Raw genomic sequence first — 144,179 nt, forward strand, 5'->3', positions numbered from 1 at the left:
ATATAATGGATGAAGAAAAAAGCAGATAGAAACAGCTGAATTTTTACAGTAAAATTTTCTCTTAATAAATATATTTATGTTGTTCAAATCTCAAGTTACTTTGATATCAACAGAGAAATTTGGAGCCAAAATACTCTTACAAAAATGAAAGGCTGCAATGTCTGTGATTACTGGTACAATGGGCTCTGAGTCACCAATTAGTGCTACATTTTTTTTTTAAATGATCATAGTCTTAGTCTATCTTAGTACAGTAAACAAGACCTTGCTATCTCTGTCTACTGTCCAATCTAGTTAAATCATTTTCCAGAAACAACCTGGCCTAAAGGTCAAGGAGGACACTCATTCCAAGACTCTAAGTGGGCTAATTGAAGCTAACTTTGAAGAAGAAAGATCCTCTGTTAATTTGGTGTGTATGGGTGAGTGCACATCAATACCACAAAGGGCTCCATTATTGCTGTATCAAAGTAAATAGCTGAAAAAAAAGTGAGTCGGGAGATGAATGATGAGTTAAGTGTTAAGCAGACACTGAGTGCAAACAGTAAGTAGCACACAGTTGCTCTTAGAAGGAATGTGGCATCTGTTAACTCCTTAATTTCTTCTGTGTTACTAGTTTTTTTGCAGATCTTTTTTATACTGCATAGTTTTTACTACAGGATTCAATTAGATATTGCTAAAACCTTTAATATGCTAATTCAGTTTGTGGGGAAGGCTTTCCCACATTAAAACACATCTTAAATAGTACTATTGCATTTGATATTTCATATTAATTGCTAATAAACTACTAGCATTTAACATTGCTTGGAACAAATCCACTTTATTCTCTGAATCCTATTCAGGAGCCAGCATGTGGCTAAAAAGTATTGTGCCTCAAGAAGAGCTTTGGAAAGTTCTGGGACCTGATAGATTAAAGTAACTCTCCTTCCACCTGCATCATCCTGTCATCTTGTCAGTGAAATGTGGAAAAGAATACTTTTGTGCACTAAGTGCAGGAATTGCAATTGTTCCTGATGTGGTGTTACCTTTTTCTCATGTTCAGCAATAAAGGGCCAAGAACAATCAAGCTAGTGATTGTAAACTCACATTGTTAGGAAGTATACTGTAGCCAAGTTAACACATATCAGTATAGTTGTGGCACAAAACTATTGGGCCCATCCAGATTTTTCATATGCTGGTTTTCAAGTGCCCTAGCACATATAAAACTGTCTGCATCAGCAACTAAAGCCAGACATTCTATGTGTACATGATTACATGAGAGTAATCAAAACTGATTGTCTAAAAAGAGCTGACTTCAAAAAATAACCTGTAAAATAACTGTATTTAAGCAGGTGTATGTGCTTCCTCAACTGTACTGTTTACAAAAAGACAGTTCACACCTGATCAGAGTTTCATAAAACACGTAATGCAAGACCTGAAAATCACTAGTTAAATAGAAGAATTCAAGAAATGCAAATTTAATAGGATAGAAGAGTAGGATAAAAGAAATTTTGTGAAAGAAACACAAAGTGAATGGTAGGATACAGGGATGCTATAAGAGAAATGGAACACTTACTGCTGAAAGTATTAAAATACTATTTTTAGGTCCTGGTATACTTGTTTGTAACTGTATTTATCTTTTCAGGAAAAGGAAAATGCATTTATTGTATACAATGACAACCTACAGTGTATTTAAAGATGGTAGTTAAGTATAACCCAGTGAGAAATCTAATGGTGAGAACTAATATAACAAAAATGCAAGGAGCACTCCTCATCCATTTAAGGACTAGAGATAAAACTTCTGCATTAAGGAGGGAATTTAGTCAAGTGCAAAGGCAGAAGGGAAAACAGACCTGTGTGTGAATTAATCACTCAAAGCACCCATGAATAAAAGACAATTTCTGCTATGATGTTTCATGAGCAGTACTTCTAGTCATTCTCAGAAAATAGTAATACAGGTTTACAATGGATGGACAAAAAAAAATCTGTCAAGTGTTATTGTATACATTTGATCACAAATATTGAAGAAATATTAAAAAAAAGTGATAAGGAAAAAGGCTACTGAGATAAAACACAGAATGGAATTCTTGTCATACAGGAAAGACTGTTATAGCTTGGCTTCTTGAGTCTAGGCAAATAAAGAGACTGTGACTATCATCTTCTAGCAGTCAGGATGTGCAGTGAAGGATAAAATGGAGGAAAAGACTGGAAAATAATACTGTATGAGACAGTAAGTTTAAAGGGATAAGCAAAACAAGCTTATACAAACAATACAACAAATACAAGAAAATTATTACATACTTTTAAAGCTTTAAATTAATCACTGCCTCAGTAATTTCTTAACAAATACTTGAAAACACTTCTTAGAAAACACAAAAACAATCCAAAAACCCAAGACTGATCCTTCTCGAATGATTTGAAATTGTGTTTGTTGTAGGGAGTCTTATCTTTAAATCTTGCACTTCAGATAAAAGTAAAGAGCTCTCAAAAGTGTCTGTTAATAGAAAAAGCAGTCTCGGAGATAGAGTAACCCTTAGGGGACAGATGCTGAAAGTGAAAAGAAACAGATCACAATACATAATACCTTCCGTACCTTAAGCAGCTATCTACAAATTACAGCTGGGTGCACTGATGTACAATGTTAACATTTCCAGACAGCTTACAGGTACATCTGAGTTCTGTTCACATAGCTTTTAGTACATCTCTGAAATTCTTTCTAGTTTGCTTCAGTGTCAGAAAGTGAATCTATAACAGTTTCTTCATATTAGAAGAATCACTGACTCTCAGTATGTACACTGCTCTTTGGAAGGTAATTCAGAAGGTCTCTAGCCCGTCCTCATGCATGGGAAAGCAAAGATACTGTGAAATCAGAGCAGGTTGCTCAGAGCTTTATCAGAGTTTGTTCCGGAAAATCTCCACATCTGGAAACTGCATGATCTCTTTGGGCAGCCTGACCCACTGTCCTCATGGTGAGAAAGTTTCTCATTATGCCTGATGCTTCTTGTCTCCCACCAGAGAGCCTACTCTTGTCTGCTCCCACCTCCCGACAGGCACTGGAAGCTGCTAAAGCCACCTCACCTTCAGCCCAGCTCCCTCAGCTTCTTCTCAAAGGGCAAATGTGCCAGTCCTCCTGATGCTCTTGGTGGCCTTCACTGAACTCACCTCAGTTTATCAGGGGCATTCTTGAACTGAAGGACTGAAACTGGATAGTGTACTAGATATGGTCAAACATACTGAGCCCAGGGGGGTAATCATCTGCCCCAGTCTGTTTGTGCTCCTGCTAACACAGCCCAGGACAGCCTGTCTTCTCCGCTGCCAAGGCCCATTGCTATCTCAGTTTGCTGATCACTGAGACCCACAGGGCCTCTACGTCAGAGCTGCTCATTAGCTACACACTTCAGAATCATACTTGATCGTGAAAAAGACTAATGGGTGACTTTTCAAACAAGGTCCAAAATTTTAGTCTTTTTCAAATTCAATTGTCTATTGGCACAGAAAAAAAAAAAAGATAATCATATAATGTGGGCCTGACTCTTTTTACTATAGCACAAAATAGCTGTAAAAGGTAAGAAAGGCTGACACTCGATCATGCTTTTGTGATTAAAAAGGACTATGACAGAGGGGGGAAATACAGACTCTACCTAGTCTTCATTGTGCATAAAGATAGCAACATCTGAACAAGGTGACATCTGGATAAGGTTGACTATGCCATGTCCAGCAGATGTTAAATTAAAAGATATTCTGAGAGAAAAGAGCAGATAGGAGACCTGCTCATAAAGGTCAAGCTGGTGCAATCACTGACAATTTGATCTATTACTAGGTGTAACTGTGAAAGCTGGATTCTCAAGGCAGCAAATGTGAAGTCATCAGAGTCCTTTGAGATCCGTGTGGCTGATATACATTGAAGACTTCAGAGAAAGAAAGAAGACAAATGAGTATATATTGCAGCAGTGCAGAAAGAACCATTTACTGCTCCCGGAACATCAAGGAGCGCAAGCTGAAATATTTCAGGGACATACCAAGGAGAGATGGAGATCGATCAGCGAAAACAATAGTGTAAGGCAGGACTGCAAGCAAAAATGGAAGCATGGATTGGGTCAGCAACAAAACAGAAGGGAGATTTCCACAAGCAATGAGGGGATGTCAGGTCTTGTGAATCATGATGCAAAGGGCCACTGACCTCCAAATTTAAGGCAGAGCTTGATAATGATGGATACAGGTAATTTATCAAACAATAATGTCAGCTGGTAAGCAGCCTAGTTAAAAGACACATGAAATGTAGCTTTGTGGTTTTGACCCCTCAAGCACCACACAAATACGATGATGCTTTTTTTGTAATATAAGTTGTAGATTTCATACATCAAAATCCTCCTGCATACAAATTCATAAAAAATATCTATACATTTATAACATACAAACAAACATCATAAGCATTCATATACTGGAACAAATTCAAACTTACATAAATTGGCTAAGAAACTTTTAAAAAATCTAGTCATGCTTTACGTATTCTCTGCATGAAAAATTCTTCCAGAACGTAATGTTACATTATTGTTGCACTGAACACATTTTGCATGACAAACTATCATTCATTTTTCTTTAAGGTTTTCCTCAATATTAATGAGTGATGCCATTATTTATGAAATCTTCATGTGCTTTTCAAAAAAAATTTCTCAAGCACATATGCTGTTTGTTTGTTTTTTACTTCAAGAGCATGGCAATGCTGAGACATTCTGCAAGGAACACTTGAGATTTGAGAATAATACAGTGATGAAAAAAAGAAATGATAAAATCTTATACATGTGTGCACACAGATTTTTGTTGCAGATCTATCTGTGCCTGGATCACAAGTACAATTAATAAATAGGAAAAAAAATAATAATTAGTGCTAGATTATCAATAAAATGAAGTTTGGCTGATAAAGTACTGAATGAAAGCAAAACAGCAACATTTCTTGTGCACATGGCATATTTTAATAGTCTGAAGCCCTTTCAAATTTACTATACAGCAATTTTTATCTCTGTTGCTACCTTTACTGTTACTTATCTTTAATCTGGCCTTTTTGAGGCTAACATTTCATTTTTTGTGTGAGCCATGTTCATTCCCTTTCTACCATCCCAGTACCTCCAGAGCTCAGTGTTTCCCTCTGTGACCAAAACTGGAATTATTCACATTGTTACAGAGAGCATAGCTTGAAATGGATTTTCATCTGCAAAAATACCCTGCTTATTTAAACTACAGCACCAAACTCTAGTCTTCTTTCCTGCTTCACAAAATTATTAAGTTTTTCTGCATCACCAAAAGATGAATCAACTCTCCTATATCTGGCCTGTATTTCTTCATCCTTAATCTATCATTGCAGCTCTGTAAATTAGGATTGGGATTATTAAAAAATAAACTTTTTCATTCTCATTTGCCTATTACAGTATCTTAGAAAAAATAATCTTCCACAGATAGTTTAGTTTCTTTTTTCACCTAAAGAGACCAACTACAGATGCAAAACCTGCTGATGTTCTGAAATACTGTATATGTGTAGCTTTGATTTTCTATTGTATGTGCCTTTAGTCAGAAGCAACCAGAATGAGAGAATAGCTTTCAGCTCAGTGCATTAGCTGCATCAAGTTAATTTCTCTCTGTATGTTCCACTTGACAAATTACGGTTTCTAAATATGAATGAACCGCTTAAGCTACCTCAGTCTGCATGTCACTACTCCTTGAAAAGCAAGATATATTACTTCAAAGGTTTTTGCACTCTTATAGACCAAAAATAAATAATACTATCTCACTTAGTTAAATAAAGTGGGTGTCCATATAAATCAAGAGTTCTCTCGTGCTTTCAGGAGACAAGTTGACAAGGCATAGACAGTCCTTTATGTGCAGAGTTCATGCACTTAAAAGAAGTGTGTCTTGGGAAATAATTAAAAGTCATATTGCTATATATACTGCATGGAAAAAATTTGTCAACAAGTGGACAATGATATTTGTGATCAAGTGAAACAATGTGATCAAAACAAAACATGCTGGATTGATGGCAACATGGGAATTTTCTATGCCCAGTCCTAGCCAGAACCTTCTAACTCACCCTCTTGCTCTTAGTACATAAGATGGTTTTAGATTTCAGAACAATTCTTGTCCACTCAGTCACAACAACATATTTAAAAATCATATTACAAAATAAACTGTAAGGGATTTGTTTTATTTGAGGAGGAATCTGTAACTGAGAATTCTTGGGTGGGAAACAGCTATATTGTCTTGCCTTATGCCACTGTACCATCAGCACCTATGAATAGGTTAAAGAAAATAAATGAAAAATGCAACAGTGGTAGTCCTAGTTATTGTAACAGCTGGGAAACGGAACAAAGACATTGATAAGGTGGAATGGAGTTAGTTCATATGAGTGAATGGCTTGCTATAACCTTTGGCATGCATTTCCATATTTTTCATTTCCACATCTCTTATTCTCTTTTTGTTCTTTGCACTGAGTGACATTGTTTTAAATGTAATTTTAACACAGAATTGGCTATGTGGATACATAATTATTGTCAGCCTAATCACATAATTAGAGCACATATATTTACATAATTGCAATACATTATTAGAAAATGTAGTTACAGTTTTAATGGAATTATGCTTAATAAGATCCTAAATATCCCCACAAAATTTTGTCATACGACATAGGAAATCACTACAAAATTGTTGTTGTTAACTTTTCCTTCAAGTGTTAAATCACTACGTAAATAATTTAAGGATGTTATATAGAGATAGGACAAAACTGATTCATTTTTTGAAGACCATACCCAAACTGTGAAGGTTGAGGATATAAACAACTTAATGCCATCTGTTTATTTTGCTAGGAATTGTTGCATTGGGATAGAAGAACAATAATGACTCTTTATATATAGCTATAGAAGATTTTGCCCTTAGTATCTCCACACAAGCTCTGGTACGGCCGCACCTCGAGTACTGTGTTCAGTTTTGGGCCCCTCACTACAAGAAGGACATTGAGGCCCTGGAGCGTGTTCAGAGAAGGGCAACAAAACTGGTGAGGGGTCTGGAGCACAAGTCTTATGAGGAGCGGCTGAGGGAGCTGGGATTGTTTAGTCTGGAGAAGAGGAGGCTCAGAGGAGACCTTATTGCACTCTACCACTTCCTGAAGGGGGGTTGTGGTGAGGAGGGGGTAGGCCTCTTCTCCCTGATAAGTAATGACAGGACAAGAGGGAATGGCCACAAGTTGCGCCAGGGAAGATTTAGATTAGACCTCAGGAAGCATTTCTTTTCTGAAAGAGTGGTCAGGCACTGGAATGGCCTGCCTAGGGAGGTGGTTGAGGCACCATCCCTAGCGCTGTTCAAGAAGCGTTTAGATGAGGTGCTAAAGGACTTAATTTAGTAGTTGGGTAGAGATAGTGATAGGAGGATGGTTGGACTAGATGATCTTATAGGTCCTTTCCAACCTTATGAACTTATGAACTTATGAACTTATGAACTTAAGGCAAGTTGATCTCTGCAAAGACCTTCTAAGTAAAAGTATCTAATAAACTGAGGATTGCTCTGATGGATTATATTGATTGCATTTTATTTGAAAGAGGAATCTAAAATCCTATTGGAAGTGCTGTAGTAAGCTCAATTTTTTTTCCTGCAGTGGTAATAAATATTTGACTCCTCTACTCTGGATACTTTTATAGTTTCATTCTTCCATTGACTTTAAAGTCAAATAAAGCAAACTTTTGCCATTCATTGGTCCAAGAATTACCGGAGGGATTAATATTAAATCTGTATTTTCCATCTTCCCTCTATATACAACAAAATTGTATGAATTGTACAACTATCCCGATTTTCAAAGAATACTTGAGAGGAAGATAACCTAAGATCCCAACATAAAAAATATTATTGATTTTTTTTTGAAACTTCACACTGCTGAAATAAATTTAAGCATAGCAAGACATATGATAAATGTAATTTTTTTTTATTCAAGCATACATGCAAAACATTAACTATATTCAAGCAGAATTTTGTAACAACTCTAAATTTAAAATATTAATTTAAAAGAGGTATAATTGAGGGATTGAGATTGATTGGGGATTGAGAATTGATTTTTTAAGCTTGCCAGGGTAAAGATGTGCAGCCTTATATTCCTAGAGACACAAAAAACGGCCACAGTAAATGTTGAAGGAAGTCATACTACATGCATGCTGTAAATGGCTGCTGAAATTGAAGGTATATCCATGGTGGGAGGCTATCAAATGTGTATATATGAGATTACAGATCTTTTTTCTTTTTTTCTTTTAGGTCATAGCATAGGAGCATGAGACCTTTTGAACTGTGCCTCTAAATACATTGTGCAAACATTAAGTAAAAGTGCTTTATTAGATTTGCAGCCAAAAAAAAAAAAAAATGGGATGAAGACTGCAGTGACGGCAGCAGCTGTTGTGTAGGTCCTGGGTATGACTGAGGAGCCCAACAAGGAGCAGCAGGAAACAGGGCAAAAAGTGAAACTGGAGGTAAAGCTGCCCATAACACCAGACTGAGGTCCACAGTGACCTCTAACACAAGAATACATTCATAAGAGAGGAATCTCCACACTTCTCCATCTAGAATTTTGGAAATAAGTTCATTTGCAACAGCAGCCAGAAAACTATTAAAGGAGACCAGTCCATATGTGAGGAGAGCAGAGACAGAGCTAGGCACAGCACATCTTATTTTAAGTGATGAGGCTTGATTTGAAATGGGAATGTTGATCCCATGGGAAGGGACTTTGGGAGGAAGAAGACTTGTTCAGAGAAGGGCAACAAAACTGGTGAGGGGTCTGGAGCACAAGTCTTATGAGGAGCGGCTGAGGGAGCTGGGATTGTTTAGTCTGGAGAAGAGGAGGCTCAGAGGAGACGTTATTGCACTCTACCACTTCCTGAAGGGGGGTTGTGGTCAGGAGGGGGTGGGCCTCTTCTCCCTGATAAATAATGACAGGATGAGAGGGAATGGCCACAAGTTGCGCCGGGGAAGATTTAGATTAGACCTGAGGAAACATTTTTTCTCTGAAAGAGTGGTCAGGCACTGAAACGGCCTGCCTAGGGAGGTGGTCGAGGCACCATCCCTAGCGCTGTTCAAGAAGCGTTTAGATGAGGTGCTAAGGGATTTGATTTAGTAGTTCAGTGGGTAGGGATAGTGATAGGAGGATGGTTGGACTAGATGATCTTGTAGGTCCTTTCCAACCTTATGAACCTATGAACCTATGAACCTATGAGGAAATCACAGATGTGGTTGATGAAGGAGAGTAAACCACTCAGTGCACTCGAGATCTTGATAATCCTTTTTTTTTTTTTTTTTTTAATGAGTGGAATTAAATTCCAACTTGATGTTACCATCAGTTTTACATTGCAATTATTATCCCTTTTTAAAAGTAGTCTACTTCTGATATCTTTTAATCCATAATCTAATTTAGGAACTACATTCACTATGATTTATTAACATTATTGTCTTTAAATAAACCTATTCAAGCAACACATTGCTGACACATTTTTTAAGAAGTTAAACAGCTACACTTGAAGCAATTGCTACTTGAGTATTTGAAGTATGAGTTTGTTGAAATGCTAATTCATCTGAAAGCAGCAGCAGAGGCATTTCCTGTGAGGCAGGGGGAACACCTCTTCCAGGTAGCATCCAACTGCTCTTGTGTTTCTTCCACAAGATTCCAGACGTTGAGTACTGGTCAAAAAAATTCTTCAGATTGGCCTCAAGAGCAGCTGTGGGCATCTTCCCATGCTTGTTATCTCAGCATATATATGCAGCTGTGAGGAAATGTTTTATGCACCATGCCTGTAATAATAATTTTGGCTTATTTGGAGCAAGTACACATCCTGCTGTTCCTATACGATATACCAGGAATGCAGAGAATATATGGTATATCTCAATGGTCACTGGTTCAACTTACTCAGATCCTATCTGCTGGATGTTGTCCAGTTGATGGCTAAACTCAGGCAACTTTGGGTCTCATTTCTTTGAATAAATGGGACATGACATGAAGAACATGAGAAGTGATACATGAAACATAGATTTAGACAAAAAGGACTGTCCAGTTTTAGGAAGTTTATCTGCATATTCTCTGCAGTTATGGTGTAATCAATATGCAGACTGACAAAAATAAATAACTATATGTTCTTTGTTCAGAAAAAATTAAGACACAAACATACTATGTTGATTATATTTTTTGCTCCTATAATTCACCATGTCTTACTGCTTAATTCTATGACCAAAAAAAAAAAAAGAAAAAAAAACCTAAAAAACAACTCATATACGAAAAAATTCAGTATTCTTTTTATCTTTTGGGTTTTTTTTGGCTCATGGTCAGCACTCCAAATTCATGTTATAATTTGAATGCATCATCCTACCTTATTGTATCCTATATCATTCAATGAGAAGTCAGTGTGGCAAAATTCATTTACATAATGTACTGACTTTTTGTGCCATCAGGACCACTATTCAACGTAACTACTCATACCACAAATACAATATGGATGTTTTTGGAAAAAAAATAAGATAATTTACTCAACAAGAATTTACTGTGCTGAGGAGGAGTGGTGCTGCTTACCTAGGAATAGCATCATGTTTTCTTATTAGAACATAAAGCAGTTTAGAGTAGCTTAAGGCTTGATTCAAAGTGATCACAATTTTTTTTAGACTCAGATGAAAAGCAGATGCCTAATTCTCAGAGAGAGAGAATTAAGAGTGATTCCTTTCAGATGTTCTCTAATGCTGGAGGCACCTATCACATACATATTGAACCAAAAAGACCTTTCCACTACTATACTGCACTTGGATAGAAACACATAGGCTAAGTACGTATACCATGATTGATTTTTTCTGCAGTTAAGAAAAGAAAAACAATTTCAAGTTCAGCTCCAAATCACATATACATAATGCATATATTTGTCTCAGCACAAATTTGCATATCCCTGCAGCAAACACAAACAAAAAAATTAGGTCTCCTTTTTTTCAGAAACTGCTCAAGGAAAAGCATAGTTTGAGAATCTTTCTTATAGCAACCCAGAAGCTATGCCAGCTTTTAAGGAAGGAGAATCCTGACTTTCAGATCTCTTCATTATCAGCAATTCATATCTGCAGGCACTTCAGCAAAAATTGTCTGAGAAGGTTGGACGAAGAAAAAACACATTCTATCCATTGTATTGAAGGTATTGTATTGACTGTAAAAAGAAAATAGTGTAATTTTGTGAGGAAGACAAACCAATCTCACTGGGTAAAGTGAAAAACTGCAGTTCATAGGAAATAATTGATTCCAACAAGGTGTAGCTTTTTATGAGTTGAGCAGACAGCAAAAACTGACAGCAAAATGTTAGCCTATGTTATGCAGTTTTTCTAATCTTCTAATTTCTATTCTGTCTTCACAAGGCAATTCTGCTGTTTTAAAGTAATTATGGAAGTAAAAATTCTTCCAAATTAGTGCAATGCATAACATAACAGATCTGCAGAACTACATCATCTAGACAGGATAACTTTCAAACTGAAATAAATTAGGTCACTGGGTCAGCAGCAACTGTGAGGCCAAAAATGCTGTTTTAGCTTCTAAAGGCTTTTCTCCATTTGCTATGTATTGAAAATGTTTCCCTACTGTTTTGTTGTCATTGTTATCTTTTGCTTTGTATTTATCTTCTAAATACTCTAGAAGAGGTATCAAGCTCAGGCTTTTATCACCAGTTGCAGCACACTTCTGTCATATCGCACATTTTTTATGTATTGTACGTATAGATATATATATATTTACCCCTAGTACTAAATTCCTTGCTTCTGGAGTTCTAACAGCACAGTGCTGTATAACTCTACAGAGCAAATTGCAGTCACTGTTTGTAACCTACTTTTGTAAGACCAATACTGCATTTTAGCTCCTAGAAATCAGATATAAGTCAAATTATGCCCAATCATACACAAGGGAAAATATTATTAAATCTATAAAATACACTACTAAAACTGAGACGTAATGCATTCAACTAATTAAATAGACTTCTATTCAGACATCCAACTCATTCGAAGGAAATCTTAGTTACTTTTGAGATCATAAATCCTTTGCTTCAGTGTTCTTTTGAAAGTAGATTTAGAAAAACATCTAAATAGTTCCAGATGGAAAAAGAGAAATTGTTCCCGACCAGTGAAATTCACAGCTGGACAGTGTGAGTGACCAGAGACAAATGAAAGCCAAAGAAAAATTTTACAAATATTGAAAATGAGTAAAACTTTCAGCTTGAACAATGCTGGGATCATGAAATTATCAACAAAGTGAAATAAATCTGTATCTTGTTGAATCTATATATTTTACATCTGCATGTATATACAAAAAATAGCAAGAACATATTCTCATGTCACTGTACTGAAGGTTAGAATTTGTATCTGTTATTTTCTCAGAGAGATACGTACTACAAGAGTCCATGGGCATGGATTTAAATACTTCCAAAAGTTTTAGGCTAAGGCACGTTGCCACCATTATAGTATATTCTGAAAGAAGAATATAATTATTCTAATTAATTGTGTGTAATATGACAAAAGAAGAAAAGATCAAAATGTTTTCCACAAAGAAGTTATACCTCAGTAACTTACTCAAGTTCCTTGAAAGGCAACAGTAGAGAGATAAGTATGTGGATTCCAGAAGTCTTCCAAGATTCCCCCTTTCCCTCTTCAGCTTTCTGAAGAAGTAAGTTGTTATGTGGTAACAAAGAAGGTATATGCAGGGATGCATGATACTATACATCAGTATTGCACTGACATTCCACAAATCAATGCATGATCCAAAATAGCCTAACTAATGGCAAAGCACAAAGGAACTCAAGTTATTAAATGCAGTAAAGGCAAGGTCCAACGGTGAAAAATTGTAAAAGGACCTTAACATGAGTGACCAGATGACAAAATGACAAATGTGATTCAAAGTAACTTGAGATAAAGTGAAGTAAATTAAAGAATAGATTCTAACTTTGCTTATAAAAGGAAGTGAATGCTTCCAGTCAATAATTAAATCTTAGGGCTATGAAATGCATTTTCATTTCATTGGAGAATCCAATATACTTCTAAAAGCATCATGATTTATAGTAAGATCCCTCAAACAAATGAACATTCTTTTAAATCATTTAGTAATTATTATTTACTTACTATATTGTGAAACATTTAAAGGGCTAGAATTGATGTTTTGAATGTTCTATAAGAGTAAATTAATTCTGTCATTGCTTATTATCTTATTATCTGCGATATCAGATTTCACTCTGCTTATGTTTAAGGTGCTCAGAATACTATGGTAAAATAAGAAAAAATACATATTGAGTTCCCATTTCCAAGTTTCATGTGAGAAAAGAATTGTACAGTGCAAAATGAAAAAAAATCTCTGGAAATAGAGCAGTTTTCCCTTAAAACTGCTATTGAAGGAATACTGTTCCTGCTAGAAGTGTTCTCTGTATTTTAGTAAAAGAAAAAAAAAGGCCAGTTTCTGACATACATACAGTATTGAGCATTTCATGGGGCTCTCTTTCTCACTAAGCCAATACGGGCCAATCTGATAATAATAATAATAACAATAGTAACAATAATAGATATGCAATTTATTTCTCTGAATTGCCAAGCCAAGGGTGTAGAGGAGTTCAAAAGTGACAAAGTCACTTGTCCCTTTCTTACAGATAGAGTAACTAACATGAAACCAGTATGTTATAAAACATTAAGTGTATCCAGAACATTTATACAGTTCCTTAATTCCACTGCTGTAGATTTGCAGAAGCAAAATTATCACTCCAGTTTTCTTATTAAAACAATACTGACTAAAATCAAAGGGAGGCAGAATTTATTGAAAAGGCAAACTCAACTTCTCAGAGGCCTACAAAGAAGCTTGTTACAGCTCAAAGGAAAAATAAATTATATTTTAGGTCTTGAAAAATCAGGAATAAAGAAGAGATTTGGCTAGCTAATCTCCAAAGATGCTAACATTAAATACAAAGCTACATTCATTAAGAAGTTATTTATATTAAAAATTTGTTGCTTAAAATCTATGCACTATAACTTAGACTTCTTTTGTCTAGAAAAAAAAACTGGAAAGTAAAAAGAAAAGGCTTACTACACAGTGGGAAACAAAGGATACTTAATGAGGTAAGTTTGGGTTCAGATAGGAAAGAATGTGAATTTCAATGATATTGAAAGATTAAAAACAGTAAAATCTAGATTTTTACGGTCATTATTATTACAGGATGATCTCTAGGATCACCCTAAAAAACCTAAAAAGGTATTAAAAGAACAAAAATGTAGACCAAGTGACTATTCACTCTGCAGTAGTATAAGCAAAGCTTGCTCAAACTGGACAATAGGAATACAAAACAGAGAAAAGCTTGAAACATGAACAGCATTATATTCATCTACATCGACTGTCCAAGGTATTTTGTCATAAATATGATATGTAGAACAACATAAGACCCTTTGCTAAATCTCTTCCAATGATTGTTTGTTTGATTGTTTCTGCAGGAGTTGCAGTACAAGATCTTTCCACAAAGTAATTACCTACCAGCTTTCTAAATATAAATATCATTACACCTTTGTGGTGTTTTCTAGTAAATATTACACATGAAAATTTGTTATGATCCGATAAAAAGCAAACCCTAATATTTCATTCTTACTCTTCTGTCCTAGAAGAATTGGTCCTGGACCAATTAGAAGGTCCATCCTGGTCCAGTACATTTCAAGCAGTACATGCTTAAAGAAAGCAAATCAGAACAGTGTAGGCACATTTTCTCTTGCCCTGCATCCACTCTACATCATAATTGCATAAGTAGTTTATGAATTGTCGTTACTAGTGGAGGAACAAATCTGATGTCAGGCTGCCTGCACACAGATTTACTTTGGAATTACAGAACATTTTAACCTGTTGGGACACAGGTTAATCATTAAGTCTGAGAACTACTTACTGTCTTTAAAGGAAAAGATCTGAGATAAAATAAAGCAAGAAAATTAATTTTCTCCCTACTTAAGCAGAAAATAAATGAGCTTGAAAACTCCAGCTTCATTTTATTATTTTAAAAATTACTTATTTTGTTTTTATGGAGTGTTCATACCAACACTTAACAGAGCAAGTAGGAAGAATAATTCAGTGTTTATTGCTGAGAAATATGGATTCAGCTTCTTCATCTCTTGAAAATAGTCCATTATGGCTCAAGGCATCTAAACTCAAATTTTCAGTTTTGTGTATCTAACTTACACTGAAGTTTCCTAAAGCTGACCCGCAAGACTTTTATCTTCTTAGTCTTAGTTACGATCTGAACATTTGCACGTAAGATAAGGTCTTTAAAAATGCAAAATACAAAGCAGTCTTCCTTAATCACTTCCAGTGCTTTAGAGTATTTCTGTCTCTTGTCTACATTTTTTTAGGAAAAAAAAGCAAAGGTGTAACACCAATTTGAGGGATCAACAATCACTGTAACAACATACTTTTGTCTCTTCTGTCATAATATAAACTCAATGTAGGCTTTAATTTTTTATAATTTTTAATAGCTAATTTTCAAGACGTAAAGAGCATTACTGGTAATGTAAACAGCATTACTGGTACTGAATAAGTATGGGTAATTACTGGTAATACCTTAGATTCACTAAAACACATTGATTACTGAACTTTGTTAAAGCATCTGTGCAGACTTACATATATTGCTATACAGTAACTATTCGAGTTTTACTTAAAGGAATAAATAATTTAACCAAAGTGAATATGAAGCTTTGATATATATTGCATGCTCATTAGATAACTTCAGTTATTCTTCAGGCAAAATAAGGACTCACAGAAATAAGATGCATGTTTCTCTCCCACTATCAGTAGAAGCTGGAGGTTGAAAGGATTGAGTGCAGCCCCGCTGACAAGGACTTGGGGAACTGGTGAGTGACAAGCTGGATATGAGCCAGCAATGTGCCCTCACAGGCCAGAAAGCCAACCACATCCTGGGCTGCAACAAAAGAAGTGTGGCCAGCAGGCTGAGGGAGATGATCCTGCCCTTTTCCTCCGCACAGGAGAGATCTCACGTGCAATACTACATCCAGATGTGGATTCCTCGCTGCAGAAGAGACAGAATTATTGGAGCATAACCAGAGGAGGGCCACAGAAGTGATCCAAGGGTTTGAACACCTCCCTACGAGGACAGGCTGAGAGAGCTGGGGCTGTTCAGCCTGGAAAAGAGGAGGTTCTGGGGAGATCTGAGTGACTTTTCAATATTTAAAGTGTGGCTCTAAGAAAGGAGACAGAAGATTGTCTGTTCTGATAGAAAAAAAAAACAACTAACTAACTAACTAAAACAGAATGGCTTCAAACTAAAAGAGGGGAGAGTTATGTTAGCTATAAGAAAGTTACTTACAATAATAGTAGTGAGGCACTGGAACAGTTTTCTCAGAAAGATGGTGGATACCCAGTCCCTGGAGACATTCAAGGTCAGGCTGGACAGGGCTCTGAGCAACCTGATCTAGATGTAGACGTCCCTGTTCATTGCAGGGGAGGTGGACTAGATGGCCTTTAAATGTCCCTTCCATCTCAAACGATTCTATAACTCCATAATATAACAGGTTGATAGTGACTCCTGATCATGCTGTAACCAATATCCATTTGTTTTTCAGTAACCATTTTGCGTAAAACCTGAGCTGTGTATTTTGCTATACCGACAAAACTGACAAAAAACAAACCCTGCCAACCTTCTGTTTAGATTGTTGCCAGAAATGAACTTGTGTGTTAGATAAAATAAGACTGAAATGTGAAGATGAAAGGACGGCTGTATGCTTAAGACAAGCATGCAGGTCTTTGAAAGTTAACATCTTAAACCTGCACCGTTGCTCTTGTGTAAGCTTGAGCAACTAACCTAAGGCCTAATTTTCTGAAGAGCGCTGGTGTCATTATCAGAGCCAAAACACTTTCTAAGAGAACAGACTGTAAAGTGTGTCAGATGTTATGCTCTTCACAAAATTAGGGTAATAAGCACCAAAATGGAACTCAGTGAGCATGAAACCATGCTCAAGAGACCTCCTGGATCATCTACTCTACTTATCTGCTAATGAAGGCAACCTAAAGCAGAATCTTTTTCTAACTGGATTTTTAAGTTTCACTGAAGACAATTAAGACACTTGACAAATTAAGATTTTGCCTTCTTTACATGAGAAATTTTCAAAGCATAATCGTAGTTAAAAAAGCAAAACAACAACAAAAATAAACCACCAAGCCAACACTACATCATGTTTGTTCTAATTTGTCACTTAAACTAATTTATGTCCTTGTGCCAAGGTCAAATACATTTTCTCCCTTCCCCCACTGGTGATTAATCAAACCTTTTTCAATCTCCATTTTGAAAGCTTAGGCAAGACAGATTTCTTTCCAGGCTATCCTCAAAGAATAATTTCCTGATACTTAATAAAATTTCTTTCCACTTATTCCAATTTTATAAATGTATCTTTCTCAATTTTGAGCACAAAGGCTCAGAGATCTTATGAGATGAGAACCACCCTGCCTGCACTTGAAATACTTCGTTCAAAATGTGCTCAGGTAGCATCTTCTCTTTTCATGATCATATATATGCACATTTTATTCCCTGCCTTCTATACATAAAAAGCCATTAGTTTAGGGATTTTCAGTCCCTAATTCATGACTATGTTCCCTGTGCTATTAATACTATTACTCTCAGTCCTCATGATCATTCTATTCTCCTATCAAATTATATTCTGATTCTCCTTTCTTTTAAGGTTATTTTGTGACCTTAGTCATTTTCACTATCAGGTGTCTACTTCTGCCCATTTTATTTACGACAGTATTAAACAAAATGGTCCAAAGGCTGATCTTTGAGAAATTGGTATGTAATTACTTCCTTCCAACCCAACAGCTTCCCTTTAAACTTCACCCAACATAGCGTATTTTTTTTGTCCAGATCTTTAGACACATTTTAGTATTTGCATTCAGCTTCTGCTCCTGAACTAATAACCTCTGATAAGGTACTATATTCAGAGACTGCATTTTATTCTAGATAGATGAGATCTGCTGCAGTTCACTTGTCTGGAAAATCAGTTATCTTCTCTTAGGAAAGTGTTATATTAGCATCACATATTCTCTGTTTGGTAAAGCCATGTCGTGTCTTACCTCATTTGTTATTTATGTCCACTTCTGAAATTCTTCATTTCAGAAATTGTTCCAAAATGCAGTGTATCAGTAAGTTCACATTAACTAGTCTGTACCTGGCAAGTAGCAGGATTTTATTTTCCAAAATATATACATGCCAGATTTATTTATTTTCAATCATACTAGCCATTTCCAATTCCACATATACTCTTAGCAGCAAAAGAGAAAATTCATGTGCCACCTTCTTCAGTGTTCTAGCCTAAAGACCATCTAGATCCATAAGTCTGTCTCTAAATAATCTATGTAAGATAGAAGAGACCTTATTAGGAAAATATGATCTTGACCTAGTGCTGAACACTATTGTCATATCCAGAATGGGCACCCTCCCTCTGCAACAGATTTCAGTTATAATAATGAAAGTTGTCATTCTGTGCCTGAATATGTTTCTAACTTTTCAAAATCCCCTTGTACAAAAGATTCTAGAAATCTTATAAAATTATTTAAGGTTTGGAAAAAATGCCTCAGAAAATAAAAAGAGCCAAATGCATTAATAAATGCAAATCCATAATATGCATTATTGGGAAAAAAAAATGATTGAGACAATCAAAAATGATTTGATGACAGCATTGAACTGCAGGAAAAATTCCAGACACTGAAATGCCTAAGCAAAATGAAAAAAGGCAATGACTTAAAGTAGAATAATTTATATCAGAAACAAATGCATAATTCTTCCAATGAACATGGTTTACAAATGGAACAAAGTCTCAAGAGAAGCAGTGAATTTTTTATCTCTTAATGTCATCAAATCAGAAGCCTCTTGGTATGGCAGAGCACAGCAGCCCTGACACTGGCAGCATGCTAAGATGATTATATAGCTATGTATACTCTAATTGAGCTAGTATACAACTAACCCCAGCACTGGTAAGTTTTGTCACGTATTTGGAGAGCAGCAAGGGGAGCTGCAGTGACCAAGACTCTCCAGGACATGCACCAGAATACGCTGTGGATTGTACTGAAGAAAAATATTCAGGAGAACCAAGATAGAAGAATTTCAGCCTAGCTAAAACAGAGCGTTTCTCCCAAAACATTTCTAGGTAGACTCCTGAAAATTTATGGCAAAGCAGAACTTCTTTTAAATTTAATATAAAATAACACACTTATTAAATATACAAAAAGCTGAAAGATCAGACGTTGCAAGCACTGATAGAAGAAAACAAAACAAACAACTGCAATCTTAGCTGAGTGTTTCAGAAACAAAAGGATCCAGTAAAGTACAGGTATTTCAGAAATAGCATTATAAAAAATTAAATGTCTTTGAAATAAAGCATCAGAGAGAATAAAGAAAATGAAAACTCAGTTCTTTATGAAAGACGGGTCCTTCATGTACCAGAAAATAGACATAGTTTTTTAAGGCTTTAAAATCACAGCCTGTATCAGCAAGTTCTATCAAGAAGAGTGACATTATAGGGAATTGTATCATCAGCCCAAAAGGGTCACTCCATTGTACAGAGACATAGACACCTAATAAAAAAAATAAACATCTGCAGAGGCATTATAGCCCATATGACTGCCCATGTGACATCAGATGCCACACCCCTTCTTTCTGTTTTATAAGGAGGCAAAGAAAACCTGTCATAACCATTTTTTGTCATGATAAAATTACTGACACACTGCTTTAGGTGGTTGCAGGCCCACGTGGGAAGGGATGGTAACTTCAGGTTACACTTACACTGAGGAATTCAACAGTGGTATAGAACACTGGAATGTCCCAAGCACTTTATCCCAAGCACTGGAATTTGATACTGTCTGTTAATAAACAGAGATTGGCAGACTATTGGTATCTCAACTGAAAAAAAAAAAAAAAAACAACCTTGAGCACAGTTCAGTAGCATGGCCAGTTACTATTTCCAATCAGGGACCATTTGTTTAAAGACAACCTGCTTTGGACCCATAGAGACTCTGACTACACAGACTTCCCCATACCAGCTTGTCCCAGTGGTGAAAGGCCACCTTTATTCTACTGCAGACAAACTTGCATCAATAGTAAACAGTGCAAAGTCACAGACAAGCACTATTTCACAAACATCCATGATGTTTAATTGTTAGCAGGCTTCCTAGCACAGGTTGGCCCATGCCAAATCAGTGACTCAGCAATAAGTATAGTGGGGGAAAAGGACTCAACAGGGGGCCATTCTCAGTAGATGGATTCACTCTATTGTGGTGACAAAAAAAATCTTTTAACCTTATAGATGTAGACCTTAACACTTAATCTTAGGAGCAGAGAACAATCCCTGCCATGAATTGACCACGAGCTTACATGTAGCCCTGTTCTTATAGCAGTAGCAGGTGGAGAAGGAAGAAAACTCATTGCAAAAGAAGAGGCTGTCGGCACAGTACACTTATGGCTGATACCTGCAGCTCCATTCATTAGTTTGCTGCTGTTGGTGCCAAAGTCTGTGGTTGCTAATCTAAACAAAGCCAGTATTTACAAAGGCACGCTGGCCACATAAGCAGAAAGGTAACCAGAAAGACAGTGGTCACAGGTTTATACATAGGCATAATGTAATGGAAGAAGACGTGCTTCTGTTGCTTTGGACCACTGTTTTAGAATAGTGCTACACTGGATTATATGGTCAGAAACAGCATTATGGCAACCATCATCATTCATCGTGTGTATCCAAGTATAATGTTTATGCCAGTGATTGATGTATTCCTCTGCATGAAAGCACAAAGATAATGTGCAACTGGTACAAAGAGTGGACCAGTCAAGACTGTTGATGAGATCAGAAAAAAAGTCACACATACTAAGACTTCTGTAAAATACAGGGGTTATGTCTACCATAAAAATCTCTACTGAAAGACAAAGAGAGAAAGGAAGAGGGAGAAATGGCCACTGGATTATTTCCTCACCCATTGCAGAAGACAGAGATGAGTTCTGATGTGGCTGATGGAGTGGACAAGAGTAAAGCTTGAAGCTTATTAAGTGTACTAGATCTAAGTTACATATGTATTAGTGTTACAATGATCATTTCTGCACTGTTCAGTTGCTTTTTAACTATTTCATTTAGTAACTTCAACTAGAGCTTACTTAACAGCTGAAGTTTAAAGAGGTTTGTTAACCACGCCAGGCGAGCACATCCAGCAGCTTTACTGGCCAGCAAAGTGGACCACTCTTGAGTACAGTAATCAAAGGGACGCATCAAAGAAAGAAACAACCTGGTAATGGTATCAAAAAGAAATCAGTTTACATACAGCTTCAAAAACTAACTGAAGATTAGTCCTTGGCAGAGAGGTGCAAATAAGAATAAACCTAGGATGGAGCTGACATTGCTGAATCAATTAACAAAATATTGCAGGGAGGTAAAAATAAAGACAAAAGGGAAAAAAAAGAAAGAGAAATTTTCATCTAAGTAAGTCCCATGTGAACTGCTGTTTTCATTTTATTCCTTTCCTCCCTGTTATAGAACCTCTTGAATGAATAAAGAATATTTTGTTTTTGAAGATGTTAGCTTGGATTCACTTTAATCAACTACTGCCATGTTCTCCCGTAAGAAAAGGATGTGCAAGGTTACCAGGTACCTAGGTCTAGTGGGATGTAAGAGACTAATATTTTATACCATTGCCTCAAAGTTTGCTGATAAACATGTCTGAACATGTCCTAGCAAGTCCTGGGCAAGGGTTGTGAAATCCTCTGTCTAAGGGACAAGCAGATGGACATGTCCTGGGGCAACGAAAGGGAGATAAGCTGCAGCTCAGTGGCCACTGAACACTCTTTTGTGTGGTACTCATCTCCGTGGGGAGATAGCCATCTCAGGAGAAGCTTGACTGGCAGGCTAGCATGGGATTTGTCACATAGGCAAGAGAAATGGAGGATAAAAGAGGGATCGACCACCATGAGATTGTGGTTTTGTTGGTGTTGCTGTGTTGGTGTTCTTCCATCGGAAACCTCATGAGCTGATCCCTGCTGCTGAACTCCCTCCTGGGCCTGCTGCCTGAGACATGCTGCTTTCTCCTGGACCTCGCTGCTCCTTCGAGGTGTTCTACCATCTGAACCCTCACGAGCTGATCACTGTTCGCTGCTTCTCCTGTGCTGACTGACGCTGTTCCTGGACTTTCCCCATGCTGCTTCTCCTGTGCTGACCCGGTGCCGCTTCTCCAGGACAACTGCTTGCTGCTCAAGGCTGCCCATCACTGCTGCTGTTCTCCCTGCTTGCAACCAACATTTGAACCATTGTTTCTTAATCTCATGCCGGGTATATACATAATCTAAGAACCTTTGTCTCACTCCTTTATATTGTTGCCTGTGCCATTTTTAATGGCATAGTCAGCAGGATATCCTTCGTGAGAGTGTTGTCCTTCCAGATATAATTTGAACCCTTTTTTCTGTGTGTGCCTCTTGGAGTTGTGAGGAGTGATATTTTTTCATTTAAATGTGTGTACCTCTCCAAGAAGATCACTCTGAATTCTGAATTTGATAACTTAAGTGTGAAATTTGAACCTTTTTCTGTGTGCAACTCCTGGAGTTGCAAGGAGCGATATTTTTGAAAACTTAGATGTGGGCGCTTCTCCAGGAAGACCGCTCAAAATTCTGAAACTGCACTGTTTATGTGTATACCTCTCGAGGACTTGTGAAATACGTGCATGCTGCCTCGGGAAGACCTCTCTGCATTTGGTGTTTGATAACTAAAGCTTTTTCGTGTGCGCCTACTTGGGTAGTGAGGAACTGTGTACCTCTCCAAGAAGTTTGTTTACCTTAGAAAGTGTTGTTTTCAGCTTTTGTCTTTTTGTGTGCTCCTCTCAGCAAAAGGGAGGAGTGATTGGAACGGTATTTACCTTCCCTTAATAGGTGTGTTGTGCCTCCCTGGGTAGGGGTGAGGTGCAGGGGGAGATAACCATCTCAGGCAGGTATCGCCTGAGATGGTTATCTCCCCCTGGAGGTGAGTTCCACAAAAGAGTGTTCAGCAGCCACTGAGCTGCAGCTTAAGTTGCCCCAGGACATGCCCATAGACAAGGGATTTCACAACCTTTGCCCAGGACTAGCTTGGACATGTTCGGACATGTTCATCAGCCAACTTTGAGGCAATGGTATAAAATATTACTCTCTTACACAAGTCCAATCTAAGAGGAGAGGGAAGAATATGAGGAAGAACGTGCAGAAATTTCATTCACTCCATGAAAGGTGACGTTCCTTGGAAAGGCAACGGGTAGGGAGAAGAAGGAAGGTAAAGAACAAGCTGAATGTTGCCTCCCAAAACAGCTAAGAATTCACTGAGAGCTAAAAAAATTAGTTTGAAGTTACTATAGGCAGAAATTGAGGGCTTATCTCATGATCTGCTTTTCATCTTTTGAATAAAATTCCATCTCTAATGTTTTCCACCTGTACTTTTGCCAGGTGTGAACAGAGATGGATGGTTTTTAAAGATAAGGCCATGCTTATGATTAAAGCTACCTGTAAAAAAATAAAAATAAAACCCAAAATTTTCTGCATAAGATGGAGATTTCAACCAGCACTATCTGAACAAAACTTGCCCTTCTGGCAGTTGCCAATAAACATCAGCAAATTTTTAACTCAAAAATGTGGTCTTAAATTCTGTTCTGCTAGATCTAAATCAGCTTTCCTTTTCCTCATTCTGTCCTTTATACTTAAGTCACATGACAGATATATTCTTTTAATTCCTCTGCAGTTTGGCTCCTAGTCACAGACCACACCCCTTTTATACCAGCCACTATCAAAAGACAGAACACTATGATGTTCCAAAACTCTTGGAGTATTAACATAAAACAAATCATAACAGACAGATCGTAGTGACAATGACTCAGAAGCAGGACCAAAAAGTCCCACAGATGGTAGATTTGAAGTCATTTGGTTATACGCAATCTCCACACAATCTTTGCTCTGTTCAATACAAGAACTGAAACCTATGATCTATATTTTCCTGGGTACTAGTTTGATGCTTCAAAATCAGCTCTATCTTTTCCCTTGAAAGAGCATTATTTCAATAATCTCCATATTTTCACCAGAAGGTGGTAGTGTAATCAAAATAGATGTATAGATGTAATCACTTACAGACAGTGCTATCAAAAATTATCTATTACTTAAGGCTAGAGAGGGAGAAAGGATTATAAATTAATTTGATGAGACTTGAGCTCTGACCAAGAGTCGTTCTTGGGATCCAGCTGCCACTTTATCCATATATACTCGTAATATACATGTATATATTGTATATGCTGTGTTTAACCCTTAAAGATATACTTCTATTTTAATAAAACAATGAATGTTAAAAATATTGCATCACGTCCTGCTTATACATCATCAAAGACTGGGATTCAGACCACTACTAGGTAAAAATAAATAAATAAATAAGAAAGGAAAACCAGGAAAAAAAAACAAAGCACATGAATAATTGCAATTACTCCTCTGTCTCAGTCAGCTTGCTGTTTTTCTGTAGAAGTTGAATGTTAACACTTTATTTCAGATAGAACTCTGATATGGTAGACTAGCACAAATTGCTACCCATAGGGCCAACAGATGAATTAGTTCACATGAAAAGTAAACCAGCATGGGACCAAATCATGGAGCTTCACACACTGACAGCACATCTAATGTCACCACTGATCTATTTATGTGTACTGCCAAAATATACAGGCTGTATATAGAATTAGGAAAGTAAGAATATAGAAGGAAAACATTAAGAAGTAGCTTAATTTGCAAGTTTGGTAGTACTCCATACGCATGAACAAACAGTAATAGGATAAACATGCATATTTCCAGTGTCGATTAGCTTCCCATGGGCTTGATCCAACTTCCACTCAAGTCAGTGGGAATCTTTCCACTTTCTTCAAAGGCAGTTGGGCCACATCCTCAATAAAAAGCATAAAAAAAAGCACTGAACAGCAGTGTCTTACATTGAGAAAAATATTACAGAATTTGTAGTCAAGGAAAAATGAGAGTAAGATGTCCTCCAAACACATTGTAGATAATTGCAAGGAGAAACAAGCAACTAGATAAACTACAAGTCATATCTGGAAATTGGGAAATGTGGGGATTCAAATTTACAAAGTAAAACATACTATCACTGAAAAAAAATAATTATTCTGTTGGCAAATTCAATCCTTTAGGTTAGATGAACCTTATCTGTTTCACCTTAATAGTATTTTAATCTCATTGATCATGTAATTTCAGTGAGATGCTTATTCACGTTCTGGTTTTAATAGTGAAACTGAGATTGTCAGACTAGAAGGAGAGGAGGGACTTCACTTGGGATTGAGCTAAATTGGAACAACAGGGGCTTTTCATCACTGAAACAAGGAACAGTAACCACAATTATGCCTGGAAGTGGAAGATTAATTTTCACATGTCTTCAATTCCAAAATGCTACTTTGACAAGAAATAATTCATGCTCAGAAAAAGAAATGCTGACAAAATGTCTATTTACATTTTTTTTTCAGCATCATTCACACATTCTAGACTGTATGTTTTTTTTCATCGAAATAATGTTTTAGGAAATCATCCGTGTCTATCCACAACAAATATTAATCACTACCATTAGTTCACTTGTCCAGTCTTAAGTTTCAAATAAAGAAAAACCTACCATCTATATCTAAATATATCTATATATATAAACTTACCACAGAGGACAACAAAACAGTGATGCAGCATCATTCTAGGATATACTGAAAATTAGCTCAAAAGGGTTCAGTGCCCAAAAATAACTGATAAAGAGCAAAATACAGGTAAGCAGGTAAGACACTGGGTTTGACGTTATGTGCCCCACACTACTCCCTGTAATACAGTAAAGTGACAAAAAAAAAAATTTGGAATGCCATCTAGCGTCACTGCATGGAAATGCAAGATACTTACTTCAAATACACACACCGATTCTCTCCTGGAACAACTGAAAAAATTCACGAGTATTGATTTTTATTTCAAAATAAACTGATCAACACTACCTCTCGAACATCACCGACATTTTGCAAGGAAATTAAAATGGAAGACAATATTACTATAAGGAAAAAAACAAAGTGAAAAACAGGTGAAATTGATGTCATCGTAAGACTTTGGAAAATAAAGTTAAATTGTCAAGGTGTAATGAAATATAACTGCTCAAAACAGGAAATCAGAAAGATGGTATAATACCAAATCCAAGTGAGGAAAGACAAATTCATCCAGGAACAAACTAATAGCAAAGTAATGGGAGTGCATTAACTATAAATGTATTCTAAGCCAGAAAGAGTGTTGATTTTATAGCTACTGCAACTGTAAGTGAATGAAAAAGTAAATAGTATCTATTATATTCTTAATCTCTTTCCACTAAGGACATGGAACTACTCTTACTACATGGTCTGAAGGAGTAGTTCCAATTATGCGTTGTTATTTTGCAAAATAATGCAGACTGCAGAACCTCAGCATACTCCTCATAAGTACAGCATACATAAGAAAACAATGATTTTCGTGTCTATGCATACTGTTTTTCATCCACATACGAAAAGACTTTCATACATGCATAACACCGTTTTCTTTTTTTCATATAAACAATTTGCTACTAGTAAGAAAATATACCAACAGAATCACTGCAAAGCAGTAATAATAGTATGTTTCCTTTAGAGCATAGTGCTTACTTTTGCTGTATAAATGCACACTTCTTACTTCAAAGATCATAGGAGGCCAAAAAAAATTACTTTAGTATTTCTCAGAGATAATGCATACAGCTAATGGCTTAAGCAACCTTCTATTTAAGTATTTAAAGTTTACAGCTTCTGTGATGGCATATAAAAACTCCTCCTAAAGCATACAACTGCTTTGTGATTTGATTAATCAACTTACAGAGTGAATTATAAAGTTTGTAATTTTTTCCTTATATATTTCACTATAAATTATTGCAAGGAAAAAAAAAACAAAAACTTCAGCTTTCTTAATCAGTGCTAGAATAATTGTAATGTCATTTAATCCATTCTGCTAAAAATGAGCAAATTCACAGCATAATGTGTTTTGTCAGTGGTACTACCGAAAAATAACAAATCTGAAGATAGGAAAAAAGATTTCTGCAAGCTTGATACCTTCCAGCTATACATCTGTTATAGGGCAGACTAAAGCCAAATCAATGAACAAAAATCTGAAATGATGCAACTTTGTTATGTGATTCAAAATTAATTAGGTCACATTTCTGGTTCCAGTATGACAGGAGGAAAATGGTAGCATAAGAACACCACCACTAAGATAGTGAAATGTCACAAAATGGCATTTGACATGTGTTATCTTCTCTTGAACAGTGCCTTCCTTTCCAGAATTTTTGCTGATGTCTGTTTCCATCATGCCAGGGCTCATGTTGAGCATGGAAGTTGTATTCTCCCTTACAAGTAAATATACAATAATAAAATTTCTGATGTGTAGCACAGGAGAACTTTAGAGATAGATGAGACCTCCAAAAGTTGATTTCCAAAGATCATCTTGGCAAAGTATGGATGGGAATGTGTGCTCTGTGGGATCAAAGGGATCTGTGCAGATAGCAGAACCAGGACTGGGTCTACAATCACTACTGCTTCAGCATTGCAGAGCTAATAGACAGTCTCATTTTTCAGCAGGAATTTAAGGTAAGAGTAGGAACCAAATTACTCATTATCTTCTAAGCTGTGTTGTGTTTTATATTCATGAAGTGCGTACTGTATTTACTGTATGCGACAAAATCAAATTGATGTACAATTAGTTACACAAAAGATGTAACTGAAATACTACGTAACGGTAGCCCATATTTCTTTCAGAGTAGCATTGGGATTTTATATATAACAATAGCTCATATGCAGAAGGTTGCTGGGCTGTACATTGGTCTCTTCTACAGATGGAACGTCATTTAATTCAGGAGACGAATGTGCTGTTCAGGTCCACAGTCATTTAAATAAGCTTTTGGACATTTGTATATCAGCAGGGAACCATGCAGCCACTGCCCACATCTGATGCCCATCTCTGATACCCACCTTGCAAAACTGGCTTGTGACCAGTGTCCAGCAAGACTCTGCAATAGTCCTGCAAGTGCCAGACTCACTCTGACAACTCCACCATGGTGTATCCCATGACACAAGGGACAGCAGCGATCCCAACGATTTCTTCCCCTAGCACCAGATCTCTTTGAAGCAAGCAAATAACTGAATCCAATTGCTGGCACAACTTCTGAAGTTGTGCTATCACTTTCCCTGAGCTATTTATATATCATTACTTTCTTGAGTGCTAATGCTTTGGTGTTCTTCACTTCCCTTTGATCATGCAATAATGAAATATTTCCTGGTTTGACATAACTACTTTATCATGTCATCATCAGAGAGTATGAAAAAAAGCAAAAGCTCCAAAGATTGCATTAGTCAGGTGTGGTTCAATATGCATATATACAAAGCAAGGGAGAGACTAAATCAGAAGTTATGTTTGCATCTTTTGTGAAATAACAAAGTCTTACTAGGAATTATCATTTTACAACATATTTAATTTTAATTTACTATGCCTGTTGCCTTGAGCTTTGTTTTTTGTGAGATTATCAAATATATTTTCATCATGCAAGGATTAGAAAGAGCAAAATTTCTGTCTGACAGGGAGGGGACATGATAAATAAACAAGTTAGATATTTACCAGAAAACTGGTATTTCCAATAGCAGTTTTGAGGTTGCTGTGTTCACTGAGTAACTAAAATCTCCCTTTTACTTTCCTCAAGTGACAACTGCCTTACTTGCAGAGTAGTAGAGACAACTCTTCTAAGTTAGAAGGATGTCTCAGAAATCAAATCTTGTTTACCTAGGTCTAGGAATATATATTTATAGGTGCATATATTTCTATATTTTTATATGTTACATATAAAAATCTCAACCACATCAGGCTAAATTCTAATGTAGTCAGATAATTATATGAGAGATAAATCCTACTGCAAACATTTTCTTAGCAGTTTTGGAAGCAGGAAGTTATTTGCATTTAATTGCACAGGTGAAAATCAGATTTGAAAAGGAAGAACAATTTGTGTTCACAGTGAGCATTCAGTTTTTATAAAATTGCTACTTACTACTTATCTCATTGTATGCAGTTAGGGATTAAAGATCTTTAAATGCAACTACTCATTGAAAATGAAAATCATTGTTTGTGATTTATGATCTCATAAAAATAGATACGTGAGTAAAAGCTCACAACCAGAGTTTTTAATCTCTTTGCAAGTTGCTGAAAAATAAAAAACTTCATTATAAGAAATTGCAAAGAACAAGTTTAGTTTTTCATCCAGGTTGCACACACAAATGCAAATGCAAAATAATAATAATAATAATAATAACTTTAAAAAAGCATTTTTCATGGAATAAAGATTTCTACACTAATTGAATTCAAATAGGACTAAAGAGTCTAGGCCTCTGTGATTTTAGGTGGAAACAAAACATTTTAACATTTGTTAAGCAATACTTTTCCATGCATTAAATGGAATTGAAATGTTTGTTCTCTTTGAAGCAAATTCAAATGAATGGCAAGATCTGTTTGCTATACTGCACTGATGCTTGCTGGGAGTGGTAAATTGGGGTTTTATGCCTTATTCTTTCTAGTGAGGCTCTCTGGTCACACTTTAAAAAAGTAATAGATCTTACATAGAAAGCAGAAAGTGATCTCACTCCATTCATTGAGCTTTTTTAAAAACCTTCTGACAAAGTAGTATTTCTTTGAGCTGGTGTTTAGGACATAGCCATTCAGTCTCTCTCCCTTCCTTCAGTGTATAACCTATCTTAGGTGAGTAACTAGTAATAGACATCCTCAGAAGAGACTGAGAAGAAGAAAGCATTAATAGGATAAATGGCCTACACATAGAGAGGTTGATTTAGGTGGATTGAATGTTCTTTGAATACTTTCCTAACTAGAAAAAGGAGAAAAGACTTGTGTTTCAAAGAAACATTCTGAATCTCCTTTTGTCAGGTTCACAAACACAAGTTAATTGGCTAGGAAATATAAATTGTTGTTTTGGGTTGGTTTTGTTTGTTTTTTTTTAGGTGGTTTGTATTGATTTACTCTGTCAAAGTAGTTAAATTTGGACTATATATCCTGTAAAAATATAAGGAAGCCTTTCTAACAAAAGGAACAGTCTTACGGTTCTGTTCTTGCAGCTTAATAAAACTCATTTCAGCTTCAGCTGGAGCAGAAGGAAAGCATATTAGCTACTTTAATGAGAAGGAGATGGAGATACTAATTACTAGCAGACAAATTATTCCTTAAATCAGATACATGAGTCAGAGGTCAAGACAATAACATAATGAGCCAACAACTACTATGCATGAGAAAATAAAGCAAATCTAGATAAAATTATGTACCCCCTTCACCCTTTTCATTTCTAATAATAATCAAATATTACTATAAAAGTGGCAATTTTCTATCTTAAACTTCTCTTCTACAAGCATCATGGTGGGGATGTAAGTTCGATATATACGTGCAGAACTCATCAACCCTCAAATTTCCTTACAATGTTGGCAGTTTTTGGAGAACACTGCATATAGCACTGGTTTTTTTTGCTTTAAAAGTAATAACTAAAAAACACTGCACTGGAAATGAATGATCAGTGTTTAGGAAGAAGTCCTAGTATTTACCATCCCATATGTACTATCACATCCCCCACTTAAACTGTCAAAAACAGGACTGTTTGAAATCAAATTTTAAATATCTCTAAGAATGGAGACTCAGTAATTTGTCTGGGCTACAAGTTTCAGTTTTTGACAAACATCAGTTAAAAAAAAAAAAGTAAAAAAAAAAAAGTGGTTTCTTATGTTTAACTGACATTTCCTCTATTTCACTTGGTCCTAGTATCAACTGCCATGGTCCATGCCTAGTGACCAGCCGTCAGCACATACTTGTGTCAGTGACAACAATCATTTGAGCCCACTGGTTCCGACACTTTTCAATCCCTGTTTTTTTATCTAGTTTATGTTTCATCAGTTTGTTGATGAAAATAGTATGGAGGACAGAACTGAAAGTTTTGTAGAAGAAAAACGTCCACTGTTCTGCCCTTGTGTGCTGAGCTGGATATTTTGTCATAAAAGTCTATTGGATTGGTCAGCCATGACATCCTCTTCACAAACCCATGCTGGTTGCTCCCCATTGTCATTGTGTTCTTCATGCATTTGGAAATAGTTTTCACGATCATTTGTTCCACGATCATCTTTCCAAGGCCTTAGGTAACACTGAGTAGCCCTACATTCCCCATATCCCCAGTTCTTCTTGAACACGAGTGACACTTAATTCACCCAGTCCATAAGAACCTTCCCCAGTTGTACAGAGCACTTGTATCAAAATCATATTTTAATGCTTTGTTTGAAACTGCAGAGATTAAAAAAAAAATCCTATAAGATTATTTTGATTATATCATTTTCAAAACTAATTGCAAGTAAATGGTAGCTCAATGCCCAAAATAGGGAAAAAAACAAGTTTTTTAAGAGATAGAAATTCACAGGGTATGAGAAAACATCCTAGAGAACTTAAGGAAATATGCAAAGTAACAACTCATTTGTCAGTAGTTTTGGACTAAAGAAAAAAAAAGAGAGAGATTCAAAGAGAATGCATAGAATTCTGAAACACTAACATAAAAATTTCTGTTTCAAGACAGTTTGCAAACACCTAGTAAATAACACAGTGAATGAAGACAGTCAGCTATGAAGAACAGAAAATAGCTTTTGTTCAGTGAAGTGTCTTGGTTAGTGAATGAGAAGAATTGAGTGATTATGATGAATCATGACTTCAGTGGAGTTTCAGACACCATAACTCATCACATCATTGCAGGCAATTATAAGGAGACTCAAGCTAATTTTTGTAAGCCCTGAAAGCATGAAATCTAGAAAATTAATCAAATAGCCCACAGTATTTATATGGATGCTTCTGGAGCACTCTCATTGCTTGGAGACTTTTTCCAAACGCTATTTTTCTTCTTAAGTCACACTGCAAAAGGGTATACAATACCCTCAAAAGAATAGCTTTGTGCAGAACTTTGGAGGTAGAAGACAATTTAGAATCATAGACTCATCTAGGTTGGAAAAGACCTTCAAGATCACCAAGTTCAACCATCAACCTGACTTACTGAGTTCCATCACTAATCCATATCCCTTAGTGCCATGTCCACAAGTCTCTTAAATACCTCAAGGGAGAGAGACTCCACCACCTCCCTGGGCAGCTTGTTCCAGTGCTTGACTACAATCCCAGTGAAGAAATTCTTGTAGCTGTCATTTGAAAAAAGAGAACATTCACATTGCTGCAACCTCCTTTCAGGAAACTGAGCAACTACTCTAGCCTCATGTTCTACATACTAAAAAAATAATAATTAGAAAAAAACTTATCCAACTATTCTTTACAAGTCTTGTTTTCTATTCTGTTCATCAGCTTCAGTGCTCTTCTCTGCACATGCTCAATATCAACTCAATATCCTTCTTGTAGCGAGGGGCCCAAAACTGAACAGAGTACCTGAGGAGTGGTCTCAACAGCGGCAAGTACAAGGGTACAATTATTCCCCTAGTCCTGCTGGCTATAATATTTCTGATGCAGGCCAGGATGCCAATGTTCTTCTTGGGCACTTCAGCACACTGCTGTTTCATGTTCAGCCAGCTGTTGACCAGAATTCCCAGGTCATTTTCTATTGGGCAACTTTCCACCCACTCTCTCCCAAGCGTATATTACTGAAAAGTGTTGTTACTACCCAAGTACAGGGCCCAGCACTCAGTCTTGTTGAATACCATATGGCTGGACACTATTCATTGAGGCAGACTATCCAGATCCCTCTGCAAACTATCTGCTTTCAAGCAGATCAGTCCTACCTAATTTGGTTTCATCTATAAACATACTGAGAGGTGCACTTGATCCCCTCATCCAGATCATTAATAAAAATTTTAAAAAATTGGTCCTAACAGTGAATACTGGGAAACACCACTAGTGACCAGTTGCCAGCTGGACTGAACATCATCCATTATGATTCTCTGAGTCTGGCCAAACTGCCAGTTCTTCATCAAGTGAGCTGTGCACCTCTCCAAGAATCCAGTTTCTCCAGCAGAGTAATGTGGGAAAGGTGTCAAACACTTTATTAAAATTAAGGTACACAAAATCCACAGCTGTTGTTCCCTTATCTACTTAGTTGGCCTTCCTGTACATAGAAGGACATCAGGTTAGTAAGGTCAGACCTAAGATTTAGGGTCAATATTCTAAATAAGAGGAAAAATTTTATTCCTAGTCCTTTCAGCATAGTAATTCCTGATAATCCTCTTTTTGCAGTTTTTCCTACTGGCTGAAATCTCTTTCTCATTCCCTAGTATAGCAAATGAAATAGTTAGATTGGTATTTTCAGAAGCAGGCCATTGTTCCTATCTCTAGCATAGCAAGATTCTAAGATTTTCATACTGATTCATACTGATGCGTAACTTTTTTTTTTTTTTAATAGAAGTTCAATTGCTTAGATATAAAAATAAATCACTGATGCATTTTTAAAATTTGCATATTATTATGTTAGCATATCACCCAAATTGCTCATTCATAAATATCATCTAGAGTCAGACTTCTTGGATGAAAGCATGGAGAAAAGGCACAAGGCAACAACGAATCATGAGCTATCTCTCTCCAGAATGAAGCTCAACAGACAAGCATCAGTGAGCTTGTGATTTGGAAGTATTTGTTCAAAGCTGTTATTAGTCAGTGTAAAGCTTGCTGCAGCTCTAGGAATTACCTCCAGGCCATCTGGCTTCATGCCCAATCTCTCCATGTGAACTTCCCTGAAAATAAAACACCAGAAAGTATAAAAATGTATTGACTTGTCTGCAGAAAAGATTTGCGGGCTGTTTGCTTTCTTGTAAAGGAAAAAATAACAAGGTTGATGTGAGCAAACAGAAAAACATAAAGAAGCTAAGACCTGTCAATAAAGAGACAAAGCATTATTCAGTTGAAAGTCATTCCACTGGGGATTATCTCTAAAAGCAAGCTTTGCTTTTGACATCATGTTTTTTAAAGTTGCTTGAACTTACTTAAAAAAATGTGGTTATTTACAAGCCTTCGTGAAATAGAGGATCAGAGAGCATCTCAGAACAATTATTATTTTATTACTTGAAAAATCATTCAGAAGTTGTAGAAGCATGAAGAACAGAATTTTGTGCCTGTGATACATTGGTGGGCCTAGGTTTGTATTGCCCAAGTAACTACTAATTTCAAGTTTCTTATCATTCCTGTGTTGAGCAAACAAGTTTACTCTTGTAAAATAAGCCAGTGTTCTTGTACTGGAGTAACTCTGCAATGTGTTCAGTACTTTACCAAAGATTTTATTCCTGAACAGTACTTCTTAATGCTAAAAATTATCCAGTAAATGAAAATCAATGTATCTCCAGTTCATGTATGAGCTTTGATTAAACTGGGTTCCCTTGTGTCACAAAAATATTACTAAGCCTAAGTGGACAAAGCTATAGCTCTAATTCCATATAATATAGCTCTAATTCTATATAAACCCTTTTACACATGATTCATACTCCATATGATATCCCATCTTGCTTTGCCTTATGAAATATGAATGTTATTTATGGTAACTGAATTGTATAATAAAAGTTTAAAAACGGCAAGAATCCTGCTAGTTGCCAAAATGGGTTTAAGTACATACAAATGTCATCTGAAATCTAGGAAGAAAATTCTCTAACTCCATTGTGGTATTAGAAAACCACATTCCTTTATTCCTCACAATACCTACCGGGAATCTTGACAAGCAAGAGCACCCTCTCAGAGTTCAGGTTCTTCTTTTGAACAGTTAAGATATGCATATGCAGTACAGTGGCATACATATTTATTCTTTCTCAAGGTCTCATAGATAAGTGTTAATGCCCCTTTGGGCTTGCTCATATCTAGAGTGGTCAAGAACCCACCTACTTCCTCCCCTTTTTTTACCATCAGCTTCATCACTGAAGTCTTTGACCCACTTCCATCCACTTTTCCCCACTTTGAAAGATTTCCATTCCTTACTAGGTCATAGTGAGACACTTTTTAAAAACAGTGTATGTGGAACCTGAGGAAAATGTCCTTGCACATTTTGGAGCAAAAGATGAAACTATTTTATTGTGACTCCAGTATGCAAAACTAATTTTGCTAAACTCATATATTGGTTCTTAAACTAATGTACTAATACCTATTGCTAAACAAACCAATCTATATCACATATAACTGCAAACATACCCCTGGATTTCAGCAGTTATCAAGATAGTACAGACTTGTTAACACTAAAAGCCTATGTTATACAAATCAGTAACCTAGAACTATAGAACTAAAAATAAATATCTGAATGATTGAAATGTTAGTCGTGAAATTTTCCAAGTCTAATGCTTAAAAATTTTGCCTTAGGAATACTTAACTAGTTAAAAGGTGCTGAGGTTTCTCACCATGAGGAATGGGTTCTTTGAAAAGACTGCTGGGAATATTTTCCTTTGAATGAAAGTTCCATATGGCTAATTTAGCAATTTTTTGAAAATGTAGCAAAGACAATAACACAAAAGAAAATAATCCAGAAGGCTCTAAATGACCTTCCTAGCTGTTTTTAACACTTGATAGCTATTGCCTGCAACATCTTGGCAGCACTCAGCACTATACCCCTCCCACGAAGTAGAAAAGCCAGAGCTATGAACAGCTATAGAATTACAGATGCCAAAGTACTGGTACTTTTGACTTTTTGTGATAAATAAGTAAAACCATCAACAAATAAAATGGTCCAATTTTCAAGAAAATAACCATGATATTTCACTTGAAAAACACATTTTGTGTTTCAAAAAATTTAAGTTATATGCTGCTTGCTTTCAATTTTCACTATGCTGCTTTCTGCTTTTACAAAGAAATCATGAGTAAAGATTGTAATCCTTTAAATTCAGTGTTGACTACAAGACTGCAGAGGTCTCATAAAGCAGTAATAGCTTTCTAATTGCTAGCCAAGAAAGCATATCATGATAAATAAATAAAAAAATAAAAAAGGAATACAGAACATTACACAATAAAACACCACAACTAGTTATCTTTTAAAAACATGATAGTACATATTCTGCAATTATTAAATTTATAATCCATATTTTTGTCATCAAATATTTAAAATGAATAGAATTATATACTGCTAGAATTAATGGATAAACTGGATCATAATTCTGCAATGACTTTGGTTACTATTACATGTTGTCCTATTAAGATCAACTGACATAAAGTAAAATTAAGTATGCATACTTTTGAATGGTATATTTAGTGAATGTATATTATAGTTTGTTATCAACACATTTAGGAAAGATATTAATTAATTCTCTGTTAGATTATTTTGCACATTAATAAAAATGTAATTAACAGTAATCTCTGATAGGGTGTAATTAGTATTATCAAGAAACTATTAAAAGCATTATAGTCAAGATTTCTGTTCTTTTCAAAGAAATCCTGGACAATACAATATTTCATTCAGACTAATTACATGTATATTAGTGCGTGTCTTCTCTTTTTAAGAGCAAATACAACCAAACAGATCTCAACCTTAAATCAAGTGAAGAAATATTGACACTTCTGGGCAAATTATACTCATGACGTGCTGCCCAAAAAAAGTATTTGCTAGAAGAGATCCTAAAGTTACACATCACTTTTCAGGAAAGCCTTTCCTACTTTTGCACTCCAGAATGCCACACACTCATTTCCTTAGTAATTAAGTTCATACCCAGCAGAAGCTGGCTGCTATTGAAGTCTCAAGCTAATTTGTGCCTGTTATTATTATTACCAGAGTCAATGTTTAATTTATGATCTAATAATACTTAAAGGGCACAAACAGATGGGAACCCATTGTACACTCCGATGCATACATCCATAGACAGACAGTCCTTCTGTTTAAGGTCATATAAAAGCAAGATCTTTATTCATAAGGAGATCTTAGAAGGAAAGCCGTGGAGTTCCATAAGGCCTCATTAAAGCTAATGAAGGTCTATCTGCATACAGCACACCATAGCTGTTTGACAGCATAAACGGGTTGAAAGCAAACATGTATTTCTTCAATGTGAAAAGGTACAGAGTCCATTGTCAATCTTCCCTGACACTCCTCAGCATAAAACATTGATTTACATTTGTATATAATTTTACCATATTTTATTTGTATTTTCCATCTTCAGACAAAATCTTTTGGGGAAAAAAGAAGAAAAAAAATCAGTCAATAAATTCTTCCAACTATGAATTAAAAAAAATTTTAAAAAATCAAAAAACAAGGGACATCGGGAATCTTAATTGTGATATTTATTCATAGATAGCATGGTCAAAGAATCTTAGAATAGCTTGGGTTTGAAGAGACCTTGAAGATCAGCTAGTTCCACCCCCTGCCAGGGAAAGGTTGCCAGCCACTAGATCACTCTGTCCAGGATCCCATCCAGCCTGGCATTGAATGCCTCCAGGGATGGAGCATCCGTAGCTTCTCTGGACAGCCTGTGCCAGTGTCTCACATCCTCTGAGTAAACAATTGCTTCTTAACATCTAACTTAAATTACCCCTTTTTTCAGTTAAACCTATTCCCCTTTGTCCTATCACTGTCAGGCTACATAAAAAGTTGGTCTCCCTCTTGTTTACCCCTTTAAGTACTCAAGGAACCCTTTAAGGACCTCAAGGATGTCTTCCTGGAGCATTCTCTTCTCCAAGCTAAACAAGCCCAGTTACCTCAACCTTTCTTCATAGGAGCAGTGCTCCAGCCCTTAATTATCCTTATGGCCCTCCTCTGGACCTGTTCCAACAGCTCTGCATCCTTCCAGTGCTGGGGGCCCCACACCTGGCCGCGATCAGGGCCTCACAGCACAGAATAGAGGGGGGAAACCACCTCCCTCTCCCTGCTGGCCCCCCCTTTTTTGATGCATCCCAGGGAACTGTTGGCCTTCAGAACTGGGTGAGCACACTGTTGGCTCACGTCTAGCTTTTCATCCATCTGGATTACCAAGTTCTCTGCAAGGCTGCTCTCAGTGAGTTGTGGTGACTCTCATGAGTTCTGCCCACCCCACAGTTTGTGGCAGGAATACATGAGGTTGGAACTAGACAATCTTTAAGTTTACTTCCAACCCAAACCATTCTGTGATTCACAAATTAAAATTTCAGTTAAAAATTCAACCTTAACTAAAAAGTCAGCAATGTGCATTTAACTATCCCTGCAAATATGTCAGTGAGTTTGTGTACATACGTCTAACAGAATAGGCAATGAAAGTTACATTCCTGGAAATTCCAGAGCCTTCAATATTGAGGTGAGGAAGATTTCTTCAGAACTATTAAATTAAATAAATAAAAATAAAAATAAAAATAAAAATAAAAAAATAAAAATAAAAATAAATAAAATAAAATAAAGAACAGAAGGGAACTCTGTCAGCCATGTGGATGTACGAAGAGGATTAGAAAAAGAAAACTGGATGAAGAAGAGAAAACCATAGTTTTAAAAGAAAAGTAAGCAGTGGAAGTGGCAATATTAGCAACAATGATCAGTAGGCTTCAAGAATGGCCACAGAGGGTAGGGGCATAGATGACACTGGGAGTAAGGGAAGGAAGCAGGAGAAGTGGATGGGGCTGGGAGAGGAAAAATGGGGAATAATTTCAGTAGTGCAAACTAGAGAAACCCTGAAGAAACCCTTGCAGTTATCTTGGAATGAGCTGGATAGGAAAGATGAGAACAAGACTGCTCTTGGGGGTAGAATCAAGACAAGGGAGAAGCTCAGAAGGAAATAGCAGAATGGGGGTTTTAGAGAGTAGAGGTGCAGCATGTTTAGGACTCATTGTAGGATAAGGAACATTAAGGCATGTGGAGATGACAAGTTCCTCCCGCCTCTGCATGAAAAAAATACAGAAGTTTTGACAGGGAACCTGAAACAGAGCATGCATAGCGACAGGTGCACTTAAAACATACAGATCTTCACAGTAAGTCATCTTTGAAATGTTAGAACTACTTGTTGCCAAGAATCCCAATATACATAGTTTCACTGAAAAAATGTTAGCTTTCAAAACTTTCTTTAGGGAAATATTATCCAATATCCTTTCCAGGAGTGGGAGGAGGTATCAACATGTTTACTGGAGTCTAAAGCCTGAGGTAGACCTGCATGGCATGCTTACAGCAGATACTTTTTCTCACTCAATTGAAATGTTTTCATTTTTATAAAAGCCGTAGATTCCACCAGCCCCAAATTAAATCTGGTTTGTACAAAACTTTCTGCATTTGTCCTAGGTTTATTTTGTTGTAGGACATTGTCAAAATCCTTTATTTTACTTTTTCTGAAGGATTGAGGATTTTGCTTTGAACACACAAATACACGTGTCTTTGCTGTGTTTGTGTGTACTTGACTCCGTATTGTCAGGATTCTGGTGCATTAACATCTACACAAATGGACTGTCCTGTGGACACCTGTACTGAATCTTGGCTTCTGGTGGATATTTTGTTGTGATTTACTAACCTCCAAAGGTAAGAAAGTCCAAGTCTCCATTGGACATTGTTGGGCAGTCTCACTATTCTGCCTATTTTTACAAAACACAGAATCTTATGATCTTCTTTTTGCCAAGCTAGAGGATATTAGCTCTAAATTTACTGAGAAAGATTAGTTGAGAATTGGACAGCGAAACAGCTGGATTGCTGCTCAGTTTTCCATAGAAAAGAAATTAGACACTGAAAAGCTATAGCCTGTATTCAATGGCTGAATATTACTGAAATCAAGATGATGCCCAAGATGTTTTTCTTTTGAGGTAGACAGCTGAGATATTTACAATATCAATAATAAGGTACGGAGATACTAATACACCAAGAGAATGCATTTTCAATAAAAATACAACATGACAGTTTATGTTTGCTGAAGGTTTTAGGACCCGTGGTGCATAAACTCAGTAAGTGACTTCAGCACTGGCTTCTGTCTGTCTAACATACTGATTTGAAAGAAAAAAAAAAAAAAAGGGCCAAAGAAGTGGAAACAGTCTAGCAAAATCAAGCATTTTTTTTTTCTCTCCCTCAGTATAGTCAGACAAGAAGTCTGAATCTGTTTGGAGCTGCTTAAATACATTATCTTTGCAAGGTTTCTTACTAAGTTTTGATAAGAGGTCAGGCAAGACAGATATGCCTGCAGAATGTTTTAAAGACTTATTTTCTCTAAAAGCTTAGTTCCATTCTCAAACAAAAATCAGTATGTGTTTATAATGATCCTTGATCAATATACGCTGCTTCTTGGACTAGAAATAGGAATGACAGGTGTATGTATTCAAATCCAGAAAATAATCTAATGGGAAAATAAACAGAAACAATGAATTAAAAAAAAAAGCTATTTTTCTGAACTTGGGTAAATAACAGAGACAGATATTCAAAAGATCAACAGAATGTTGAGGGTACAAGCTTCCCTATCGAAATTTTCAGAGTGTAAAAATAAACAAACAGATTACATCTAACTTTTGAGATTTGTAAAATGTCTTGAAGTCTTAAGAGCCACTAATTCCACACCTTTCCAAATCAAATCAATCAAATATGAATGGTTCTTAACTAAAATTGCACAGGAAAGCTCTAAAATCCAGAGATTTTTTATCAGGATATTTGTTGTTTTCTACAAATGAAAGAACTCATAGCAGTTGATGAACTCCATAGCAGAAAAGTTCACTTATGTTTGCTTTCATGTTTTATTAAAAATTAATCCTTTGATACTCATTGTTGATGACATCAAAGAAATTAAGAGATGTTAATAACCAAGGTTTTGTTCTGAAGTGTAGTCTATCACCAAAAACAAACTCAAAGTAAGATTTAAACTCATAATATGTCATCAAGCACTTGTCAAATAGCAGAGACTGACGTATTTAGCTGATTCTTGACTAGAAAATTAATAGCTTTAAGAGAAAATTAGTATGGAATAACTAATGAAAAAAGATTTGTGTAGCAGGATGCCTCAAAAAGACTGGACATTTGAAATCTCAGGAAGTAGCCCTTTGGAAGTAAAACTTGAAAACGTGTGAAGCTCTCAAGCATACATAACGTATAGACACACAGGTAAATAAAATATGTCAAACACTACAAATGTAGTATGGCATCAGCTTGTTATGAATCTTTGCCCAGATAACATTCTCTCTGCCTTGTTTCTTTATTATTATGACCCAGGATTTATACTGTGACATTGTAATACTTAGGAAAAAAGGCTGCTAGTTTGGGCTGAGAAGTAAAGAAACTATTGTATAAAATTTTTCTAAACTATGGTAAGTAACTCATCGCTTTAACATTCTTAGTAACATTCAGTCACCTTGAGCATCAACAAGAAAAGAGATCTATCATAACTGTTTTCCCTGGGATCCACCCCTGGGTACAAAGATGCATGAAAAAGGACTCTACACAACTAACTTAATTCCCTCAGAAAGAGCTTGGGAGTGACCCTTGAGGCTGGAGGTTAAGGACAATCAAAAGAAAAATTTGGAATTTAGTTCTTAATCCTACTATTATTTTGAGTTCTCTGCAAAAGAGCTGAAATAGGACAGCCTGAAAAACAGTAAGATTTCAATGCACTCTCTTCATCTGGGGGTCAAAGAACAATTTTAAGAGGTTTCCAATCCAAACTCTAAGAACTCTGACTAAGCATCCTACCCATTGGTGTTTTTGGCCAAACTACCATAGTAGGATTATCTTTTTCATGTTCCAAAAGACATCAGCATTTCCTTATGCATTTCTCTAATACAGAAATTATATTAGACCAGAAATTATAATTTAGACCAAAGTGAATACTTCTCAGATATAAAGCCCTGATTTTGACTACAAGTTTAAAAACTATATGAGGCCATCTGAGTGGGTAATCTGTTTTAGTTAATAGCATCTGGTGAAAAGCAATAGAATCCTTGTATTATAGTACAGGTTGTAACTGTTTTGTCAGTAATCTGCTTAGAACAGCAGACACTAGACTTGGTGCAATCATTTTAACCTAAGACAGTTATTTCCAAATTAACAAAAACAAATATAATATGAATTACCATATTATTTACGTAGTTCTCTCAGAGTGGTAAATCCCACAAGCATGTTCTAACTCTTTCTTTCACCTAATGTCTGTTCTGCCTATGCAAATTGTAAGCCCCACTGAGTACTCTGTGCTTGAGCAGACTAATGTAGAAGGGTCTCTTTCTCAGGGATTTCTAGCCACTGCTGTAATTAATGTAATTAACAATAATAGCTCCATGAAACCCACAGGAATTAGTCTCTCTCTGACAAATGCTAGTTTGTTCATGTCACTGTGATGGATATATTTTTCCTTCATTTTTAAGCTGAAGTTAGGAAGTCAACTTCATTAGGACTTGAGAGGAATGGTGAAATATGTAATGAGCAAGGAGACCCTGGCTCCTGGCCATGTAAGAGTGCCTCCTCCCAAAATATTACCAGTTGCTTCACTCTTCTTCTAATTTCCATGAAACAAAGATTTAGACATTTCTGCTGATTTATGCAATCCTGGAATAATTGAGAAGACTAAGGAATTGAGCATGTTGCTGATTTAATTAAAACACACAAATTACCCAGTACTGAAATCAAACAGATACAAAGTGTGCTGTATAATTTGTGAGTTTCAAATCAAACAGTCCTCAACATAAGGCACAACAGTATATCACACTGCAGATTTTTTTGTCATTCAAATGGTAGCTTATGGCCACCAGTTATTCTAGAATTAGGGACACTAACATGCACAATTAGGGGAAAAAGTACACTCATTAAAACTGTTCTAACAATATTTCCTGCAACAGAAAAAAATCTCTTATTCATCCTCTCCTAAAATATTTTGATGAAAACAAACAGAAAACCAAAACTGAATGCCTACAAGTACAATGGCCTAAAATATAGCAACACTAATACAAACCAGTAAGATAATTGTACACGAATCAGAACTGCATCCCATTGCAACACCTAAAATATTCAATAATATCACCTGTGGTTGTCGTTATTGTTCTTGATTTGTTTATTCCTAGCAGCAGATTAATAAAACAGTGGCAGCTAGGAAACTGTACAGAAAAAATGAGCTTTTTTTATATTTCCACTTCAAACTATTGATTCTCTTTACTTAAATAAATTCTTCTGCACAGTAAAGAAAGGTCAAGTTGTCCTCTGTTTAGATTTTGATATGGAGTATATGATAACTTTCCTTTTCCATCAGAACTGCCAGTCTACATGAAAACATCAGAGTATGGAAGTCTGTGATGGGATTCCTCACCAAATCCCCATTTTTGCAGACAGGTGTAAGTGAGGTTATGCAGCTGCTTCAAGCTTAAAACAGATCCCTTCATTCTTAAAGGAATTACCTATCAGCTTCCATGTCTTTATCAACACTCACCCTGAGAGTCAGCTCCTTCAGTCAGGGGATGACAGATTCCAAAAACAAAGAGAGGATATTGTCACACCAGTAATGACCCTGTGAACAAAATATGAAATGGATCTGGGTTGCATGTTGAAGGGTAGATGGGAAATGATCAATGCAATTTTCTTCTGTTTTTAATTTTGGTGTAGCACAGTTTTATGGGTTTTTGTTTTTTGTTGCTGATGTTTTGTGTTTGTTTTTTATTTCCCCACAGCATAGACATACTGCAATTGCCAGGAACATATGCTCTGCACCATCAGCACACAGAAGCACCTTTACTTGTGCTGGGTACTTGCTGTTTTCCCTGGGCAGTCCTGTAATAGCCAGCAGATAATAACCAGATAACACTGTACTCAATTTCAGAAAAAGTGGCATATTTTTACCATGTAAGATGGAGAACTGAAAGAGGGAAAATAGCTCATGGAGAACATGGTATGTTATCAAATAAATGCCCTAGCAGAAATTCCTTAAAAAGTGAGAATTCAACATATGACAACACTGGTTGAAAGAATGTTTCACTATGTTCCTATATTCCTTAATGTAAAGTTACAGTTAGATTGCCAGCATATTATGGATCTTTGTGAACTTAGAAGGAGACATAACTTAGTCACTGAATAACTAGAAATGATATTATGTATATTGTTTCCACATAATACACACTCTGATTCTACCAAGTGCTCACAGGCTCATATAGAATTTACTGGTGATTTTTATTTTGTCAGTCACATACTCAGATGGCATAATTGTTGCAAAATCATGTATTATTTATACATTTATTTCATCCTATTTTAGATATAGAGTATATATAAATATTTATAGTATATTAAACTTTCTTTGTTTATATTTTAGAACATATTCTTTAATTCAGAAAGAATGCCACTGACTAACTAAAACAGGAATTGTCAAATGGCAGCACAAAGACGTGGGTTCCAGTTCAATAGTAGATGAAGTCCATTAGATATCAATAACAGTCTTTTGAGTTATGTATCTGGAGAGCTTGCTGGTTATTATTTATTTCCAGGAAATATCATAGGTTGGAAATAACCATCTTGGTAATCAGTACAAAAAGTGACTTCACAAACTGAAAAGAAAATAATACTTGGAGGTTTTTCCATTATTCATTACTATTCAGCTCCTAAAATCGGATGTTTAAATCTCTAAATTATCCATAGTCTTCTGGGTTTGTTGTTGGTTTTTTGTTGGTTTTTTTTTTGCTTTTTTCTGTTTTGTTTTCTATGTGAAGAAGCATTTGAGTTTTTTATGTGAGAAAGTTTATAGTGAAAACAAGATTAACTGACACTGGGAAAAGCCATGCTTCTCTCTGTGTTTCATTAAGACTGCTCAATGTTTCAAAGACAGGAAAAGTCTTTTAGTTTTTCTTCCTAGTTATTTCAGCTGGAAAATGCCTCTATTGTAAGACTTAAATCAAAAAGCTTATCTAATTTTAGTGGTCTGGAATTCATACCAGCAAGAACTGTTACAAAAGTCAAAAGTGGTGCAACATAAACTAAAGTCATTGCACTGATCATTTAAAAAATATCTATAAAAAAAAGATGATATTTTCTTGTTGTTGCTGGCATTATTTTACTAAATCATAATCAACCCAATGACTAAACAGCTGTGTTGCTTTTTAATTTTTTGTACTTCTACTCTATATGCCATTAAAAATTAACTTAAAGGACACAGAAATTGCCCATTCTCAGAGGGATGAACGAAGAGATGTAGCAAAATCTTACAGTTTCTAACATCATGACTCCTCAGTGCCAAGCAAAGAAAATAACAAATCTCCATTCTATATTAAATAATATAATTATTTTTTGCAAATTTCAATTGTCCAAGTATCATTCTTTTCCTTTAGGTCACTTTCAGTGTCATGTCTCTGATTTGGAGAATTAAAAGTTTATCAACTTCCCAAACATGTGTTACAGCTGATAGTATGAAAAATAACATTATATTTTATCCATCTCTCAAAGAAGCAATGAAATTCCTTTGAAATTACTTTCGTTGTCCTAATTAAGGGCAGAGATTAGAGTATTAAGGACTCCATAAAGCAGTCCTTCCCATTGTACACACAGAACGTATAAAACAGGCATCAACAACAACATTTTCTTGTGATATACACTGGTCGTGGTGTACTAGTTTTATGGTCCAACAGGATCTGGTAAAATTACTTCAACCATTCTGTCATTCAAAGAAAAAAAAGATTGTGAGCATTATTATTAGAAAGCTGAAAAATCTGCATACTTATGAATAAAAGATCGATGCCTAAAATAAAAGCTTCTGTTTATTGATCACAACCTTTCTTCTGTGACTGAAATAGCTACAGGAAGAAAATATTGAGATGAACTTCTCAGCAGACAAGATAATGCACTACTGAGGTTGATATTAATATTCAAGGCTTTTACTCACTGAATAGCTACCAAAGCGGTACTTTTACTTTGAAACTCATTGTTTGTTTTTTATTATTACTATTATTATTTTGGTAGATGGACCATACTGTTCAAATCCTTTTATCTCACCTGATGAAACTGTCCCACTGATCTGTCAAACAGACCTTACAGAAACTTCTCATACCTGGAAATATTCCATATAACTGAGATGAAGACAAAGCTCACATGTTTATCCCCTAGAACTGATATAATCCTAGCAACAAAGCAAAACTGCAATATCACAAGCACTCTAACTCCACTGAAACTCATCCATATTATTCTCATCAAAGAGTTGTATATTAGGCAAGTAGCTGATAAGGAGGTGTCCTGGCTGAGTGGAGCTAACAGGAAGATATTGCATGAGGTATTATCATTTACATTAAGTTAATGTCTGTGCAGAATATGTTTATATAAAACTGAAGATATTTTTTAAGAGATGAAAAGTGATTCCATTTATTATACATTCTGGTAATTGCAAGGTTGCTCAAAATCCATTTTCAGTATCAGCAAATTCAACCAATCTTGGAATGATGCAGCAGATAACTGGTTTGTGCATTCATTTTCTGGAGAAAGTATTCAAAATATGATTTTTTATTTAAAATGTATGTTCTGTTCTCAAAATATCACCCATTTTATTATGAGATCTTCAGTGAAGTTAGACCAAGTTATTCTGGTCCATTAGCTTGCCTGAGGAAAGGATATTTCACACTGGCAGCTGAAGTGGTATAAGAACTGGGATAGTAATAATTTATCCTGTAAGTCAACAGCATTCTTCTGTGCTTGCAAGACAGCAATCTGTTTGCTGATAAATCCATTCAATATGCCATGTAAATAAGCACAGCAATAATATTATTGTACAAGTTAAAGGGTACTATGGGTTGGACTGAATATTCTAATTCTCACTCCTTGGCAGTTATTCCTGATTTTGCATCCTGTTTATTACTAATACATTCAAGAAAATTACATTCATGTATTCACAAGACCTGATCACACTACCTAGCATTTCAAGCTAGGCACACTGTCTCAGCTGCATTTACTCATGAAATTCATCTTTTTTAATAGTGAAAAAAATGGTGGTGTTATGCATTAAAGGGACTATTTCAGCTTGAACAGATAATTTCAGGCTTTACTCAATAAGTGGTGAATGATTTGCTGCTTAATTTCTCACTTGCTAATCACATTTTTGGCTGACCATCTCTTTCATGAGCAAGTGTCTAGATCAAGTCCTTCATCCAGAAGACAAAAAATTAGTTACAGAATATTACAGCTACCAGCGCAACCTATAAATATAACATCAGTGTAGTCTTGAGAAGTAATAAATGATTGTATTGCATAGTGATATTAATATTTCTGAAAACTTCAAGGTTGTGTTTAATTGTGACAGGTACACTGTGTAGAACTGAGTGGATTAGCAAGTTTGGTCAAATTAAAACAGGGTGGTTCAAGTTGTATCATGGCTGTTTATACACAGACAACATCCAACAGCATGACTTAATCAGCTCTAATTCAGATACAGAATACTAAAAAACCTGTCTGATGTCAATATAGGTATCAATATACATCACCTCTGATGAAGAAGTAATTATTAAGCCTCTTAACTCATCTATATCCCTGACAAGAGATAAGTATAGAGCAGGGTCATCAAAGGCCTGCTTTGACATTTTCTATAATTTTTCTGGTTTAGAAATTCACAGTTATTTTCTACAAAATGGGTAAATGCTTGCAAAGCTTATATAGATGGCTTCAACATTCTACTGTTTCCCATAAGCCTTCTGTGACATTTGACCTACCTCTCACAGGTCAGGACATTTTATCTCAGCTGGGCATAATTACAATTGACAGCAGCTTGTAGCTTTCTTTTTTTTTCCCCTCAGTCTTAGTTATAAAGAAAGAAGAAAAGAGACAACAGATTAGCGAATTGTTCAGCAATCCAATTTGTGGCCTATTAGAGTCTCCAGCAATCTCTTATTCTTGCTGGTTGGGCTCATTTGTAAGTTTATCTCATGGAAACTTAGGTCACAAGGAAACTCGTGATAAGAAACTTCGTAAACATTTCTCAAAGAATTACAGTCAGAAATCTCTTCCATGGAACCTGATTCATTATCAGAGAATTCAGTATCAGGAATAGTGCTGGTACTTTTTCAAGTAGCCCTTTTCTAATTTAATTCTAAAAGATGCTGAACATCTCTGGAGAGTTTAAATTATGTTTTTTCTTCACAAGAATTCCACATTTAGTCTGTTGGATATGGGTTCTGTCACCCACAAAAATGATAATAAATACAAATTTTCTCTCTTCATAATCTGATTATCTCCTATAGACCAAGCTTAGCTTTAGAATTAAGCGTGGAACAAGTAAAAATAAATTCATAAAACCTATGCGTACCAGGGGCTGTAACAAAGGCCCCTGATAGTTCTTTATTCCAGGATTCATTACTGTTTTTCTGAGGAAAAAAATAAAAATATTGTTCAGATAGTTTTTATGTAGATATTTATATCTCTCCTCATCAAAGTAGCTCAGTATCTTGTAAACCTGTTTGTTTGTTCTAACAGAATCCCTGCAAGACATGGAAGCATTAGATGAAGATGTTTAAATATCAACACGATCCCGCTCTCAACAGCTATCCTGCAGAACTCCCAGATACCCAGTATTTGTGAAGAAGAAACATCCACAAGACTATGTGTAAGGGCCTCCTCAGCAGCACACTCCAGTCTTACACAGGTATTTGATCCCAGGTGCAACAGACACCTCTCTCTCTCCCTCCCACTGTTATAGGGACATTAAGTATCCCACTCAGTCCAGATAGAAAGCGACTTCCAGCCCTTCCACAAACTTTTATACATGCAAACACAGCAAATCTGTCTCTGCTTCTGTCCTATGAATTAGAATAAATGAAAATATATCTAAAATGGATTTCTTAAGAAGATCATACTGCATGAAAACCACTTAAGTAATACACAGAAGTCTGAAAAGTTATGCTTTGTTCCACATCACCCTAACCAGCCTCAGTCATCCAGTGTGCACTGCCAGTATTAACTGGGTTAACTGGAGCTCAGAAAGCCACAACAGATTTATCTGTTCAGCCTTCAGCTGATGCACGGATTCCCACTGCCATGAAAACACTGCACTTGTACCAATGTCTTCCACAACATCCCACATGTGTACGAGGGTTCTATGCAGCCTTTCACACTCTGGAATTCAGTAACAGTCCAGGAAGAGGTAGACAGGACAAGAACATGTGCATTTGGCTTTGTCTCAGTATAACCACTGGTAACTGAAGAATTAACAGGCTTGAGACTATATGAAAGAGATAACTGGTTCTTATTTCCCTCACCAAGTTAATAATGTAGAATGAAAGCCTTTATTCAGAAAGCAGTGAGGTAGTTCTCATTCTTCAGGTTTTGCTCTTTCAGGCTGTGATTTCAATAAAGCCCTAGGTTAACTGTACAGCTAGTTTACAGGTCCTCTTTAAACACAAGCATTATTCATTTCATCCACAAATAATTATTAAAAGAACCCTATTTCTTAGTGACAGCAGGTTTTTCTACCTGAAAATCTCTCTTAAATAAACCACGCAATTACTGGCTAATGATATAGTGAAAGTAGAATAAAACTACTCTGAAATGTTTTTATTAGTAGGAGGAAATGATTTAGCTATGGTCTGAATTAAACAAAAGCAGATCACATTGCATGAGGCAGTAGAAATAATATTTTCAATTATTATTGCACTAATATTCTCTGCAATCTCAATTGTCACATTTTAATCTAAAGTATGAAGAATAAAGTGTACAACAGTAGCGTTATAAGAGCGATCTAAAAATAGAACATACAAGTTTCAATTAGACAATAAAATATTTTCCTGTCAATTTAACAAGTTTAAATAATATAAAATGTTTTAAACACTGATTAATGAACATATAGGGTTTTTAATATTAAAACTGTAACTTTACTTATCTCTTCAGTTTTATTTTGGCTAAGACCTTTATTATGCAATTCTGTTAAAGCCTTGGCTATATTTACTTAATAAGAAATATGGCCAACTAAGAAAAATTGAAATGTTCACTAAATAGCAGCAAAATAACAATGACTTAACAACTGAAGATGTACAGAAAAACGTAAGTGAAAGAAGAATCTGACAAAAACTGAACAGTTAACAAGTCTATTCCGTTCTATTTATGGAATTCTCTTAATTCATACTATTAAACGGACCTAAAGAATACCATTCTTTCATTCTATGGGAGGAGAATTTAATATCACTATTAGCCCTATAGAATCTATATAAGATAAAATAAACTCTTATTTTCTTTCTGTCTCTCACCAGGACACTTATTTGATTTTTTCATCTGCTGTATTACTAAAATAGATCTACTTGGGTGTAGTGCAGCTTGTTGCTATGCTGATGATGTGCGGAAGTGAATCAAACACTGAAATCCCCATCTCCTGCATAGCTCCTGCTGAGGCTGGTAATTTCCCTTCTCCATGGGAGGATAGGTGTTGATGATGATCACAGCCAAGACAGGTGTGCTAGCCTAGAAAGTTGTTTCCATGGAGACCTTTGAAAACCACAGTTAAAGCTTTAAACATGGGCATATACCATGCAGAGCAAAACTCAAGGAAGCACCTACTGTGGGAAGTAGGAACAGCCAAGGATACTGAGGAAAATGTTTCCACTGGCCTAGAAGAGGTAGGTAGCTAACCGAGGCAGAAAGAAGTACTTAGCTCTTTTGAGGATTCATAGCTACGAATCCTCCTCTGCAGACAGGCAACAGAATGAGTTTTTTTCAGACATTCACTGCCCCAGCGCTGACTTCTTCCTTCCCAGAAGCCAGCAGGAAGAGCAATCACAGTACATGTGCAAGGTACAGGTCCTCCTCTCCCTTCTCCTCTGACAGACACAGAACACAAATTTAGATAGAAGTCACTGCTCCATAAACACTGCCTTAACACCTTGGGCTATTTGTAGGTTCCTTCTTTGAAGTTGTTCTTGCTTATAAAAACTGGAGATCTCCCAGAGGGCTATCTGTACACTAAATTTACTTCTTCTTCAAACCCAGAGATGTTAAAGAGATGTTAAAGTTTTTAGAGCTCTGAATACAGTTCCTTGCAATTTCAGTCACCGTGTCTTTCAGAAATGTGCCAGTTTCTCTCTTAACAGTGTTTAAAACATTCTTTTCTCCTACTGTGAGAAATAAGAAAACATGAAACTCTAATGGGTTAGAAACCGTTGGATGTTCTGTTTGGGTTTATTCCTGTTACTTAGACTATGTAGTCCTGATAGTAATAGTGTCTTTCACATTAAGTATTCCTTTTCCCTCTCCAGCATCCTCTGCCCAATATGTTTAGCCTTTCTAGCCCTTATTCTGTTAGGTTAAACAAAGCAGTCTTTTGGGTGAGAACAGCTGAGGTTAAAATAAGCTGGAGTTGTTCCTCTTAAATTAAAAGCAAAGCAATAATTCCCTCATTTTCCTGTTCCCACAGCTCCCCCTCCTGTTTCCGTTTACTTAGAATATTGGGAAAAGACAATAGCACCTGAAGTGAGTCCCTTCCATGTCTCAGTATGGAATTCAGTTTGAAATGTAATCTATCTGTACAAAGCGAGTTTAATTATGCTTGTATTTCATTAGGCTCACATGCAACAGAGGAGGAAAGATACCTCGTGCAGCCATGAGGTCAAATTCAATTTTTTCCACGTTTGTAAGTTTTCCCAAGGGTCCAGTGATGTTGGCGAGAGTCTGCATTAGCATGAGAGCAGAACTCACCCTCTGACCCAGCAATGTCGACTCTCACACCTCTTGCAGTTATCTCACATCGGTTGAAAAGGGAACTGACCTATATGTGGTAGAAGGTCTCTGCTAGCTGACGTATTCCCCCAGGAGAATGCCATGTCATGTCATGCTGGTGTGAGGCACAGACATAAGGATGCTCTTGCTGTTAAATCTGGTGAGAAAACCTTTCTTTAAATATAGTCTTTATTGTAAAATCTATCGACTTCAAGATCCCTCAAAACATTTTCATAGTTCCAGTTTGAAAACCACAGCTACTGCTTTTATATCTGTTGTCAAGTAAAAGAGGCAAAAACTAGAAGACTGAAACAATTATTTCGAAAAATCTCAGACTAATAAACATTTTAAATGCTATTTTTTAAAAAAGCTCTAAACATAAAATTTTACAGTCACTGATGCCATGATCTTCATTTACATTTGCTTCCGATGCTTACAAGTGAATTTTTGGACTTACAATACATGTGAACTCACAGCACATCCTGTGATTTTCTACTATTTGCACATATTTGTGAATCACATTTTCCTATTTGATACGTAACATTCTAGAAATAGTCTCCACACATACAAGCAGCTATAGGGATATAATGACATTTCCCATCTATAGCAAATCAAGATCAAAATATCTGTCACCTTGAAAACAGAAATGTAATCTATTAATGGATTCTGATTAGTATTTTTGGCATCTGGTGTGCTATAGGAGAAAAGAGAGAGAGAGAGAGAGAAACCGAACACACAAAAGAAGAACCTAACCCTGGTGCAGAGCTCTTCAGTTCAACGTGCGTACATTAGTCTCCATCAGTTCCCATTTCCAAAATGGTGGTAGCACTTCCTTGAGAGCCAGCGTGGAGCCAGACTGACTTCTGACAAGTAAAAAAGGACACCAACTGATAAACAATACCAGGGGAACTAGCATCCAATTCAGTAACACACATAAGACATTTCTCCTTGTGGAAATACCACAAATCCAGACTACCAGCAAATGATATGAACCCCTATCATATATATTTTTTGTTGATGTTCATCAAGCCTATTTGTTTAAAAAGTAAATTTCATCATTCTAAGCAAATATTGTTTATTCAAAATCATAACAGATATTTTTTTTATTCTAAAAGACCCAGCGATAACACAAGACTTCACTTGGAGAAGGGAAGTCTGTGAGGCCTTATTGCAGCCTTCCAGTACTTGAAGGGAGCATACAAGGAAGCTGGCGAGGGACTTTTCATAAGGGCGTACAGCAACAGGAAATGGTTTTAAATTGGAAGAGGGTACATTTAGACTAGATATCAGGAAGAAATTCTTTACTGTGAGGGTGGGGCAACCCTGGAACAGGCTGTCCAGAGAAGGTGTGAATGCCCCCACCCTGGTAGCATTCAAAGCCAGGATGGGTGGGGCTTTGAGCAACCAGGTCTAGACTGGAGTGTCCCTGCCTGTAGCAGGGGAACAGGAACTAGATGATCTTAAAGGTCCCTTCCAATCCAACTATTCCATGATGAGGAACACAGTTCCCAATGTCCTCCTCTCCCATGGCTCTATTCTCTTATCCTCACCTCATCCTACAGCTGCATTCCTACAAATGTCACATAACCCCAACATTGACCCATCATCACCCATTGCAGCATCTACACAAAGCTACCCAGCACTGAATGTCCCACATTTCCTTTAACTGTTCAGGAAGAACTCACAAATCTCATGAAATCTCAATAACACATATACTTTTGTCCCATCTACCATACTCTTTTCACTGTGCAAATATGCAGTTTTCAAATCTTGCCTATGTCTCTACAGTAGGATTTGAGCATTAAATGTATCTATCAGTACTGCCAATGAAATGGTGGCAGACTTAGCAACAAGGACTTTAAAGTAAATAATGGCAGACAGGTTTCTGACTGTGTAAAGGCCACTAGACAATATGGCCCATGGTCTCTCAATGGCCACCACTGGTTTGGTGACAAAAAGAAATATAAATGCCTCTAAGTAAATTGTTACAGAAATGCAAACTTCAGATATTTTTTTTTCTTTTCAGATAAGCCACCTATTACCTAATACATATTTAGACTTAATCTAGTCAGTGCATGATAAACAAAAGGCATTCAAACATTGTCTTTCTCGTTAACCTTTCAGATTTTCTCTGATTCCTGTTGCTAAAAAAAACAACTTCTTGTTCAGGAGACATATTTGGCCGACTTGATAATTCATCACTGTTTGAAGGATATCAACCTTGTCTAATGGATACTAAGTACAAATGAATAAATTAATCATTTTCATAAATATATAGAACACACTGATAGGAATCATAGATCTAAATGTTAAAATATGGAAAGGCATAATGCTTCTAGGTTAAGGACTGACTTATTAAATCACCATCAAAGTTTACTATTTCAGGCATACAATCTGACAATAAGGAACAAATAAATAATGCTTTACTTCCCAGATTAAGTAGAATTTGTGAAGCTGAGATAATGCTAATTGCATGCTCTCTTGAAAAACAAGCTTTTGCAAAGAAGAAAAGGAAAGAAAAGAAATATAAATTACATGAAAAAGATTTTGTGATAATTATCTGTCATTAATTACGTATTCAGTCTCTAAAAGTAATAGGTTAATGGTCGTAACCTATATAAATAATGCTGCTGAATACTTCCTTCTTTGCATATATACACCCCAAGAAATCTTTTAATTCCAGCTTCCACCTCAGCACAGCAGCACTTCTCATTGTCTTGCAGATGCCCAGGGAGCAGTTGTGAGGCAAGAGAAGAAACAGTTCTCAACCTGGTAAAAGCCATTTTACTTGATGTCATTCCAAGCATAATTTGGACTGCTAGAAGGAAAGATGTTAAAGAGAGCCAAAAAAGCAGACAGTTCCTTCAGGGGAGAAGCATATAAATGCTACTGGCATTTATATGATCTCAGGCTACTTGCACTGCCAGACTAAGAAGCTGCTGATTTAAAGCTATTATCTCTTGTCATCTCAGTCCAACACAGGAAGGATTCAGCAGCATCTAAGGTTTTGGTGGTTCACAGCGGTATGCTTAAGGCTCACCAGTCCAGCAGCCAGTAGGTAGGACTAGTCATTACACCACCACCGTGAAATATAAATTTATGGGTAGACAGAATTGGGAAATACTGAGAAGAATTTGTATTTTCCTTTTTCTAGAGTGTTTGCTGGGGGTAGAGGCTGCAAATCACAAGAGACATCACTGGCAACTTTTCTGACAGTGGCATATGCGCAGTTCAGCAATCTGTTACTCTCAGAGAAACGGACATAGGATTGACAAATGATTGGCAGGAACATTTCTGGAAAAATTGTGGCAAAGTAAGATAGCAGTCATCAAGGCAGGATTCATTGCAGGGAGCTACTTAAAAAAAAAAAAAGAAAAAAAAGATTTCAGTATGGAAAAACTGCATTCAGTAACCTCATCCAAAATGCATGGAAAGTGGAATCAGAGGCAACGTCAGCACTTGTACTAGTTTCCAAAATGGGCAAGTTACTTCTCTTAGATTCAAAGACTCTGAGGCCTAAAGGGTCTGCTCAGATCATCTTCAGAGCACAACCTATAGCATTCCACCTAATGACAAACTGTGGAATTAAAACATATGCAAACTATTACAACTGTATTTTAAGATATATTATAAAAGAATTAAAAACTACAACACTTGAGTGCTTACAGTACTTTTCACTGAGTCTCAGTATAAAATGTAGGACTTTATCTGAAACTCCGTAAATGCAACGGGACTTTTCTTGTACTTTAATAGGATTTCTCCCTATTACATGTACACAATGTTGCACATAGATATGAATATAAGAGATGAACTATTTTCTTTAATGAATAATTTAAGAAGTCTACACCAGCTAGAATTTCATATGCACATACAAGAGACCTTTGAATCTACAAGGAGCATAAAAGCTAATTTTTCACGTTGATGACTAGATAAACTGCAGGCACTTGGAGTAATATCAACTGCCTCTATTAATGGCAAGAAACTCTTCTATGACTTCGGAGTACTATCATTCACATGCAAAACTCCACTTTGGGTTACACTAGCCATGTAGCAATAGTCTGCATATCATTCACCCAGGAAGTACAACAGTCAAAGCCAAAAGGAGGAGTGACTATTATGTCACTCCAACTTTTCAGTGAATAACAAGATTAGGGTTTTTTACACTGTGGGTGGTTTTTCTCCAGTTCTATTTTTCATTGTCTTTTGCTAGTTTAAATAAAACAATGAATTTGCACATGTTAATGCATCTGAATAGATACATGTTTAAGATCTAAAAGCACAGATGGTACTGGAGGTAAGCCAACTCTGAGGCTTATTTTGAAGCCTTTTGCACAGCTGAGCTGCATTCAGAAGCTGCTGTTGGTCCCAAGCAGCAAAAGACCCAGAGTATTCACAAGTGCAAGGAAAGATTTTTGTTTCTGTGCTGACTTAAGATCTGTGCTGTAGTTTTGCCAGATTTCCAGCATGTGGTTGGTATGCAATGACACATCTGCTCTAACTGAACGGAAAAAAGGGTAATAGCATGAAATAGCTACTATTTTAGTTGCTGCCTCACAAAATTCTTTCAACATCATGCTTTTCTGGGGAAGAAACAGAAACTGGTTGGAACAAAAGATATGGAATTCAGAAGAATATCCAAGTTAGTGAATGTAAAAACAAACATGCAAAACAGCTTTAATATTTGACATTCACTGAACTTGGATATGTCAAACATGAAGATGAGAGGAGATCTAGGAAATTATTTCCCTCTCAGAAAGGCTCTCTTTTTAATTTCTTTCATTTCATTTTCTGACACCTCTACAATGACAAGTCATCAGTGTGTATCCACTGTAGCTTCAATTTTTCCTTGGAGAATGTGTAGCAGGGACATTCAAGTGATATGTAAAAGAAATAGAAAAGCCTCATTTCTGTTCTATTACCACCAACAACTTCCTGAGAAAATGAATGTATGTAAAATAATCTCTGTGTTTCTTTCTTATGCTTCTGTAGGATTCATTAAATGATAATTTCATTTTTAGTGCCTAGGGGCTCCAATAAGATTATTCAAAATATGGCCAGAATGGTAGGAAAAGTCAATCTCTGTTATAAATTGATCAACATATTAACTGATGAAGTACTAAAAAACGGGGAAAAAAAGAACAGAGTATCTCAGGATGCAGGAAGCTAATGTAATTTGGCCAAGGTAACATAGGAAGTCTAGAAAAACTAGGAATTAAATCCAGACTGATTAGCAGATTGCCTGTGCCTTATCCATTAATAAGAACACCTGGTCAACTTTAAATATTGTGATATTAAATGAATCAACATAACCAAAGAGAGATAAAAAGAAGTGTAGAAATGGTGCAAAGCATGTTAAATTTGGCCTTAAGCAAAAGCTTGGAATATAAATCTCACGTCACAAAACCCCCATGGATAAGTGATCTCTGTGTTCCTATCCCATTCTCCATATGGGAGAAATTTAAAGCTCTAGTTGTTCCTCAAGGCAGAACAGTCTTAATATGAAAAAAAAACAATAAAAAAAAAACAACAACCACAATACAGAACAGAAACATTTGTCTTCACTGTATGTATCAGCACATCTTTTACTTGCAGATAAAGAAAATGCAGTACAGTTAAATGGTATCCCCAAATCCAGTTTGCTGAGGGTCCTACATCTTAAACCTTCAAAGTGTTTAAGAAATAACCTTATGAACTAATAATTATAACTCACTGCAGAAAGAAGAATTAATTAATTGTGGTTGAAACAATGGAGCTAATGGAAATATATGTGGCCCAGAAACCCAACTTTATCTTTGGTGTTTGGTGGTTTTCTTGGCTGTTCATTTCAAACAAATGTTGTACACCTAAACATATAAGAGATTTAAAAAAATAATACTTATCAAAGAGTAAAAACTGTCACACACAACTCACAAGCCTCCATTTTTATATGAAATTATTATAAAGATACTAAAACAAATCTACTTTAATTCACGTCACTGATAAAATTTCTCCTCACTCCTTTCTGCACACACTCCAGTCTTCTTGTAACATATTCTTTGTCATTATGCTCTCTCTTTGATCTAAGAAATAGCCACCTAGTATTGTCTATGCGTTTTATCAACAGTCTACTGATTCAAAAACATCAATTAAACATATTTTCAGTCATATCTCTATTTCTCAGCTCCCCATCACAGTCATGTTTGTTTTACTCTGTCCATGATCATTTAATTTTGAAAGACATTTTCACATTTAATAATTTCATATAATTTATTGCATGTCAATGATATTTAAGAAATAAGATTTTCATATGGAAACATGCTACAATCATCCCTAACTTGTAGCTGCTCATTTAACAATTTGACATTTGATTTCTGTATCAAACTGGAAAACTTATTGTAACAAAGCTGTTGAAACATATGTTCCTATATCAGATGTGCACCTAATAACTTTTAGATCAAATGAACAAAGACAATGGAATTCAAAGGATGCGTTTGTTATGTCACCACAGATCAGTTAATAATGCAGATGTCTAATTATGTAATTAGAGTTAACATTCAGATGCCACACAGGATTAACTTAATTACAAAATGGACTTAAAAATCAATTCTGCAAAAAGTAAACTTGTATTATGTGGCTGTTCAATATATTTTTCAAATGTTGTAAATGAAGGTATAAAGTATTTAAGATACAGCTTAATGGAAAAATACTTTGTGTCTGTGTGCTTTCTTAACAGAAACCTATTCATACATCAAATTTATAGTCCATTACTTTGTCTGGTAGATAGCAGTAATAATTAAGCTAATGCAGATTTCTAATTGTATGTGGAAAAGGAGATAAATAAAATCAAATAATGTAGTATTAACTAAATGCAGCCTGTCTAAAGAAAAAAATCCAAATCAGATGAGAAAACACACCAGTTATAAAATCATAGATTCAGAAAATCCATAGACTTGGAAGGGAATCTTAAAGGTCATCTAGTCCAACTCTCCTTCTATGAACACAGACATCCACAGCTTGACCAGGTTGCTCAGAGCCCTGTCAATCCTGGCCTTGAATATCTCCAAGGTTGGGGCTTCCACCACATCTCTGGGAAACCTGCTTCAGTTTTGTGATAATGACTTAGAAAATACAAATAGCAATGCTGACTGAAATATGAAACAGCAATTTCAATCCAAATACTATAGTCAAAATCATAATTAGTCTTATATGCCATAATCTAAAAGAAAATGAAATTCGGTTGAGAGATTTCATAGTAATATTTCAAAATGACACAGAAAATCTTCCAACTCTGATTAGAATTTGAACACAACACAAATTGAAATCAATCCAATTAATTATCATTGATGATAACAAAAAACAAGGTCAAAAACTGCAGAGAAAAACACACTTCACTCAGCGAGAAGTCAAGTGGGTCTCTACAAACACGTATTGCATCATATCCAAGGCCTATTAAAAGTTAGAAGGAAGACTCATTCTGATCTCAATGTACAGTCAGTCTGAACAATCAGAAAATTGTGTTTTCTTTTTGTTTTCTGTTAGGTTAGAGTAAAAGTACTGAAGTAAACAATGCATGACTACAGCTTCACAGGCTTAGGCCTGAACCAAGGCCTCGTTTGAGTCAGTTTGAGATGGCTCCGCAGACAGTTGTCAGAAACACAGCTGGTTCCTAGGAGCACTTTTGTGCTCCTAGCCATTGTCAGGGAAGACTCTCTAATACTTCCCAGAAAGATGAATCCAGAAAACATCTCACCAGGGATGAGTTCAGTAATTCTTCCTCCTTTTTTCCCATTTGCCTCAACTCAGACATAGAAGTCCCAATTATTCAAAAGATCCATAGCCTAAGGTACACAGAAGCAGAAAACTAGGCTTTTTGATTAATGAATGACGAACACTGAGATGTGAAGGCCTGATCAAAGATAAGGTATGGATTCCCAGTGATCGTATTGGGAATCAAAATGGCACAGAAATAAATATCCAATTTGGAAGAAAACTAAAAGCAGACAGATGGCAGATTCACGGTGTTACTGGATTTTGCCTTAGTGGGGGTTGTGTCTAAGGTACTTTTCTGTACAATGTTCTCTTTTTTCAATTCTTTGATTCTTTCCCAGCTATGCTAAAAGTAGCCATGATAACTGCTACATGGCAAAAAAAGAACAAACAGCAAAACCAGATCTCTACACTTTTTTTTTTTAAAAAAAACAATTCACTTTGTTGACCAATGCAACAGGTAGAAGGATCCTCTGCTTCTTTCTATACCCTATCTTTAGTAAGGAAAATTTCAGTCCATGTCAGTGCCCCAGTACAAAAAGCCTGTTTGATAATAACTTGTCAACGTTCAAACTGGTGACATGTCCTTATTAGGAGAGAATGCCTTTATTCTTTATACACTTTACATAACTTTCACTATTTTTTTTATAATTTCTTTCCTCTAATTAATCAGTCCAAATAAACAAAAGATATTCAGACATAATTGCTGATGACTGAAAATCCCTCAGCAATGCTGTTTTCTACTAAAATATTAGTACATGAAATTTTTATTGTATAATTTCGGAAGAACACACTGATTTAGACAAAATTTTCAGTGAAAAAAAATGAAACAAAATGACTTTCACTTCTTTTTGAGACCATTAAAGTGGTCCATTTCAATCCTATATTTACCTTATTTATAGTCTATAATCGTTATTACTATAAAAAGTCAAAATTAATCAAAATAAAAATTTTTAAAACATCATTTAGCTACTGTAGTTCAAAACAACACAGGCAAAGAAGATTCTGTGATATCATCAAGCTGAGAGAGTAGGGGAAATTCCTGCTTCCTTTTGATTCTTAATGCAATTAAGTTTTAGAACATCCATATTTTTCTCCAAACAGAAATGCCAAGTCCTGACCAACTGGAATGATTAGGGCAACAATATTTATTTCTGTAGTTTACTGTGTAATTTTACTATCTCTTGAGTGCCAAAGTGAAATATCAGAATAAATGATCAGTAAAGGTCATTTTAAATGAGTTAAAGTTATAAGAAATCCACTTCTAGCTGAGAATGTTTCTTCTATAATCACTTCAGTTGCATGTCTTCCCTGAGTTTTGCTTGTTCATGCAGACACTCCTACCAATATGGAGGTGGCCACCTGCCAGCATAAGAAATACATAAGAGCACAAAAGGATCTGTTCCTGTTACTTACACAGTAAGTACTGCCAGATGTGCAAGTGCTGTAAATTTAAGTCAGCATGCAGCTTTTTGTCAAATTTATGATCACAAAAAAAGAAGTTTTTGCTGCTGAATTTAACAGCTAAAATGCTGATGACCAGAATTAATGCCATCTGGTGTGTTAGACAACTGTGATTTCCCAAACAGATATATTTTGAATGGCAGAAAATGTTAATATAGTTAAGATGAAAAAAGGAAACCTGTGCCATTTAAAACAAACAAACATTTGACCCTATGGGACAATCACTACGCTCTTGTTCTTGAATGTCCTGGCACCTTCAGTTTGAAGATACTCGTACATAATGCCACCACTCTGCAAAGATAAATGGAGTTTATGACCTGCCCAGGTGCTTCTACATCACTATTTAAGTGGCAAAATTAAAACCAGCTGTGAAACACTTCCTGCCCTTTGTTGTGGAACACCTCTGTGGGACTCGACAGACACAACCTATTCCTGCTGCCACAGGAAACTGTGATTAAGGGACAGCTTCTAACAAGGATTTGTGAGGAGACTAAGCCAATCAACTTGAACAATTCTCTTTTCATCAGAAAATTAGATTAATATAGAAAATAAATTAATATTGTTTGGATTGCTGTTTAGTAAGTCCACTGTAGCTCATTTATTTTAGTATTCCATACATACTAGCTCCATACTGGTACTTCTGGCTATGAGCAATGGCCTTTCTCTGATCAGCTCCTGGAAAAATTTTATTGTTCTTAGCACTGAACAGAATCTTTAAATTACCCACACTTTAAATCTCCTTGCATATGTCAAGAGTACTGTGTCATCTAATACATCTTATCAGCATATTGAGTTTAAAAAATATGCTAAGATTAAAATAGTATGTTAAGAAACAAGTCATAAATCTATGCCTTTTCTTCTCATACCATTCTGCTCCCCATCCTCCTCTTGCTCAGGTACAAATTGTTCCAGGTCTCCAGCTTTGGCTTGCTACCCAACACTATTTGGTCCTGCTGTAGAAACGCTACACTAGGGAGACACCAAGACAGCAGTGGCACCTTCAGCTAAGCTTAATGACTGCTGCAAACTTTTAGAACCCCTGATAGGAGCTTTAACAGCCCTGCTAGATAACAGCGTAGCTGCCAAAATGCACTATGAACTCTTTACCAGAAATAATCCTAAAACCATAAAATACAGTATACAGTACCCCTGGCTTCCACACCAAAAATCCTGCAGCACTAAGATGAGAACTATTTACAACTATCCTTGGAAATACATATATATTTAGCGGTATTTCAAACCATTTGTCTCTCTGTGGAAATCTCATAACCCAGTTAAGTGAAGCCTGGCATTTTCCGAGGATCAGCACTTCAGAGGCACAGTCACATTTTATTCATGAAGGTAACAAATTACACGCTCACTGTTGGAGAGTTTAGTGTTAAAAGCATTTTCCTACAGAGGAAACTACAATTTCCCTCAACCTCAGATGGTTTAGATTTCATTCCCTGCTCCCACAGTCAAGGAAATCTCCCTAAACTACAGGTTCTAAAGTTCTTCATGTTAAGAAAGCTCTCTGTGCTTCCACAAAGTCAGTTTGCATCCAGGAATACTCAAAACATCAGAGGGAGAGAAGACACTGACAGGGGTCTGTATGGCAAGATAGAGAGGGAACCTGAGTTCTGGTCTTTCATTTCAAAATTGCTTTAATACTCCATTAAGCCAGGAATCAGGCCCAGCTCTGACAGTCCTTAGCCAATAGGAGAGCTGGAGATGTCTTCCTCAATGTGGTGGTTATAGGGCACTCTAACAGGAAACAGGATGACTCGGGGTTCAAATCTCTTCAGGCTGAGGAAGGTTAAGAGACAAAGTTTCCCTTTTCCAGGGTAAATGCTGTGATTATTAGACAATTATGTAAATAGTAAGCACATTTCTCTAGCTGCTTTTCTGAATTAATTCAGATCTGTCAGCACTTATTAGACAAACTCAGTTAATAGCTACCAGACCAAACTCCAGGGCAGACTTGGGCAAAGAATTATATTGCACTAGAGAGTCTAGAACTATTCATCCAAATATGGAGAGTAGCTTAAATATTTCTACAAGGAGAGATTTTACGTTGACTTGAGAAGTCTCTACCATGTGCTAGCCAGTCAAGGGAAGGAATTTAGGAATTTTTCAGCACTGCTCTGCACTGCTATGGCATCATCTTGAGCACAGGGTGCAGTTTTAGGTACCACAGTATAAGAAGGACAAAAGCTTAGTGTCTAAAGGAGAGCTACAAAGACAGTGATGGATGTTGAGGGACGAGACATGAGGAGTAGCTGAGAATTGTTCCCTTGATTTCCTTCACTCAGAGCAGAGGAGCTGAGGGGAGGCCTGATGGCAGCTGCAGCTCCACACAAGGAGCTGAGGGACAGCGCTGAGCTCCACTCTGTGTGACAGCGAAAGAGCCCGAGGGAATGGCATGGAGCTGTGTCACGGGAGGGGCAGCTGGGGTTTGGGACAGGGTCTGCACCAGAGAGTACTGAACCCTAACAGTATATCACAATTTGCAACCAGCACTGGAAGAAAAGCCATTCCATTGCCTACAGTAACAGTTATTTTTGTACAAATCACCTGAGTACAGAAATAAAAGCATATTATAAAAAAAAAAAAGTATGGAGCTTAGATCTGCCCAAGGACAGCACTGACTTTTGCACCATCATTTATATGAACTTGTGGTCTTGAAATTACTGCTGGATTGCCCACAGAAAAATCTGCCCTCTTCTTTTTTAAGTAATGAGTAGGTACAGGAATTATTTGTGGGTTACTGAACACATCTCTAGTCATTAGTTTACCATTTGTTTCAGAAGAGGTTGATTACATTAACAATCCAACTAGCACAAAAGACTTGGAAATAAAGTATTCAAAATGAATACGTTATCTCCAAATAAAATCTTGTACCACAAAGTAAAGCATGCATAAAAATATACACTCTGTAACTGTGCAAGAGTAATATCTAGAAGAATATCTGAAGAATAAAATAATGACAGTGCAAAGGACATATTAAATCAAAGAACTGGTCTAAAAGTCTGCTTCTTTCATATGCATCTTATTTTTCATTGCCCTTGCTGCTTTCATACAAAGATGGAAATGCATGTCTGCAGCATTTTAGAAGTTCCACTTCTATCTAGTTTATTCAACAACTTTATCCACAAAAGCATGTTTATTGATTTCATATATTGAAAGCATATATCATCAACAATTTTGTGTTGTCAATCTGTTAGGATAAGCTTGTACTTCTCTCCAGCCTTCTATTCAAGAGCTTCACCTCTATCACACTGGGGTTAACACAAGTGGTTGATTTCAGCTCTGTGTATCACTAACTGCTTTCTGCTGTCTCCATGTTGAAACAAATGAAAAACAAGTCCTGTGAAAGCATTAATAAACTGGCAAGATAACTGATAAACTACTACAGAACTGAGCTCTATTTTTTCCTCACAAGCTTCCCCATTCTTTGTAGTTTCTTCTCAGATTGAAATGTGCCACACGTACATGTCGCATTTTCCCAGAGGTCCCTATATAAGTATTACCTTTTCAATACACTAAGTAAATTGTCATTAGAGCCAATCAACCTATATGGTGCAAACTAACTAGTGTGAACTTCCTTCACTCAGTCTAGAACCAAAAGTAACCTCTATTGATGTACTTATTATTTTTTCCTCCATATCATATAATTTTTTTTTCTTTTTGTTTTCATTATCTCATCAAGGTTATTGTGCCATTAGTATCCTTACACAGGAACACATTTTTTTTCCTAAATTTGAAACATAAAATGCACAAGAATTAAGCATTTTAAGTTAGGGATTAGTTTAATTTCTTTAGGGGAAAAAATTTTTTAAGTAGTGTTTAAACCATCAGTTTCCTTAATACTTACATTTTCAGCTTCATAAAAATTGAGAGGAGAGAACGTATAAGGCAAACAACTTCATTACATATACTGTAGGAATAGTTGTAATCTAAAATAAATAGTTGATTGAAAAGGGGAAGTTTCTTAACTGAGCCAATCACAAACAAAACCTTTTAGAAGGTTGCTCAAGACTTGTATGAAAAGAAACAGAACTCTGATATGTTAATAAGGAAAGCAAATGCTACGTGTTACAGATATAAAGAATAAATGCTGTCTGTTTTGTGCTGTGGTATGAAAGCCACTGCACACTGTCTTCTCAGAAGCTGAGGAAGGATGGGAAAGGACCGTTCTAGGGCAGGGGCTACAGTGCAGCAAAAGGGTCATATGCCATTCCTTTCTCCAACTTACATGTGATATGCCATAGAAAGAAATAGCTATTTGTTAGCTTGAATATATTGTTAGAGTGACCACCAATAAGACGTTTAAAAGGGAGTTACATGATGACTCACCATAGCAAGACAGTTAAGCACTTCTACAACATTTAATCTGTAGCCTCACAAAAGCATTTTCCAAACCCATTTTCCCCAGAATTATCTTCAAGAGTCTAAACATACAGCAGCCAGCTGCACACTGAAGACTTTAAAAGAGTAAAACACTAACAGAAGGAACGTTACCCTAAATATTATACTCATTCATACATTGCAATCAACCAGTAAATTAGTTAATCATCAAAAGCCTCCATGTTGACCTGTGGAACTTTCAATCGCCTCTCTTCAGGGCCTGTCACCAACTCAAAAGCAAAAATATTCACAGATGTTCACTCTCTGTGTTCTTCTCCACATTTCATATACTTTTCACAACAGACTTAACTTTGACTGTGAAAGAGAATAACATTGTCATGAATAAGAAATTAGATCAAAACATAGACATTTCAATATAGCTTTTTCCTGTAAATTGTTGTCTGAATTAAATGTTACCTTATATTATACATATCAAAGGAGAGGGTTTTCCCTATGTCTTTTTGTACTGCGGAAGTTAGACTGCTTGTTTTTCAGCTTTCAGTGGCTGTTTTTGGATTTGAAGAGGTTATTTTAACAAACTTTTATTCCAGGTGGCTTTGGTACTTGTCCTGTCTAATTGCAGGTCTTTTTGCTGCTGTTGTGGCCAACATGAATTACAGAATCAGACTCCTAAACAGGACATTTTTCAAAGGAACACACTCATTATAGTCATTTGAAAGATTTCTATCCAGTTACATTGTGTCCAAACTGCCTTTGAGAAAAATGAACTGTAGGTTTAAATTCATGACGCCCAGACAGCAGTGATGTCTGACTCTTGACATTGCTGAATGGAAAACAAAAGGTCATTCAACTTATGAAGCCTATAAATTCAAAGCTTTAATTAAGAAAAAACTTTAAACCTCTCCTTTAAACCAAGGAGAGATAAACACAATCTAATACTAAGAGTACTATGAAGTTCAGAAGTGAAGGGGATAAGGAAGAATTACTTTTCAAAAATTCAATATAGATACCATAGAGAACATCTTATGATAACCAAGTGGAGAAGAAACATGCTGCACTCTGTGAAACAAAAGGAAAGGTGAGACTTAGAGGATGGAAGGCAATGTCTATTATATCTGCTAACAAGTTTAGCTGCCTTCGCACTGGCAATTAAAGATATAATGTCTTTCTCCTGTGATGTGGGTACACATATACAGGACTTAAAACTCCATTTAAAAACAATTCAAGTTGTTGAGTGACAGTATACTTTACTTTATCAGCTCATTTACCATTGTGAAGGCTCATACCAAAGAAAACAGATGACTGGGATGTACATTGGCTCCTCTATTGATCTCTGAGAACACAAAACTTACTCTTTACTCATGTGAAAATCTGTTTAATTTTAAAACAGAACAATGTCTGTTTATTTGCCAGAAGGAGCGCAACTGTTCATTTCCATGCTATAATGGTATAAAGCTGACAGGCAAATATAATGTTAGAAAAGTCTCTCAGCAATGAGTTTGTTTCAGTATCTTAAGAAGCATATTTCACCTTCTTTGTAAATTATCACTGATGTGTCAACAGTATAGGTCAGTGTAGATTTAAAATGCAGGTGCACTAATAGATTTCAACACCTGAGCCAGTGACAAGTGACAAGAAGTTCTAAACAGTATTTCAGGGTTTATTCACCTTGTACAACAGTTTGCCATTCAAGCATTAGGAGCATGTGACCTGACAGTATGTGTTCCTTATTCAAGCATCACACAGAAAAAGAAAAAAAAAGTTCAAATGAAAGCAAAACTTTTAAAGTCCCATATTCATTTCCTCGTTCCAGCTTCATGTCTCTTATGAGCACAATACAAAACAGAGCACAGAATCAATTAAGTGCAGCATACAGTTTCTGCTCTGAATCTTTGCTTCACTACATTTCTAAAGAGCAATACAAAAACTTAGGGGTTTTTGCGCTGTCTCTGTTTCACATCTCTAGATTCCAACACAATCACAGAAGTTGGAGAAAACTTGTTTTCCCAGGCTTTACTATGCCAAGAGGTTTCCAGTTCAATAGGGTCTTCTGGATTTAATAATTAACCTTTGTTCCTGTCCTGGGGATTTAGTCTGCGTGCCCACATACATACTTATCTCAGTCCCACACTTTCAGACAACATTTCTGGAACAAAGTTAACCCCTTAAAGTCAGATACCAAGTAGCTAAAGACAAGTATGATGAAGTATTTATATCATTCTATTAAAATAATGCTGAAACCACACAAAAACAATGAAAACCCTACAAGGCAGACCCTGAAGTCTTGAAAATAAGAGGCCTACTGAAGTAGCCTACAGAACTTATTTGATTTATATCTGCTGAAGCTCTTGTCCATAGTTAAATAAATGAGGTGGAGCAAGTCATCACGTTGTTAAATTAAAGAAACGAGCAGAGATGACCCTGTTAATGGCAAGAAACTAAAATTCATACTTTCTTAGTATGTTTAAAACAGAAGCAGAAAAAAATCTGTCAGTGGAAATGTACTGTCTAGTTGCAATACACCACCTCAGTATGTTAGTAAAGCTTACAAAGGGCACTTGTCAATGAAAGGCCATCATCTTGTCTGCATCTGATACATCTCCTCAGTATCTTTTTCACTGACTGAATTTGATCCTAAGAAAACAGTAAATATTTGCTGCTTTTTTTTTCCTCAGTATGAGAAACCTCATCTAGTTTTCAAATAGCTCTAGCTCTTAGAACATTTAAATATTTATTACTAATGCTTAAGAGAGATTTTAGTCACTGAATCTGTACAGGATTTGCCTCACAATAGAGGTGATGGAAAGTAACCTTATGCTGTATGAATAGTTTCAAGAAATAAGCAAATCTTGATCTGAAACGTTAAATAAAAGGTTGCATACAAAGTTCATCATAGAAAGACTAAGGTTGGAAAAGACCTTTAAGATCATCCAGTCCAACCATCCACCTACCACCACTAAACCATATCCCTGAGGATAATGTCTGAACATTTCTTTAGACGAATCCACTCAGATTCGACCAGCTATCTCTAAAAATTTCCCCTGCATTCCCTGCAGCCTTCTGGACAACTTTCAGGACAACAGAGTCGTAAAAAATAAACAAAAATATGGTTTGGGTAGCAGTTAATGCCAGGCTACTGCTTCTTCATTTCTACCTATTTATGAAGATATACCTATACAAAGGACAGAAGTAAAAGTTTGTCTTAGAGTTACTACATAAAGTTTCAGTCAGTGGTGAATCACACAGTATTGGCATGTAAACACTGTGTTCATGTCTGTACAGAAGTTGGTGATTCATGAATCAATATTTCCAGGAGCATTGCAATGAAGTATACACAAAAAGTATACATATGAAATAACTGGCTATTGCACTTAAAGTAGACAAAGCTTCAGGACCATTAATATGCATCAGTAAACATTATGAGGCATTTGTTAGGAAACTGGTGAATCTTCAAATTACATTTAAACAAGTTCAGAATCTTCAAAGGTATTTAAAGAGGAACACAACTAAATAAGGGAATTTAATTTAAGAACTATGACACAGAGATCATTCTAAGAAATAACTTAAAGTCTAAGGTGTCATATGAGAAAAGTATGAGAAAATGGTTTAAGAGAACTGAGACAACGGCATTCATGATTAATTAATGAGTTTGAAGGTTGGAGTTGTTTGTTTTTTTTTGCTACACATAGGAAAAAATGTTTATTGAAAATGCAGGTATAAGATATTTCATTACTAGATTGATTGCTGTGATAAAGTGTTTAGGCAGTTAGGGATAGCTAAATAGCCATTACCTGGGTAAAGTGAGTAATCAGGGTTCTGAAATGAGAGTTTTATGGTTTCTGTCACTCCCAGGTATTTAATTTTCAGCATGTTGAAGAGAATCTGCAAGGGCTCTTTGTTTTTTGCTGTCTAGAATTGGTGGGATCACTTCTGGGGAAAAAAAGCAAAGCAGTAAGATCATTACAAATTTGGGGCTGTATTCTGCGGCTCAGAGCAAGGAATTGAGACTGTAAGTCCTCTTGCTGTGAGCTCAGAAGAAAAGGAAGCATGGAGAATTTCCTTTTCCAGAATTCCTTCATGCTCTTAAAGCTGAACCTTACAATGCTATGGTACAAGCTGTGCTTCTCCTCTTAGGAATCAACGCAGATATCTTTTTATTCTCCCATTCCAGTAGATAGTGGCAGAACTGACAGACACACGTGCCAATAGCCAAATTTGCAGAACAAAGGAAGTAACCAGTTGAACACCAGACTGCTCTTTAATTGCTTCCCAGTTACTTTTATTTCCCTATGCTTCATTTGGAGGGTTAACCCAGTCAATCCAGCTTGGTTTAGATAAGGAAAAGCCTAACTAGGTGAAATATGATGTAGCCCATTTAAAAGAACCAGCCAGTTTCATGAATACCATGTTGAGAGAAGCAGTAGAAGGAAGAATGAAAAAAACCTCTATAATGAAAACAAAAGGAGAGGACAACTCAAACAGATTTTATGTATAGTAGAGCAAAGACTGATGATATCAGTAACTGATATTTTAGCAAATTAGACAACTGAGTGTAGATTAAATTCCAAGCCTAATTTTTCTCAACAATAAGCATAGCACTCGTTTGTAGTATAGAATGCCTGGAGATCAAGAGAGAAAAGAAAGCAAAATGTTGAGAGCAAAATTATTTTCCATAGTTTAAAAGGCAAAGAGTATTTATGACTGCTTCATATCTTCAACACAATATTTGAGGGGGAAAGAAAAAAGAAGTAATTAAAACAATAGAAATACATGCATCATAATTGAAACAGTGCTCTGGAATCCTAGCAGTAGATTAAAAATCTTGGCTTGAGAACTTAAATTATATTCTGGCTAATTAAAAAGTCACTATTATCAACAATGACCCACTGATTTCTTTCATAGTTTTATCAAGAGTAATGTTCAATTCCTGATAGAATATATTAAAAAAAGTTTCTTGTATCATAAAATAGTTAGCTCTTCTGAATACAGATATTTAAAGGCAATAAACCCCTGACTACTGGATAGGAAGATAAGAAGTTAAAGTGATAATAACATCACTTAGTATTTCATGTGATAGCAAGCTCAGTATTGTTAGTATGTTGTCTCCATGTCAAACTACAAACCAAAGTATCTTTCTGTATGAAGTAAATGACAGTAAAGGAAACATTACCACTTAGAATTCATAAATGATCCATTATTCCAACAGTGAAATGGTAACCATTTTCTACGTAATGCAGTTCTTAAATAGTAATCATGACATCAGCAGTATCAAAGGTCAAATATAAGTAATAAATATTTTGATATTCAATGGCTTCTTGAGCAAATACTAGTGACACCAGGCCATGCCACATTAAAAGGAACATTTAATAAAAATTCCACTGATACATTATGTTTTTATACATAATTTGTTTATAAAAAAATAAATACATTCACATTTAGCATATTTTAAGAGCTATAGTTTAATTTAGAACTTCTTTCTGCTCTTTGATGTTGCAGAATCACCAACTGTTCCTTTGAAATGCTGCTGCAGCAGCTGAACCAAATCACTCTCAATCAACATGGGCGATAACCCATTCAATCTCCTGTCCCAGTGTTGACCTCGGTCTGGTTTTGATCAGAACTAGTTCGGTTAAAAGAGCATTCACCTTCACAAGCTGACAATGAGAGTCAAGTAAACTGAAAGCTATTTATGTCAGCAATTCAATGCTGAATAGCTATTAAAAATATCTATATAATCAGTAATACACAAAGTATGCTATCTGAACTTTCAGTAAATGAGAATTTGATCAGATTAATACAACTAAACAAATTCATCAGCATAAACAGACTTCATTTTATTTTTAATATCCCAGATTATATATTAGCAGGAGTGGAAGCTCTCATATATGTAGTATCAAATATATGATCAATGCCTGTGAGAAATTCAAAGTGACTTTAGATAGCACTGTCCTAAGCTACTTTGCTGTGCTGACTATTAAAAGATCGTGGATTTGAACGTGCATTTTAACATGACCTTTTAAAGCCACATTACATTTTCACCAAAAGTTTTCTTCCCAGTGCTTGCTCCAGACTCTGCATTAAACCTATCTAAGCCTAAGATTCAGCATTATCCAACTTCTCTATTCCTTAGTTGCTGAACATCTCTTTGCAGGGATGAGAATATATGGCAAAGGAAAAATTTTCTTACAAACTTATTTGTCTGAAGAAAATCTCAAGAACCCCAGTTCCAGTAGACCAATGCAGAAAACAGCAGAGTTCTTTTTTGTGTAGTTGAGGCATTCGATCCAGGCTAGAAATGAGCACAATTTGTTTCTCTGATATGTTGCAATAAATAGCATTCAATTTACCTGACTCCTTGGAACAGTATATTCCAATTTCAAAGATTTAAAACTTTGTACATGAAAACAATGTGCTTTCAGAAGCACACCATGTAAAGCACTTAGTTTTCAACAAATCAGTTTTGTCATATGGGTATGGCATTACACTAGTACTATATTTTTTCCCTCTGAGTATTTTCCTCCAATAAGAACTCAATTTCAAAGATATATAGAGCAAATCTCAGTTATGTAGCCCTACTGTTTTTAAATGCAATTGCATAGCTGTAACAAACACCATAATTTTGCTAATTTAATCACCAAGCCAGCATGGCTCTCCATTTACAAGAGATTTCTTGTGGTTACAGTTTCCCGTTTACAAGAAATGGAAACTGTTATAGTCGACTGTTGAATTAAGTATATGTTTGGTTGCATATATAAAGGAAAGAGGAAAAGAAAGAAAAGCAAAACATTCAGAAATTTAAGCATTAAAAATGATGAAATATTAAGAGGTATTTAATTACCTATTCTAAGGCCAAATCAACTACACTTATCTCAGACCTGACAGAACATCTGCAGTACTGCTCAATGGTGAAGACTCCATAGCTTTCTCTGAGAAATCATTCTAGTTCTATTTATTCTGTTCAAAGATTTTCTGATGTCTACACTAAAATTTCCTTTCTTTAGCTTAAGCCCTCAGCTACTCTTCCTCTTCTCCACTGGATAACCAATAGACAACAATTTTACTGACAACATTTCCGACACAAGTTAGGGTAGAGCTGAGTTCAGAAGGATGTGCTGATTATAGGAAACAGCAGCAAGAATGATTTGTCTCTGAGACAGTATAATGCCTTTGTTCTGACAATTCTGTAAAGGGTAAAACTGTATTATGACATGTAAACTTTCAAATGTGTCTTTCAGAAGTAAGACATCTTTGAGCTTTTGCTCTTCTGCCATGAAGAATGTTGAACAGATATGCACATTTCTATCCCAGTGATGGAAAGAATAGAGAAATGATAGAAGTGAGGCTTAGCCAAAATAAGGAATACATGAAAAATACTTAAATTAAATATTTTTGTATTAAAATTCATATAACAGTTATAGTGGTTAGTATTAAAAGTCTTACAGAAGTTGAGACAAGATTTGTTCCTTGGTGTGTGTTTTTGTTTTTAAGTGTAATATCTAATACACTGCTGTGAAAAGTTACTGGCTTCATACAAAGTCTTACACAATTTCTTGTTGCTTCTAACTCTCTCCATTTCTCTTTAGGTCCTTACAAAAACTTCAGTTATGACTGTTGAATTTAAACTAGTTGAGTTATACGTGTCTCCGCTTTTCCCTTTTTTTAATGATAGGAATCACATTTGCCATTCACTCGCCTTCCAATAGCTGAGCTGACTTTTACAAATCTAAAATTAAGTTCTGATTTTTATGAGACTACCTTAGGACAGACTTAGGAATAAGCCCAATGATTTAAAAGCGTAGAACTTAAGTTCTTTCTAATAATTTCTGTCTTCCATGGCAGAAGTAGTACAAGACTGCTTGGAGTTATAAAAAAAAATGAAAACAAAAGTAGGCTTGGCAAAGTACTAAAGTACTACAGGATCAGACAGCACAACTTCTTTCTTGTTTCATGAACCATAACAAATGGAAAAGAAAATAACAGTAGTTATTAGCTTTTAAGAGAGTAAGGCTTTAAAAGGTAGGTCTCTCTAAAAGTAATGCCTCGTATTTATTTTCAGGGGAACTACAACAAAGAGCATAATAACACTAATGGATAGAACAAATTTTCAGCAGCAAAACACTATTTTTCAGAAAGTCGCCTATCATTAGACAACTTGCATGGATGAGCTGATCAAGATGCTCTTCATTTCATAGCATGACAGCTGTGTATGGCTGACCAGAACACGTCTTCTCCTTCACATCACTGTTTCCACTGCTGAAGAGCACCATCCACTCCCATACCACCAACATCCAGCTCTGACATCATGGATGACATAAAATAGGAGACATGCTCCTGGATCAGCCCTTATACACCTGGAGTAAAAGTTTATAGGGCTGTTAACATGGTTCATGTCAGCTTTCTAACATGAAAAGCCTGTTAGAAAGCCTGAATATCTTTCAAAATCATTAGCTCTAAGCATTGCAGCATTATTATTTTTAATATATGTAATCAAGTAACAGATTACTCTTTTGATATACAAAAATGTAATTAAAAACAATGTAAGAGCTCAAATTCTGATAAGGCGTATATGGCTTCCAGAGGTATGCTGAGCTGCAGGGCAGCTGCATTCACTCCATATAGAAAAGCCAGGCATAACAGAAGACAGGATATGATTCTTGTCTAGATGTTTCTAAAAGTTGTCAAACATTCTTCCTCCATCCATTATATTCTTTCCCTCTTGTACCATACAATTTGACAACTGTTACTTAATTAAAGGCACCATGCAGAATATAGCTAGGTAGAAACGGCAGGTGTGATTCACACGAGATAGATGACCTTGGGGTTTCCTGCAGTAGACCTCAGGAAAGATGTTGAAATTTTACTCCTTAAGATCTTTTCTATCCCAAGTTTGAGATTATTACTTTATGATGAACAATCTTAGTCCACAGAATGTGATAGCAGAAGTACCACGGATATAACCTGAGACAAGTATTCATAAAAGCTGGAGACAAGTAGGAGATTACTTTCAGGATATAAATTGCTATAACTGAACATGGACAAACCTTGAAAGAATGAGCAGTTTGGCATATATACAGCAAAGGAGTAGTGTTGCTGCTCCAAAAATAATGCCTTCTATGTATTATATTGACCCATAGCTTCAGAGGCAGGTGTTGGTGGTATGGCAGTAGAGCTTGAACCTTCCCATCAGTGTTCCATTACATTATGTTTGTGTGACAGATGGCAACAAAGGGGCAGTCTGACAAAATGGCACCTGACATGGAAGTGAGTATGGAACAAAGCTGTGAAAGTGAATTCATCCATGTAGAAAAAAACTTCAGCAATGGTGACAAAAGCATAAAAGACAAGCCACATTTCGGACAGCCATGTAGATTTTCACAACCAGAGCATACAGGCTCTTGTTCATTGCTGGCCAAAAATGCATGGATAATGGTGGTGACTATGTTAAAAAACAGTTTTGTAGCTGAGAATTTATCATGTAGTATTATTGCAATCTCCATACCCATTGCAGTTTCCTTGGAAGTAAATAGGAGGCATTACTTCCATGTTTACTATCACATCATCAGAAATACCAGAGCTAATGCAGGGAGCCTCCTTCCTCCCAGTATGATGGAGTACCCACCAGAGTTCTCGGAGGTGTCATCCTACCAACTTCTTGGGACTTAGTTAGATCCAGGCAAAATCCTTCTATCCTCTCATGGACTTTTTTACCTTTAAATAATGTTTTATCCAGTTCATGTTCAGAGTCTATTTTAGAGTGATTTGAAAAATATTTTAGAAGTGCCTATTTCTGCATTGTCTATGAAGGAAAATGGGATGATTAGCTCAGAGATTAATATTTACATTGGAAACACTTGTGATGAATTCAAGCCTTAGAGTTTCAATAGGCAAAACAAAGAATAAAGTGTTCCAGTAGCATAAATAAAAATATGACTTGCATCAGTAACTTACCATTCATTTCAAGATTTTTATCTTTGCAGAATGGGTGGTTCCCAGAAAAACTTGGCTTTTTGAAAGCATTATTAAAGGCATTTGCTAAGCTGAGGATAAATAGGAAAGGAAACAGAGGACTAGTGAATTAAAGTCAAGAAATACAAAGTATGCATGACAGACACAATGATCATTGGCATATGGTGCAGAAAAAGTCAAAACCAACCAGGAGGAAACTTAAAGTTGGAAGTACCTGGCCAGAAATTCAGTGAGTGGTTTGACCACATAATGAGCCAGGTGTGCCCACATCTCCCACTCCTCAGCTTTCACAGGCTGTGTATTAAGAAGATGATGGAATAGATTTGGAAGGAAATATGCAAATATTCTGATGCTTAACAGCAATAAAAAAAATGTATTTCTCTAAACCTGATGGCACATTTCTTAGTTTTTTTTTAATATTTCTCCAAGACCACAAAAGAGAACTCATTTCTCCAAAAATAAAATAACTGGCACTCTTTAAACAGTAACTGAGCTGCTAAAATGTAAATCAAAATTTGTAAGATTTATGTCCAAGTCCAAGAAATAACAAAAGATCAGCTTTTTTCAGGCCATTTTCTATTTCTTCTATAACCAAACAAAAAACAAACATGTCAAAGCTACATACACTCTCTTGGAAGAAAGTATAGTCTTCATATAAATATGCATCTTATGCATCATATTTCTTATCATTCATACAAAGTTAAATCTTTTTCCCTTAAAGCTTCTTCTGTTCTACGTTGGCTTGCCAGTAGTAAATAAGTTGCGTCAGATCAGCTAAGTACAAACCAATACAAGCAAGCAGGCTAATATCTAAACATTAAATTCCCATATTGTTTGACACAGTACTGCACATACAATGTGTTTACACGAAAACTACGCTTTTATGCAACAGAAAAAGCAGTTCAAAACTGAAAAGCTCAGAAATCAGTGTCTACCTAATTAAAATTCATTCAGGATAATGGAGAATGACTAGGACATCATTGAGAAGCAAAAGTCTTCTCCAACAAAAACATGTCACTTCATAGTAAAAGGTTCTCAGAGTGAATACAACCTCAGAGGAGGATTTGATTCATTCAGCTCTCGTATCATCTCAAAGAAAAAAAGAAAAAGAAAAGCAGAACTTCATCCAGGACTCATGTTTCTTTCCCGAACATTTTAATATTACCTCCATAGAATCATGAAATGTCTTCAGATGGAGGGGACCTTAAAAAACCATTTACTTCCAATCCCCCTGCCATGGGCAGGACTGTCAATCACTAGACTACATCGGTTCCTCTCATTCCAAATGTAACCAAGACAATGTCTGCCTAGTTTTAGGGTAAAATCTTGCATATCTTCCCCTTTTTAGTAGCTAGAAGATCACACAAACAATTGAATCTATTTCACTTTAATGAAAAATTTCAAACAGGATCTCAAAAGTCGTTTCCAAAATAATATTCCCAGATGCAGCACCTCCTTGCAGTAATTTTCAGTTTTGATTTATCCGAATTTTCAAATGTTTAAATATTCTCAAAAATTCCTCCAAAAAATCCATTGTCAACTAAGTCATCCCATGACTCATTTTCTATTTTCATAACAGCATTTGAGGTCTTAAGGCAGGGTTTCAAGAAGGTATCATAGGAAAGGACAATCTTCATTGAAGGTAAACTGACCAAGATGTGAGACGTTTCTATTTCCTAATTTCTCAGTCATGCTTGCAAGCAGACTTTATGAAAACATCAATTTTGGGTGTTTTTATTGCTACAATTCTTGTAATCCTCACCACTACACTCAGGTAAGATGAAGACACATATGATCATAAGGAAAAGAATCTAGGTAACTCCTTTACACTCTAGAATATTCAGTGCAGTGAACTATCTACAGATTCACCCTTGAAAAGAATGAGTTCAGTACAATAGAATGAGCCTATTTTTCTGGTGCCAATGTCTAACTAGTTTACATGATATAATGTTCCTGTGAGAGAATAATTGTATTGGGAGGGTGTTAATGCCATTTACTTATCCATTCAGAATCTCTAATGAAAGCTGTTTAAGAAACAAATGGCTAATTATGTTCTACATGCAAAATAATTAAACATTCAGGACACAATATTTACCAAGTTTAGTATTAAATATGATATTCATTTTTAATCTGAAAGGACAGATTAAACCAATTCAGTGGAAAAAAAATAAGACAGAAAATGCAGATCACCCATGAGGTAAAAAGCCACTGGGTAAGAAAAGATATTATGTCTGGACAGCCTCCAGAGATCTATGGTATTTGCAGTTGTATTCTCTCATATACATTGCTAGATATTTATCAGCTAGCATGGTAGTGCAGTAGATGAAGGAAGTTCATTCCCTTAAAACTCTTAAGTGCCTTGTCTTCACAGCCATAATCTACTGCTTTACTCTAGCTCACCTCTTCCAAATGAAACAGAACTACACCAAAGGGAAAAGATCTGTGGTCTTCTTAAGGGAATATCTACCCAGCATAACACAGTGTAGCACAGAAATATGCCAATAAGCTGTACTGCATCCTGAGAGCAGGGTAGGTGCACTGGGCCTTTGCTCCAGCTGAGATGAACAGCTCTGATAGTACACCAATAGATACTCTCCCAAGACTGGAACCTGCTCTCATATTTCCCTAGAGAGCACACTGGAACAATCCAGCAGCCTGTACAGCAGCAAATAGATCTTATTAGTGTCAGCGGAAGCATTTCTGAATATAGGCTGAATGTTCTTCCTAGTATCTTGCTCCCAACTATTCACTGGGATCTCAGAAGTGCAGGCTCATCTTGGGATACACTATTACTTCATGGATGTATTTATATCGTCTCAGGTAAACAGTTAATAAAACCAGTATACAGTGCTGCTGTGAGATTATATACTCCTATGTGACATGAGTTACCATCAGAGATGAATCAAACATGCCATACTGAAAGTACATGCTTATGCTGACCTTAAAAGGCTTTTCCTAAAATAAATTAAAAAACAATAATAATTTAAAACTTAAGTATTTTTTCATGTTCCTTATTCTTAAAGGCTTGGAAGAATATCACATTTGCACCCTGTGAGAAGGGAGGTTTAGCATTTTGGCCTACATATGTAGAAGGCATCCTGTATTTCACCTCTGCCTAGCTGCCACAGCATTAGTAGTAATTATCTGAGTATAAATGTTCCTAAAGAAAAGCCAAACAGTTGTGTGCAATCTTTGGCAGAAAGTAATGATTGGGCCAGGAACTTGCTCTGAGTTCTGCTGCAGCAGAAGGTTGCTGTTAATCATCATTCATTCTCCTCTACCCCTTCCAGAATTTGTTTCAGAATGAACAGCAAAGGACTTCAGCTCAGAATGGCACATAAGTATTAAATCATTGATAGTGGATGAACAAACATCACCCTTGAGATCTACAGTAACAACTGTTTTATCCCCTCTCCTTTGCTTAATTGATCTTCCAAACATTTTCTGAAATTGTGCATATAACAGGTGGTTTCTTGGATGGAACTACATTAGATTAAAAATGAAACACATTACAGCAAGTGTTACTATTGGTAAGGCCTTTACTGATCATCTGGATCTATACTCTGCTAAGACACAAGAACAATACAGTAGTAAGAAGTTGGGTATTTTTCTTACTGTAAGCCTAAAACATGTCATAATTAAGCAATGCCCAGACACAGTCACCTTCATATGAAACCAGGTAATACAAATTTATTTATTTATTGGAGAATGAAGTGGCCAAGGAAGAAGCAGCCACCAAGAAGTAGGGCACTGTAAGCAGCCTTCACACTGATCTCTGCAACTAGCAGTTACCATTTAATCTTCCACCTTTCCTTAAGAGGCAACAATGCTTTGCACCTGCAATGTCCAGATCAGTAATCTCACATGTTCGGGAAGGAAATATTAGGGTTGTGCTTGAGCAAACAAGATCCCAACCCACCACAGACCTAAGAACGACTGTTGAACTCATAATCCCAGCTCACAGCTTCGTACTGCCCTAATGAGGCTTTAAACCTATGACTTTTGACTTCAGCACAGAATTTTGTTTGGATGAGAGAAATAGGAAAAATGAGGCAAGTGCAGCAAGTGAAAGCTCAGAATCTAGAAAAACAAATACTTTATTTTCCAAGCTGAGAGAAAAGCACACCAACAGTGAGAAATCAGCATTTCTGGGCATCCATGTGCTCTCTTACCCAGATATCTGTCATCTATCACTGTCTATGAAGGATAGGTTTATCACTGCCTATAAAGGATTAGTAGAGGCAGCATAGCCAAGGCCTAGAGTATATATTCCATAAAAAATTCTGTTTTCATTTATCAGTGTTACTTCTAGCAATCAGGGAATTTTGTTAAAAACCTCCAATGATTTTTATCTTGACAGTGCCTCTTTAATAACTAAAAGGAACACATATTAATTATTTATCCCCTTTAAAGTGCATTGAAGAGCTTTGTTGAAAATTACGCATTTATATTTATAGAACACTGACACATGTATAGATAGGTTCAAAATTCATTATTTATACAGCACTGGCTTTATTTATAGGAGTCAAATTCACTAATTAGAATTGCATACTAGATTCAGCTCGAGAAGAACGAGCACATGGTGAGAAGCAGTGCTAAACAGAAAGCTCTAGTATGTACAGAAATCTAACAAACTCCAACGCCTACTAGTGTGCAAACAAAGTTTCCTAGCAGCTACACCACGGTGGACAGAAACAGTATCATTGGGTCTGTTTTGACATTCCTGGTTTGTCGGTAATTGTGTCAGTTCTTCAGTCTTGAATTTAAGAGTTTTAGTCAGTGTCAAGGCTTGTCTTGTTCTTTTAGAAGAGATGGGAACAAGCTTAAAAATAAATAACATAAAATAGAATGGACCCAATCTTGTATTCAAAAGTTCTTATTTCTAAGGGTGCATAAGGATAGCAATGTGAAAACATGTAGAACAGTTCCTTCTAACCATAGAAAACTCGTCTCCGTGTCAGCAAAATGAGTAACTTCTGTTACATGGGATTTTTGATGTTGTTCAAGTTCTGAATGACTCCAAACAGCCTTCACCATTTACGGACAGGGTATATTGAAATTGGCCTGTAAAATACAAACCTTAAACGTTCAGAGGTTTACAGAGGAAGAAAGCTTAAGGCTGTAATCCTGTTGCCTTGTACCTAGCAAGACAGAATATAGTCCAATTTTATCCCCATCATGTTACTAATGTACCATCAATATTTCATGCATGTAATTTCAGATGAGTAAATAGCTTTCTGCAAGTTGCATAATTTGCTCATAATCTCAGTGTGCCTTGTTCCATTTAAGGAAAAGTGACACCATTTTAAAAAAAGACCAACAGGAATAACTCCACCCAGCCAAGAACAATCACATCTAATGAAGCCCCTAATTTCTCTTGCAATCACACACCTCACTGTCAGAGTGAATTATTTATTCCTGAAAAAATACCAGAACAAAGCCAGGAAAGAGATCCTACCAAATATTTAGCATTGTGAATATGTAGCCACTGGGGAGAGATGGGAGAGCAACGAAAAAAGCTGAGCTGTGACATATGAGGTGTGTTTAGGGAGCCTAATGAAGCCAAGGGCTCAGCCATTAACCTTCCAGGAAGGAAAGCCAGGCCTACTACTTTAAAAATTAGTGGGACCAATCTTTCACCATGACAAGCATTAGTAATGAATAATTAAGCATTTAATACAATGTTGCTTTGGTGAAAAATGATAATTTTACAATTGATGGCCCCCAAACCTATTCAGTGTTATTGCAGTGCAGTAAACCAGGAAGAAAGCTTTGGTGAAATGCATGTACTTCAGTGGAAGGATTTTTGTGTGCGTGTATGCTTTTCCTGAAGCAGTTGCAGTTATTAGGCTCAAAATCTTTTCAGAGCTAAGCAGTGGCCCCGCTGAGAGAATTTCATGAAAAATTTAAAAAGGAAAAATCAACCTGGAGTGGTCTCATGTCTCATCTAGCTTGCCCGGAGTCAAACTGTGTTTTTCCTCCTAATATCCAGCTAATGTTGGGGAAATTATTCAGGAGATACAAACGCTGAAACTGTCCAAAATGAAACTTTTTCAACAATTGAAAACAATTTCAGATAAGAACCCATTTTGATTAATTGATGTTGTTAGTTAAAGCTTCTTAACAGATGCTCTCTTACTTAACTCCCCATAACAAAATAGGTACAACAAAAGAAAAGTTTGAGTAGTAATTTTTTGAACTGTACTCTAAGATGGTTTTGGAGTTAAGAACACTGAAGAATGGTGAAGTGACTCTTCATTGCCATTTCTCTCTTTCCTAGAACCTGTGGCTGTTAGCAAGAATTTTTTACTTTAGAAAACTAGTTCTGGTGGGTCTCACAAAATCGAAGAGTGGATATTGCTATCATGTATCAGACCAAATGATACTGGTCTGTCTTAAATCACTTCAGAAACAACTGCTTTAGAACCAACTATCTAATGACATTAAATAAAAACATGTATTGTAGCTAAAAACTGATGAGAAGCCTTTGCTCTTCCCCTAGCAACAGTCTTTAGACTTAGGTATGACATTTGCCTGTGACAATCTGTGTGTATTTGGTTCAGCTTCCCACTAAGTTACAGGCATTATAAGTTTTCAGTGTATCATGAATTATCTTTCTGAAATAGGAGGCTGTGAAATGTATCTAGACTTTCAATAACAGGATTCAAATTATGCTTTCTCTCAGTGGAGCTGATTATTCTCATAACATCACGAAGACTGAATTATCTCACCTTTAGGACAAATACTCCTCCCTGATTTTAAAAACTAATGCAGTGACAGATTGTAAGGAGTATGCACGCAAGTGTGTACGCGCGTGTAGAAATACCTATCCCTCAGAAATGAATACAAATCAAGAAAGAACTCACAGATACTCTCCAGATAATAGCTCTAAAGAGATGGCCACCAGCTGGTTGCAAGAGCTTCTTTTTCTAGGGTTTTAAAAATGCATCAGCTACAAGAAAATCTACTAAGTAAATTACTGCTAAAAGTCTGACCTTGAGTAGTTCATAAATGATTAATTCCAGGCTCCTACAAAGAGAAGAACTACAGTGTTTTCTGAACTGCTAGAAAGCTGTCTAGAAGATTATCTGGAGTAACCAAAGATGCGTTATGAAGCTCTGGAAAATTATGAGCAGCCCTCATGTTTCTCCTTCCTCTTGCTACTATATTTATTTTTCAAGTTATAAAACCACATCTCCTGGAGTGGGATTTTCTTCTACAAAATTATTGAAGAGCAGACACAGCAGCTCAATCATAGTTTTATCTTGACTGTCACTGTTCCATCCTGCAAATAACCCCAAACTGCATCTGTTTCATTAAGTCATCAACAGATGATAGCCAGTAGTGCTACTTCACCTCCCTAGATCCCCAGCTTCAGAAAAAGCACCTCATGAAGGTGCTTCTGCCTACCTCTGATCATAGGCAGAACAAGATGCCTGAAAAGGATCAGAGGTGTGGCATTAGTAACTTCACAGACCTGCATCTCTTCAGTTTCAAATTCCACAGAAGATTCTTTTAAGATATTCACTTCATTTTGCTAGAGTGAGAACAGCATGCTTAGTTTGAGTCTCTGCTCTGGACTTCAGTTTAAAATGCTCATTATACCCTTTCAGGACTGACCCAAGATCTTTACTTGTTACTTTAGGATACAGTACACTTCAAGATGAGATTTAATGCAGGGAGTTGTTCATCTTCTACAAGAAACAAATTTCTGCCAATAACTACTACAAGGGTTTCTTCTTTTCAGTAATTCTCATGGAAAAAGACTGAAAGCTGACGTTCCCAGATAATAAGCAAACTCAAAACTGAACGCTCTAAATATTAGCCACTTTATTAGTAAATCATAATAAAAAGGGAAAAAAAATCCAGGGACAGAAGAAAGTCCATTGTTTCTAGAAAGAGAAGTTAACTTCTTGATATTGCAGTGCACATAACATTTAAAAAAAATCCATTCTACTTCTAATTTGAGTTCTCAGGCTCAGGCTTTGGCTAGCCAAGAACCCGTGGCCAGCATTCATATGGTGTTATGGACACCAATAAAGCCCTCAGAGCTCAAGACCCAAAAGGACTATTCCACGACGGCCACATGGAATTTAAAAACCACGGTGTTTTCAGAAGTTTTCTCTCCAGAGAAAACATTTTGAGATTCAAGAATTAAAGCTCAGCTTTTGTTTTTATTAATCAACATGAAAATACAAAGAGGATAAACAAAAAATCTTTTTAGAGTACTTCCTTCACATTAGAAATTTATAGTATGTAAGTAGACTATCATAGATTTTAATCTATACTTTTGTACCTTGAAATCAAACATATGTTATGAGGAACAGGAGTGATTATAGTTTTATATAATCACAACTCAAAATTACTTAAAGTTTAGGAAATCTGATAGATTTCTTATGAAGGCATTTTTCTCAATTCTCAGCAGAGACAATACTAACCTGATAACCTTATTGCTATTAACACCAGAAATCTCTATAGGCATAAAATAGAACAGAGCCTCAGAATCTCAATCCAAAGACAAAAAACTTCCTTGGTTTCAGCCAGGCAAATCTTATTGGGGGGGGTGGGGGAACAAATCAACAAAACACCCACCTCTGACAGGTCCAGCTGAAGAGTAAAGTCCCACCAGTACAATAGGACTACAACAATCTTGGGATCAGAAAGGGAGCAGCAGGCCAAGGGAATCTCCCTAGAATTTCCCATTGATTTCTACCCAATCAGTACATAGAGTTAATGTACAGATTCAACTGGGAAACCTATTTACTCATAATACATAGGCAAAATGTATTTAATTGTGCAAATTCAAGCTGCACATCTGCATAGAGAAAACAGCTACAGGGAATGAGGTACTTGACTGCACCCTCTCCAAGAGAGAGAAGCCTGATGTTCTCCAGCTTTGTGCATTGAGAATATACCTTTTCTATTCATTCACCCCTCCCCCCCCAATTATGTGCCTCCCTGTCTTTTTACAGACAAATCTTCACTGCCACAAAAGACAAAACTAAGTGTTCTCTGAATCCTCGAATGAATTAAAAATATAAGAAGCAGTTTGACACTCTCCACATTTTTCATTTATTTTTTTCCCCCCCACTAATGTTTCATTTTTTTTTCCTATTAAAAATCTCCTTTTTGGGATATTACTGAGCAAAACATAGTTCAACTAAGACAATAGGAAATCAAACTAGCTTTGGACCTTAAACACTTGAACCGTGGTCTTAGTCAAACCACGGTCTTATTGCATGTGTGACCTAACCAATCATTTACAATTAGCACCCTAATAGAAAAATAGGCCTAGACATTAATACTCTATATGAAACTGTTCCAGGAGATCAAAGCCAGTAGCAAGCATAGAAGCTGAATACAAGCATAAAAGCATCTAAACAGAGAAACATGAATACTAGGTAAAAATAGGATGCATAGCATAAGTCCTGTTATTTAATAAATACATTTTTAAGTACTATTTTTCTAAATCATATATACATGCCCATATAAAAATTGAACTGTACATATTAGTAGGAAATAACTGATTCTGGTACATAGCTCTAATGCAAATTACAGTCCTTTCCAATCACAATCTTTTCCATTGATTTCCTTTGTTAAGTTGACCATAATAGATCAAATACATGAACAAAAAGATCTGAGCTACTGAGGATACACCCAGACTTCACAATTCACTGTGTTCACTGAAGCAAACCAGCAGTACTTTGAGTGTCTTTCTTTTTATCCAATTTTCATTATACATCTTATCACATCTGCAATATCTTTGTCAATAGGACCTACGGGAATTTGTAGGAGGTATTTAAGAAATTGCTCCCTGTATCCTCAACCCCAGAAAATTAAAAACAAAACAAAAACACTTTGGTGGTCTAAGAATATGTGAAACTTGGTGCATTGTAAAATGTGCTTAGATTTCACAGGACAAAAGATTTCTGCCTCAATACAAGGACCATCCAACCCTGAGATCCCTGTGGATGAATCAATACCTTGAAGTGTAGTCATGACAACCATGAAGATCAAATAGGCTGAGCACACACAGTATTCACATTATTGATTTTTCAGCACAGGACAATACAGTGCTCTCTGTGCCTGAATATGGATGAGGAGCAGCTGACTGAGGCATACTTTTGCAAAGCCTGAAGTGATGCTTCTCAGGAGAAAACAGCATTTCAAGGAATTACAGACCACTATAGTGAGGGGTGTCCATTCTCCAATGATTGAGGCAGACTACAGACTTGTGTCCACTGCTCACATCCCTAGGTTTCTCAATGGTTAGTGATCATGAGAAAAAGTTAAACAGCTTTACCATTCTCTTTTATTGGAAAAAAATACCATACACACACTGCGCACACTTATGGGCCAAGGCCTTAGCTTAGAAATACATTTCTCATGTAATGAGTTGTTCATAAGTTAATAAGTATGAAGTTTTTATCCTTAAAAAAATAAAAATGGAATTTAATAAGTGTAACCTGAGTTCAGAACAGCTGTCCACCTGCTCAGCACAGGAAACAGCAGTGTATCATTGTGGTGTTCTGTTCTATTCACATTAGGTAGGTGCTTGATTCTGAAATTTGATGTTCGCAGTGTTCTCAGAAATCACCCGTACAACTATGATCTTGAGTTGTCTTGAATGCTATGTAAATGAAGTTAGTGACAATGGTATCCACTGATCACGACCTCTGACACTTAATGTAGTTGGAACTACTAGTCAGTTTAAATGTGTCAGAAAAAAAGCAATCAGGAACATGGAATGTTTCTAGTGTCAATCTGCTAACAAACACTTGCTCTGAAAATGTCATTCTTTTAAATTATCAATAAAATATTTACGGCTAAAAACAAGAAAAGAAAAACCCTATTTTTTTCCATGAAATTCCATAAAAACTCTCTCTTCCATCAATATTAAAAATGCATGCCCCTCCCAAAAAAAAATATTTTACCAGGGTACAATAAATTTCAGCTATGAGGACTATGGCACTTCAAAGAAGTTCTCATTCATCTATCTCCGAGCAAGCTGCACTAATGCTGGTAATTCTACCCAAACTTGTGCCAACACGTAGCAGAGAAAGGTTTTTTTTTTTTAAAACAGTGCTGAATATATACACTACTTGACCCAAGTCTGACAATGAGTACACCATTGGTACATGACCACACAAAGTACATGGTACTTTGAGCACAAAGCTCAAAGACAGAGCCACAGGGCTGTGCAGGATGCAAAGCCTGCTTCAGACTTCCCATGTTGCCTAGTGGGAGCAGACCCTCGAATGAACAAACTCCAGCAGCATATTTGAGTTTCTCTGAGAAAATTGGTAGATTTACTCCAAGACAGCTTAGGAGTGAACCAGTATACCCATAGCACAGATAACCTTAAAGAAGGAAGTTGGTCCAGATACTTTTTGCTAAAGCAAGTTTTAAACTGACTAAAAGCTTTCTAGATATGCTTTATCATTAATTTGATATGATGCTACAGAATATTTTTCTTTGGATTGGAATAGAATATATTTACAAGTTCAATCTTTACCTTCAGGGTTACACAATTGTTAGAGACCATGCAAAAAGTCATGGTACTTTTAGTACCACATGAAAAAAGCATTGTAGCAATAGTAAGGCAGGACCTTCTACCAACGTTTACTATATTACTCCTCAATCAAGACTACATTTTGAAATTACATTTTCAGAGAGTGATAGAACTTGCTGTAAATCTTCAACTTGATGCTCTTTTTTTTTTCCTGTACTGAAAAGATACAGGTATCCCAGACTCTACCCATAACTACTTCCTTTATCAATCAACATCTCTTTTATTTCAAGAGTTACAGTGTACTTGTAGTTACTCCAAAGAAACTATAAGTATACAAATGAACTTATAGCAAGGCAATGTAAGGAAAAATGGAAAAAAAAAGCTAAAAAATAAAGAAAAATAACATTTAGAATGACTGGTTATGTAAAGGACATTTACACCGAGTATTTCCTCTGCAGATTTATGCCGCACTGCTGCAATTCTATAGCTGATCTTTTTTTATGTTAATATTAATCAAGACCTTTGTTGTTGGAGTTATGCCAGTTAGGAGCAAGGAGGAATCAGGCCATGCTATTTCACAGAAAAGGCCATCAAAATACTGCTGGCAAGGATTCCATTTATATAAAATTTTAAATTACATTTCACTAAGTATTTGGCCATCATTTATCAGATCACGTAAGAGGCATTCATCCTCACAAATCTTCAAGTCCAATTCTAAGGCCAGTTCTGTTCAACATTCTTATTAATTATCTAGATACAGGATCTAATACACCTTTAGCAAATTAATTGATGATACTAAACTGAGAGCTGCTGCTGATTCTCTAGAGCAATGAAAGGAATCACAGAGGAATCTAGATAGACTGGAACAGCAAGAGGTCATCAGCAGCAAAGGAAAGTGCCAGATTCCACACAGGGAATGAAGTAATGCCAGACACAAATCAGAGTCGAGTGACTGGAATATTATGTGTAGCTGTGTTCCTCAGTACAAAAATGATGTTAAGGTCTTTGAAAGCATCCAGAGAAGCATAACAAAGCTGGTAACGAGGCTGGTAAGCACGTCCTATGAGGAGAGGCTGAGGAAACTTGGGTTGTCTGGTCTAGAGAAGAGGAAGCAAAGATACAACCTTACTGCTCCCTGCAGCTCCCTGAGGAAGGAATGCAGGAGAAGGCCCCAGGCTGTGCTCCTGAGAACTAATGGTAGGATGGGAAAAGCACAAAGCTGCGCTAGGAGACAGACAGAGCAGATATCAGGAAAATTTCTTAACTTTGAAATTGGTTAAATACTGGAACAGACTTCCTAGAATAGTGGAAGATGCCCCATGCCTGTCAGAGTTCAAGAGACATTTAAACAATGCCTTCAATAACATGCTTTAACTTGGTTAGCCCAGGAGTAGTCAGGCAGTTGGAGTCAATGATCTTCATAGACTCCCTCCAACTCAACTGCTGTGTTTCATTCAATCCTCAAAAGGAGCCAACATTTCCCATCCTATCCCATGGACTATGATAACCTCCTGGGAAAACATCCATCACAACCTCAAAGAATTACACCTTATAGTTAGTTATCATCTAGGAAGCTATGACAGGACTATAAAGATAAAAATCTAAATATGATTAAACCTCATTCAGCTATTGAAAGCTAGCTCATATTCTCAAGATACATAGATTAACATGTTACTATAGAAGAGCAACCAAGTAAATTGTTCCTGCAGACTTTCAAGGCTAGGCTGGACCAGGCTCTGAGCAAATGGATCAGGAGAGATGGACTCCAAGTTTGTTAAAGGTCCCTTCCTACTCTAAGGACTCTATGATTTTTATGGTACTACAGGAAAAATAAATAAATAAACTTGTGCGTCTGAGCAGCAGTTAAAGTACTACTTGAGGCAGAACAACATTGCAAATTTATTGCCATATATCAAGCTACCTAATATCACCCCCATTGCAGTCTCCAGTAAATGAACTTGCTCAACTTCACCACATTCTTCATAATGCCCTGTAATAGCTTTTTTCCCCACAACATTTATGCCTCTGCTCTCTTGTTCTCAATTTGCATTCCTTGATCAAAAAAAAAAAAGATCTTGTGTTTGTCCTCAAAATCAGCAGAACTGCTTCTAGCAAGGTCTCTGCAATACCAAAGTATTTTTTGGAACACCAATAGTCATAATCATACAAAAACTGACTCACCCAAGTGCTGCTAGAGTCAGCAGCTACAAACTGCCTCAAAAGCAACCTTCATTCACAAGACATGCCCTTTTTAGAAGCTAGCATTTAAATAAGCCCAGGGAGGGGTGGAACCAGATCATGTTCTGGTAAGGTGAGAAGAACAGGTAAATTGTCTGCACCTGTGCTTCTTGGGCCAGCCACCTCTTTCACCAGTTGCTCAATCATCAGTTCAGGCCATAACATAACAATTCCCCCTACATTTTGTATCTAATTGTATGTATCTGTCCACTGTTCAAAGTCTCTAATTCTTCCTAACTTACAGATAAATTATTATTTACATAATATGTCTGAATAATTTCATGAATTTTCTGTAAGGATATAATCTCTATTTAGCCAGTTCAGTCTTCTTCCCCACCAGCTCATCTTACAACACATAGGGACAGTCTGCTCCTGCACTTTTAAGACTTCCATTTTTGAGGAATGTCCAGTAACACAAAGATAGAGTCATCTGTTCTCCTTTACCTGTATTTTGTCACTAAGATCATATGGAATGTGCTGTTCACACTAAGACTGGTATGGAGGGGGAAAATGATGTGCCCTTGCTCTTCAGAAAGCCAATGGTATCCTGAGTTGTATCAAGTGAAGTGTGGGCAACAGGTCAAAGGAGGTGATCCTGCCCCTTTATGCTGCACTAGAGAGACCTCACCTGAAATACTGCATCCAGATGTGGAGTGCTCAGTACAGAAGAGACATAGACCTGTTGGAGCACATCCAGAGGAGGGCCACAAGAATGATCCAAGGAGTGGAACACCTCTCCTATAAGATCAGGCTGAGAGAGATTTTCAAGGTCAGGTTGGACAGGGCTCTAGCTGTAGGTATCCCTTTTCATTGCAGGGGATTTGGACTGGATGACCTCCAAGGGTCCCTTTCAACTTTTCAAAGGATTCTGACTCTATGATAAACTAGAACCAGGAATTTCATAATTTTTTTCTTTCTAAAACAATATCAACTCCTCTGCTGTTATTTTTTTTTCCAAGAAAGTAAATATATGATCAAAAAATGCTCAGATCTTCACTGTTCTACTATGTGTTTCTTCAGAACCCTTATAAAGTAACATTAATGGAATGTCACAAGAAGATTCAAGTATCTGTAGAGACTGTGAACAATGCTAAAAAATGTTTTTAAGATGTCTTCTTAATTCTGAAATTAGGTACTAGTAATAACATCATAAGCGCATTGAACTTAACTTGGAAAGTATGTACAGCAATGTCTCAATACCTAGTAGTATTGTAGGTGTATTTGTAACAGTAATTGGCTTGCGTTCAAATTTGTGAACTGCAAAATTTCTCTAGAATCCTTAACCCTGTTTACTCACTTGTATTTTTCCATTTGATAAACCTTTCCTATAAATAGGAACATGTTTTTCCCGATTAAGCAACATTTTCTTCAAACACTTGCAATTCACTTGAGTCGATGTAATTTTGAATGTCACTATTAGATTCCAAATTACTGAAAAATATTTCATGGAGGAGTTTCAAACAAATACAAAAGTAAGCATATATAAAGTACTACAGATTATTTACTGTGTATATATCTTTTATGAAATATGTTAGTAGTTTTAAGGAGTCAGAAGCAAATAAGTATACACAGGATAGCAGAGTAAACTAGAGCTCAGAGCAATATTTATAAATTATGCATTTTCCTGGATACTGTGATAGCAGTAAAGCTCACTCTGTTTAAGAGGTTTAAAATGCTACACTGCCGGCAATGGTCAGAGAAGGCTTTTAAGTTCTTTTGGGAGCTAGTCTTGGTAAATATATTAGTTTATCCACTATATACTGATGCAGGAAAGAATCAGTAACAAAAGTATGAAATATGGATTCTGCGAGGCTGACTTATAAAACAGATCTGATGATTAAAAAAAAAATTCAACAACAGAACTGAAATAAAAGCAAAAAATGTTCTAAAAATAATTATTAAAAAGAAAAAAACTAAAAAAGTACTACTGAATTACATTTCTTTCCTGGGAGACCACAAACATTAGCTTAAAAACACTGACTTGCAAATTTATCTGTTTAAGTCTATTTATCTGCAAGAGGACAAAGAAAGGCTAAACTCTAAGTAGTGGTCATGAAGAACAGCTTTTGTGGAAGAACAATTATCTGGCAACAGTGAGGGAATCATTTCAAGGAATTATAGGCAAAGCTCACCATTTGTTTTGCAGACCAACAAGATCCCTTACAGTACTTCTCTAATGTCACCCAGCAGTGAAGACTGTGGAATGGAAGCACCTGTACAAATGACAAAACATGCCAAGCTCATATCTAAAAATTTCTTTAAATTATCATTTACCAAAACAATTTACACATTCTAAAGGGAATTGAATTTTCTGTTCTCGGTAAGGTGTGAATTGTTTTGATACAGTACGTACATGCCTGCCATGCTTCTGATTAGACAAATTTTGCTGCAGAAGAAAATTAGAAATGTTAAAATAAGCAAGAAGAATCTGTGTAACCGTGAGCAGCCTATTTGGTAAGCTTTGCAGACTCAAAAGATATTACTTGCTCTTACCCCAGATGTCTTGCTTATACTAGGCATATTTTTATTAAGGATCTTTATCCTTCAAGCTCCATTAGCACCAAATCTGCAAATACTTCTGGCTTATCCCAGTACAGTCAAATTAAAGAATAACAAATACCAATGAGCCTTCAACAGTAGGTATAGCATAAGAGTTAGCCATTCATAACAGCTTTAGAAAAACTGCAAAGCCTTGAAAATTATGAAATTTAAGTCTTGAAACCTTGAATATTTTAAGTTTTACTAGTCACTGTTATCTATAGGTCTAATCACAGGACAAAAAATGTCATAATAGCATGACAAGGTTAGAAAGAAAAAAATTTAAAATGTTTCAAAAATGTATTGAAATTTTATATGTAACTGCTCGTACACGAAAGGCCTTTTTGTCAGCATCCTTACACACCTTTCTTACATAAAACCTGCAGTTGTCTGAGAGTAGCAAGATGTGCCAGAATTGCACTGATGGCACTATTAAGCCCCTGTAGTCTTTACCAGCCTTGGCTGGTCCTCCCAACACACCCTGCCTCTCATGGGCCCATTTCTGTCCAGCTGAGTGCCTTCAGCTCCTGTCTGAGCTCTGCTGCGGGCCATTGATTTCCAGTCCTGTTGCTTCAACCCCAACCTATGGACTGAATTCCCTGTTTCACCTCAGATTTGCTTCACAGGGCTGTATCTGGTACTGGTTGCCATCATCTGATCCTGACTTAGAATCATAGAATCATAGAATCACCAAGGTTGGAAAAGACCTACAAGATCATCCAGTCCAACTGTACACCTATCATCAATAGTTCTCACTAAACCATGTTCCTCAACACAACATCTAAATGTTCCCTGAATACCTCCAGGGCTGGTGGCTCCACCACCTCCATGTGCAGCCCATTCCAGTGCCTGACCACTCTTTCAGAGGAATATTTCCTAACATCCAGTCTGAATCTACCCTGGCAAAACTTGAAGACATTCCCTCTAGTCCTATCACTAGTTACAAGAGAGAATAGCCTTGGAGACTGATTACTCAAATCATCACCATGAATCTGCCTGCTGATCTGGGCTCTTGGCTGAATGTGGACAAGAAAAAATTAAGCCCCTTTATTCCACCTTTAAATGGCTATAATGGTATTTTAAAGACCTGTCAAAATGTCTTCACAGTGATTTAAAATGGAGAAAAAGTTTTAAAATTATTATATATTCTCTTGCAATTTTCTTTAAACGTTTTTGAAAAGTTATTTAATTTCTAGCCCTCACCCAGTAGTTGGCATGAATGCCTGTAAAACATAAATTTGATTTTAAAACTCCATTTTCTGTGACCTTGGAAAGGAACTCTCATCAATGAGACACTATGAAGAGTGGCACTGTAAAGAGGGCAGGAATTTCAATTGCTGGGGAGGTGGGCAGGTTGACAGCCATGACTAGCATAACTAGCCCAATTTTCACACTTGTCTTGGTGCAGAAAGTCCTCATACAATCCCAGGTAGCACTCAAGAGCAACAGTCCACAAGGTGTTATTCTTCATAGAATTCCATTTTATCAAAAAGGCACGTGTCCTACTACTCATTTTCTTATTATCATCCTAGTGCTTACAAAAGTTTGTTACAAAGTTTGTTGCTTTTATTTCTAGAAACTGCAATTTAGCTGTCCATCTATAATTCCTTTGCTCTCTTTTTCTAAAGAATGAAAAATACATCTGTTCAGTTTTCTGTCAGATGTCCTTTACAAAATAACTAGCAGGAACCATTATTCTTTTCTGTAACTAGACAGTGATTTATCTTGTCAGGGATTTTATATGAAAATCTCTACTTCACCTCTCCACTCCCTATCATATTCTTGCCTGAGTTCTTTAACATATTTGCAATACTAAGCAGCTCCTTGTAACCAAACTTTTCATTTATTTTCCTGAGAACTGATAAAAAACAACATGAAATACTGGTGGATTTTTTGTTTATTTCTTTGCTTCAACATAGTCAGACTTCAGTAAAAAGGAAGAGATTTTCTCCATATTCCATAATGTAGCTACAAAACAATTTCCTCTTACTCTTGATGTCTCCTGCCAGTTGAGCCTCGTTTTATGTTTTTCCTTTGTCCCTACCTTATTTTTTTAATACTTTCCTTATACACATCCCTAATAATTTGATGTAATTTTTACTTTTACCATTTTTTTATCTTTTGATGTCAGTAACGAGTTCATGATTTTGCCAAATCCGTGTCTTTTATTTCCGTCACTAGAATCACATTTCAGAGAAGTTGAAAGCTATTCTTCTGTTTTTCCACAAGATTTGCATTTGAAGCATCACCTAATTCTCTCAAATTATACAAAATGTGTGAGGTTTTTGTTTTGTTTCTTCTTTGTTTTTTTTTTCTGGTTTCTTACATTCGTAAGGACTGTAGACATAAACAAATCCTAGTTCCTTTAAAACGTGCTTTCTTATAGAATCATAGAATTACAGAACCACAGAATAGTGGCCTTTTGTGATGATGTCACTCTATCATGGGACGAAGGATGAGCCTTTGACATGATACCTCACAACATTATTCTCTCCAAATTGGAAAGATATTTGAATGTACTCTGCAGCTCTGCCAAAAAAAGAGCTGGTGGTGCTGGTGGATGTGGAGCTGGACATGAGCCAGCAATGTGCCCTCGCAGTCCAGAAAGCGAACTGTATCTTGGGCTGCATCAAAAGAAGCATGGCCAGCAGATCAAGGGAGGTGGTCCTACTCCTTTGCTGAGTACTGGTGAGGCCTCACATGGAGTACTGCATCCAGATGTGTTGTCTTCAGTACAGGAGAGACATAGACCTGCTAGTGTTCAAAGAACAGCTACAAAAATTATCCATGGAATAGAACATTTCTCCTATGAGGACAGGCTCCTGGAAAAGAGAAGGCTCCGGAGAGACCTGATAGTGGCCTTTCAGTATCTGAAAGGGAGATACAGGAAAGAAGGGATCAGACTCTTTAGCAGGGCCTGAGGTGACAAAACAAGGAGAAATTATATCAAGCTTGAAGAGGTTAAATTTAGGTTAGATATAAAGAAAAAATCTTCTACAGTGATGGTGGTGAGCCATTGGAACACCTTGCCCAGAGACGTGGTGGATGCCTCGTCCCTGGCAACTTTCAAGGCAAGGCTGGATAAGGCCCTGGGCAACCTGATCTAACTGTGTAAGTCCCTGTTCATTGCAGGGAAGTTGGATAGATAACTGTTAAAGGTCCCTTCCAACTCTAAGGATTATATTATTCTATGATTCTAATGGCTAGGGTTGGGAGAGATACTAGAGATCATCCATTTCCCTCTCCCCTGCCATGGACAGAGTTGCCATCTACCAGATTGCCAAGGGGCCCATGCAAGCTGTCCTTGAATGCTGTCAAGGATAGGACATCCACACCTTGTATGAGCAAACTTCTTTCAGTTTTTATTTTTTTTATTTTCAGGGGTAAAAACTGTAGATTTCATTTTCTGGACTAAGAAAAATTAGGAGAAATTCATATTTTTAAAGCATCTTTTATCAATTACCTATGTCTCTGACAATTTTTCAGAGAGAGATTATGCAATAGGGAATACTGACATCAACCCTTGGAATCAATAAAGAAGTTTGAATAAATAAAAATGCAATATTTAGTCTAAAATATGCTGCATTCAGAGGTACAAATCTTTGATTAAGAAACCTGTGAAAATATCCATCAGTTTATTTACTACAATCTATATATCAAGTACATTGCATATAAGCAATATTTTAAATTTATTTTTATAGTAGTGAATGTTAATAACAATGATGTTGAATATCGGATCAGATTTTGGTTCAGGAGTAATGCCTCAAATATTCAAAAGGAAGAAAGGGAGTCACTAAGCAAAGCCTGACAGATGGCAATAGCAACAAATGGTGGAATACTCGAACGAAGAGAGTAGTCTGACAAAATATCCCTAGACCTGGCACCTTCCATGACATCTCCCAAGTCTGTTGTACCTGGATGTCAATCAACTGACTGACATCTCACTGATTTAGGTAGAGGATGCAGCAGTAAATGAAGCCTTGAGGTCAGACTTCAATATTTCACTGGCAGGGGAACATCCAGGGCAAATATTTTTCTGTTAAAGAAGTCCACATGGAATACGCAAATGTTCCTTATTTTTTAAAGCACAATTTGGTAGTGAATTTATCTTCTGAATCAAGAAATAAAAAGCACAGCATAAGGTAAAAAAACTGGTCTCTATCCAAACTAAAATGGTAAAAATATGTAACAGCTTGGCTTTAAAAGGATGTCCATCTGTTAGTAAACTAGTGATCATCTCATACCCACAATGGCTTAACAAATTAACAGCCAAAATATTACTGCCCACACACACGGCTCAATAAATACTTGGAGCTGTGCTTTTGTTTACAGTGAGGCCACGTTAAGTGACTAAGTTTATGTTTTCCTTATTTTAAAATGTCTTTAAACTTCCAATGCCTTACAGAATACAAAAGTGAAAAATGTTCTTGTAGACAAAGCCCCTCTCCTCACAGATTCTGGTGGGAATATGGTGAGCCAATTCTTTTGCCTTGATAAAAGAATCTTGGTCTCAATCCTAATAACAGCATTTCAAGGTCTGTGGAGATTACAGGCTTCCATAAAAGCATACATGGCTTGAAATGTTGTTCTTAACTAACAGGTTGGATCAGAAATGCAATAGCTGCACTGCACCAACTTCAGCAGCTTGAAGATTGCTTGCTTTGAACACACATGCCAAGGCAGTTTTGTTACTCACCATACCTCAGCCAGCTAGAACTAAAGCTACCTCAGACACAGAAACCAAGCTGAAATAGAGTTCCTACTGTATGCAAGCCATTCAAGGTTTTATGGTTTCCTTTTTTGTTTTGTGTATGTGTGCTTTTGTATTTGTTTTGTTTTTGTCACTTCCCTTGCTTCATACACACTTCTGTGCCAGAGCCATTCTGTCAGAGTGCTCATACAGACCACACTAGCATGGTGTGCATTAGTTGCTGACAGGAATCGGGTCAGCCCTAACACAGAGCATGAACTTCCACTCTCCTGCCTGGGTAGGAATGCTCACTGGCTCTTTTGTTTAGTCTCTGCCCTGTTCTCTTTCTGTCAGTTAGTCCCCTGTAAACAAAAATATATCACTAAGATACCTTTCATGCGTCATCACTCTGCTTTTATAGGACTTCCCCTGAATGCTCACTTCCAGGCCCAGCAACTATCTGCAGCTCCTTGCAGAGACCCGAGCTCTCAGAACGGATGACAAAACAGCACTGAGAAATACCTTGGTACTTCATTATCCCTGACTCTCGGGCTGCCTGAGCCACAGCAAGGCAGATGTCACTGTCAAGAGGGCCTTTTGGTTTTGGGTTCAACTTGTCTTTTCTTTGCTTTCCTGCTTCAGTTGAACTTTTCTGGCTGCAGCAAAGGAGATGCCATCCAAACGCCAATACGCAGAGCCCTTGAACATTTCATAGTGTACTTTGCAACTTCATGATGTTGCTCTTTTAAATGTTAAATATATGGTGACCTTCCAAATAGTATCTATTTTTAGAGAAATGTTATACGGTATTAGTTTAATCTACAGAAAAATGAAGCTAGAAGGAACCTGTGTCATCATGTCCAATTCCCTGCTGTTCAAGCAACCACGTCATATAACCCTTTTAATAAATTGAAGTGCACTTGAATACCGTAGCGATGAGTACTTCATAATTGTGTATGCTTGTAGCCATGCAGAAAAATCTTGATAAAAGATGTGCAGTGGATGAAGAGGATGACTATAAATGACAAGGTACAGCACAGCACTCAGGATATTACTCTTTTTTTAGGGACTAAGAGACATTTGTACCATCTCAAGAGTTATGTCAGCTGGGGCAGGGGTTAACTTTAAGCACAGGAATTATCAGAAATATGATAATGGAAGGGAGACAATAAGAGAAAGATAATAGAAAAAAAAAGTGTCAATATGGGAAATTTAATCCTTTTTTTTTTTTTTTTTTCCCAGAGCACGATGCTATAGCATGAGCTCAAGAGAACTAACCCTTAGGCACTTACAGATTTATCCTTAAGCTATTTCATCAAGGGAGTTTATAAGAGAAAAAACATATATATCTTTTTTTAATCATTTCCTTTTTTTTATACCTATCAGAAAACCAGGCACCCAATCAATAGCCTAATTTAACATCCTTAATCACAGTAATTCATTTTTTTCAGTATGCATCCTCTAGCTTATTTCCCTATGCTCAGCTTTCCTGCACTTACAGCTTAGCTGTAGAAGACAAGTCCTTTTTTTTAATGATGGAATTTTGATGTGTTATCTACTAGTCGTCGCTTTTATTTCAAGGAGTTTTACCAGTTTCAGCCAAAAACTGAAATCTCTTTGATTCAGTCTCCATCTATTTAGTAACCATACCTTTATCATGCAAGATGCAAGTAAAAGGAATTAAATTTAACAAGAAACACCTTCTATTTACAGCTTCAGGGAGAAGTAATTAAATGTAATGGAAGCTGCAGCTCTAAATAAAGGCACAGAGAACCTCTACTCCTACCCTGCTGAAAATGAGCTTACAGGTTTCACACAATGCATAGTATTCGAACCGTTTCGACTCCATTATCTCCAATGGATTTGCAGCAGAGATAAACTTGGTATTGTTTTCATTCCAGACAGAGGAATGGGGGGCAAAATTAAGAACTAATCATTTTTATTCTTGTAATTGAACAAACTGAATGGCAGCAAATGATAGAGCAACAATAAAATTGAGAAGAAATAACTTATTTTGTTGTTGTTGTTGTTGTTGTTTAGGTAAATAAATGAAATTGGGTGTGTGCAAATTTCCTGTGAAAATTCTCAAAGGAAGAATGAAGGTATTTAGCAGAGAGGAGGGAGGATGGAATAAAAAAATAAAAAAGAAAGAAAGAAAGAAAGAAAGAAATGTCCTATCTCCTAATTTACCAGTCAGTACAAAATTTCTGTTTGCAAGCAAGGGAAGTAAAATAAATTTAATCAGATTGGACATATTCTCCATTGTGCTACAATAGGCAGGTATATATTCCTTTGAGAATTTAATCGTTTTGGTGAATCTCCAATGGAAGATGCAATCCATATCATTTTTTTTCTAAAGCCATCTCTGTTTCTCCTTTAGTTGGCTAGTTTTATTAAAAAAAAAACTCTTGAAGGTTACAAAGCCTAAGTATGAGAATTCCCCGTATTTTCAAAACATATTGATGTTTTAAAAGCATTTACCTTTATGAAATAATCTGATTTGAGAAGAGTATGGCAATCCGTTTCTTTTCAAGCTATGTGTGGTTTTATCCATACAGAATATTTTCTGCTGTATAATTTCTTCCTATTTTGTCAGAAAAATAAGTTTAATTCCGTCTTCTGAAAAGAATAAAAAAAATTATCCAAAAAAATTGAAATGGCTTAATATTACCATGATTCCTTGTTGCTTGCAGGTTTCTTCTTTGTATACCTGCACTACCTTCTCTTGAACCAGCCCACAGTCAGAGCAGAGCTTCTTCTCTGTACAACGTGAACTCAGAAGTGCATTTATAGCAGAGAACTGCCTTTACTTAGTGGAGATAAATATCAGCATGGCAGAGGAAACACACAACAAGCTGTAAAATTCAGATTAAATTTGCACCTGTCGAGCTCTGTGTGGCAAAACTGGGAAATGTGATCAGTTTGTCGAGGCCTCACATACAGGCCACATTAACAATAGTGTGGTGACTATGAACAGCCTCATCATACAATTGGGCCTAACTCAAGACTACTGGATCTCAAAGCTCTAAGACTACATCTGTCTCATGAGATGATCTCTGTGCCTATAACTACACGAAATTCTACATGACACAAAGTTCCCTTCCTGGTTGTTTTTGGCAAGCAGGATTGCACAGCTTGTGTCCATAGGACAAAACACTGTTACTGCAGTTAGGACAGGACATTCATTCATTCTGCCTACTGGAAAAAGCCCGTGATCTGCACTGTCCCCTGATGTGTCCCCAGCAATTATATGGAAATGTAGTGTTTGGAGCAAGTCAAAACTGTGCCCAGCATCTGGCTACCTGCAAGTTCTGTTGTCTGTGCAGACTTAGCAATGCTCAAGGCTGCACATTGATGAGCTGAATGGTTTGAGATAAATATAGCCAATAATTCCTGCCAACAGGAAAATGTAGTCTGAGGAAAGCGAGGAACATTAAATAAGGAACTACAAAGAATGCTAGAAGACTAACATGGTAAAAAACAAGGAATAAATGTGCCATTGCACCAAAAATTAATCCCTTTGAAATTACAATGTCAAGCTCAAAGTTGGAAGAAAAAAATCTGAAGATTCAGTGCTTTCAAATGAATTCTTGCAAGCAGCCAGTGTTCTCATTTTAAGAGAAGAGCCAGCAAGTGGCGTCCAAAGAATCAGTCCTGTGTGGTATATGCCCTGACTGCATAGGTTTGTGAAATACAGAGCATTCCTTGCATTTTGATTAAAGTCTTCTCCATTCTTTCAGGCCACTTTTATGCTATTGTCATGTATTTATACAATTAGGTCTAATTTATAAAATTAGATCTAATTACTTAATTGTGGTAGCATGCATGATGAAATAATGAGAATGTGTAATTAAGATGTGCAATTACATAATTACAATGTATAATGACATTAGGTATAAATATCCTGAAATGTTATGAGAAAAAAAAATACACTATTGAGATATAAGCATATTTCTGTTACGTTCATTTTTACAAAAAATAAAAATTTAAAATAAAATTAAAAAAAAAAAAGAAAGTAAGAAAGAATGGAAAGCAGATCAAATCATGAAATCAGTCCTCAGAGATGAGAAATTTTTTTCTCATGATTAACATCCCCATAATGAAGCACTGCCCACTTACAGTGTGGGAAAACAGGGCTAATGCAATCAGAAAAGGTGGAAAGCTGAGGGAAAGTATGTACATATACTGGGATATCTGAGAAGTTTTTTTTTTGTTTCTCTGTTTGTTTTTTTGTTTTGTTTTGTTTTGTTTTCTGAGATGAGGCATTTAGAACATCCGACTCTTCTTTTCTTATACATGGTTTTATTTGTTGTTTTTTTTTTAATTCAGAGCAAAACTGCAAATGTAGCTAACATACTTAAATAAACATAAAACCACAGATTAAGAAACATAAATTTTAAGATGAACCAGTGAATTACCAAAGTAATGAAGGAAGTAACTAGTTCCTGCCTTGCTCTGAAACCTCCTATCAACTCCTCTCAAAAAGACACAAACATAAGAACAAATACCATGTTCTCAGGAACTTCCTAAAATATCTGCTTGAACTGACCAATGCTTAGAACCTTCCCACTGCAGCCACATTGCTTATCTCAAAAGATAACAGAAACAGGCTTGTCTTAGATAGTGTCTTTATTATTTAAAATTGGATTTTGTTCCTGTAAGGATTTAAAACCCACTGGAGTGGGTAAGATGGATTCCATCATAGCTGGGGAAATTTCAGTGGTGTCAGTAACACACAAGCATCCCAGGCTGATGTCAACTCCATGCAGTGCTGGGAAAGGGAACAGCAATAATTTTGCAAGTAAAATGAGTAATAATTATTACAGTTTTTCTACGGGAAAAAAAAAAGAATGCTGCTGACACAAGATTTAAATTAGAACTTATCAGACACTTTACTAAGGTTTCCACACTGAAAATTCAAACATGGAATACTGTTTTTACTTGTGACTTCAAAATTATACATACTTTTTCTATTTTTTTTCTTTTCTTTTCTTTCTTTTTCTTTTTTGCTTTTTTTTCCTTTTCCTTTTCTTTTTTCTTTTTTTTTTAATGCTATTCCTCTTAAGGTATGGGTCCTGAAATCTTCACATCATTTGTTCTGGGAAGCTTCAGTTCGAAATATCTTCCTATAATGTATTCATGCTGCTAGAAGAAGGGAAGGGGAGAAAAAAGAATGGAAGTTTGATAAAGAATTCATGGCTAAAATGCTAATGCTAAAATAAACTTTAAAATCTGTATTTTATGTCAGTTTCTTCCATCAGCAGCTGAAGTACAATATTTCAAGAATTTATAAGTAAGAGAAAGGTAAAAGTGATTTATCTATAAGGAACAATGAGCAACTTTATATAGGCGGGTAGGACAGGACAAAAGGAATGATGGCAGTAGGTAGCTGGGGTTGTTTCTGTTCCCACTATACAAAAGACCTAGTACTTCAGCCCCCAAACCTGCAGACATTGTTCCAAAAGAGGAGCAGAGCTGTCAGTTACAGCCATTAGTTAGAACCAGAGCTCCCTCCCAGCCAGGTGGTGTCCATGGAGGATATGGTGCACAGGTAATTAGGTTGGTAATTTGGACCTCAGCTCATCTGTCAGTTGCAGTTGTTCCTGAGGCAACAAACCTTCCTATGATACACCACTATATACAGCACCTACGTGGAAGTGAAATCCCATCTGACCATGTGCCTTGAAGCTTAAGATTTGAAAGCTTTGAAATTTCATGCTGAGAGAAGCAGCTACAGATGTTATTTTTACCAATATTCTACACTGTGCCTTTCCTTAAAAAGGTAATTCTCTTTCAAAGCATGCTGTAGAGTAACATATTTTTCTGTTTATACTGTTCTCAGATAATAGCCCACTAAATTTAGGCTCCCCAAAACATCCTTCTTCTTTTCTAAATATTCCAAACCAAATAACTTTGCAATATGTGCTGAAGGCTTGTTTAAAATACAAAGATAGTCCTATAAGTGTAACTCAGGTCTGAAGTTGTTCTGCCTTGTGCTGCTTCCTCAAATGATTTGCCTGCTGCTGCTTCACCATTCTTTGTATGGCCGCACATACTCTCAGCATATCAATATCAGGCACAAATAAAGGTAATCACTTCCACTTCTTAAATGCAAATCGAATTATTTTTCAAGATTGAGATCGTGCTAGAGAAACAGTTATATAAATGGAACCCTGAAAAATAATGGAGTGCTGCCAAATTTTCTCTCTTCTTTTTTCTTTTCACAATATACAAATACTTATGAAGGGGGGAAATGAGGAAGATATATTTATCTTGCATTAATGTTTCCTTGTGAATCCTAGAAACACTACAAACAGCAAAGATATTTTGGCTCCTGACATTTAAAGAGAGATTTTTTATGTCTGTCAACCTTGTCAAATGACAGTGACTTTGTGTGTCATCTGATCAAAAACTTTCTCATGGGGGGAGGTTTGCATTTTATGTTAGATTAGATTATCCTGCAAAGTCTCTCTCAGTCTCTCCTATTTTTTGCCATTTATGATAACAGTTGTTATAAAATGAAAATTAAAGTGAAAAATGGTCCTTTCTGAGAAATTTATTGGCAAACATAATTATGACCTCAGATGTGATAAAGTCATATAAATCACCTGTGCATAAATCCTGCACAGTAATCCTCTAAAATCTATCACAGGTCTTTACTGCATCCATTCTATTGTACATGGGTTCATCTGATATGAGGTTTGTTGATTTTTTTAAATATATCAGCAGTAAAACACTGCTTATGGAAGGCAGCAAGATATGTAAGAGTTAACCTCACTGTGTATTTTAAACTGTAGTTGGTTTACAACAAAGCCAATCATGCTATGAGTAATGTGGTGGAAAAGGATACATCTTTCATCCAATTAGCTATTATACAGATGCTTGGGACCACATGGATTGTGCCCTGAAAGTAATCACACTGCTCTCAAAAAGATAAGATAATGCCGGAGGGTTTAGTTGGTCTCATGTTTATTGTGTGCGTTCACACAGCCTGCATTCTTGGGGCTACTCTGTCCTGGATTTCACCCCTGAGCTGAGCCAGCTTTCAGAAGCTAGCAGGTTGTTCACCTTCCTATCAAGCACCTTTGAAGGCAAGACTGGCAACGGGGTAAAATACGTTTGTATGCTAGGTTTGGTAACGCAGAGTCACTACCAAGTTAGTACCACCTGGGCTTTTAAATGAGATGTAAAAAAAAAATTGGGGGAACTCACTCTTCTGGAAAGGTGGAGAATGATGAAAATACATTCTCTTGATCGTTTTTAAAGAGACATAAAAAAGCACAGAACAAAATTTCAGCTTGAATATCAGTCTTTCTTGATGTGGAGCTTTACACTGATGGTTTTTTGTTCTAAATCATAATGATCCAACTGCAGGTTACAGCTGCAAGAGAACTGAGAGTGTGCTTTCCATCATCCCCAGGACTGTACATTCACAGATACCATCTATCTTAAAGTACACTAAATCAAGAATGCCGCAGCGCTGCTTTACCCACTGATCACAGGCATACCTTCAAAAATCTAAATTAATCAAGGACTCATCTGGTTTGAGAAGCTGAGCCAGCCGAAAGTTAACCCAGCAAAAGAAAGTTCCTTCCCTCCCCTGCAGCAGACTGAAGGTAGAGCACACTCAGAGAGTCTGGGAAACACTGGGCTTTTATCTTCAGTGGTTTGTGAAACTGCGAGGTAAGGTAACAACACTGCAAGGGGTGAATAAAAACATGCAGCATTTGCGACCTTTGATGGCAGGTTACCATTCAGCATTTTGACAGTGCCAGAATTTTGTGGAAATACAGCAGGACTGGGCTTTTATTTAACATTTACCTGCACCACTCTCATAAAGTCAACAGCCCTTTGGTGGCATTCACAACTGAAACAGCCAAACGTGCCAATTAGCACTCATCGTACTGAAGCAGTACACACTGTGAGCCACTCAACACAGAGCAGGATGACAGCCTTGTAGTGGAAAAATAATAACTTCTTTATTGAGATGCCACAGTCAGAATAATCAGATCATGTAAAAGCAGGAAGATTATTGCAATAAGAAGCAGCAGCCCAACGGAACAAGAGAAAGCAACAGAAGCTGTCACATCATTACAGAATTTTGAAGTAGGCAGAGTGATTCTTGGAAAGTTGCAAAAATCCTGGGAATCTGATAATTGTGTGTTCTTTAAGGAGGTATACAAGTGGTAATACTTTATGTGAAAATTATTTCCAAAAGAAAGTACAATAATATTACTGCTTCACTGATGATGATGACAAGCTCTGCTACTTTCAGAATAAAAATTGTCATTACGGTATTACCATTCCCATGGTCTGAGGCTTTTCCTTCAAACTTAACAAGGAATCAATATTCAATATAAAAAAATTTATTGTTTTTCAGCTATTTGATCAGGAATAGTATTTGTTTTGGAATGAGGATCCATGAAGGGCACGCTACAATTTGTCACAACAAAATATTGCCATCTCAAAACAGTTCCTTTATAAAGAGAAGCAGAAAAGATAAAAATTGAATTGGCTCATTTACAGCAAAGAAAACTTTATGTGAGTTAGCATTTTTTAAGCTGGGACCTATGTGTTTTTCTAGTTGTGTTATAGAGGAGGTCTTCATAGGTACTAACACAAAAAAAGCACCCTGACCACACACTGTAATTTAACCATTACACGACTACAACATTAAATGAATGAGTACTTTTATTTATTACCCAGCATGTTCCCTAAACAGCCTTAACTCAGTAATAGTCACTGTAATAGGAGAGGATACAATTCAGCAAGTCTCAGGAATGCCTAATAACATATGCTCTTAGTCCTTACGTGCATACTAAAACCCAGTCTGGCCCTGAGCCACATCAGCCAAAACTTATATTTATGTGTATATAAACTTAAATATATGCTTACTATATAAACAGCATAGGCATTATTCATGTAAGTTACAACCAGTAAAAACAATAGGAAAAACTTAAATCATAACGATTCTGTTGGAGCACTTTATTTTTTCTTGCAAACTGGGTTTAATTTAATATGGGTGCTAACAAACAAATCCTAACAAGAATACAACAGTCAGGTACTTTTTTGGGTGTATTTGAAACATATTAATTATAGATCTGGATTCTAATTGTTTATTACATAGAGTTATTGTCTCTCCCCTACAATAAAATTGACATTTAGTAGAGCTTTCTCTTTCTGTCTGCCTGTAAATGTCTGCTGGCACTCCAAATCACAGCAGCATATTTCCTGTGCTTTTTTAGAAGACTAGAGAACTGAACAACGACTATCGTAATTTTATACTGCTATTTGCTTTGCCTCTTATGTGCTAACTCAATTAAGACAGTAAATGTCATTTCATTTTTCAGATATAGTATGCCCATTTTCACAGAGCTGTTCAAGTTTTATGCTCAGTTCTTAAAAGTTTGAGATGCTGTACTTTATAAACTGTGCAAGATATCCTATCAAACAGAAAACCCCAGCCATGTCCCATTTATTTATGCTTTAAGATCTTTCTGTGATATTTTCTAACTCAAATAAATGAATGATCTTCACAGTACCCTTGTGAGTTCAGCACTGCCGTTTCCATTTTTCTCTGATACCATGCAGATGTTGGTAGCTTTTCTTCTTGCTTAGGTGAACGGTGGGAGGCATTCCTCTTCTGAGTAGGTTTCAGTTCCTGCTTCAAGCAGTTGGAAAGAAACCGGTGTTTTAAAATAAAGGAAAGCCCATGAAAATATACTGTGGTTAAATTGTAGTATATTGAGGTTGACAGCAACCATGCTCCCTTCACTCTTTACCACCTCTTAGTTACCTAGCCCCCCTTACACATCCTTCAGCAGAAATTGTTATAATTTACTATTTGTGCTGAACAAAATGTGCAACTTATTTTTTGAGACCCTTGCCCTGGACAGTATAATACAATAAAATGCATAGAGTACTGGGAGGAAATTCCTCCTTCTTTTGTAGCCCTATTATTGTTTTATCAGAGCAGCTCTAAATTTAATGCATTTCTCCTCAACCCTTTGTGACCTGGGAGGGACAACGACCTGCATTGTGCAGATGAGAAATCAAATACAAACCAATAGAGTCTGCTAAGCACAGGTCTCAAGACAGTTTTCCTAGCCATAGCAGCAATACAAATACTGTGCTATTCTCAGGTAATTTTTATACGGGTCCTCATGTCATCTGTCTAAGGGACGTGTATTCATGGAAAAGTTGATTTGTGGTTGATCTCATAAAATGAGTTCTTTGATAATCAAATTAAACAACAAGCATCTTTTAGTTGAGGAGACCTTAAGCAAGCTGAAGGAGCAAGTCAGATTTTAGCTCCAACATACAATATGTCTATCCTCATAGGTTAATGCATAGATCTTTGAAGACTATGATGCCTAATTCCCATAGATTTGAAGGAGTTAGGTAGGCATTTATCTCCTTTGAAGGCTGGGCATAAAAGATGTGGGCACTTAGTAGATCAGTAGCACCCATGTAGCAGGCAGATCTCAAGACTTGAATTCCCAGATCTATGCAAACTAACAAACCAGTGAACCATCACCATCTTAACTCTGTAGGACACCCGAACATGCAGCACTTATTTTTTTGAGCTTTAATGCTCACACATATTTGCATAGGCCACACTTTCTTTCCAATTACCCCACATCCAGCAATAAATTTGGTCGTGCATTACACAGCCACAAAACTAAGGCATTCATGATCTTTGGAACAGCTGCCCTTTGTATTTCTTTTCACTAGATATGTTCCTCTGCCACTAGAATCTGAAAGTTTTGCTTTTGATGATAAACACCTCTTACATCCCTGCTGAGCAGATTGCCATTCTCCATCTTCTCCATTCAAGACTACGTCTGCAAATACATTAGAAAGCTGCCAGGATGCAGAGCTCCTCTCCCTCCTTCACTGAGAAACGTCCCTGTGAAAGGATGGTACAGGTGCAGCACACATACAAACCAGCTCCCACAGCCAATTAAAAATAAAAATAGATATAATCAAGTCTGGATTAATTGAAGTCTTGGGGATTTTCCTTCTTTTCTGAAAGATGGAGGGAACAAAGAAATTACAGGAAAAAAAAATACTGGAAAACTACTGATACTTTTTTTCCCCAAATATCACCACATTTATTACTAAAAATGCTATCTTCCAAAGATCTAGGCTTGTGTAGTCTCACCTTTGTAAGCTAACAGTTTTCATGCACTTTAATCTTCAATTTGTCTGCCATTCATCTGTGTTCACACTACTAAGTCTCATGCAATGAACGTGATTATTAAATCCACTCTCCCTCATGGTATAGCTCAGCTTGAGATGCCTTCCACATACATGCAGCACCAGTGTCTCTCATATGAGGGTGAAACCAATTTTTAACATAAAATCATAATTCCTGATCTCAGGTATTGGGAAAAAAGAAGTAAAGTGAAAGGGAAAAGAAGGGAAAAGGGAAAAGAAGGGAAAAGGGTAAAGAAAACAAGTAAATATTTAGGAAAACACCTTGTCTCCCCATTCTCTGGGCTCAATTTCAGTCCAATATTTCTCTTCCCCTCTTCCTACTCTCACCTCCACTTAATTTTGCCAAACCTTTCAGGGTAGTTCTGAGCAGCTGGAGCAGTTGGGTCCAATGAGTTGAGGTTTACTGCTGCCTTTTTCTTTTTGTGGGTTTTCTCCCATCTCCCAGTCACTGCTGTTTGAGTAGCAAAGGCTGTGAACTTATGAAAAGGTCTCAAGTATCAGCTGTCCCAGTCTAATGCTGGCCTGGTCTACAGTAGGTGGCTGGGAGTTTGGAGTTTAATATTTTCCTTTAATCCTGGAAGGTAACCTCACTGTAAAACAAAAGACTTCTTTTACAGAGTGAAAAAAAAAAAAGAGTTTGTTCCTTTCATCATTGGAAAAAAATCTGTCACTGACTGAAAGATATTTTTCATTTCCCTAGACTAATTATATGACTTGCACAAAAATGACCAAAAAAATTGAAAGAGATGCATGTTTACCTTAAATCTTTCAAAAATGAATTTGAACCAAGTCAAATTATATACTGTGAGCTGAGACTACAGTATTTCTTCTGAAATTAATATATTTGAATTGTATTCTGCACCTAAGAGCTACTTTTAAGAGTCAGTTAATGCTAATGTTTGTGTTCAAATGAACAAACAACTTTGTACAGCACATGAACATGATCTTAGTAGTATTAATAACTAACATGATGTTTATGGTAATAATAATCAATAGGATACAGTTAGGCAAAAGAATAAAGAAAAAATCTATTTTATAAATAGACTTTGGTTTTCAGAAACTTTGACAGTTATTGTTAATGAATTTTACAAGTTAATGCCATAATGAAATAACAGAGTAATTCTGACATGACAGTAAATTGCATCCAGCCATTTAAAGGACAAACAGCAGAAAATAGTCAAAAACACAAAAGGAGTAAAAATACAACGTGTTGAGGACTGAGGGAATATAGCTAAAAAAAAAAATCAAGAAACATGCTATCAGACAATGAGTCCAATCAGACAACAGATGGAATCAGCAAAGTTCTGTCCTAAGACTCAGCTGATGCAAAACAGACTGAGACATCCAATAACTTGCTTTGTAAAGCTATCCCCAATTAATAATAGAAGTAAAAATATGATTCAGAAAGTCTCTTCTATCTGCTAGATAAAATACTTCTCAACTGAAAGACCAGTATGGTGCTCCCAACTCCTTCAAATGAACATAGTTCAACAAATTGACAGGATGAAAAAGTGCAAACTGAACATTTGTTGTATTTGAACACACATATGCTATAGCTAAAGAAGTTCGCTTAGTAGGACAAGAGCAGATTCAGCTATCACTTTTCCAGACAACATCTAGGCATGTACTCAGGAACAGCATAGGCCAAAGGCTGCCTCTAGCAGGCATCATCTTTCAGGTGGGAAGAAAGCGTAGGTATAAGAAGACAGCTGTGCCCACTAGTTACTCTTAGGACCAAAATGTTGCTTCTGGTAGATTTTATTTGTAGGCATGCATATAGGTGTAGCATCATTGTTAGGCCAATAAACACACAGAAGTAAATCAGTTCCCTTTTACTGAAGTTCATTCAAATTAGCTTTGAAATCCATGAGACTTTTCTGATTTACTAGAGGAACATTAGGAAATGGTATCCTGAGAAGTAATGAGATGGAAAAAAAATCTTAAAGAAAAAGAGTACAAATTTTGTTATTAAAAGCATTATCTTTACTGACTTTTACTAAGAAATTTGCCAAGATTGTGAGATGCATCTCTCAGGCATCACATAGCTAATTTCCATTTACATATAGTGACGTTTAATTCGGTATACTGCTTTTTGAAAAGATAGAACTTTCTTTAGCCTGTGCTTTAGTGAGGAAGTTACAAAAGAAAGGTATTTTAAGAGCTCTTTTCAGTTAACAATTCTGCAGAAAGCAGTATTAAAATATCAGCAACTATGAGAGAGAGAGGCAATAGAATGCTGCTGGTTCATTTGGAGTATGAGAACCAATCCCAATGTGCCCTTTTCAAAACAGTTTGACACAAAATTAACTCCGGATTTACACACAAAATTCCCTGAGAAACTCCAGTGACTCAATAGCACTTTAAACTATTACTGGCTGCAGTAATAGTTTAACAGAGCTCACAAAGCCCACAGGACAATTTGAAGAGTTCAGATGAACAATAGGAATGTCTTTTTTTTCTAGGCAGTGAATTGGACTTAGATATTGGGACACCTAAATGCTGCTCCTAGTTCTGCTATTGTAAGACCCTGGACAAAGCATTTAATCTTCTGCATCAATACATTACTCAAATGGTATTTCAGTTCTTATCTAGCACTGAAAGCTGAGGATAATATATATATATAATATTTAAATACTACTGAAGTAAAAAAAAATATTTTACGTGCTAACATCAGGATAGGTCAGAGTACTGTCTTCTAAACTTACATAGTGAGGTTCTGCAGCTAACAATTAAGTTTACTTTAGAATAAATCACCACAACTCTTAATACTCCAAAGTCTTATGGAAGAATTAGGATAAACTGAACCACATCTGAGCTTTGTTGGCCCTTTTTTACATTAAAAATCAGACTTGGAAGATTGATGATGTTAGACTGGAGACTGCAGCCTTTGCTCTAATATGTATTAACCAAAAGCTAAATGACTATGAACATAAGCTCTGTATAGCTTCTCTCATTCCCTGCTAAGTCTTTATTTTGTCACTTTATAGGATTTGTAGATTTTTTTTAAAACCTCTCCAGCTTCACCTTAACCATTGGATAAAGCAATTTTCTTTAAGATTTTTAGGGTATTATACCCAAGTGTATTTCTGAAAAGTCTCAAATGGAGCAGATAAATGAGCAGACAATGGACATAAAAAGAAATAATCTCAACTTGATGCCTGGCAAAATGAGGTGATTTTTGTGCCCGTTGATTTCACAAATCATTAAACATAACAGCAAACATAAAATGAATGTGTCCTGCCCAGTTCTGACATGTAGAGGCATAGTGGGAAGCTTGTAATGCTCCCCTATGTGAGTGGCCATTAGTCTGAGCAAAATGTAGAGGGCTACTGGATAATTGCTCTTACAGTATCATTCTCAAATAGCAGATGCAGCTGGTTTTAGCCTCTGGCAGTAACCACAAGTGTTTACTGTGATTGCAGTCAAGGTCTTATCTGTGTCCAAGTTACTCTCTTCTTCAGGACAAATCAACAATGATGCAGCTTCAATTAAACTGCACAATGCTGGGATTGAAGAATGCATTGCTTGCTTTCTCTACGTTTATGACAGAAAAAGATCTCTTTACCCTATTCCTTCATCTGTGTTGCTGGACCACTTGTCAGCTGATACAGCAATGATTCAGGTCAGACCTTGAGCTGCTTCGTAGCTGTTACTTCAGCTAGGGTGTAGCCTGTTACATCACCTGACAAAGAACTGATTTTACAGACATGTAACCAAGAACTTTCCTCTGTGTGCATCCATTCTGGTAGAGACCTTCTTTAGATTGTTTCAGTAAGGTGGATAATAAAATGAAAAACAGGTCCTGGATTTAACAGGTCACATTTAAGAATACGCTACCCTATTACGATAGTGAACCATATTATCACAGTGAATTTTAAGCTTTATGGCTAATATTGGTCTTAATTCCTTGCCCTCTAGGAACCTGCTGTGAATGTACTAGGTTTCCTGCTTTTATAGCTTCAGATGTGCTTTGTGTTGATCCAAAGTAACAAAATTGATGCACCATTTCTAAGAGCATCAGTGCCAATGAAAAAACAAAAAACATGCCAGAGAAAAACCCAACTTGCAGAGTTTGGTCTCCTCTGTAGAAATATATTTTAATGAGTTCAAATTTGAGCCCTGCCTTTGCTTCTTTTCATTATTATATTATTATATAGTAGAAAATAATTTCCTCAGGTGCTTAAGTAAACAAGGACCAGAAGAGTTGGGACCATGGCTCTGGTTGGTTCTGAGATGAGCTTCCTTTTACCTGATGAATATCATGCAATTCATCTCTTCAGCATCTTGCATTTACACCAGACCTACCAGTAATGAATAAACAAAAACAAACCAACAACAACAACCCTAACTCTCTTTACCCTTGATTTTTTTTGTTTGTTTGGTTTTTTGTTTGTTTTCTTGGTAGTCTTCCAGATTTATAGTTCCTGGTCTCCTATCAACAATCCTCTGTCAAGAATAGTTTTGGCAGTCTACCTAAAACAGTGTACAATGACATTCAAACTTGAAATAAGGGGTAAATATCAATGCTTATATCTTGATTTTAATATTAGATCAGAATTGGGCTACAGCATTAAAATTCCAAATTACCACAGACAAGAATAAAATGTCAACTCACTGTAATATCTAATTCCTCTTTAATCTTTTAAGAGATATCAAGATTCTGTATGTAATATTTCAGTAATTATGGATCATTTTTACAGTTAAAATTTTAAGTTTAGTTTATCTCAGCTGTTATGGCAATCATATCAGATGATATACGTTTATACTTCGGACTTCAAAAATGAAAATAAAAAAACCTGACATCCTGGGATATTGTTTTGCCAGTGGACAGGGTCAGCACTAAAGTCAGAGACACAAAGTTAAAGAAGAGCATCTATCTTTAAGTTTAAAGTAATGAGAAAATAAGTGAAATGATACAGCAAGAAGGAAACAGAACAAGGTAATGCACCTAACCATTACTACATAGCAATAGAGATTGAAAATACATCACCAATTGACCTGATACTTTACTGTCATCCAGATCTGCAGTCATTGAGGAGCCCTGGTTGCAGATATAATTTGGAAAGCCTTTGGAGAGCAGCTGGGACATCCTCCACAGCATGTCCACTTGTTGGTGGGGTTTTTAACTTCACTGCAAGATGGCCCAGCTTTTATACTGTTGAATAAACAAGTTTATGTAACAATTAGGCAGAAGTATCTGGTTTCATTCTCCCTTTGGTTTCCACCTCAAGCCTGGCCAGGGCTCAAGGAGGAGGCAAGAAAGTTGTATACTAGTAGGGCTTCTAAACAAAGAAAGGTTAACACATTCTCATTTTGCTTTATTTAAGCTAAATCTCTTGCTAATGAGATGTTTTGTCCAAGGTACATATTTTGCTAATGATCATTCATATTTTGCTAATGATCAGATACTGATGATATATAACACTGGGCTGTGACATTCATCTAGAAGTCAACTGGTTCAAGGCCTACTGTTCAGGGCTCAGAATTTGTTACTCAGCTTTTAGTTAAGACAAGATTGGGCACAACAGTTCCTGGGACTGATCCAGGATAAGACTGAGTTTTGCAGAGAACCCATAGCTCTCATTGACATTTGTATTAATGTGAGTTACAATTTATAGTGCGAGCTCCTCTCAGAATTGCAATTAATATGAACAATCAATTCTCATTGGGAGCCCCAAATGTCAATGCCCTTTCACAATAGAGTCCACTGATTTCCAGGGATTTGGCCTATAAAAAACAGGCTAAGAAATTATTAAGCTTTATCTCAAAGTGCACATTTTTCTTTGTTACTTTCAATTAATTATTTGATGATATGAGAGAGAAGCCATAAAATCAATACTGTCTCAAGAAGCAGCCTGCTTCTTGAGAAGCATGGCCTGTTAGGTATTTTCTCACAACTGGGCAAAATGGAATGACCACTCCCTTGAATCTGGCAAGCTACAAGGGCATCTGAAAGGTATCACAAACCTTTATTTTCCTGCAGTAGCACTCACTGCCCCTTTTCTCAAGCAAATTATAAATCTGCAAGTCACACGCTACTGACTGGCCTCCATAACTAACTCAGTTGGTGACGGGTTTGGTTAGTTTGCGCTCATAATCACACAGGCTGTTCTACAGCACTAGAAACATGAGAGCTAATGAAGCAGCAGTTGCTTTGCTCACATTACTCCCCGTATTTCCCTTACGGTGACTACCTGACTTAAAAAAGGGAGGCCACAAAGACACAGACCATGCTAGACTCCCAAGGCCTGCCTAGCAGGAAACTCCTTGGCTTATGCAGCTCTTATTCCTCTCTATCTGTTGTTACAACATCCAGTAATTTGTGTTGTTAACTTCTACATTTTTTAGTGTGACACCACCTTTACACTGTAGCTCAGATTTCAGAGACAGCTTTTAAGTGTAGTTTGACTGAGAGGCATACAGGCATATGTTTTTTCCATTAAGTAGAAATGAACTTGTTTCCTTTATCAACCAGCTAGTCTTTTCAAATAAGTTGCTGAGATGTGACTAAATAATTCACTACGATATCAGGGCATAAGGGAGTACTGCAGGACTAAGGGGCTCTTTTCTAAAAGAAAACTGCAGCGACGATCTGAGGAATTGGACATAAATTTAATACATATTTTGATATCCTGAAGGCAAATTAGGTTTCCTTCACAAATATTGGCTTACCAAATAGGCATGAAAATACTCGAGGGTAAACACTCAGCACAGCATGCAAAAAGTATGAGCTGTGTGTATAAATTCCACTATGAATTACAAGAGAATTACAATACAAGCATGTCTGTCCATGGTGTGGTTTTTGGAACTGTGAGCCTCTGGACATTTTCAGTGTGCACTTAGAGAACTAAAATCACACAGAGGAAAAGAAAGCATGGCAAGTGAGTGCACAAGGATAGGGCAAATTATACCCACATGCACAAGCAAAATGCTTGCAGTCCAAAATAATCTCCAATAATTTAAGTGTTATCTTGGCTTACAGTATTTTTGACTAACATCAACCTTACTAACCAAAATCTACACAAGCCCCTTAAAAAGCAAGTTATCCTACAGGGTGAAACCAAGAGTTCTTTAATCACCTAGCTAGCAAAGAAGACACAAGCATATCAGATTTCTTTTGAGGTTTCCCTTTTCTGTTTTATGGTTGTATGCAGATTAACTACATGTTAGGTAGAACCCTAAGAATCTGCTAGACCAGCTTCTTATTGGTTGTTTTCTGCTTCTTTTAAAAAACTGTGACTAAAAAACTGTCTAAAATATCAGAGCTGGAACTTCAGCAAACATTCTGATCAGTACCACACAGGATATCCTAGAAGATTCATGAGGAAACGGATTAAGCTGTACCTAGTAATGGCCCGTAAACAAAATGGGTTTTGTGGCACTTTAACAAGCAGAGGTAAAGAGTCTAGTGGGAATCACTCCTTCAATTAATGTTTTCAAAATGCAGTTTGAAATACAGTATAAAAGAATATGACTTAGACACTATTCACATAAAATATTACAGAAAGAAAATAGAAGTAAATCTAAAAGAAGGATAAACTAGTAAAAACAGTCCAAGTATTACTTGAAGGGAGAATTGGAAAAAGAAGAAAAAGGAAAAACAAAGGACAATATGAAAAATATAAATAACTTTAAATAAAGGATTTGGACTGCATGTGAGAAAGCAGCAAAATAGTAAGTATGATTTGGGAACGAACTTACAGCCTGAGCCTGACAAATGCTCTTTGGCAATAGGTCTTCTGTGCAGAGTAAGATTATACCAAGCTCAAGTGCTGTGTTCTAACTTCATAAATGCTGCTAATGAGTCCAGTGTGGCTGCATTCAGGAAAATATATATTTCAGTGTTCAGATAAGATCCTAAACACCCTGGTGGTTAAATCTGAAGATCTGTAATAGGAAATACACCAACTGCAAAGAAGGTCAAAGATATAGAGAGAAGGATAATACAATTAAAGCAGGCTTAAAGTAATTTCCCAGGCAAAAATATTAACTATGAAAGTTTAACTTGAAAATGCATACTGGTTATCTATACTTGTACATTACAAAAAGAGTTTAAATATCATTAACGTTTTAAGGATGAAAGTATTGTATAACTGATATGGCATTCATTATTTTATGAAGAAAAGAAAGACTCCGTTCTTGAAAATAAAAGTCCATTTTTCAATACCTTTCATTCTTTAAAAACTTCCAAGTATTTGTCATCATTATTACCTAACCTCCAATGTCATGGAATTTTGTGGCCTTTGTTTTGGTGTTTATTTAAGTTCACTAAAGAAAATTAAACAAGATACTTCAGAACATAATGAAATGCAGAAAATAAGAAGACCTACATAAAGGTTTTATCCTATTGGTTATGATAAAAATTTCACGTTGTTTCACCTTCATGTTGTTTGTATTGTGTTAGTATTTGTGTTGTTTACATACTGAAACTGTTGAATAATCACAAATATAATTTGTGATTCACCATGGAACTGTGTACCCCAGAGCTCACTAGTCAGCCCAGTTTTAAGTCTATATTAATGATCTGGACTATGGGGCAGAGCGCATCCTTGGCAAGTTTGATGATGACACAAAACTGGGAGATGTGTCAGAGGGCTGTGCTATCTCCTGGAGGGACCTGAACAGGCTGGAGAAATGGGCTAATGAGAACCTCACGAAGTTCAGCATGAAGAAGTACAGAGTCCTGAATCTGGGTAGGAACAACCCAAGGCACCAGGGCATGCTAGGGGCACCCAGCTGAAAAGCAGCTCTGCAGAAAAGGACCTGCAGCATACTGGTAGACACCAAGCTGAGCATGAACCAGCAATGTGCTGGCCCTTACTGCTAATAAGGCTAATGGTATTCTTGACTGCATTAATCAGAATAATACCACCATGTCATGGGAGTAGATCCTTCCCCTCTACTCAGCATTGGTGAGGCTACACTTGGACAGCTGCATCTAGTTCTGGATCCCTCCAGTGCATGATATGGACATGCTAGAGAGAATCCAACAGAAGGCCACCAAGAACATGAACATTTATAAATGCCTGGAAGAGAAATCTATCACTTGAAAACAAGTGTAGAGTGAAGAACATTTATGGCTTCTGCAGTCACACATGAACTGAAGGGGTAAGTGCTTTTTGATATGTTTTAATAAGTTATCAGAAGATTTAGAAACCTTTCTATTGAAGTATTTGCTTCTTGCTGTGACTTATGTTGGTTGAAATGTTTTTGTGAGGTTTTGACACGTGTTTATAACTTTAAGTCTGATTTTAAAGCCCTGGGGTTTTTGTCTCCAAATATTTATTTTAAAGCATTTACGAACTAATCAGTAATGCACTCTGTTCTGGGAATACATAATTAATAAAAAAGCTTGACTGTAAATGTGAAAGCTTCGTCCTTCAGAGACACACTTCAACTACTTTTTGGTGTACACAGGTAGCTGAGAAGCATTCCCTTTTCCTTCCGCATTTGAAATGTGTTCTGAGATTTGAGAATGTTGTCCATGTTTTCATATGCCATTCCATGCAATTCATATGCCATTATGTTGATTAGGGAACAGAGTTTTCCAGTGACCATCTGCTGGACTGAGCTGACCAATGCAAACAGTGATTACTAACACCTTAATAGAAACCTACACAAACCGCCTGCAAAGTGATTTAACATTGCCCAGTGTTAAATTGGCACACTGCTCCATGTTTTCAGGTACATGCCCTGACCCACGGCCCCTCCCATCTCCTCAGCTCTCAGGTTACCTGGCTGATACTGGTAGGAGGCTGATACTGGAGGCCTTCACCCTCTCCACAAATTTCTGCTGCTTTTGCCTTCTATCCCCGCTGTCCTGCTGTGCTGCATGGCAATTGTGTGACACAGCAGGCATCTACACATGTCAGAATCCCCTGATGCCAATATAAAATACACACTATGTAGTATGGAGTGGCTCCATCAGGGCCGGTGTTTTTTTTCTTTACCAGGTGATACACATTTATGGTGTTAATCAAACTCTGGGAGGCAGTAACCCTAACCTGCTGGGAAATCATGTAAGAACAAGCACTTTTTTCTCATCTCAAACTTCGTGTTCTAATAATGCTTTTTTCATTTACCACAGAAACTTCAGAACCAACTGGGAGACAATTTTAAGATGTATGCCTTGTCAGAGAAATTTTCTTCAGTGAGTTTATAGTCAGGGCTGTGCTGGGCTATTCTAAGCAATATAACCTTACCATTGATTGGCACCTGAAATCTCATGCATTTTTCTTTTAATTGAGATCTTTTACACTTACAGAAAAAAAAATTATGAAAGGCATATTATTTCCTTCTTCTTTTAGATTACAAAGATTTAAATGACACAAACACTTGTAAGAATGCTACCAAATTTGGTGTGTGTTATGGTAAATAAAACGTAAATAATGCCTACTATTCCTGAGGTGCTTTATAGTTCAAGGAAAAAAACTTGTGTATGTTTCAGACTGAAATAGCATTAGTGCTCTCTGGTCAGAGATCTAAACTGTCTCCTCAGTTTTAAATAAAGAAAAAAAAGATCCCGCTTCTGAGTAAGTTTGTATATTTAGTCTCTTTCCCATTAGCTGATTGATGAAAGGCTTTGCTTGATAGGAGGCAGGCACATTTTGACTTTCTGCAAAAGTTGTATTACTGCCCAGAATCATCTCTATGGAGAAACAGTGGCATCTAGCTGTCAGACAGGCTAACCACTCAGAGTGCTGCTGTTCCAGACAAGTTACACATCCTTCAGGGATCACCCAAAATCATGTACTGGCATAATTCAAAAGTTCCCGGTTAGTCACAAAATGAGTTATTAAGGTATGAGTTATTTTACCTGTCAAACATCAGCCTTCAGATATAACTCATTTTGATTCTCCAATCAGATTCAGAATTCTGGAAGTGGATTTGGTCATATTTGGGAAAGCACAGGAACAGTGGGAGGAACACTGGAAATTTAGGCCTTCTCCATCAGAGAGTACTGGAAAATAAAATCAAGAATTGGTGTTCTTTGTGTAAATACAAGAGATGTCAATAGCGCTGTTTATGTAATTACTACTAGAATCATAGCATCACAGAATATCCAGGGTATTAAGGGACCCATATTGGCCATTGGGTCCAATGCCTGGCTCCACACAGGATCACCCAAAAATAAGACCATATGTCTGAGAGTGTTGTCAATGCACTTCTTGAACTCTGACAGCTCGGTGCCATGACCACTGCCCTCAGGAGCCTTTTCCATGCCCACCAGCCTCTGGTCAATATCTTTATTCTCATACAGCTTGATTATGTAGTCTAATATTGCACATCAGTCCTAGGATTTAATGGGATAAAGGTTACTATTCTGTAGCCCTTTTCTGGTTTTCCTTTGAAAAGCTATTTTCCTCGTATTTGCTTTGTTGTCCCACTTTATTTTGTTCAGTTAGGTCTCAGAATTTGTTCAATGGAAGTGGAATTTTTGTTTGCCTAATTGCTTTTCCTGACAGAACAGAGCTCACCAGGCTGTCTAACTGAGATAGCTGGGATGACAAACGTTTCAAAATGTTTAGGAACGGTATGTAAATTGACTAATGAAGTAACATCATATTGATGTATGGCATTCTAATATACAAATTTTCCTGAAATTATAACAGTGCAAGCTCTGTCTTTCACTTTCCTGAAAACACTTGAAAATTTGCTTTTAGAACTACACTAGATTGGGAACTCAACAGATTTGATCTCACTCTAGTTTGAATTCTGAGGGATAAAATGGTAAATCACACAGAAAATGCTTGGATTTCTATAAAACACAGCTTTATATAGAATATAAAAAGCCTTTCATAATGTCTCTAGGACTTTTTTAGTCTCATGCTTAGCAATGGCACATAGTAATCACACAGCAGAGTTCACTGAAGGAGTTTTTTACTATCCCTCATAAACAGAGGAAATTAAATATGATAATGTTGTTACATGAACTGATTTTTCTCCATCACTTAGAAAAGTTCTATCAGTTCTGGTTATCTAATTTCATTACATATATCAGAATTTTTTAGGTGCTACATGTATTTATAAAAGTTAAGATATACAGAGAAAACAACTTTATAAAACAGTAAATTATCTCACACATCCACGTTAAAACTAAAGGTAAAATACCACTACACCAGGCAACAGTACTCTAAAACTTCCTTGGCACAGCTGGAAATCATAAAAGGCAGAAAGTGCAAACAGATTTTTTTTAGAGTGGAGCTGAAATAGGCCTGAGAGTCTGTAAGATAATGACCACTTCAGAAAAGCAAATCTGGGACTCATTTCTCATCATTAAACATTAAAGAGAAATCAGTGAACTCAAAATGCAATAGATAATGGGATTGGTTCACCTGTGCTAATATTACTCTGAGGGTTACAGTCTAGTACAAGGATTCGGAGGAACCCATTTTGCTTTGAATCATCATCACTAAAAAACAGGATTTAGGACAAAATTTCCCCTAAAATTCTTACTTAGTCTGTGCAAATAAGATTTAACTGAATGCTCCTGCTGGTCTTACAGAAATATAGGTAAAAATTGAAGTCTAAATTAGATGGAACATTATAACTACAAGTTGGGTTGCAGCATATGTCACAATGACCATGTCTAAAGGTGAACTATGTCAAAGCTCAAAGCAAAACTCAAATGACCAGTAGACTTTCTACTGTCTTACAACACACACAGCTCAAATGATCAGCATAGGTACCATTACAGAAATTGATAATGTTGTTTATTAGTACATCCTTTACCAAAATACTTGCACTAATGACACAATAATATTCCATGCACTGTTGAAAATAAAAATCAATAACTATTCATACTATCTATATATTTTTATCTACATATGGAGAGTTTGAAAGCTTTCTCTTCAAACAAGCTCATCACTTTATCCACTAGAAATCAGAAGCATGAATGAATAGATGCTATGATTATCTCAAGAATACTGGGATAGAAGTAATTTTGATACCTGTATCTACTATTTCATTCAGATAATGGGGCATTGCTTGAAATATAATTATATAAATATTAATATAGAAAATCAGTATACTTTTCTCCATTTCCCTCTCAAGCTTAAAGAATGTCAAATGTGAATAAAATTGTGTTATACAGACAACATCTATGGTGCGTAGTCTGCTGACGACAGCAAGCTCAGCACGGCAGGTGACATGCTAGATGAAATGGATGTTGCCTGGACAGGCTTGAGAGGAAGGCCCATGCCAACCTCATGAAGTTTGAGAACTATGCGTAAAGTTGCGCATCTAGGTTGGGGCAATCCCAAGTACAAATACAGGCAGAGCAGAGATTGGTTCGAGAGCAGCTCTGAGGAGACAGAAGAGGGTGTCAGTTGATGAAAGGCTCAACACAAGCTGGAAATGTGCACTTGCAGCCCAGAAGGCTAACTGCAACCTGGGCTGCATCAAGAGAAGCATGAACAGCAGGACAAGGGAGGGAATTCTGCCCGTCTGCTCTCATGAGTCACTACCTGGCTAATGTGCCCGGTACTGGAGCCCTGAACACAAGAAAGATACAGACCTGTTGGAGTTGGACACAAAGATGATCAGAGGGCTAGAGTACTATCCAATATAATGACAGGCTGATAGAGCTGGTGTTCTTCAGTCTAGAGAAGATAAAGCTATGAGGAGACCTTATAGTGGCTATACTTGAAGGGGGCCTAGATTAAAACTGGGATGGGGCTTCTTATAAAGGCAGGTGGTGACAGGACAAGGGGAAATGGCTTTAAACTGGAAGAGTGTAGATTTGGACTAGATATTAGGGAGAAATTCTTTACTGGGAGGATGGAACAGGTTGCCCAAAGAGGTTGTGGATGCCCTCACCTTGGAAGCGTGCAAGGCCAGGCTAGATGGGCTTTGAGCAACCTGGTCAAGAGGGAAGTAACCCTGCCTGTAGCATGGAGTATGGAACTAGATGACCTTAGAGGTCCCTTTCAACCCAAACCATTCTATGATTCTATGTATAGAAGACTGCATGAGTTATAGATACTAAAAGAATTTAGGAAAATGGTCTTTCAGATTAGTATTACATCCACAGATATGTGGTTTTTTTTTTTAAAGTTATTCAACTCACAAATAACTGAGTAATGCCAGGGGGTGTACTTTCCATTCCCTGCTTGAAGAAATTATAATATCCATTAATGTGAGTGTAAGCACATTAAGGACAGGGAATTCTCCCTGTGTTACTTAGTATTCATTGTTTGAATATTATAATTAACTGGAATTACTTGTATTTGTATCACAGTACAAAGAACAAGTCTTACTATTGGTAAGTTTTAGTATTGGTATGGAACAGCAGAGAAATTAGGAAGCAATGTCTGAACTAAAGTGTCTACTGTAAAAAGACTGAAGTAAAAGCCACTAAGGTTTTCAGAATGGTTGTGAATTCCAAGTTACAGAATTTTTCCATCATTTTCTAGTTTACCTGATAGAATTTACATTACACATTTATATTAGTTGTTCATTTAACATTAAATCACACAGTAATTTCATATTTTATTGTTCAATTTCATTATGTAAACCTAACGCACTCTGAGATCTTATATGAAAAGAAAAAACAAAGGCAAATAAATCCATCTTTTAATTACCAAATCAAAAAACTTTGTATACATTTAATAAATATAATATAGAAGCCTGCAATACTGTTTTAAAATAGCTCTGGTGCACTTCTGTAGAAAGATGTTATAACTTTGTGCAAACACCAGTATGGCAAATCTGCAAATGAATGCAAATTACAGAATCACAGAGTTGTAGGGGTTGGAAGGGACCTCTAGAGAGGATGGTGTCCAGCCCCCTGCCAAAGCAGTTCCCTAGCCCAGGCTGCACAAGTAGGCATCCAGGTGGGTCTTGAGCATCTCCAGAGAAGGAGACTCCACCACCTCTCTGTGCAGCTGTGCCAGTGCTCTGTCACTGCACTGTGAAGAAGTTCCCACACACGTTTGTGCATGCATGTTTCAGATGTCTTAAGGTCTACTTATACATAAATCTGAATGTTAAGTTTAATAAAAAATAAATCAATAATTTACATTTTGAAATATTTTCTCCAAGCAATCAGCTTCAACCTAGCAAGTGTTCGCCTTTATTTGTATGTGCTACAGTTTGATTTTCCAGTGTGGAGTATTTTTTTTATATCCTCATAACAAGGAAAACAGACTGCTGCCACTTCTACATTTTCTCCTTGAATCCTTTCGTAAACCATTACAGTTGTGGGTTGTTGGGTTTTTTTTCCATGTTTCTTGGACAACATTCTTTTTTCCTAGTTAGAGAACCAACTTTGAACCCTCCAAACATTAAAGCATTGGAAGGAATAGAAAATGGTATGAAAACGTTTTCTCAAATCCTTTTAAATTCCAATTCCAAGCTCAGATGTAGCTTTTCCATATTTAATCAAAAGCATTCAGGTGTCTGCTTTCAAAGAACTAAGCAAAGAACAGCATGTCTTCTATCAGCAAGTTGCAGTCCTGAAAAGTGCTTTGTGCACTGACCTTAACAAATCAGAGTGCTGAGGAATTGAGGATTCTGACTGAAGCAGGTTTTGACTTCTTGAAGCATGGCCTGAATCTTCAAAATATTTTTAATCACTTCTTGCTGTGAGGCAGTAGGAGCCATTAATTTCCCTTATTCCTGAAATTATTTTTTTCCTTATCTTTTTCCTTTTTACAAATATAATCAAGTATAATCCATTGAAAGAATGTTACCAAGAGTAAAATTCATAAACAGCATTATCTTGGGGAGTGTTAAAAAAATCCATAGAATATACTGTAGAAAGCACAGCAGAAATATGAAGGAGATATGAAGAAGAGACATGTAAGAATAATTTATTTTTAAATAATACAGAGAAACAATATTACAAAGATCAGGATCAGAAAATAATGTCAGTTAGAACATAATTAAGCTTTTCATTTTCTATGGCCCTTCTAATACAAAGTGCAATATGCAAGTCTTGGCAGATAAATGATATCCAATTAAACTGCCTGCAGATGCAATTCCACTTATCTGAAAGCATGCCTGTGTACTGTACAAACTCAGTACAGGTGCCAAACATTAGGCATCTAGCGTCACTTGAAAAGGCTCATGATTTGAGACATCCATATGTAACTAATAGATATGACATTTGCCTTTCTGGGACAACAGTTGTAGGCCAGTTAAGATAACACTCAAGAAGCTTGGGGTCAGTCAGGTACAAAAAAATGCCACCAATCATTTATATTTGGGCAACTGATTTGAAGTTTAAGTCACATACCAAAAAAAGAATAATTATCAACTGAATTTTCTCAGCCAGGCAATAATGAAGCAATTCCATGTACATAAATGAAGAACAAGTCATTAGAAAGTGAGTTATGATTAATGATGTTACTCCATCAAGTTTGAAAGTCTAATTAAAAATCTAAAATTATTTTCTGATAAATGTATCACTCCCACTCAATCATCAATTAGTCTAAAATTTTCAGTTAAGCCATCTCTGTTGATCTGTAAACCTGTAACTAAAAACAGTCATCAACTGATTTCCAGCTTCAAGCAGTAAGAAACAGCACCTCATCACTAGTGCTTTTGTAGGCCTTGAGGATAACAGGAAGGAAGGTGCAAGTCAGTGTGTAGTGCAGTCTGTCAAAATCTCTGTATGGAGGAACTGAATTAGACTACTTGGATGATGACAATTTTACATGAGGTAAATGAAAGTTACAGTTCACTGAAGCAATTGCACATCCCTTAAGATGTCTATACCAAATCCTAGAGAATGATTTTTAACTATGAGTTCCTTCTCAAATACTCTACCAGTTCAAAATCTAATGAAATTCATGGAATGACTTCTTCAGAAAAAAAAATCTAGATGAAATATAACTGTGTAAAGTTTCATACTCTCAGTGATAGAAAAGGTCGCTTTCATCACCAGGTGAATTTCATTGGATAGCATGAAATCAGAAATGAATTCAAGACAAGACATTAAGAAGGTGCCTTCTAACCTAGGTCATTCTATGATTTTAAGATTCTGTGACATCTGTCCTGACAAACTAAGTAGTGAAAGGGCACTGGACATGTAATTGTCCATCCTGACTAATTTTAAGAAGCTCTTTGTAATGATGTTGGTCCATTGCAACCAGCACTGCCTCTGATAGCATTAGGCAGTTCAGGGAATAATACAGTGTCCTTGATCATGTAGGAGCCAACCAGGGTGGTTCTAACTTCAGGTTTAGATATTGTGTAAGGAAAATGCCACTCCCTAGAGGCAATCTTCTGACTCCAAGCAATTTGTCATTCATCTCAAACTGACACAAGCTTACCATACTTACAGCTCCAGTTACATTCTGCAGGCATGTGACATTACTTGAGATGGCCTTCACCATAACTATGTTTTATTATCTACAGCATCAGAGATGCTTATGATTGTAATCCCAATTATCAAGAGGGGAGAGAAACAGACTATTTTTACATAATACAGCTGATTTGTCATAGACAGAATTAGAAGAATCACATCCTAAGCTACCTTTCTTTCCATAGACTATAAAGGAAATGTAGACACCACTGACTCAGGCAAATCCTACTCCTGCTAGGAAAGACATTTTAATCTGTTATAGTGAAAATGTTGCTGTTGACACATTCCCAGTTGCAGCTCTGAAGAAGCAAAATGTTGATTTGCAAGGATGAATAAAACAAGCTGCAGCACCTCTGAAACAGCTGCTGCTTTCCTCTTGGCTAAAGAATATATTATTCTCTGTTGTGTTTTAAGGAGTCCAGCTGTATCTATGATCCACTGAAGTAGCTGAATAAGTATTTTTTGTAGCTATTACATTCTACCAGGTAGCTAATTTGTCTTTAAAAATACTCTCTAACCTGTAAGTATATTTAGAGTAACAACCTGTCAAGTAAATCATGTTTTTGGAGTCTTTACTAGGGTACATACATTTGGTAGGATTTCTTCTTGCCCAAGGAAAAGCAGTGGCACATTCTGAATTACTTCATGTTAGAAAAATTGCATTTCCAGCTTCTCAGCTGCATGAAACAAATGTACATTATGTAAACACTTGTAAAATGTCACTGGAAATTAAACCAGTTTTGCCAATCTCTTGAGGAAGATTCCTTCAGGTATTTCTCTATTTAAAGTAATTGATCTGGCTGGAGAATCAATTCTAAAATCTAACTTTCTACCCTGGAATGAGCTGAATGGAATGGTGTAGTGCCAATTTAGAGGCAAGTATGTGCACAGCTCTCTCTACCTACAACAGTGCCTGTAGAGCTTATCACCAAAATCCTCTGTTGCCAGAATGGGAAATGAAGTGGAGAGAACTTGACAAAGAAAAAAAATCAAATTTCATCAACAGGGAATATCTCAGCCAGCCCAGCATATTTCTTGGTAATATAGCAGAGCATTCAATACAGTCTCTGAAGTCAGACCCAATCCACAACCTGACATTCAGTTATGCGGCCCTGTTATTTTCTCCAGTAGAAAATCTGCAATATCCTCACCATCATCATAAATCACTACCCACTTTTGATAGTGTAACTGGACACCAGACAAAATTAACGATTTTTAATTTCTTTCAAAGCTTTGGATGTTGGAGTTGGAGGAGAAAGATTTTTCTGGCAGTGTTTTTATAGGCTCGGGTTATTATAACAAGCCAGTGGGCAGTGGGAACTTACAGGCAGTACCACCAACACTACTGAGGAGGCAACAGCAGAGGGTAGAAGATTCCTGTGCCAGCTTTGCCAGAGAACATATGGTATGGAAAAAAGTCCCCTACTCCAGCAGAGGTTTGGACCATGGAATTTCATCCTTGTATGTATGTCTTCTTACATATGAAATACACCTACTAATTAACTGTTTTCAGCTCATGGTGATTCCAAGTATAAATAATTTCTAAATAATCACCAAACTCTGTTACAGATTTTATTCTAAAGATTTATTTTGAAGTACCTTTAGCTATTCTTAATAAGCTTGCTTTTAAAATTGAAGTTGCTTTCTCTTTGAAATTTCACCCTAAAACCAAGCACCTACACATTCAGGGCACTCCAAAGACCAACAGATTCTCTCCATACAAACTGCTGTTCTATCCAAGCTAATTTAAATTATGCTTTTTTCCTCTCAGGAAAACTTTAAAATTGGAATTTTGTCAGTTGATTGGCAATTGGCATTAAGCCAGGATATAATTCTCTGGTATGCACTATTAAACCTCACAGTGAGGATAATTAGTACCACAAAAGCACTTTGAAAATGAAATGTGCTGTAAACTAGATAATTACTATTTTTACTACTGTAACACTGCAAAAAAAATAGTGAGTAACTAAGAGACAGTTTACAAGACCTCTGACGGAAAAATTACATTAAGTGTTCTATTCCTGAAAGACTGCTCAAATAAGTATTTGAAGAATCTATATGTACCTAAATTTATTTCTGTAAGGTGCCATAAGGAATCACTGCTAGTAATATAGATGGGTTCAGATGTGTGACTAGTGAAGAAAAAGAAGTCTGCAAAGAAGTTCACACAGCACTGCTACAAAAAAATGCCCATTACTTGCTGCATTCTTACACATGCATATATGATTTGTTTATATCTGTGGAAAATAAGCCACAGAATTCACTCTGATTACTCCCTTGTCCTTAATAACTAAACCAGAAGCTGATTACCAATACATTCTCAACAGTATCTAGTACAGCATATTACCAGTTCTCACAGGACTTATTCTGAAAAACATATTTTTTCCTCAACTGATGAAAAGTATAGATTTGCTAAGCTTCAGGACAATCCCACTCTCCTTAAAGGCTCAATGACTAGTATTAGATTTTCCCAAATAACATTTCCATTATCCAGAATATTACTTACAGTGTTCCTGGATGAATAAAAGCTTTGTAAAAAATTGTCTGACAGCCTTAAAAGCATTACAATGAAATATATTTTTAATTACGTATCAAATAAAATTAAAAACTAAAAGTAAAAATAATAGAATCTTCCACTGCTTCTTTAACGTAATTTGAAATGTGGTTAGTATATTACTTAGCTCTATTTCGTAAAAGATATACAGATGCTGTAGAGTGAATACACCAAAAGAATAGTACCCACACAAAATAACGAAGGTAGACAGTATATTTTTGTATAGCTCATTCAAATGGTATAAAGACAACCAGCAAATAAGGAAAGGCTCACCCATCAGTGACAGTCAAAGCTCACCCAGAACTCCAGAAGCAAGGGATCTCTAACAAGAGACCCTTCCTCAGTGGTGGTCAGCCCTTAAATGGGGTCTGGGAGAGGTGGAGCCAGACTCCACCCCTTCCTGTCACACAGGTACATTGCCTTCACCTGTGCTCCCACAGCTGACTCAGTGCTTGCCTCGTGTGATTGATCGGTGTGGTTCAGGCTGTGATTCAACAGTTCTCATACAGATGCCATCCACTGACCAACTGATGTCCTTTCTGAGACAGGCATGACCACTCTATTGCAACTATGCACAAAACCCGCTTTGTTTAAGCACTTCCAATAGGTGCTGTAACATACACATTCCTATCATTGATGAGGATACATGTACAAATGCAATCACTTGCAATTTAGAGCTGTGCTACCAAGCTCACTACAAAAGCAGAGCCATGTGGTTTCATCCTTTGTGCTCAGCTCTCATTAAAATCTCGTTTTGAAACTGCGGAACTGTGGGTTTTTCTGGAAGCGTGGAAAAGAATCATCAGAAAACTTCTGCCTACAGTCCTTCAACCAGTTCTTTACTCATTTCCTTGCTCGGCAAAGAGAGAAGTAGGAGGCTATGCGTTTGCAAACTGCGGTGTAATAAAGGGCAGTGAGCCATGACTGAATCTACACAGTAGCACACAGCAGAATTCTGCACATAATCTGCAAGAAAAAATATAGTTTTGAGGCTCTCATTCAGACAGATGTTGTCCCAGAATATTTTCCTTTGTAATCTTCTAACTGTATGTCTATGCTTGAAAAAGCTGCAGAATGGCCTAATGTGTTCTTGCAGTGTACAGTCTAAGGTTTAGCTCCAGCAAGGACTAGTGCCTTCTCATTAAATGGGTTTGCATAAAGATATGTTCTGCTCTGGTGTTTTTATCACCTTCTGGTTTTTAGCAGGCAGGACACTTTCTAAGGTATATATATATCAAGGATTTATGGGAGCAGCAATGCAGTTATTTTTAGGCACCATTAGTCAGTTCCCCAGATAAACGGGAGTTGCATGTGAAACAGAAGTCTGTAGTAAAAGGCAGCACATTCTGTGGGAGAAAATATGGGATGCTGTCAGAAGTCACACAAAATGCAGCTCTGGACATATTACAGTACATGAAATGTTTTAGTTGTAACATATAGACACAGTGCACAGAAAAGTTCACATGGAATGTTGTCTATACATTATTTACCATAGTATTGAGGAGTAGCAGGCAGGCTGCTGTTCTTTAGAGACTTGTGCGGCTCATCCAGGTCAAATCCTGGTGAAAAATGCACACAACCTCTGGCTCATGCCTCTCCTGCCCTTGAAAGGTTCTTGAGAAATGAAACAATTACTTATCACTGGCTTTATTTTGCAATCAGAAGGGAGAGGTTTAAACAAATGTTCTACATCCACAAGAGACTATCTAGAATAATTTGGATTAGAGGAAACCTTTAGATGGTCATGAACACGTTCATTTTCTCCATACTGTCAGGGGTAATTAACTATTACAAAAAGTTTCCTACCCTTACCCATCCCCTCCCTCCTCATTAAATTGCTTGTTACAGTTAATTTTTATTGATGCTTTACGTACTATTTAGCCTACACATTTCCTGTATAGTTTTGAAACATTTTTTCTTCAACTCTCACTTGCTAATGGGAATAACTGATCCTTGCCCTCTTCTGGCATTTATATGACAGCCATGTTTCTCCTCTCCTTATTTGTTTAATTTGAGTTTATGGACCATGACTTGTCGGTTGTCTTGACAGGGAAAATCAAGTCACCCACTGTAGAAATCTTGATTAAAAGTTCAGTCCTGAAAATTTCAAGAGCCTGAAAAGACTTGAAAATATTCTGCATTAATTATATTTTGTTGTATTTGGATGCTTTTGAAACACTCATCAAGCATAGTTTTCACAGGTAAAGCTTGAATGCATACCCAGAAAATGTTGGGACACCTTACAAAATTAGAGTAATAGATTCAGATAGATGAATAACACCGACAAAGACCAATATAAGGAATATTGAATTAAAATAGAGCTCCCTTGGTCTTTATTAAAACTTGACAACTATTTTTTAAGAAAGTTTTCAATAAAAATGTTTTCAGAGAAAATGATTGGAATTAATATTAGTTTTACTTTAGCCTGTTCCACACTGTGGCTACAGAATCTTATTAACCCTGTTCCCCTCACCCCGCACACCAACCCACCTGCACTGAGTAAACCTGATCCAACAGCTGCTGACAGTGCACATTTCCTAATATAGCTAAATTACTAGAAAGTGAGACATTTCAAATCTTCCATAGTGCCCACACTCTTCTTCCTGAATTTTCCTCCCTGTTAAAATAGGAGTGTGCCCTCATAAGCTAGCAGCAAGAAATAAGACAGCAGTAAAGCAGTGCCGATAAATAACTGGTTCGTTATAGATACAGAGGCCCATCGTGCACCTCAAGCTTCCATTACACATCTAGCTCTTGGTCTACACTCCAAGCACATTCCAGAATCTAACTGAAAGCCCTGGGCTTGATCTTTATCAGAAGTTAAGAGCGATAAATTGATTTGCATCAGGTGAAAAACCTGTTATTTTGCCTTTTTAGGCAACTTCTGATGTACTCTATGAATTACAATAGCACTATAGTATGTATGCTTTTGTGTTGAGTACTGCTATGAATAACTAGCAGAATAATTTCAAAATATATAAATTATTACTAACCCCAGGCAGAAATAATTTATAAAATACAAAGCTTTTTAAATTGAAAAGCATATTTTATGTATTTGAGGAAGAAAAGCCCTTTTTTAGGCTGATTCTATCTTGATTTACGCCCTTAGGACTGAGAATGTTATTTCATACACAGAGGGAGGGAGACCATCACTGAGCAATGTAAATATTCTATACATAGACATGCAGGAAATCAGTTGTTACTTTTACATATATGAACATTTCCCAATGCGTACTTTTAAACATTTGAGATCTAAAAGGAAAAAAAATAACTGAAAGAAATATAAGAAGCGGTGGTTAAGGCAGTTTGAGATATAACATTAATTCAAAGTAATTATAACTGTGTGCAAGAGGTAGATAACTGCCTTCACTATTCGACTGCATGCTACAGCTAAGCACCTAAAAATAACACCTCCTCTACCAGCTAATCCAATTCCGCTGATCAAAAATTCCCTTACTGTGCTGAAGTCACTTTATTTGCAGTCAGAGTCTGAACGGGGTTTATGTGTCAAGGTGTTGTTCAGCAGGGAGCTGCAGGAGTGACTTCTGCGAGCAGAACCCAGCACTGCTCCAGGTCAAATCAGAGCCAGCTCCACCTGCTCCATCAGGGACGTGCCACTGGGGGAGCGAAAGCAGTAGGAAGATGTGAAACTGCCACAGAAGGGGAGACATCACTTGATCAGCGGTTACAGTGAACTCCTATTCCCCTTGGTCTGTGGAAAACAGATATTTTCTTCAGCTTTCTGAAGTATCAGGATTGCCCATTCTCAGAGTGTGCAAGGGAAGTCACCAAGACACTACAGATCTCACATACATTAAATTACCTTGCAGCATCTTCACTGATATTTGATATTCTGCTCTTTTTCTCTCCTCGACTACTCTGAGTAGCAAACAGACCCACAAGAAGAGCTTGCAGCCACACCACTGACTGCCAGAATGACACAGTCAAGAGCTGCACAACACAAGGCATTGAGCAAATTGCAAGACAAGCTAGAGAGCAGAAAAGGAATATCAGAATCATAGAATGGCTTGGGTTGGACAAGGCTTCAAAGCCTATCTAGTCCCAACACCCTGACATGGGCAGGGCTGCCACCCAAGAGAACAGGCTGCCTAGACCCCTATCCAACTTGGCCATGAGTGCTTTCAGGGATGGGGCAGACTGCCCAAGCAACCTCAGACACATCTTAAACACGGGCTGAGCTCCCATCTTCTTTTTGTATTCTCTCCCACTACCAATGAGGAACTTAGTATAATTCTGCCTTTTTTTTTTTTTCACAGACTTCAGTTGTAACAAGGAATTTATTCTGCCACTGTGCAGGGTTTCATTTCCATAACAGATTTTCGTCATGGTTTATGACTTTTGTGAGAGTCGTAGATGTACCTTTCATGGAGTGAGACATGCACACACTTCTTATACAAAGGATAAACACCTTGGTTTATGGCCACAGTTTTGAGCTATCCAGTCACAGACACATCCTTTCCCTACGTCCACCTGTGGATTATAATAACTTTAGACATAACATCCAGCTGTCAGAAAAAAAAAAAAAAAAAAAGGAAAATTGAATGTTATCTGTCAAGTTTTGAGGAAATACAAAATTACTGCTCTCAAAAGAGCTTTCAATAATTTCATTCTTTATCTCAATAAGAACAAATGTATAAGTTCAATGCTCCATATCCTGCAGAAATGACAATGGATAATATAACTGATCACATGGAAAAATAAACGAGTTCAATGTTTAAACCTGGTGCTATTAGTTAACAGACAAGCATGCATAAAAATGTCCTGGTATTTCATATTTTCTCAAATTATTAGCTCTCTAGAGTTGGAACTGTGTCTTTCCTGTACTTTTCACACAGCACAGTAGTACACAGATACTAAGTAAGGCTTCCAGCTACCACCACAATGCAAACATAAATAATAAATAAAGTTACGGTGCTGATGTCTTTCACTTTTTGAGTAGAAAAGCAGAAATTAGTTCTACTCTTTACCATACAAAGGATAACAACATTTAGTTTCATTTCGTGGTATGCAAGATCACTGCTCAGGATCTGGTTGTTTTCTGTTTGGTAGGAAGAATTTTTTAGTGTTTAAACATCTCAGATAGTGTAAGTGCGACATAAGCATAAATCTTAAGGAAGACAGAATGGCTTCTTGAACTAATAAAAAAAAGGGCATATACTTTCAAAGATAGTTAAATATATAACTTTATTATTTTGATTGAAAACAACTGAAATGTGTGTAAAGAAACCTACACTTAAACTAAGAGCCTAGAGGCTCTGCTGTCAGCTGTGGCTATTTCTTCTGGTAAGTCTGGGTCTTGCTCATTATAGCAGGAAAAAAAACCAACTCAACATGGTAAGCCCGGAATTAGAACTAGAAATACTTGGTATCAAGTATTTTAATAATTGGAAAAGTACAAAATGCAGTGCTCTGCTTAGTGTTGTACCATACTTTCTCAGGGAACAAGGCATTCAGAGCTGGATAAATAACTATAGCTGAAACTCTGACTTGCAAATAGACTTATTTAGCCATGAAACACACTTGTAATACAAGAAGAGGACAATCATAAGTCTCAACAAGGACCTAGACAAGCTCAGACTGAAGATGCCACAAAACAGTCTGTCCATTGAGGTCATATTGCTTTCTGTCATAGCACTGTAAAATCTGGAAAATATTTCTATAAGCAATGTACTCCACAGCCTGATCTTTGATGATGCTGTGCCTCATGATCAATCAGCTTCGCAGTGGATATACACAAAATCTAAGTCATGAACCTCTCATACAACAAAGAAACTCAATCAGAGACAAGCTTTGCTGGAGGACTGGCATACTGAAATTTCACCCTGTGTGAGAATATTCAGACTGTTTCTTTTGGAAATTAAGATACTGCTGCTTTCTTTCACTTGACATTACTGTTTTCTCCCTGACCACCAAAATTAGTAGGAATTTAGTGACTTTGAGCCATGCTCTCTGTGCACAGCTAGATCACAACTAGCTATAAATGAAGCATAGTCAGAGGGACAAACATGGAGACAGTAAAATCACATACCCTTTGTTTCCATAGAAAATGAGGCTAGTAAGCATAATAAACCTCATGAATTTTTTGGGGGTTTCTTTTTTTTTTCATATAAATAATTTCATTTTCCTGGTGTATAGATTTGTATTATTATTGTTTAATGTAAATCACTATCTACACAGCATGAGTCACTGCCAAAGCGTTTAACAGGAAAGAGTGAAAAGCTGAGCTTCTCTGCAATGGATAAAATTCTTCAGATATTTTAACCTTTACTGATTTTGCCTTTGAAATCAAAAAGCATGATTTAGGAGATCATGTCTATTAATTTACATCTGGAAATAATAAAAATGTCTGATGATTCCTCCATGAATTATAACCACAAATGTCTGAGCTTTACTGGTTTTTATGATGAATTATTCTTGCCATCATATACTTAGGAAGCCTTATGCAAGCTTGCTAACAAAGACTAACCTACTTATTTTATATGGTAGTAAACTTTGCAGGGAAAAATTATTTAAAAATTACAAGACAGATATAATTTGATATTATTTGCCTGTAACACAGTTAACTACATAACATCTATCTTGGCAGTCTAGTTAACAGTCGTTATTCATTTCACTGTACATAATAAAATTAAACATGTGAAAAGCAGCCTAATTAAAAAGTGTATGCTCTTTTTAAGCTTGCTGAGTTCTTAGCTTTCAGTACTGATTGAATTCTTCCAAATTCCCAGAAATGAAAATGAAAGGTAGCAGCCACTGCTAACAGCAATTAACAGCTAATAGCCTAAAAGGCCATTACTTTTGAGGGTAATTTTACGTAAATTATAAATACCAACAATGATAAAGAATTCCTTCTTCTTCACATCATACTGATCTTTGGAAAGCAAATGGCATGTACCATGAACTTCAGCTTATAACTGTTAATGATAATAATGCTGCCCTGACGTCTTCTCTGAAAGTTAAATAAAATGGAAGTTCAGTTAGCATCTAGCCAAATTAGCAAGCAATACAGCTAAACACAGAAAATTCTCTTCTGAACTCTTGCCATAAAAATTATGAAAACATGGAAGAGGTGTTTTTTGAGTTGTACAAAGCATATCATTTGTATAGTAGATGAGGGATTTAGCTATTTTAACCCAACATCCTTATTCTCAGAAGTGCTTTCCTACAGTGAAACAGCATTAGAATTTGCAGACAGGTCCTCTTGGACTTGATTGTGTGAATCTTTCAAATGGGTTTTATTGTGCTACTGTCACCATAGCACTTCTAAGAGATAAGAATGCTCCTTCTAACATATTGTTCATTATTTTTCTCATTCTTTCACTGGGAAAAGAATTGTGTTCATATTATAGCGTTTGAGGTGTGGTTTTACTGCCATGCTGTACTGCCAAGTATTTGTACTGAAGAGAACCAGCCAGCTTCTGCTTCATGTAGAAAAGGCTGTGTTGGATCATGTACTACACACCTAATTTCAACATTTTCTTCTTTAATAGTACCAAAAATCACTCTTGTCATAACTAAAATAAAACAGAAGTTTGACCTAGGCAGACATCATTTTAAAAGATCTGTCTGCATGTATGGAAAATTCAAAATAGTTATTTACTTTTTTATTTTCAGCTGGTATGGATCATGCACTTTTCTTCACAGATCTCTGTGATGAGAAAACTTTCCTCATCCAATTTTTTTTTCTTTACATACTGAATTTATGATAGTCCCACTCCTAAATGACATATGACCAAAGAGGGATTTTCTGCTCCCAAAGCGAAGGAAAATTTGTCAGAATGACACAACATTTCCTCACTACTTGTAGTTTAATACACTCTGGTACTTCTCTTATCTTGCCCTGTAAAAGGGGATGTTTTTGAGCCCATTACTGCTTTCTTCCTTTGGGTATTTTTACCAAACAAAACAGTGTGAGCTGAAGTAAGCCACCAGATACCTTGAAGTCAGCATGTGACAAAAGAATGAAGGCTCATTCAGCCTTATGTATGATGCACCAGGGCTTCAGTTTGAATGAAGTGATCAAAATCACACCATGTAGTTAGTGGCTACATCACTGGACAACTGAATTAAGTTTGAGATCTGTCACTGCAGTAAGCAGAGGTGATACACAGAAAGGGTAAGCATTGGTTGGATGAAGATTTATAAACTGCCAGCACTGAGTACTGTGCCATTTTTTGGGGGGGTGTTCTTAATAAGACCACCAGCCTATGAGGAGGATTTCTCCAGCCCTGCAGGTCAAGTTGCTGTACTTTGTGCATACCAAGTATGCTTTGACAGCAGAGAAAATAGAAAGATAGCATAGTTCAGTGACTGAGACACTCTTTTGGAATGTATCTCACGCTCAATCCCAATAAATGTTTAAGAGTTTGGCTCAAACCAAGAGTGAACTGTATTGTCAAACTATTCCAAAAGCCATCAGATGACAGAAATGGAGAAACACCTCATCTCTGGGGATGAATGGTAATTCAAGGGGGTGGATCTGCTGGGAACAAGTAGCCAGGTCCCTGTGCAGTTTTACAGACAGAAGCTTCAGCACCTACAGCTGAGGAGTACAAAAGAGAAAAATTTGTAACTTTGGACTGATGTGACTGCAGTCCCAAAGGGACCTGCTGAGAGTGGGACACCAAGCAAGCAACTGACTCAAAATCTTTCAAGACTGAAGTTAATGATTCTGCTATCAGACTGTTTCTTCTTGCTAAACTTTCACTGTACTCAGAACTGTTATATACCTTTCACTATAACAGTGTGACTGCTCGCTTGCTCTGAAGACAGCTTTAATTATTCTCAAATAAATTTGCAATGTATACATAACACATAAGATATGAGTGAAGTGGGATTTACACATTTTTCTATCATTCCTGTGCAGATTGTCTTTCTGACCTGATGGAAGTTTCCAGACAAATCACATGCCCTAAAATATTACAAACTGCCTGGGACTTTTAACTCTCTCTAAAGGCAAAACTCATAATTGTACACACAAAATTAAAGGAATGACTTTGCAGATTATGCAGACACTGACGTTTTTTTGTATACATTAGATACATAATATTTTAGTGATAGGTAAGTTCCTGGGTTGCCTAGTCAGTTATTCAGATAACTAACATTTGTATGAGGAAAGGCACTGTATGTCTGGTGCCTGGAACTGAAATAGACACAGTGTGAAGCCTCTAAGCAAGAAAGGGAACAGTCCAATCTAGTCTTACATCTACATCAGAACATGATCAGAGCTCGCTTCTTCCACTATTGAAAGCTGAATGTTACTATTAAAAGATACTTCAACACTGACATGTTCTATCAATTTTCAGTGCTGGTACCTCACATCCCTTGAACGATATTCCACATTGATGACCCAGAAATCTGAATTTGCCTTTATAGATATGAGTGAAGCAGAATGAATTCAAATTCATCCATACTACTATATAAATTCATCTAAGTGCAAGTCAAGGAGTAAGTCACTTCTCAGAGACTCAAGTGAATACTAACAGTAAATTGGTTGCACTTAAAGATTTGCCAGAAAAGCAAAAAATGAAAATGCTGACAGGTGTGTGGCAGTTGTTGGATCTTTTTTCTTTTCTTCAGAAGCATCTTGGTCAGCTCTAATCTATACTGTTTATTTTGTCTCTGACTGCACTAGATATCTTTTTAGAAGTATGCAATGATATATCTGTCCCTAATCACAAACTGACAGGGTTATCAGTCACAAAGTAGCTCATATTTGAACTAAGTTAAAATGAAATACACATCACTGAGCAAGGCCTCGTATATGTTCCACTTTAGTGGTTTTATCATTCTTGAGTTTAATTGACCATTTATTAAAGTCACTGTAACAAATGAAAATTTCCCCATTTCTCCTTTTTTCCTACATACCAGTAAGTACTCTTTAATTTAACTAGGTAATTGGTGACTTATATGCTTCTTTTCTCCCTTTGTTAATTTAATAATATTAGAACGTGACCTCCTTGATAGGTCTGAGGATTAGATCCATTTATCACGCATATGTTGAAGGAAGTTCCAGAGGTTGTCACACAGCTTTCCACCCTGCCTTTTGCTCCAAGTTAATATGAAATTGCTGTCTAATTTTTTTTTTTTACAATGGAAAACTATCAAAAGAGAAACTTTCTCACTGAATTTCATGATAATGAGGAAGACAATTATCTCTAATATAGTCTGTCAAGCTTCTCCTTCGAAATATCCCCAGCCCCTGAGGACTGACGGTTTCCTATTAATGCTTTAAATCAGCTGCGCTCATCTCTTTAATTCACTCTCTATAATGCATTGGACTTTAAAAAGGAAAATGTAAGTTCACTTCTAACTCATTCTTAACTGCAATAATAATCACATGCCAGCGTTTCAAGTGCAATGAATATAACAGAAAAAGATGTGTATTAAAAATCTTTACCTTGTCTACAATCTAAGGATTTGGACTGGAATCTGTAAAGAAAGAATGTCAGTAAGGCCTCTGAGAAACACACATAATCCTCAGCCACAAACAATAGATTTTTGCATATTTCACTCTAATACCCCTTTAATGGGTACATCACTGAAATACAGAGCACAGGTAGTTCTGAGAATGAAGAATGTTCATCTAATCTGTGTCCATTACCTTGCTCCATTTGAGCGGACACGAATGAAATAATTTCCTATGATACCAAATGCAAAACAAAATACAAAATAATTACACGCTTTGGAGAGCTATTGCTAATTTGTTGTTTGAATTAAGCTGCAGAGATGATAGGGGAGAGGTTTCAGGTCTTCGACTAAACTTATCTTACATCTGAAGTCCCAAGAAAGCAATGCATTCAACATCTATTCATATAGTTTGACTTGAAATACATCAAGCCGCTTCTAAGAAGACTGTTGGTTTTTTTTAATGCTATCAAAACACAACAAAGAACGAGTGTGTCATCCTGTTTGGCTATGTGAATGTTATTGCTTTATTCTGTGTAATTTAATCATCAGACTGATTCATCTCAGGAGACAGTAATCTCCCTTCAAGAGCAATTATATTTCACAGTGCGCTTGCTGATTAGGCAGAAACAGAAATAATTCATCAGAAAATTACCAAAAGAATTAATTATCACCAACATGTAAAGTAAAAATCATGATATTCAGCAGCTGCTAAATAATTAAATACCTTCATTTCCAAATATACACACCAAAGCTTATTAGACAACACGTACATACATGCCAATAAAGAACAAAGATCTTATAACCTCTCATTCAGGAATTGCATTCTGACCTGTGCAAGAAAGATGGGTAACTCATTGCTTCTATCTTTATAAAGTATTGTTTTAATAGATGGTGAAGAAGACAGATTCCTGTTACATAAATATGTATTTTTTTTCGAATTGTGTCTCAGTTTGCAACATGGAATTCCTAGATTTGAAAAATTAAAAGGGAGTACTAAAATACAGGTGACTATTCTTAGGTCCTATGTGACAACCCTATAGAATACTAAAATCCCAAAAAATTGCTTACAAACTGGAAGTGTTATCTTGCAAGCACATATATATATGCAAGTCTATTAACTTCTGATAGGCTTCTCAATAAGTTACACTAAACATGCAAAAAAATCATTTATTTATTCAGGCCTAAAGCTCTGTTCCTCTAACTCATTATGCCAGACAGGTACAGAAAGGACTCATGGCAAAGGGTTTATAAAATAAAGAAGTTCAGTGTTAGAGTAGGCAAAGGAAAAACTGTTACTGCAAAACACTGAAGAGTTCATTCAGGTTACAAACCAAAATGTCAGATTCCAAACTGTTTGACTTTCTTAACAATATTTATTTCCATGTACATGATCTGAGATGTCTTCAGGCATCCCAGGGTTCACCCCAGTCTTGATTCTGTTGCTCTAGAGTAAAAGTCAGATGTGGCACGGAAGGACAAAATTATCCTTAGAAACTACGTATTCAACTTATGAACCTGTGAAAGGTCACAGGCAGTGCCTGAAATTCTAAGGATACAAGCAGAGTTCAGCAAAGTGCTACTTCAAATTCAAGAGGAGACAATAGCAAAGGAGGCAACACAGTGATGATCCACGTCACAGTTTGCTGATACTGGAATATAAATGAAAAATACAAACGAACTATGTCAAATAGATAAAAAATAAAGGAATTATACAGAATGATACAAATACCCACTCAGCAGTAGTAATGACTTTTTTGATGAAGATAAACAATATTTGTCAGTGTATTCTAGAAACTAAATAAAGCAGAGCTCTGTAAGGAATAAAATAATGAGCCTGAAAGCATATGCTGGAGATTCTATCAACAACAGCAAATGTATAACTCACATATATTTCTTGTATGCATAACTGTTTTTTATGAGTTACATTAACCTCTGCAAAGTTAATAATTATTTACAATTATTATTATCCTATGTCTGCATTTGCCCTTGAATGGTTTTCCTCTCACAAATCCACTGAAAAAGAAGCTCTCAAAAGCCCAGAATGTAACAAAAGTTGTAATTCTTGAGGAAAGATAAAACAGGATATATTCGCCCTGAATAAAAACTGTAAAATGAATCATAAAACTGGAGAAAAAAATGTCAAAATCACACAGAAGAATCACAGAATTGTAGAGGTTGGAAAGGATCTCCAGAGATCATCTAGTCCAACCCCCCTGCCAGAGCAGCTCCCTAACGCAGGTTGCACAGGTAGGCGTCCAGGTGGGTATTGAACATCTCCAGAGAAGGAGACTCCACCACCTCTCTGTGCAGCTGTGCCAGTGCTCCGTCACTGCACTGGGAAGGAGTTCCCACACACATTTGTGCTGAACTTCCTATGCTTCAGTTTGTGGCCATTTCCCTTCATTCTATTGCCACACACTGACTCCAGCCTTGTCTCTTTGCCTCCTGCTCCTCTAGATATTTATAGATGTGGATCAGATTCCCTCTGAGTCTTCCTTTCTCAAATCTGAACAGACCCAGATCTCTCAACCTTTTCTCATAATGGATGTGTTCCAGGCCCTTTAACATCTTTTCTGCCCAACTCTCCAGCCTCTTCAGGTCACGCTGAATGGCAGCACAGCCTTCCAGCATGTCAGCCATTCCTCCCAGCTTTGTATCATCAGCAAACTTGCTGAAGGTGGACTCTATCCCCTCATCAAGGACATTGATGAAGATGCTGAACAGAACCAGACCCAGGACTGACCCCTGAGTAACACTGCTAAGTACAGGCCTCCAACTGGACTCTGCACCATTAATCACAACCCTCTGAGCTCTGTCAGTCAGCCAGTTCTCAACCCACCTAACTGTCCACTCATCTATTCCACACTTCCTCAACTTTGTTATAAGGATACTGTGGGAGACAGTGTCAAATGCCTTATTGAAATCAAGATAGACTACATTGACTGCTCTCGCTCATCCACCCAGCCAGTAATGACATCATAGAAGGTAACACAGAAATTATATTCCTGAAAATACATTACAATTGGCATCTATTTCCATATCCAGAATTGTTTTCATGTTCATTTAAATACTTTATTAGTATTTTAATGATAAGAGATCAAAATTATGAGTTTACACATCAAAAAAGGAAAAAGAAGTATCTTTTGGATGCTTCTACCCCAGATCCAACTTCCTGCCCCTTTTAAAGACTGCCGTGACAGTGGCTATCCTTCAGTCTTCAGGCACCTCACTCATTCTCTAAAACTTTTCAGAGATGAGAGAGAGAAGTCTGGCAATCATTTTTGCCAGCTCCCTTGGCACTCATAGGTGCATTCTGTCAGGGCCCATGGATGTGTGTGCATTGACTTTGTCTAGATGCTCACCTAGACAGTTTCCTACTCAGTGAAGTAAAAGTCTTCCTTTCTCCGGACTCTTTCAGACCTCCAGGTCTTGGATTTCTGAGTTTGAATGTTTACTTTCATTTCAGTAAGGTGTTTCATAACAGCCCCCATAGTACCCTGTTAGGCAACCTGTAAAGATACAAATTGGGTAAATGTACAGTATTGTGTGAGGCAAATTATCTAGACCATCATGCTTAGAATGCAGAGAAACTAAATGCAGCTGCCTACTCCAAAATTGCAATATCCTTTGGAGATCAGCTCTGAGGACAATATTGCTTACTGCCTTTATAAATAATAAATATTAAACAGTAGGGAAGCTGGAGTGTGGTATAGATTTGACATACTAGATAAATGCCTGACAGAAATCTCATGATTCTCAAAAATTGGGAAATGCCAAGACCTGCTGTGACCATGTGCACCCCCTTCTCCTCCCCGCTCTCCTCCATTTCTTCCCTCAAATCCCTTCTTCAGCTTGGCCTCTCTCACAAGGCCCTGAAAGTACTGAGAGCAGACCCCTGGTTCAGCAGCTGAGGACCAGTTGAGCACACACTTAAAAAGCAACCTATGACTCTGAGTCAATTACCTTGCTTTCACAAATGTTGAGCAAGCCACAAGCCCACTTTGAGCAATCCTGCACAGCAACTGGATGTACAATGTACAACACGATCTCCGTGTGAGCAAGGAGTACTCTCAAGGTTACCTCTGTGCAGAGATCCCTTACATCTTGACATCAAGACATCTTGTCGATACATATCCTCAGTAAGTGACAAATAGTTTGGTTTAGGCTTTGTTAGCCTCACTAAGATCACATCTTAGATTGACTGCAAGCTTTGTTACCTTTGCTAAGATTATATCTTACACTGACTGTGCACATACAATCCCTCAGGCATAAACTGTTGACTAAGTCTGGGACTAGGAGTGATTCAGCCGCATCTAGGCTCCTTACCTCCATGCTTCAAGGAGTTTAGAAAGCAAGGGGGTCCACTCTGAACTCTGAATTTCCTATGCCCAACTGCAGTAAATAATTTACCTTCTGTAATTTATTAGTTCTTTTTATCTTTTCTATAGCACATACCATGCCTCTTGTGTAATATTTGGTATTATAACTCTATTGTTTAATTATTAGAAAACATTTTCAGGCAAACCTAGCTAATGAAGAGCTCCTGCTTGGCATGCTGACTTTGAAAAACAGATTGTAAAGTACATCTAATGAAGCAGTGCTAACAAACCATTACCTGCTAACTATCAGTCAGAGATTAAAACATCAAGGGTAATTCTGTTCTATTATAAATCTAATTAATTTCACCTGAAGGTAAATTCGGTCTAAATCACTACCACAGAAAGGATACACTTTACACTTATATGAGCACCGGTCCTTTGAATAACTACATCTTCCTATTTTCTGGTGCAACTTGTAAACTTAACTTTAAAGCAATACTTTGAATACCTGATATGCACATTTCTGAGTACTCTGTGATCTAAACCATTTTTTCAAATCACATTTTCATAGTGAAAATTTAATGCGACTGAAAAAGAATGAAAAAGGAGAAGTGCATGTGTATGAATGAATTGCTAATTATAATTGTTATGCAATAAAGGTTCAATAGAACGTTCAATAAATTCTGATTTTATTAATACCATAGGCTATGGAACTTCAAGAGAGACCAAAATTTATTCTAGGGTATATGGTACGTATTTTATGCACAGTGACTGAAGTACAATTCAGATAAAAGGGAAACCTAGGAATTATGTGTAAATCTGGATTTAAAGTGAACTAGTATCATTTTATTGTAACCCAAATGCTGCTCTTGACCAATATTTGCATACAGATCCATAAACATTTCAATTCTCACTAACAAAATATACACTAGCCTTGATTTCAGCAATATTCAACATGTTTAATTGAAATTGCTAGAGAAATTGCATTAAAAAAACAGACAGACTCGTGTAAGTATCTGTACTCTTTATTCATTGCTATAGAGGGCATTTTACTGAAGAGGCCCAGAACAAGGATCCTAATCCATTTTTGTCATTTATGGAGACAAGGAGACTCTTAGAAGTGGAATAAAGAGTCAGCATAGATAGAGCAAGCTAAAGTGACCAATTTATCTGAAACTGAGATTACATAGAGGGGGTCTATATCTCTTAGTCTTTACATACTACTCTGCGTGATAGAGAAGACGACCAAGTCTTTTTAAGATATGCAAACTAGTGTAATGAAAAGCTGTGAAGGCTAGCTTGAATGAATGCCTTTGCTTCCTGTGGTCAGAGCTCTTACAGTATGGAAAAGACTATCAAGTATTCAATAAATAATTAGAGTGTAAACAAGGACTATGTCAAGTAGCAATATGTTTTATTTCTCTGTAAGTGCAATGACTCATGTTCAGGACAAATTAATTAAAAGTATTCAGAAATACATCAATTTTTATGACTTTTCTCTCTCAAAAAGTGTATGAACATTATTGTATTCTACAACAGATACTGGTATGAGTAACCACCTCTGCTCTGGCTTGATTTGGTAGCTGAGTTCAACAGTTAGCAGTTAAGAGCCTCAGATTTTGGTTCTAATGAGCTCTAGGCTTGAAAAATCACTATGTTTCACAACAATCTGGACATTTTCTTTGGCAACTGTTCATACTCTCTGTAATGAAAACAGTTTATGACATAATAAACTCAGAACCAACAGTTTCAATGTTATTTGCCTATTTCTTCTAATCAGTATTATGAATACACTGTGCTAAGATAATGTAGCTTTTAAAAGCACTGACACTGTGCTTGTTTACTTGAGAATTAAAATATTTAACTCTAACTGCAAAATTAAAAAATAAAAATAAAAAAAATGATTTGAGAAAACTAATAAAGCACCCACTACCATTAACTATTTGTAATATACTTGACCAGTTGAATCCTATCCTATTTAGGCCAATATAATGGACGTACTTCCAATGCATTCATTCAACATTCAGACTAGGAATTTTTGTAAGAACTAAAAAATAACAATTTCCCTGTCATAATTACAATTTTTATCTTGTGCTGCCAATTACTTTTGTTTTGTTTTGTTTTGTTTTTCCTTTTTTTGACAAACAAAGCTTGAGGAAAAAGTTATGATATGCTACTTATGCACATCTATTTTATTCCAACACAAAATTGTTTAAAGTATTACATCAGAA

The sequence above is a fragment of the Cyrtonyx montezumae genome, unplaced genomic scaffold (assembly GCF_038088225.1).
Source record: "Cyrtonyx montezumae isolate F1298 unplaced genomic scaffold, pur_monq_1.0 scaffold_13, whole genome shotgun sequence".
Taxonomy (NCBI): Eukaryota; Metazoa; Chordata; class Aves; order Galliformes; family Odontophoridae; genus Cyrtonyx; species Cyrtonyx montezumae.